General features: G+C 42.3%; 4 protein-coding genes across 15 annotated transcripts in view; 2 read left to right on the forward strand and 2 right to left on the reverse strand.

Annotated features, from left to right (window-relative positions):
• Nucleotides 1-9,181, reverse strand: part of usp30 (ubiquitin specific peptidase 30) — a 9,512-nt gene extending 331 nt beyond the window's left edge. The window contains exons 1-13 of one of the 4 annotated variants that reach the window (XM_020490118.2): nt 9,054-9,181; nt 8,346-8,455; nt 8,052-8,234; nt 7,763-7,866; nt 4,113-4,211; nt 3,935-3,980; nt 3,757-3,851; nt 3,584-3,643; nt 3,273-3,359; nt 3,077-3,157; nt 1,460-1,682; nt 1,114-1,222; nt 1-975 (exon numbers count right to left, since the gene is read on the reverse strand). The exon at nt 1-975 is cut by the window's left edge and continues 331 nt beyond it. In XM_020490118.2, the coding sequence (XP_020345707.1) occupies nt 729-975; nt 1,114-1,222; nt 1,460-1,682; nt 3,077-3,157; nt 3,273-3,359; nt 3,584-3,643; nt 3,757-3,851; nt 3,935-3,980; nt 4,113-4,211; nt 7,763-7,866; nt 8,052-8,234; nt 8,346-8,455; nt 9,054-9,124 (1,515 nt within the window). In that variant the 5' untranslated portion in view covers nt 9,125-9,181 and the 3' untranslated portion in view covers nt 1-728. Of the gene's footprint in view, nt 976-1,113; nt 1,223-1,459; nt 1,683-3,076; nt 3,158-3,272; nt 3,360-3,583; nt 3,644-3,756; nt 3,852-3,934; nt 3,981-4,112; nt 4,212-7,762; nt 7,867-8,051; nt 8,235-8,345; nt 8,456-8,547 lie in introns of all 4 variants that reach the window. The other 3 variants (XM_020490120.2, XM_031829974.1, XM_020490119.2) reach the window with 3 other exon arrangements.
• A 7,862-nt stretch (nt 9,182-17,043) lies between these two features.
• svopa (SV2 related protein a) lies at nt 17,044-30,853 on the forward strand. Its single transcript, XM_020490117.2, has 16 exons — nt 17,044-17,319; nt 20,765-20,925; nt 21,195-21,280; nt 21,465-21,563; nt 21,803-21,874; nt 22,425-22,549; nt 22,901-22,964; nt 23,301-23,426; nt 23,516-23,644; nt 26,489-26,562; nt 26,804-26,880; nt 27,734-27,838; nt 27,991-28,102; nt 28,439-28,520; nt 28,850-28,939; nt 29,070-30,853. The coding sequence occupies exons 1-16, from the start codon at nt 17,285-17,287 to the stop codon at nt 29,283-29,285; spliced, it is 1,653 nt and encodes a 550-aa protein (XP_020345706.2). The 5' UTR covers nt 17,044-17,284; the 3' UTR covers nt 29,286-30,853.
• On the reverse strand, nt 30,854-38,970 carry LOC109895969 (D-amino-acid oxidase). Of its 7 annotated transcripts, XM_031829979.1 has the most exons (14): nt 38,442-38,909; nt 38,194-38,281; nt 37,874-37,927; nt 37,681-37,714; nt 37,320-37,515; nt 36,900-37,014; nt 36,098-36,174; nt 35,833-35,898; nt 35,361-35,415; nt 34,790-34,894; nt 34,620-34,702; nt 34,310-34,427; nt 33,997-34,095; nt 30,854-31,530 (listed from the first exon to the last, which is right to left on the reverse strand). In XM_031829979.1, the coding sequence occupies exons 4-14, from the start codon at nt 37,694-37,696 to the stop codon at nt 31,405-31,407; spliced, it is 1,056 nt and encodes a 351-aa protein (XP_031685839.1). In that variant the 5' UTR covers nt 37,697-37,714; nt 37,874-37,927; nt 38,194-38,281; nt 38,442-38,909; the 3' UTR covers nt 30,854-31,404. The 7 variants fall into 7 exon arrangements, with proteins under 7 accessions (XP_031685839.1, XP_020345703.1, XP_031685837.1 ...); XM_020490114.2 differs by lacking the exons at nt 37,681-37,714; nt 37,874-37,927 and having other exon boundaries at nt 38,442-38,970; XM_031829977.1 differs by lacking the exons at nt 37,681-37,714; nt 37,874-37,927 and having other exon boundaries at nt 34,620-34,894; nt 38,442-38,970.
• A 9,614-nt stretch (nt 38,971-48,584) lies between these two features.
• Nucleotides 48,585-117,163, forward strand: ssh1a (slingshot protein phosphatase 1a). Of its 3 annotated transcripts, none has more exons than XM_020490111.2 (15): nt 48,585-49,014; nt 58,006-58,043; nt 101,249-101,349; nt 105,355-105,419; nt 106,391-106,512; nt 106,682-106,750; nt 107,050-107,115; nt 107,519-107,713; nt 109,016-109,109; nt 109,381-109,509; nt 109,898-109,944; nt 110,126-110,272; nt 110,705-110,905; nt 111,080-111,791; nt 111,942-117,163. In XM_020490111.2, the coding sequence occupies exons 1-15, from the start codon at nt 48,934-48,936 to the stop codon at nt 113,082-113,084; spliced, it is 3,210 nt and encodes a 1,069-aa protein (XP_020345700.1). In that variant the 5' UTR covers nt 48,585-48,933; the 3' UTR covers nt 113,085-117,163. The 3 variants fall into 3 exon arrangements, with proteins under 3 accessions (XP_020345700.1, XP_031685842.1, XP_031685843.1); XM_031829982.1 differs by having other exon boundaries at nt 48,586-49,014; nt 106,688-106,750; XM_031829983.1 differs by lacking the exons at nt 48,585-49,014; nt 58,006-58,043 and adding an exon at nt 88,719-89,534.
• Nucleotides 117,164-139,286: the final 22,123 nt, after the last annotated feature.

Genomic DNA, 139,286 nt, shown 5'->3' on the forward strand with positions numbered 1-139,286 from the left:
AAAGGAGTTCTAAAAATATCATGTTGCTTCAATATCATTTAGGAACAAAAATAGCAATATACACATTAGCTTGATACAATGAGATCTTGTGCAACAACTGCAGAAATTATTCTACATGAAAGTAAATGGTCTGCAGGCATGTGGAGCTAGACTACAATCCAAACCACCTGCACGTTATTACAGTATTCTGAATTTGTTACACACATAGAAAAATGTAATATACAGCAGCTTATATACAATGTCAATTGAAACATTGCATTATTTTAATTAAACCTACATTAAGATATATTGAGTGATTATTTCCAGACAAATGGCTGAAGACAGTGATTACATATCAAGTACCTCCACATTTCCTAATCTAGTAACACCCATTTAGCCTAAAACCTCTTGGTTGAAGTAACGCAAATAGTTTGTGAAACAACTACCAGTATTCTGAGATGTTTTTGAGAACAGTCCAATCATTCCTACAGGTAGGCAATCTCTGGGATCTAAAAGGCAGTGCCTCCTAAATCGCTGTAAAAGACGAGGGGGACATTCATGATTTTAATATGACAGGAGGTCAAAGTAGAGCAGCATAATCTTTTGTACTGTTAAAGCACAATCCTACAGGTAAGCCATTGGGGCAGGAGAATTACACTTCTGAGGGGTGTTTTCTGTGGCACACATGGCTGTGGTGGTATGGGTTGGCAGGGGAGTAGGCGTCCAGTCTGGCTCAGTGCTCCGGGGCTCTACTCCTCCAACAGTAGACGGAGCCGTCTCACCCGCTCATAGAAGAGTAGGTAGGCGTTGGAGGACAGCACCTCCTGCAGACTGGCCTTGCGTACAGAGTCATCTGAAACCCACAGCCACTGGGAGCTGAATGGAGAGGGGCTGTGGGGCGTGGGAGGGCAGCGGCGGTAAGTGACAAAGTGTCCTGAGTTCATGTCACCATGGTGAACCAACACAGCCATCAGTTGAAAGTGGTATTCTGAGGAGCTGTGGAGAGACATGGTGTATTCAACAGTGTTATCAGAGTACACACTATAATTCCAAGACAATTTACTGAGTTTGTATAATTGGTTCTTCTCTTTATTGATATGAAAAGGCTGTTTAAGATTATCAGGTTGTGTTTACCTGTAGTCATATGTGAGGTTGACCTGTGGGTTCAACCCAGGAGAATGGAGAAAGACAGACGAACAGGTTCCATTGGACAGTGGCTTGTTGTTGTTATGGTGTTCTATATCTGAAAATAAGTAGAATACAGTATGATCTTAGTGTTGTACAAGGCCTTTCAAGGGTTTGTAAAACAACAATTACATTATGAGAGTATCTGTCCTCAAACAAATCCCAAATAATCTAAGGCCAATTTCTAAGAATCCAACAATCATGACTGTTCTCAGTCCTGTCAAGCTGAAAAGGTTAGAGGTCATAAGACAAGCAATTTAGTTCCAGGAAGACAATTTAAGTTATTTCACCGTACCTTTGCCATTGAGAGGGGTCTTATCTGCAGCCTCTCCTGAATCCTCTGCTTTAATGGTTTTGGGAGTACAGTTGATGACCTGGAGCCTCTGAATGGTTGTGCGGTGTTTGTAGTGGTCCATAGACAGGTACTCTGAGATCTGGACATGTTCCTGTCTCTTTATGGGCGTACCCTCATTAGACCATGTCAGTCTCTGCAGGTGAATACAGAGACACTGTGGGAGCTGGAGGGAGGAGTCACACAAACACACGCCGTCATATACCTGTATACAGTATGTCACATAACTGAGGACAAGGATATCCTGAAGCCAGACACAAATGCATCTGATAGTGATGTGTGCAAGGGGATACCAGTAAAGCAGTGAAACCATTTAGTACACAGCAATTGTTTCACATATCATCAAGTCGGTCACAATAGGTAGGTTTCCATCCAATTGGTGACAGATTTTCATGTGAATATTCTAAAATCTGCACATTTTCCCACCAAACAGACTTGTTGCAGATAAAAATCATTGTGTGATGGAGTGCACACAAAATGTACTTTTTTGCTTACGTTTCATGTTGTTTTCTCCCTCTTCCCATCTCTCTCCCGCCCTACCGCACCTGCTGTCTTGACCTCAATGCTCTGCTATGAAAAGCCAACTGACATTTACTCCTGAGATGCTGACATGTTGCACTCTCTTCAACCACTGATTATTTTTTGACCCTGTGGGTCATATATGAACGTTTGAACAGCTTGAAGAACGATCTGGCCTTAATGGCCATAAATTCTTATCTCCACCCAGCACAGCCAGAAGAGGACTGGCCACCCCTCAGAGCCTGGTTCCTCTCTAGGTTTTTTTCCTAGGTTCCTGCCTTTATAGGGAGTTTTTCCTAGCCAACGTGCTTCTACATCTACATTGCTTGCTCTTTAGGGTTTAGGTTGGGTTTCTGTATAAGCACTTTGTTACATGATTGATGTACCGAATAAAAATCTAAAGTCCAATGTGTTTCCATTGCATTTCCAACTACCGAAAATACGACCCTGGATATTTATTGGAAAGGAGCATCAAGCTCAACACCGTGCACTTTCACCACCCTGTGAAGTTCATAACTTGTTTTATCTGCACGGCACTACAAAAGGCAAAATGCAATAACTTCCTTTTTCTGTCTAGACAGGAATTTCTGATACTCCATGATATATTCTGATCAACTGGCTCGTTCTTGTGTCAAGAAACTAAATGCCAAGATTAAATCAGATAATATACCTGGCCATTACAACAGATTACGAATTTGGTCAAAAATGTTTAGTTACTGCGTTTTGCCTTTTTAGGGCAGCATAGCCTAATAAACTGCATGGCTTCCTGAGTCGTAAGAGGACCACACACCATAATATTGTGTGACTCAAAGTTCACTTCGATATGATGGTTATCTAATCAATATTTGCACATAAGGATGTTTCCACCGCCATTTCTTGTATAATTAATTTTACCAATACAAAAAGATCCCACCATGCCGAACGAACAAATTATCCGTCTGCATTTCTAAAATTGTGCCGAAACTTCCTGTGTCACAGCAATTTCTGTATACGTTTTGACTTTACATGCATAAAAACATGGTTAGTGGGAAAGACCATTACCTTTCCCAGTTTAAGCTGTTTGATGAAGGTTGTCCTCTGGCTTTCCAGGACATGCCCATTCACCAAGGTGCCTTGTTGAAGCTGACAGGAGAGAAGATGTCAAAACAAGGCTAATTCTAAAGCTCCAAAATAACATACCCATAGGCTCACAGAAGTACAGTTCCTTTTTCTTAACCAACCAAGTAAAGACTAGTACCTTGGTGCAGTTTTCACACTCCACCTCTTTAATGGTCTCTGAAGAGATGAAATGCTGGAGACAGTGATCCAGAGAGATAGGCCAGCCCTAAGGGAAATATACTCAGCACATTGCATATACTGTAGCTAACAAGCTATTATTTGACATAGTCGTGTAGAACAGGGTGACCTGAACACGTGCAAGCTTTTGGTCCTGCAACCTTGGTGTAGCATAATGATATTTGTAGCAGCAATGGTACAAGGAAAACCTTCACCTGAATGATTTGAAGGTTTCCGTCATGTATTTTTTCTCCTGTCACCCATTCTGCTTACCCATTGCGGCGAAGGGATGGATAAGGAGAGGCTGTCGAAAGAGTCATATCGCACTGGACTCTGCAAACAAGAAAATGAATTAATAGCACAAACATACCACTGATTTAATGACAGTACACTGCCAAATATCTGATATTCACGTGTTATGAAAAATAATCAAATACATGAATCACCTGTTGTTCGCAACGCTTGCAAGCCATATTGCTTGTTAGGCGGCCATGGAAAGGATGTGGAAACTTCCAAGGACTTCGTAAAGGATGAAGAGGGCCTGGAAGAGCAAAAGTAGTTTTCCTATTTTCCCAAAACCTACTTCTCTAGTAAAATATTCCACACCACTATTTGCTTTCTTACCTCGACTCTTGCAGCTTAAGGTCTTATCATCTATATCTGGGAGACTCTGATAACAAAAACAAATGAACATAAGTCAGAAGGCAAAAATACAATTAACTTACATCAAAAACACACTGTGCTGAAAGAGACTAAGCTTAGCAGGGCTATGAGTATTAAAGGAAAGGGAGTGACAACGTACCTCAAGGGACTGAATGTCAAAGAGGTGGGTGACTTTGGGCTGTCGGTCTCGCTCCTCCTCCAAGGAAGAGGTGAGGACATGGAAGAGCTCATGGGCATCCTAAGAAAAGTAAATAGGAACAAGAGATTAAACCAATATACCTTACACATTTACATTTTAGTCATATAACGCACGCTCTTATCCAAAGTGATGTAGTTAGTGCATTCATCCTAAGATACTTGTGTGTATGTGGAAACCCCTTCAAATGAGTGGATTCAGCTATTTCAGCCACACCGTTGCTGACAGGTGTATAAAATTGAGCACACCGCCATGCAATCTCCATAGACAAACATTGGCAGTAGAATGGTCCTACTGAAGAGCTCAGTGACTTTCAACGTGGCACTGTCAAAGGATGCCACCTTTCCAACAGGTCAGTTCATCCAAATTTCTGCCCTGCTAGAGCTGCCTCGGTCAACTTTAAGTGCTGCTATTGTGAAGTGGAAACGTCTAGGTGCAAAGGCTCAGCTGCGAAGTGGTAGGCCACACAAGCTCACAGAAAAAGACCGCAGAGTGCTGGTAAGTCGCAACACTCACTACTGAGTTCCAAACTGCCTCTGGAAGCAACATGAGCACAATAACTGTTTGTGGGGAGCTTCATGAAATGGCCGAGCAGCCACACGCAAGTCTAAGAACACAATGTACAATGCCAAGCATCGGCTGGAGTGGTGTAAAGCTCGCCGCCATTGGACTCTGGAGTGATGAGTCACGCTTCACATGGGCCGAATACAACAGGTGAAATGCTTACTTACAAGCCCTTAACCAACAAAGCAGTTGGGAAAAATAAGTGTTAGGTAAAAAATAAATACACTGCTCAAAAAAAATAAAGGGAACACTTAAACAACACAATGTAACTCCAAGTCAATCACACTTCTGTGAAATCAAATTGTCCACTTAGGAAGCAACACTGATTGACAATAAATTTCACATGCTGTTGTGCAAATGGAATAGACAACAGGTGGAAATTATAGGCAATTAGCAAGACACCCCCAATAAAGGAGTGGTTCTGCAGGTGGTGACCAGACCACTTCTCAGTTCCTATGCTTCCTGGCTGATGTTTTGGTCACTTTTGAATGCTGGCGGTGCTTTCACTCTAGTGGTAGCATGAGACGGATTCTACAACCCACACAAGTGGCTCAGGTAGTGCAGCTCATCCAGGATGGCACATCAATGCGAGCTGTGGCAAGAAGGTTTGCTGTGTCTGCCAGCGTAGTGTCCAGAGCATGGAGGCGCTACCAGGAGACAGGCCAGTACATCAGGAGACGTGGAGGAGGCCGTAGGAGGGCAACAACCCAGCAGCAGGACCGCTACCTCCGCCTTTGTGCAAGGAGGAGCAGAAGGAGCACTGCCAGAGCCCTGCAAAATGACCTCCAGCAGGCCACAAATGTGCATGTGTCTGCTCAAACGGTCAGAAACAGACTCCATGAGGGTGGTATGAGGGCCCGACGTCCACAGGTGGGGGTTGTGCTTACAGCCCAACACCGTGCAGGACGTTTGACATTTGCCAGAGAACACCAAGATTGGCAAATTCGCCACTGGCGCCCTGTGCTCTTCACAGATAAAAGCAGGTTCACACAGAGCACGTGACAGTCTGGAGACGCCGTGGAGAACGTTCTGCTGCCTGCAACATCCTCCAGCATGACCGGTTTGGCGGTGGGTCAGTCATGGTGTGGGGTGGCATTTCTTTGGGGGGCCGCACAGCCCTCCATGTGCTCGCCAGAGGTAGCCTGACTGCTATTAGGTACCGAGATGAGATCCTCAGACCCTTTGTGAGACCATAAGCTGGTGCGGTTGGCCCTGGGTTCCTCCTAATGCAAGACAATGCTAGACCTCATGTGGCTGGAGTGTGTCAGCAGTTCCTGCAAGAGGAAGGCATTGATGCTATGGACTGGCCCGCCCGTTCCCCAGACCTGAATCCAATTGAGCACATCTGGGACATCATGTCTCGTCCATCCACCAACGCCACGTTGCACCACAGACTGTCCAGGAGTTGGCGGATGCTTTAGTCCAGGTCTGGGAGGAGATCCCTCAGGAGACCATCCGCCACCTCATCAGGAGCATGCCCAGGCGTTGTAGGGAGGTCATACAGGCACGTGGAGGCCACACACACTACTGAGCCTCATTTTGACTTGTTTTAAGGACATTACATCAAAGTTGGATCAGCCTGTAGTGTGGTTTTCCACTTTAATTTTGAGTGTGACTCCAAATCCAGACCTCCATGGGTTGATAAATTTGATTTCCATTGATAATGTGTGATTTTGTTGTCAGCACATTCAACTATGTAAAGAAAAAAGTATTTAATAAGAATATTTCATTGATAGTTTGTTGGTGATGTGGATGCAAAGGAACTTGAAGCTCTCAACCTGCTCCACTACAGCCCAATCGATGAGAATGGGGGCAGTCCAACGGACAAGTCTGGGTTTGGCGGATGCCAGGAGAACGCTACCTGCCCCAATGCATAGTGCCAACTGTAAAGTTTGGTGGAGGAGGAATAATGGTCTGGGGCTGGTTTCATGGTTCGGGCTAGGCCCCTTAGTTCCAGTGAAGGGAAATCTAAACGCTACAGCATACAATGACATTCTAGATGGTTCTGAGCTTCCAACGTTGTGGCTACAGTTTGGGAAGCCCATTTCCTGTTTCAACATGACAATGCCCCCATGCACAAAGCGAGGTCCATACAGAAATGGTTTGTCGAGATCGGTGTGGAATAACTTGACTGGCCTGCACCGAGTCCTGACCTCAACCCAATCAAAACACCTTTGGGATGAATTGGAACACCGACTGCGAGCCAGGCCTAATCGCCCAACACCAGTGCCCGACCACACTAAAGCTCTTGTGGATGAATGGAAGCAAGTCCCTGCGGCAATGTCCCAACATTTAGTGGAAAGCCTTCTCTCAAAATATTGTACACACATTTGTTTCTGTTAGTGAGCATTTCTCCTTTGCCAAGATAATCCATCCAACTGACAGGTGTGGCATATCAAGAAGCTGATTAAACAGCAGGATCATTACAGGTCCACATTGTGCTGGGGACAATAAAAGGTGACTAAAATGTGCAGTTTGTCACACAACACAAGGCCAGATGTCTCAAGTTGAGGAAGTGTGTAATTGGCATCCTGACTGCAGGAATGTCCACTGGAACTGTTGCCAGAGAATGTAATGTTAATTTCTACCATAAGCTGCCTCCAACGTCATTTTAGAGAATTTGGCAGGAAGTCAACCGGCCTCACAACCACAGACCACGTGTAGCCACACCAGCCCAGGCCCTCCACATCTGGCTTCTTCACCTGCGGGATCGTCGGGAGAGGGGGGGGGGGGGGGCACTGAAGAGTATTTCTGTCTGTAATAAAAACTTTTTTTGATTGTCTGGGCCTGGCTCCCCAGTGGGTGGTCCTCCCAGGCCCACCCATGGCTGTACCCCTGCCAAGTCATATGAAATCCATAGGGGGATTTATTGCTGCTCCATTGGAAAGTACCATGGTATTGTAGAGGATATGAGCTTCGACTGGAAGGGCTGCCTTTTAATTTGTTTTGAACGTGGAGCAGAATTCTTATGGGGAACAGATTTTTGACAATCATTTTTACTTGAATGCTCTGAAAAAATGATAACGTACCTGTTCCTCAAAGGAACTGATGTGCCACCTGTAGAGTCTGAGTACCTCCAGCAGACGCCCTGCATCCAGCACATCCTCCTCCCCAGTGTTGTCGTTTGACAGTGCTGCAAATCAGAGAATGTACTGTCAGAGTGCATCCCATATGGTACCCTACATAGTGCATTACATGGGCCCTGGTTAAAAGTAGTGCACCATAGGGTATAGGGTGCCACTTGGGTTGCAACCACAGAGTCTAACAATTGAGTGTACAGGGATTCTGATTCCTTCTTCACCCATCACCAAACACTACCTTGGAGAAGCTGCAGGAGAGTTGTGGAAAGTTTGGGGTCCTTCTCTGGCTCGCCCTCCGACACACCTTTGCGGCTAGTGAACTCCTCCAGCCACTTGACGAAGGATGGGCAGGCTGCCAGGCCCTGGAGCAGAGAGTTCATGAAGCAGGTGTTTCCCAGGTTCAGCAGGCCTGGTACCATGCCTATGGTGGATACTTTTTTTAGTATACAGTCAATGGCCCTCATAAACATCCACCTACATAACATTAGTGATCTCTTATTTAACTGCCTACACAGACATTGGGCAAGTTTACCTTTCTTCCTTTTCTTGCTGTCTGTAATTGGACCCCATAGAACATATACTCCAGCAGCCATGGCAGCCGCTATTCCACCAATGACTCCCCAGTTTTTCATAATTTTATTCCTGAAAAAAATTCCAAAGTGATTACATATTATTGACAGTCTCATAGAAAAGGCTGAACTGTTGGGACATCAAATGCGTTTCCCTTTACTTACTCTGAATATATTGTATGTCCATACCTAACAAACTCTAATGTATCCAAAGCAGCAGCGGAGCCCAATTTAGCTCAATAAACCTGTTGACTAGATATGAGTCGAATTTCATTTGCTGAACATGACACATGTTCGCCAGCCAACGACAGGCAGTCCTGTCGACATGACAGACAGATCTGCCTATAAACGTTAGCTACTGTAGATTGCTCTTTTTGACATCCTCTACTACGACACAATGCACAAAGACTTCTCTAAAACATGTTGGAATTTTGCTAACAGATGGTATGGTAATCCCATAATAGTCCGTCAAATCGTTAATTTCAGATTGATGCAGTCAGATCAACAGTACTCGATTGCTTTGGCGTCGTTTGTGTGTGCGCCACTTAAAAACGTCGTTCGAACTGCGCACTAAGAAAGAGCAAGCTCATTGAACACACTTCGCTAAACCCCGACACAATCACACATTTAATGCGCGAAAAGAAAGGCCTTGTAAAACATTCAGGTCTGACCTGACAATGGTACCAGAGTACAGGAACTCCCGAATAAGCTTTTCAGATGTCGCTGATCTGCACCACGGCATATTCTCGGAGCTAACGTAGTGGAACTCAAATTGGGATCTTTGGATTTTTGACGGACCAAACACAGCTGTACAGGAAGTCATTTGTTCGATACATTTTTTTATTTTTATGAACAACAAATCAATACAGGACGTACATGTGGGAACACAAGTGTATATATACATAATATACAAAGGACAATTGGGCTAGGGGGTACAATATCACATTACACAAGGACCTTAAGGGACATACAAACACTTATTATTCTAACAGATTTTTTGTTAGTAGAGTATTTAATTGTCTTAAAATAGTTCAATTTCTTTTTGACGTTAAAGAAAATGTGGTGTTTTGTTTGTAAATTTACATTTGTGAATATGTCCAAAAGAATAATTAAATGAATTACATCAAATGTTTCATCTTATTTCTATCGTAGGTAAAGAATCCAAGCAGTACATCTCTCCATAATTGTGTAAAATCTTCATAAATGTGTTCAATTATAAATCTACTGATGTCTTGCCACAGTTTTCTTACATGAATACAATACCAAAAAAGATGCAACACTGTTTCTGGGTGGTCATTACATTAGAACAATTTGAGTTTGTTTTCCTTACACTATCTATCAGTTGAATTATCTATGTTCCTTCTGGTGAGACTTTAGAGAGGAATATGGATTTCTGAACCGTTGATGAAGCCTCGTCCTCCGACAAAGTAAGCAGCCTTTCCCTCATTTCGTGCTTTCTTGATCGTTGGCCACAACATGTTCCTTCTTTCTATGTCCTCCGGGCTGAGATGCTCGGCGAAACGCATACCATGGCTCTGAAGGAAGGCGTTCTTCCTAGCAGCTTTCCAGACAGCATCCCTGTAGAATCTGGCAGTGAAGAGGATGATGATACCGCTTGGTCTTGAATCGTTTTGCTGTTGCCTCTTGCCGAGGCGACAACCAACGTTGATGGTATCACGAAACACAGTATAGACATTACTTCCGTCCCCTTGCGCGAACAAGGTCTCAGAGCAAGTGACGTCACCGATTGAAACGCCACTAGCGCACGCCACTAGCGCGCACCACCGCTAACTAGCTAGCCATTTCACATTGGCTACATCTGCAGGCATAACTTCTTGGCTGATGCTAATATCCTCCCCTCGCACATCCTCATTCTCCACCTCTGGCACGCCGTAGGGTCTCAGGTTCCATCTTCTTGTGTATTGTTCCAGATCAGTGCGAAATCTATGGTTGACATTGTTATTCTTTTCCACCTTTTCCACACTTTCTTCAACTTTGCAGACTTCATCAGCACCAAACATTTCATTTAGTCACGCTTCAGGCGACATTTTGAAATTAAAGTGAGGTTGGGGAAATCATATGACCCCGGAAGTAAGCCCAGCCAACATGTTGTTGTGTGATGGTAGCTAGTTAAGATAGTATACTCAGCAAAAAAATAAACTTCCTCTCACTGTCAACCGTGTTTATTTTCAGCAAACTTAACGTGTGTAAATATTTGTATGAACATAACAAGATTCAACAACTGAGACATGAACTGAACAAGTTCCACAGATGTGACTAACAGAAATGGAATAATGTGTCCCTGAACAAAAGGGAGGTCAAAATCAAAAGTCACAGTCAGTATCTGGTGTGGCCACCAGCTGCATTAAGTACTACAGTGCATCTCCTCCTCATGGACTGCACCAGATTTGCCAGTTCTTGCTGTGATATGTTACCCCCCTCTTCCACCACCCTCTTCCACCAAGGCACCTGCAAGTTCCCAGACATTTCTGGGGAGAATGGCCGTAGCCCTTACCCTCCGATCCAACAGATCCCAGATGTGCTCAATGGGATTCCGTCTGGAACCTCTACCATAAATGCCTGATAGATGGAGTGCTGAAGAGATGGTTGTCCTTCTGGGAGGTTCTTCCATCTCCACAGAGGTACTCTAGAGCTCCTCTGTCAGAGTAACCATCGGTTTCTTGGTCACCTCCCTGACCAAGGCCCTTCTCCCCGACACACCGTCCCAGACCATGACAGACCCTCCATCTCCCCTAAAGCTGGCCAGGTTGCAGAGCTGCTATTCCCAAAGCATAGCATGATTACACAGAAGCCCCTGCCTACGGAAGAGCCACTGGAGGCAGCGCGTGATGAAATAGATTGGCTAGCAAAGGAGAATGACTCACTAAGAAGGCAACAGTTTAGTTTCCAGTGTGATCCCAGGTTCATCATGTTGTACACGGGGGTTAAAGACTGACACCCTGAAAGCTGATTACCAGGCTTAGAAGACATATTTGATAGCGTGATCCCCCTGACACTCGCCAGTTCAGTTAACCAGCTGTGGTTTGTACGTGCTGTACTCAACTTTCCAAGAGCTACTGTTTTTAAGAACACGTATCTTGTGCTCTACCCACTTCCACTATATGGGAATGAATGAAGAATTGTTTATTGTAAGCATTTATCCATTTGTCTAACACTCAATGTACAGAGCCACTGTAATGCTTAAGGGAGAACCCTGTATCTCTGTGATGTACAATAGATTGATATACTGAATTTCTACCTGAGAAGAATACCATGACAAATGCTTTTCAAACATGACTATTTAATTATCAAAATACATGTCTCCAGCATCAATAATTTCACAGTTCATTAAAAGTTCAAGCTTCAATCAACTAGACTAACTTCATTTATAGACATATTTTAAGCTTCAATCATGTAACTTGAATTACAAACATTTCAAAGTCCAGTCCTGTACATCACTGAATAAACTACACCAGTATGTATTATTACCATGGCACTAGGGTATCACTATTCCACCTTCTTCTTCTGAGGATTTTATATGGCGGTTGGCTACCAACTTTAAGGTGCATTACCGCCACCAACTGGACTGGAGTGTTGACCAGAGATACACCTGTCCAACTACCAGTGTGATTTATTTTTTCTTTATTCCTGCACAGGGCTGGCAGGAAGTGCTCAAAAAAGTATTGGTCCAACTTGGACTTCATGTCCACCAACTTTTCAGACTCTCAAGGAAATAATTGTTGCATTTCACAAAAAAAGGATGCTCTGAGTTTGAGGCCAGCAAGGTGTATATCTGGCAGTTGCTTCCTATTGCAGCAAGGTTTTGCATAAGGTTCCTAGCAAACTATTTACTGGGCAATGGTGTAGGGACTGGACAATACATATTTGGCACAATCCCCTCAAGTCCGGCGGACCTTGTTGGCAGGGTGCATTGTTATTCCTCAGTGGCTTTACTTTCGATAATTTAACTGTTTTTACATGTTTTGACTTCAGGCCTGACGTAAGCGTCGGATGTGCCATGTTTGAGGCAAGCATGTTTAGGTTTCTGTTGGTGGAATATATGTGTAGCCCATTTTAATGTAATGAGCTATGGTTTACAGTAAACTGAGGGAATGGTTGCACTGTCCCGGGCCAGCTTTGCAGTTGCATTTAGTCTCCATGATGAATGTTCTTTCAGAGTAGAACTGCAGCTGGGGGAAAAAAGTTTTTAAAATAAGTGAGTTAGACAAGTAACGTTAGACAAAATATTTATTTCAACACACCATAAAGTAAGATGAAGATTGACTCCTAAATGGCAAGTAATCTAAAGAAAGATGAAGAGTAGGCGGCCGGGACGTGGCGACAAACTTTAATGAACTATTAATAGAATATATTTACAAAATAATACATATGGGTAGTCAGACTAGAACATCAGGACGAACAACTGCAACGCGTTTCAACTACTAGAACCTTCCATAAGGGACACAAAGAACAGATAATGATATGGTTTGTCCAAACAATTCCATAATGCATTAATTTAGGCTAAATCAAAGCAGAACCCAAAACAATGCAAAAAAAGTCTACTTGCCTGAAATGAAAAACTTAAGAGGTTTGATTATTGCATAGATATATGGATTATCACTAGTGAGGGGTTTGAAGAAAATACTGCTAAGTATTGTAACTATCTGGTGGGGTCAAAATGACTCAATTTGGGTCTATTATATCTAATTGAAAATAACATAAAGGGATGTAATTTAAGGGATTACATTACCATTTTATTATTCAAGATGAAAATGGGAATTGGGTAAATTTGACACACATACAGTACTTTCCATTTTTGGATTGCGGTTCGTGGCATCCTAGCACACAAATTAAACACATACCTCCCAGTGATGCCAATTTAGCAATTTTTTTGCTAGATTTAGCAACTTTTCAGACCACCCTGGCAACTTTCTTTTCAAACAGCACCTAGCAACCAATTTAGCTACTTTTAAAAATGTATCAAAAACTTTTGAAAAGTGACTCAAATGCTAAAATGCACGTATTTTCCCTCTAAATGACAAAAACAAATTTCTCTGTCACACACTAAGTCACAACACACGTGCATGGCTGCAAAAGTGCATTGTGAGTGACGTCAGCAGCAGGCCAGCAGCAATTTCAGTACATTGCAAATCTAAACAGTGTGATGAACCAATAAAAGTTGAAGAGATTAGAGTCTATCAAACATCTAAAGAACAATAAATCACCAGGTGTTGATGGAATTACATCAGAATTTTACAAATTATCTTCTGAACAAGTAGCTCCCTCCCTATTTGAAGTCTTTTTAGAGAGTATTAAAAACAATGTTCTCCCTCCTACAATGAGTCAGGGGTTAATAACACTGATAGCTAAGCCTAAAAAAAGAAGTGCTGCTCATCGATAATTGGTGTCCAATTTGTCTTCTTAATAATGACTATAAGATATTAGCCTTACTACTTGCAAAAATAATTAAATAAGTCCTGGATGCAATCATTGATGAAACACAGTCTGGCTTCATGAGGAACAGACATATTTCTAACAATGTCAGACTAGTATTAGACGTACTTGACTACTCAGACCTAATAACTGAGGATAGCTTCATATTATTTTTTGATTTTTATAAAGCATTTGACACAGTAGAGCATCAGTTTCTCTTCCACTCCCTTGAGAGACTTGGCTTTGGGGATTTTTTCTGTAAGGCTATTAAGACTCTCTATGCAAATGGTAACAGCTCTATCAAATTGAAATATGGCACCTCACCTAGATTTGAGTTAAAGAGAGGAATTAGGCAAGGTTGTCCTATCTCTCCGTACCTCTTTTTATTAATCACCCAACTTCTTACAAATTCTTTAAATAATAGTCCTGTACAAGGTATTTCCATAGCTGGTAAAGAAATTATTATAAGCCAGCTGGCTGATGATACTACACCTTTTCTGAAAGACGCTAACCAAATTCCCATAGCGATCAATGTGATACAATCCTTTTCCAAAGCGTATGGTCTATATCTTAACATTAATAAATGTGAACTTTTAGCTGTCAAAGATTGTGTGACAGCTTCATTCAAGAAATTGAACTGTATTTTAAGACAGTTAAATACTCTAACAAAAAAGCTGGTAGAATTGTAAGTGTATGTATGTCCCTTAAGGTCCTTGTGTAATTGTAATGTGATATTGTACCCCCTAGCTCAATTGTCCATTGTTTATAATCTATATATACTTGTGTTCCCTCATGTACTTTCTGTATTGATTTGTTGTTAAAAAAATATATTGTTAAGTACATTGCGATGTTGGCTGACTGCAGCAGCAGTAGTACGGGTTCGACGAGTCAAACCCAATGAATATAGTTGGTCATGAATGTTTGATCTTGAACAGAACTTACAACATCAATCAACATGTCTCAATCAAAATTGTACAGCCAGAAGTACAGAAAAGAGTGGGAGTCTATACCTGAACAAATGTCAAATCATATTTTTTGCCGAGATGGCCAGTCAATTTGAGAAACGTTATTGTGTATTCTACGTAATGACGCAGTTTTACGTTATCACGCAATGACATCACAACGTCATTTAGCAACAAATCAACCTGCTTCTAGCATCTTAACCTGAAAATTAGTTGGCAACACTGATACCTCCACACTTGCCATTCGAGTCGTGCATCCAAGCGCATTTCCGTTTGTTTCTAAAGTAATATTATCCTAATTTGCAGATAGAAACAGAATTACTCAATTGACACCTACTTTCCTAACTGACCCGCATCTACCTGAATTATGTACGAATAATGTGAGGACAATGTGTGACATTGCTGTCAAACTACACCTGCCTGCCTCACTCCTGACTGAACCCATACTTGAACCAAGATGGCATGCACAACAACAGGGAACATTAACTAAATACTTACCTACAAAGATTTTATGTAGCAATAGCTGAAAACATTCAGTAATATGGTCAAATAAGCTACGTTAAAATACCAACTTTACACCTTTTTCAACCTACAAAGTTGCGTTAGCTACCTAGCTAGCTGCAAAAAAAAGTACAAATACATCGTGAATAACCCTCGATCCAGTTACAGTAACCTCTCAGTTTGACTGCCTTGGGCATACAGGGCTCCCGAGTAGCGGAGCGGTCTAAGGCACTGCATCTCAGCGCAAGAGGCGTCACCACAAGACCCTGTTTCGATTAACGTTACAGGCTGTATCACAACCGGCCGTGATTGGAAGTTCCATTGGGCGGCGCACAATTGTCCCAGCGTCGTTAGGGGTTGGCCGTCATTGTAAATAAGAATTTCTTCTTAACTAACTTGCCTAGTTAAATTAAAAATACATTTTAAAAAGTCTAACGTCTTCATCTGCCGATGTATCGATATAAATCCAGTGTATTGTTGTTTTGACTAGCGACTTCCGGGGGTTACCCACCTCAGCCTCGCTTTCATTTCAAAATGGAGCCTGCGTGACTTAAGCGTATTATACAAGTTGTCACATGCTAAAAAGCATTCTATTTTACCCACATAAATGTTCTAACTAACATCTTAATTACAAACCTGACTAGCATAAAAAAAAATGTTAGGATTGATTCCATAATCATTGTGAAGGGATCAAAAAGCTTGCAGCCTATAGCCTATCACAGACATGTGACAATGTCCCTTCTTATTTTCTCTCTGCATATGTGTGTGTGTGTGTGTGTGTGTGTGTGTGTGTGTCACAGACAGACAGACAAATACAGAGAGGTCTAAGGCACTGCATCTCAGTGTAAGAGGTGTCATTACAGTCCCTGGTTTGAATCCAGGTTGAATCACATCTGGCCATGATTGGGTGTCCGGGTTTGGCTGGGGTAGGCTGTCGTTGTAAATAAGAATTTGTGTGACACACAGAGAGATTTTCTGTGTGTGTATTGGTTTGAAAGACAGAGAGGGTGTCAGTGTCCCCTCACTACAGCGGTGTGTGTTTGTGACAGCCCCCCCAACACACACACACATTCCTCTGCTGATATAGATATAGCCTCTCTGTAAAGTATATATTCCCTCTGTAATCAGCCTATACTCCAAGGTTTTATGTTTACTGCTCTTTATGATGTCTATGTGGACATGCGTCTGTATTCTGTTTGTTGTCTATTGCTGGCAGCACCTTCTCACTAAGGCAAATTATGGGTATGTGTAAATATACATGGCGAATAAAGGTCATTCTACAGACAAAGATCTGTCTAATGTTATGTGCACTTTGACTCAGGATTAAGCAGAAGTAGCTGAGCTTGTAGAGTACTAGAGATCTGCATCTTAATTAGAGAAAGGTTTAGGTTAGTTCTGATGGTCAATAGATGTTCATTGATTCTTAAACTATGAAAAAATGATCGAATCCCCATAGTAAATCCTTGCACTGGCAGCGGTTCTGGCATTTTCTCACAACAGCCTATGCAGTAACGTGGTCTTCGTTGTGATTACTCTGTGTCTTTCTTCAATCAGTTTGAAATACCTTAATTTGCGATCAAACAGACTAAGACATCAGTTGTGTTGCACCATGCAGTGAACACACCGGTCGCGTTCCCCTGCTCAGACGTTGCATGCATAAACCAATGGTTGCGTGTCACGTCTCGACTGTGTCATCGACTGACAGATTGCTATAACATATGATGTGGTTAGCTGATACGTAAAATACCTAACCAGGCGTTGTAAGATCCGGTATGTGTCAGCAACGCCAGGGCAGAGGCATGCACCCGTCCTCTCTGACTGGAACACTACTGTGACAACGACACTGGAAGCTGAAATTGTGAATATCCCGTTCCTCATTGGCTCTCCGCTGAGAACAAGGACGGGTCGCTCTCCGCAAGCCCGTGGTGCTGAAATCTCGTCTCGCTATGATAACAATGTAACGGCAATGAAACACTTCACTGTGGAACCCAATAAACATCACCAAAATGGAAGATGATTTGTTCCAGTTAAGACAACTCCCGTGAGTATACTCAACAATATATATGTATATATATATATATATATATATAAAAATAGACTTAATTTCTAATTTGATCGTGGCTGGGCTAATTTGCTAAACGGACCCAACATACACAGCCTTTCTTAGCACACATTTTCGTGATCGTTTTATTCGCAGCTGTTGGTTGACAGAATGATCTCTTGACAATATTATGTGCAACATTGCATTCCTCTGTTGAGATAGCCACAGTGCAATACGCCACTCTACGCGAATACAATGTGGCATGTCGAGGAACTGACGGTGCGTTTTGTTTGAAAGCATCAATGACCGGTAAACAGTAACCATAAATCAACTCCTCATATGGGTGCTACAACAAGGTCGCCTAGTATTTGTATCTATTTTTCCCTTGTATCTCAATGTATTTTTTTACTGGTAGTGACAGTGTGCATATTTGTAAAATGGTTCATTCACATCATTGCCTACTGCATATGAAGCTACTACTGTGACAACATCATTGGTCACGTCTTTATTTTGATCATCCATGAGTTGCACCAGTTTGTTAGTATGGATTGGATAACATATAATATTTTACACAACATGTAGCAAATATAAAATTAAAATGAACAAATTCCCCTGATATTTCTGCTCGGCAATAGCCACGCATTTAGCCTACCAATTACTGTATAGGGACTGCCTATTACTCAATATTTAGTAGTAATAATTATGACCACGATTTAGAATATCCATACTACAATGTCATCTCTTGTGGATGATAATCTATTATGTTAATTTATGTTTATTGTTAAAAAGATTAACATGCTTTTCACTGAAGGTACAGTGAATTTAGGTAAAGCTTTTAGTTTAGCTTGTCAAACAGAGATGTCCACACATGGCTGTCACTATCAATTTCCAACAAAGTTCCTATTGAGCCTCTCCTTTTTAATGTGTAATAAAATAAAAGCATAACATTCTCTTTCTAATTGTTCCTATGGTAGTAAAGCAGTGACTTGGCAGTAGGCCTGGAAACGATCTAACTAAGAACTGAAATTGTGTAATAAGTGACTGTGGCTGCAAACCTTGAGTTCTAATGCTCAGAACTGCCTTTCTCCCCAGCGTGAACCCCCAAATAATATTTCCTAACAGGATACATACGGTATATCTTAAAAAGCTATTATGTTGAAGGAGAGGAATTTTGAGGCAATTAGGCCACATTGAAACTTTACTGCAGAAAGTGTCAAGCCACCAACACAAAGGTTTACAGGATCTGTCCATTTTCCATTCTCCAAATCTATATATGGGATAAATGTGGGATTGTTCTGTACAGAACTGAAAGAAACTGAAGTACAGGAAACAAGGCATGTTGATTTCTAGGCTCCTCACTGGGCCACCAGCTGTATTTATTCTGCCCTTGGCAAATTGGTGTAGTAATTACAGTGATTAAGACATCACTGGTTCTCCTTCTCACCCTTCTCTGTCTCAGAGGTGCATACAGGCCTGAAAGCAATTGATGTCAAAAAGTCCCTTGGCCCTGATGCTCTAGGTGCCTGTCTACTACAATTATCTGCAGACATAATTGCTCCCTCTTTAACATGCATCTTTAACCTCACCCTAGAATGTAATGAAATCCCCAAATTGTGGAAATCAGCATTTGTCCTACCTCTTTTGAAAGGTGATCCGACTCTACTGAATAACTTTAATCACAGATCTAAATGGTCTGTTCTGGCAAAGGTATTGGAGTCCCTAGTCAACATTTAAGGTTTTTAATGATATTAACTGTGCTCTGGATAAGAAGCTACATTGTATATCTGTAGTCATAGACTTGTCAAAGGCGCTTGACACTGTGGACCACACTGTCTTAGTGTAGAGTTTGAAGTGCATTGAGTTCACTGGTCATGCTCAGGAGTGGTTTGTGAACTACTGGTCACTTCAAACCCAGTGTGTTAAGGCAGATGGCTGTAAGTCATACACCGTAGAGTTGTGCTCGGATGTGCCTCAAGGAATCATTTTTGGTCCCCTGTTGTTTATTATCTATAGCAACAACATTGGGAGACATATTGAAACAGCTGATGTAGATTTTTATGCGGATGACACTGTTCTCTATTCAAGTGGCAGCAGTTTGACTTTGGCTTTTGAAAGATCTCAAACAGCTTTTAACATTATTGAACAGAATCTGTACGATTTGAAGTTTGTTCTTAATTCTTCTAAAACAAAATGCATGATATTTTCCAATACTGAACACTCTGAAAACCATGTAATTACTACTTTGGAAGGACATTCTGTAGAGCAAGTCAAAACGTACAAATATCTGGGAGTTTGGGTGGATGAGAAGTTGAGCATCACCACCCATATAGAGAACCTTGTCAAGAAACATAAGCTGCGTATTCGGTTTTATTACCGTCACAAAGCTTGTTTTTCCTTTGCCCCCAGAAAATGGTCGATTCGTTGTACTTTTCTCTCTGTGTTGAACAATGTTGATACTATGTATCTGCACTCCTCAAGCTCTACACTGGACTTTTGACTCTGTGAATCATGCAGCCCTTTATTTTGAAACCAATCAGAGACATCTAACTCAACATTGTGATCTCTACAGTGCTGTCAGGTGGACATCATCAGCAACACGCAGGCTCAAACACGGGTACATTCTTATTTATAAGGCCATTTTAGGAGAACTGCCATTTTATCTATCCTCTCTTCTAGCTTGAAATGAAAGCACATACAAGCTCAGATCTCAATCTTGTTTTATGCTAGCAGTTCCAAAAATTTGAACTGAGCATGGAAAAAGGTCATTTCATTACTCAACCCCTTGGTCTTGGAATTCCCTCCAAGCCAAACTGAAACTGATGAACAGATTGTTGAGACATGTAGTTGTTTCTAGTTGTCACCCGATGTCACTTGTTTGCATTGCCTTATGTAAGAAAGCATGTTGTGTTATTTCACATTCCTGCACGCACACATACACATTCACTGTCTTTTGCCTCTTGCGAGACTGTCATTGTAAATAAGAATTTGTTCTTAATTGACTTGCCTGGTTAAATAAAGGTTAAAAAAATAAAGGTCTGCCTCAATGTTCCTTTTACAATGTTCCACCCTCTATCAGCAATCTGTTATTTTACAAAATGAGGAGTTTATAAACTCCACGTACAGATAACATACAGGTGTTTTAAGTATTATCTTAATTTGAGAATTCATATTTTTCCTCAAATCCAATCTATTTGCCATCTACACACAATTTTTAGGAGTCACACAAGTTTCTCAGTTGTGAACAGCAGTGCGTAACTTCCCTCCGTTTCCCTGACACATCTCACCCACTGATGGATTTCACCACCCAGTCACAAAGCACAGAGTACATAGGAACAACTTATATCACCTAGGCAACAGCCTCTCATTCTCGCTTCATTCAGCTCTGTTTCCTTACGGTAGACTGGCAACTGATCAAAGTTGATTTTCCTGGCTTTCTCTCTTGCAGCGTGGTCAAATTCCGTCGCACGGGTGATAGCACACGCTCTGAGGATGACGGCGGGGGCAGAGAGCAGGAGGTCCAGATCGATGGGAGGCAGGCTTATATGGAGTCTGTGGCACTTCAGGATGGTGCACCAGTACCTCGGGAGTTTGCGAATCCAACTGATGGTATGACTGGGTCCCTCCTCAGCCTCCACTCTCAGTTTCCCAACCAAACTCATAACAACTCCCATATGCATGGACCACCTTCCCACTCTCTCCTTCCACCTATCCCCTCCCTGCCTGGGGACCACTGGGCTTTTATAAGTGGCTTAATCTATTATGAGATTGACTACAGTTACTCATTTTGGACACATTTATATTAATAACTTGTAATCCATACTTGCAAGTCGTCATCTGTATTTTATGTGATTTCTTACTTGAGTTGTTCTCCACAGACACTTTCATGGTGGAGGATGCTGTGGAGGCCATTGGCTTTGGGAAGTTCCAGTGGAAACTCTCCATCCTCACTGGTCTGTCCTGGGTGAGCAGCCAAGCATTAGACAGGGCTAGTCTGGTCAGAGAGGAAAACATAAGTTTCATAACATGTTGTGTACATTCTGTATTACAAACATGTGCATGTGGATTTAATGTACTGTATATGAGCAAAATTCACTGTGCCTTCATTGTTTCCTTCCGCACTGGTCCTTATGGCTGTTGTTTTTCAGATGGCTGATGCTATGGAGATGATGATTCTGAGCATCCTAGCTCCACAGCTGCACTGTGAATGGAGGCTGCCAAGTCTGTGGGTGGCGCTACTCACCTCGGTAATGCCCGACACATTCTTACACTGACTACAAGTAATACTAAATGATGACTAGATTGGTGGGCTAACGGTAGTTGTTGAGAAGCTGGTGGTGATTGGATGGACTCGTAATTGTAGTGATGAGTTTAATAGCAGTAGCTGTTGATGTTAATGCAGTCTTACAGTGCCACTTGTCACTTTTCATTACAGATAAAGCCTCTACATATAGTGATAACTAGTCCCTCTGTTTCTTTTATCCAGGCGGTGTTCATTGGAATGATGATCAGCTCTTCCATTTGGGGGAACATATCCGACAAGTATGGCAGAAAAACAGTAAGTTCAACGACTGGGTTTATTATGGGGGAGGTTATGACTTTCACAACAGAACAGACACAGCTATATTGATTAATAATTTCACAACAGGACAGACACAGCTATATTGATTAATAATTTCACAACAGAACAGACACAGCTATATTGATTAATAATTTCACAACAGAACAGACACAGCCATATTGATTAATAATTTCACAACAGGACAGACACAGCTATATTGATTAATAATTTCACAACAGGACAGACACAGCTATATTGATTAATAATTTCACAACAGAACAGACACAGCTATATTGATTAATAATTTCACAACAGAACAGACACAGCCATATTGATTAATAATTTCAAATCAAATCAAATCAAATCAACAGTTATTTGTTTTACAGGCTTTCGTGAGACATCAGTTTTATATCAATGTATTGGGAAAAGATGGGGAATGGGGAGATCCATAACAGTGTGATGCGTGGTAGAGATAGTTGGGGTATTTTGTTGTCAGTGTCAGAGCTCACAGCTCTGGATGTGGGTGTGTATGTCTGTGTGTACACAGGGTCTGAAGATGAGTGTGGCGTGGACCATGTTCTATGGTGTCCTGAGCGCCTTTGCCCCCGTCTATGGCTGGATACTCTTCCTTCGTGCCCTGGTGGGCTTTGGCATCGGAGGAGCACCACAGTCGTACGTGTCCCTTCTCTCTGCATTATAGCAATAGCTACAGTATATACTTTAGTAGTTCAAAGTAAAGGATTGGGTTATGTTATTTACCCAGTTATAAGTAGGCAATTTATAACTGGGTAGATAACATAACCCTGGCTGCTCCCCATAGGGACATTCATATTTCTCATTGTCACAGTTGTAAACAAATATATACATATATATTTTATTGTTTCATTCACACCTGCACTGCTGGAGCTCGGAGCTTGAGAATTTCACTGTACACTGCAACTACAACTGTGCATGTGACTAAATAAAAAATAAAACATCTTATTCTAGAAGTGGCATAATAGTCACATGTCCTTCTCCCTTCAGGGTGACACTGTATGCAGAGTTTCTCCCCATGAGGTCCAGAGCCACCTGCATCTTGCTGATAGAGGTATGGCTTACCCTTAACTATCCTATATTCTGTATGTAGTTCTACCTTCTGTCTGTAGCTGGTCCAACCCAATTCCTTTCCCCTACCCTTCTAACTCTGCTGTCCTGTGAGGTCCACTTTCAACTCTGTCAAGTCCTTAATTGATTTGAGACATTAGCAGGTCAGTGTGGTGCACATTGATCCACTTGTTTGTGAGTGATCCTCTTGATGCCAGGTTTGTGGCCCTTCAGGAGCAGGATAGGTCTCCACTCTTCGCTGGATCAATGAAGCTGCTTCACTGTGCCAGGGAACTCATCATGCCAACCTTCTCCTGTACCTATTACTGTGCCCCTGCAGATATTCTGGGCGCTGGGCACTGTGTTTGAGGTACTGCTGGCTATCGTGGTGATGCCCACTCTGGGCTGGCGCTGGCTGCTCGGCCTCTCTACCATTCCGCTCTTCATCTTTGCTATCCTCTCTTTTGTGAGTATGACAGTAACAGCTACTACCAATTCACTTGAATTCTGTTTTTTTACACTATTGAACGACTGACCCTTTGGTTTTGGAAACAGTGGCTGCCAGAGAGTGCCCGCTATGATGTGTTGACAGGGAACCAGGAGAAAGCCCTGAACACCCTGAAGCGCATCGCCAAGGAGAACGGAGCCCCCATGCCCCTTGGAAAACTTGTGGCTGCAAGACAGGTATAGCCTGCCCTGCCCCGCTTTAGGCCCAGCTTTTGGAACTTTGGATTTCCTGGATATTGCCACAATATTGTGATCACTGCATCCAATGGGTATGGATACAGATTTAGAACAATGTTCAATAGTATGAGAAAAATGTGATTGATACATGTGGATGATCTTGTTCCTGTAGTGTTTGTAAACACCCTGGTATGTTGATTAATTACCTGAACCAGATTACAGGCACTGGTTACAGTGAGAAGCTTCCACTTGAGTGGACAGATTGATGAGAACCAGTCAATATTCAGGTCCCCAAGAAAGTAGACTTCTCTGTTTACATCACATACACTATCAAGCATTTCACACATATTATTTAGATATTGACTGTTAGCACTTGGTCGCCTAGCAACACCCCAAAATAAAAGGCTTTAGATGTGCCAAGTGAACCTGAAACCACAACACTTCAATAACACTTGACATACAGTGGGGCAAAAAAGTATTTAGTCAGCCAACAATTGTGCAAGTTCTCCCAATTAAAAAGATGAGAGAGGCCTGTAAATCTTCATCATAGGTACACTTCAACTATGACAGACAAAATTAGATTTTTTTTCTCCAGAAAATCACATTGTAGGATTTCTAATGAATTTATTTGCAAATGATGGTGTAAAATAAGTATTTGGTCAATAACAAAAGCTTATCTCAATACTTTGTTATATACCCTTTGTTGGCAATGACAGAGGTCAAATGCTTTCTGTAAGTCTTCACAAGGTTTTCACACACTGTTGCTGGTATTTTGGCCCAGAAAAACAGCCCCAAAGCATGATGTTTCCACCCCCATGCTTCAGTAGGTATGGTGTTCTTTGGATGCAACTCAGCATTCTTTGTCTTCCAAATAGGACGAGTTGAGTTTTTACCAAAAAGTTATATTTTGGTTTCATCTGACCATATGACATTCTCCCAATCTTCTTCTGGATCATCCAAATGCTCTCTAGCAAACTTCAGACGGGCCTGGACATTTTTTGTGATCATTTTCTTGTGATCATTTTGACCCCACGGGGTGAGATCTTGCGTGGAGCCCCAGATCGAGGGAGATTATCAGTGGTCTTGTATGTCTTCCATTTCCTAATAATTGCTCCCACAGTTGATTTCTTCAAACCAAGCTGCTTACCTATTGCAGATTCAGTCTTCCCAGCCTGGTGCAGGTCTACAATTTTGTTTCTGGTGTCCTTTCACAGCTCTTTGGTCTTGGCCATAGTGGAGTTTGGAGGGTGACTGTTTGAGGTTGTGGACAGGTGTTTTTTATACTGATAACAAGTTCAAACAGGTGCCATTAATACAGGTAACGAGTGGAGGACAGAGGAGCCTCTTAAAGAAGAAGTTACAGGTCTGTGAGAGCCAGAAATCTTGCTTGTTTGTAGGTGACCAAATACTTATTTTCCACCATAATTTGCAAATAAATTCATGAAAAATCCTACAATGTGATTTTCTGGATTTTTTTTCTAATTTTGTCTGTCATGGTTGAAGTGTACCTATGATGAAAATTACAGGCCTCTCTCATCTTTTTAAGTGTGGGAACTTGCACAGTTGGTGGCTGACTAAATACTTTTTTGCCCCACTGTAAGATCTTCTCTAAGCATTACAGGGATATGGGTCTGAATATATACAGCAACACTTCCCCCATAAGCATTTCTGTCTCTTCTATAGATGTTATATCCCTGTATTGCTACTGCTGTATCAAATGAATTATCTAAGTCTCAGAAATGGCTAATATATGAATGTTATCTGATATTAGCAAGTTATTGATTTCATGAACTTTATTTCTAAGGCTACATATATTAATATGGGCTATTTTCAGCCCATTACTGGGTAACTTATCAGAGATAGACATAATATGGAAAATAACAAACAAGATAAAAATATACACATTTAAGTGTTTAAGTGTCTGTGTGTGCTGTGGGGTTGAACATACAAACCCATTGGCTTGGCTCTCTCATCCCTTCCAGGCTTTTAGAAAGGTGGGTGGACAATGAGCCTGTCATAACAGATGTAAGCAATGTCTCCACGCGCTCGGACAGCTTTCATGGCTGGGATAAGTTCTTTCCTCTTCTGGCACACAGCTTCAGAATAGTCCTTGTTGAGGAAGATACACATTCCTCTCAAGTTCTTGGCTCTTTCCAGAACAGCTACTTTGTCCTTGAACCTCAGGAACTTGACCACTATTGGCCTGGGCCTGTCACCTGGGCCGGTGGTGGGTTTTCCAGTCCTTTGGGTGCTCTCCACCTCAATCTTCCTGTGGTCCAAATTCAATTTCTCATTGATCATTTCCCTCACTTTCTCCTCAGCTCCGTCCAGGTCTCATGTGGAGATTCTGCAATTCCGTCCACAACCATGTTATTCTGCCTTGATTGTCCTTGTTATCATGGATTCACACACAGAACTGATGTCCTCTCTCATCTTGCCGTTCTCCTGTTTCAATTCATTGAGCTGACCCTGGGAGAACTGCAAACTGTTCTTCAGGTCCTGGACCTCTCTGGTCAGGTTGTCCATTCTTTTGTTAGTTGAATCCACCAGTATTTGGACAAAATACTTGAATCTATTTTCTTGTTGTTGAAACAATTGTTTGTTCGAACTATTTTTGTTTTGTTTAAAAGATCCTTCCCCAAAGATAGAGAGACACCATTGTCCTCAACGGTATTCCCGCCGGCTTCGGTCTTTGTCATGGTAGCAACGTAGGTTACTCTGTTACTCCTCGCAGTTCCAGACAGGGCAGGTCACATGTAATGAAAATAGGGTGTACTAAAATGGTTGTAGTTTGTTTTGCTTCAGTTATTTATCTGTCATGTTGCTTTTCTGTTTTTCAATCAGGAGGACCGTGGGAAGATCCAGGATCTTTTCTCACCACATTTTCGCTGGACCACAATTCTGTTGTGGTTTATTTGGTAAATAACCCTTTTAACAAAGAAAAACTTTGAATTTCCTCATTTTTAATTACAGGTAATTAAAAGTTAGTAAATCCCATCTGATGACTAATTTCAACTTTCCTACATTACTAAAACATAACTAGTACTGCTCTGTTACATACTTTGATTAAATGTCTTCATAAGAGTTGCATCTTTAATTAACCCAGTTTTCCAATGGGAATCATTATATTGACTGAGCACTGTGTTTTATCTGTCTCAGGTTCTCTAATGCATTTGCCTACTATGGTCTGGTCCTGCTCACCACTGAGCTCTTCCAGGAGGGGGGTGCCTGTGGGGGTGAGTCACTGCTCCTCTCCTCTGACATCATCAGTAACACTCACACAAACACTCTCAAGGACAGCATTAACCTGCTGAGGCCAAACAATCTTATTAATCAGTTCATTCTTAGTGTAATGGGAGAACAACACAGGCCAAGGTAATTTCCGACATACAATTAACATGTCATCTTGACAACTAAAAACAGGATGTTTGTGTCATGCTTTAACCAAGAATAGCTCCCGTTGACCTCAGGTCACGTTAGCGTATACACTGAGTGTACAAAACATTAGACACACCTTCCTAATATAGAGTTGCATGACGTTTGCTCTCAGAACAGCCTCAATTCATCGAGGCATGGACTCTACAAGGTGCAGAAAGTGTGCCACATGAATGCTGGCCCATATTGACTCCAATGCTTTCCACAGTTCTCAAGTTTTCTGGATGTCCTTTGGGTGGTGGACCATTCTTGATACACACGGGAAACTGTTGAGTTTGAAAAACCCATCAGCGTTGCAGTTGTTGACACACTCAAACCGGTGCACCTGGCACCTACTACCATACCACGTTCAAAAGCACTTCAATATTTTGTCTTGCCCATTCACTCTCTGAATGGCACAATCCATGTCTTAATTGTCTCAAGGCTTAACATTCATTCTTTAACCTGTCTCCTCCCCTTCATCTACACTGATCAATAAGGGATCATAGCTTTCACTTGGATTCACCTGGCCAGTCTATGTCATGGCCAGAGCAATTGTATCTAATGTTTTGTACACTCAGTGCAAGTCTCAAGGCCATTTCAGGAGTTGTGATTCTGTATGTCTGTAGTAATAACTGGTGCATCACGTGTTTCTTGTGTTATGTCTCCCTCTAGAGTCAAAAGGTAGTAAGAGGGAGCCCAGGTGTAGCCTGGAGTGTAAATACCTGACCTCAGACGACTACAAGGATCTGCTGTGGACCACCCTGTCTGAATTCCCAGGTATACTTCTTCAACCTCAACTCAGTCAGTATATTTCTAAACACAATAATTGCTGTATGGGGAGCAGTGTACTGTGAAGTAAAGTAGGTTGTAAATTGTTCTGATCGATAAAAATATCTGAATAGATTGGTTGATGTATTGATGTTGGGCAGGCCTACTGGTGACTCTGTGGGCCATCGATCGGCTGGGAAGGAGGAAGACCATGGCACTGTGCTTCTTTGTCTTCTCTCTCTGCCTTGTTCCACTCTACGCTTGTGTAGGGAGGTAAGACCATCTATTACGGCGTTATTACTACTAGTATTAGTAATGTACTACTCTCAAATTTAACATGACAAACATTACACTGTGGTGGATCCACAACTGACAACACAGTAGCTGTGTTGCTTTTAACAGTGCTGTTGTTATTAACAGTGTTGTTGTTAACAGTGTTGTTGTTATTACCAGTGTTGTTGTTAAGTGTTGTTGTTGTTATTAACAGTGTTGCTGTTAACGGTGCTATTATTGTTATAAACAATTTTGTTAACGGTGTTGTTGTTATTACCCGTGTTGTTGTTAACAGTGTTGTTGTTGTTATTAACAGTGTTGTTGTCTCTGCTCCAGGACCTGGTTGACAGTATTGATATTCATCGCCAGGGCCTTCATTGCAGGAGGTTTCCAGGCTGCTTATGTCTACACCCCTGAGGTGAGTTGATCGGCCATGGAACCCTATGGCTACATTATTGACTCTATAGAACGTCAGCTCGTACTCTAAAAACAAAGCTGAAGTGACTTGGCCTTGATTACAGGTCGACGGAGGTGGACAAACACAACATTGATTTATAACCAGATCAAACACTGTAGCTCTGCCTCTTCCTCTGTTATTGTATAACTATGTCTTGAGATTATTTATGGCTTCAAGATTATACTACATTTCAGACGTCAGCTTTCTGTCAGTTGTATTTCTTTGATCGATTTGTAACTAAACGAAGGACTAGTTCTTTGCTCCATACTCCTGTTCTCCTGACTCCATAGGTATATCCAACAGCAACCAGAGCGTTAGGTCTGGGCACTAGTAGTGGAATGGCCAGAGTGGGAGCCCTCATCACACCCTTCGTTGCACAGGTAAAACATGTTTTTAAAGGTTACCACAACCAATATAAGGTATATTTGCTTTATACTTAATGTGTACTGAAAGACAGTCAAGTCTTCACAGAGAGACACTCATACTGCATTCCTCCTCTCTTTCCTGCAGGTGATGTTGGAGTCTTCTGTGTACCTGACTCTGTCAGTGTACAGCATCTGTTGCATGCTGGCTGCCATCGCCTCATGTGCTCTGCCCATTGAGACCACTGGCCGGGGCCTCCAGGAGTCCAGCCACCGCGAGTGGGGCCAGGAAATGATGGGCCGGGCCCATGGCAACAGCTCTGGGGGCATCCCACACTCTGACTCTGGGTCCCAGGAGGACTGAACACAGGCAAGAAGGTGGTGGAGGATGGAGGCTGGAGTGGAAAAGAGGGGCAAAGAAGGAGAAGGAAGCTAGGCAAGAAGCCCTTGTCCATTCTCAACTCAAATGTGTCATTACTGGTTTGTATATAGGCACCACAGTGGCTTGAGAGAGAGCCTGCCAGCAAAATGTTATTCAAAAACATTTCTCTCCGATTTTAATCTTCGACCACTACCATGATTTTTGCTAATGTACGATAACCGCACTCTGAGTGAGACAGAGCTCAATGGAGTATTCAAAGTTGCACTGGATGGTGGCAGGGAGAAAAAACATTCGGGTGCGATTTGCCATTCTTCCAGCTCAGTATTTGAATTTTACAGTCATATTGTGAGAGAAGAACAGCGAGAGCGATGGTAGAAGAGTGTGATAGAGGACGTTGATTTGCTGCATTGTTTCTATTAAACCCGTTTCCTCTAAGAGATCATACTCAGGTCCTACTACTTGTTTTTGGATGAGGGACAAATGGAGGACTTTTGCCTAATGAAAGGGCAGCTGCTTTGAAACATCCCAAAAAGTCCATTATCTTGTGCAAAGCTAGAATGAAAACAATGACATGTAACGAATTGCTATCTAATGTTACTGTAATTACTCACTCAACATAATCAAATCTGTACATCTTGGGTCGTCTGCACGTCCCCATCACCACGGTAACCATCAGCTACTGTAATCACCCTGCTGTCAACTGACATGAGGCACTTCGAGGTGTGGGGTCACTAATCTCAGTTACACTTCAGTTTAGAAACGTATAAGTGAGGCAATCATAATGACGACGTAAAGTCTCTCTGTGCAGCTGGTATAAGCATTTATTAGCACTCATATTGTAGTCTGACTTGAACGGGATCGTACTGTTGTCGCACAGTGAACATTGTTTATGTAAATTAGGGAAATTGCAGATGGGTACAGATGAAAGTTCATGCCAGGTGTTACAATGCTTATATGTGCATGTTGAAGGCTTTATATGTCATGAAACTGAAGTGCTACTGAAATCTTTGAACCGTACTATACTTTCACCTCTTATTCACCCAGAGTTGTCAGTCTGGTACAGTAGTATTTACTCCACATGAGTGAAATGATTCAAAGCAAACATAATCACATGGTTTTTCAGGGTACACCTCAATGGCTGGCTGTGAATGCTAAACATCATGTTAACCTGAATTCACATATTAAACACAGAACACTCAACAATACTGATAATACAAACACACACACAAACCTTCATACAACAATTTATCGGAGTGGCACAGCTTTTGCTTACTGGACAAAAGTCATCTCTGTATATACTATACCAATACCTGGTTTGGTTGTTGTTTGTTGGTGAGGTGGTGCGGGGATGGTCTTTGTCCCCTTGTAAAAGTAACACATGAAACAAGTTGTTGTTGAAAATGGTAGTGAACCCTGGACATGTTGCTGTTTCCTACATGCCTGCCATTGCAGTTTAGTACCACATAAAAAATTTCTGTGCACATTCTTCTCAGTACACTGGATGTAAATGTGTATGATACAACAATAAATTAAGTTTCAAAAAAGCAGAATGTTGGATTGTGGAAGTATTTATTTCTTCACTCATTTTCAAACTTCATAAGTTTTAAAACTCATGATATCTTAACATTTTTGTTTGATATTGCACTCCTATTTTTATGTCACATTTGTAAGATTTGCTAATCACACTTTGGAAAAAAATGTATTGGTTCAATATGTTGTATATTAGCATCTCTTCAACTACAATATAAAAACATTACTTTTCAAAATAGATTTCAATCGATTAGCTAATAGTTATGACTACACAACAAAGGAAATTGTCATTCAATAAAAGCATTCCTGATGACTGGCATGAAACCATTTCAAGGCTGGCTGGTAGTCTGTGTTCCAAGTTAGCTGGTTTTGGGTTAATCAGGTACTCCACTACCTAAACTCTGATTTTGAGTTGTTCTCTTGCAAATACGAAGGAACCCTCACTGTTGTCTGAAGGCCCCAGGAGTTTCCTATGCGGGTTCCTTCGCAAACCATTCTGATGTTAAAATGGTCCCATACAGACATGTGAGAGATACTGATGGCACTGCTGTTTAGGTAATAAACCACTAGTTCACAAACGAGACCTGGGCTCCCAGCCCTTCAGCTCCAATATCTCCCCCAAGAGCCGAGCTGCCTCCTGTGCACAGCCTCGGTGGATGGTCAATCCGAACCCTCCATGGCCATAGTTGTGGATCACCTGAAAACAGCACATTAATATCAGTCTTTGTCTATGTACTTCTAATCTGGAGCCTTTTTATTTTATTTATTTATTTCACCTTTATTTAACCAGGTAGGCAAGTTGAGAACACCTTTATTTAACCAGGTAGGCAAGTTGAGAACACCTTTATTTAACCAGGTAGGCAAGTTGAGAACACCTTTATTTAACCAGGTAGGCAAGTTGAGAACAAGTTCTCATTTACAATTGCGACCTGGCCAAGATAAAGCAAAGCAGTTTGACACACACAACGACACAGAGTTACACATGGAGTAAAACAAACATACAGTCAATAATACAGTATAAACAAGTCTATATACGATGTGAGCAAATGAGGTGAGATAAGGGAGGTAAAGGCAAAAAAAGGCCATGGTGGCAAAGTAAATACAATATAGCAAGTAAAACACTGGAATGGTAGATTTGCAATGGAAGAATGTGCAAAGTAGAAATACAAATAATGGGGTGCAAAGGAGCAAAATAAATAAATAAATAAAATACAGTAGGGAAAGAGGTAGTTGTTTGGGCTAAATTATAGGTGGGCTATGTACAGGTGCAGTAATCTGTGAGCTGCTCTGACAGTTGGTGCTTAAAGCTAGTGAGGGAGATAAGTGTTTCCAGTTTCAGAGATTTTTGTAGTTCGTTCCAGTCATTGGCAGCAGAGAACTGGAAGGAGAGGCGGCCAAAGAAAGAATTGGTTTTGGGGGTGACTAGAGAAATATACCTGCTGGAGCGTGTGCTACAGGTGGGAGATGCTATGGTGACCAGCGAGCTGAGATAAGGGGGGACTTTACCTAGCAGGGTCTTGTAGATGACATGGAGCCAGTGGGTTTGGCGACGAGTATGAAGCGAGGGCCAGCCAACGAGAGCATACAGGTCGCAATGGTGGGTAGTATATGGGGCTTTGGTGACAAAACGGATTGCACTGTGATAGACTGCATCCAATTTGTTGAGTAGGGTATTGGAGGCTATTTTGTAAATGACATCGCCAAAGTCGAGGATTGGTAGGATGGTCAGTTTTACAAGGGTATGTTTGGCAGCATGAGTGAAGGATGCTTTGTTGCAAAATAGGAAGCCAATTCTAGATTTAACTTTGGATTGGAGATGTTTGATATGGGTCTGGAAGGAGAGTTTACAGTCTAACCAGACACCTAAGTATTTGTAGTTGTCCACGTATTCTAAGTCAGAGCCGTCCAGAGTAGTGATGTTGGACAGGCGGGCAGGTGCAGGTAACGATCGGTTGAAGAGCATGCATTTAGTTTTACTTGTATTTAAGAGCAATTGGAGGCCACGGAAGGAGAGTTGTATGGCATTGAAGCTTGCTTGGAGGGTTGTTAACACAGTCTCCAAAGAAGGGACAGAAGTATACAGAATGGTGTCGTCTGCGTAGAAGTGGATCAGAGACTCACCAGCAGCAAGAGCGACCTCATTGATGTATACAGAGAAGAGAGTCGGTCCAAGAATTGAACCCTGTGGCATCCCCATAGAGACTGCCAGAGGTCCGGACAGCAGACCCTCCGATTTGACACACTGAACTCTATCAGAGAAGTAGTTGGTGAACCAGGCGAGGCAATCATTTGAGAAACCAAGGCTGTCGAGTCTGCCGATGAGGATGTGGTGATTGAAAGAGTCGAAAGCCTTGGCCAGATCAATGAATACGGCTGCACAGTAATGTTTCTTATCGATGGCGGTTAAGATATCATTTAGGACCTTGAGCGTGGCTGAGGTGCACCCATGACCAGCTCTGAAACCAGATTGCATAGCAAAGAAGGTATGGTGAGATTCGAAATGGTCGGTAATCTGTTTGTTGACTTGGCTTTTGAAGACCTTAGAAAGGCATGGTAGGATAGATATAGGTCTGTAGCAGTTTGGGTCAAGAGTGTCCCCCCCTTTGAAGAGGGGGATGACCGCAGCTGCTTTCCAATCTTTGGGAATCTCAGACGACACGAAAGAGAGGTTGAACAGGCTATTAATAGGGGTGGCAACAATTTTGGCAGATAATTTTTGAAAGAAAGGGTCCAGATTGTCTAGCCCGGCTGATTTGTAGGGGTCCAGATTTTGCAGCTCTTTCAGAACATCAGCTGAACGGATTTGGGAGAAGGAGAAATGGGGAAGCCTTGGGCGAGTTGCTGTGGGGGGTACAGTGCTGTTGACTGGGGTAGGGTAGCCAGGTGGAAAGCATGGCCAGCCGTAGAAAAATGCTTATTGAAATTCTCAATTATGGTGGATTTATCAGTGGTGACAGTGTTTCCTATCTTCAGTGCAGTGGGCAGCTGGGAGGAGGTGTTCTTATTCTCCATGGACTTTACAGTGTCCCAGAACTTTTTTGAGTTAGTGTTGCAGGAAGCAAATTTCTGCAATCTGGAGCCTAAAGGGTGACAAACACTAATAGCCAAATAATACATATTGGTTACTGAAAAAGTAGTAACCAGTCTATTCTTGGTGACTCACCTCAAATGTGGTTGGTCCAGACTGCATGGTCTCCCTCTCCAGTCGGACTTTACTACGAACAGGCCTGAGCCCTGACCAGTCCTCCACTATCCGGGCATGCTGAGGAGTCAGGGGGAGGTGAGCCATATGAATAAACAGACAGGGAAGAGCTAGCTAATGTAGTTATACTGTATCTGTACTTGTATTCTGTCTACTGGATGAGAAGCATTGATTTGGTTTGATGGCTGAGCCATTTAAACATAGGTGCTGTGATAACCCCTCTATTCAATGTCTGTCAGACTAGGGATCTTTTCAAAGGTCTGTGACCTCTGACCTTGAGGCTGGGCTCCAGCTGGCAGGCCCCCTCCCATATCTCCTTGTGGTCCTCAGAGTTGTTCTGCTCACTCCAGTTCCCCAGCTGGAAACACCCACCAACAACCACTGAACGACTCCTACAGAGACAGGGCAGAAGTTATTGGTCTTTAATTCACTGTATTCCAAAATAAATTTAAAAAAAGGAGCTGAATACTTAGACAAACGTATACTTTGATTCTGTAATTATATGCAACAACTTGAAAAATGTGTAATAACTGCTTTATTGACACCTGCAGTAGGTGGAATTTCTGATATTTTATCCACTTTACCCTGGTATAATGTACGGTGAATTGTAGGTTCCAGCAGTGAAATTGTGGGTGAGGATCCAATGCTTAAGCCATGGAGCATCCACCTGAAACACAGACAGATTAAGAGTAACATAATCAGCCATGTCCTCATTGTAATTACCAAACTCACCTTTCAACCTTTGCACTCTGACCTTCAGTATCTGCCCACGGCCTGGTGTGAGGTCAGGGTCAGGCTGGAGATCCCCTGACCTCACTCCTGTGCAGTTGATGATGACGTCTGCCCCACTCTCCGCAAGCTGAACTCAACAGACAAGGCGGCAGGAAGAAAAGTTGGGAGGTTGAATTCAAATAAATAAACACGGCTGATATTCATGAACAGGGGTTTATGAAAGCCAAAGCTCTCCCTCTCTGCTCTCCCTCTCTCTGGGGTGGTTTGTAGGATATTAATGACTGGATATTGGATATGAATACTTTCAAGATATTTCTCAAAATTAAACACTGAGTAAAACTAATATGGTTGAGCTGCACTCTGAGCATGAATGCACTGTACTGTGTAAGACACTCCCGTTGGGTAAGGAAAACACATGCCTAGATTAGATGGAAATTAAATAAGCATAGTAAAATTACTGTCATCAGGACAAAAGAGGCCAAGGACAGAATGAGGTCCTCAGAAAATACAGCACCTTCTATCTTCATACTCCTTGTGAGGTGGGAGTCTTAGAACATTCCGCACTGTTCATTATATTCATTTAGAACTCTCACCACTTTGAAGGACTCTATCCTCCTCTGGTAAAATGTCACACCTCGCTTCTGTAACCTAGAAACATCACATAAAGGTATATAGAAAAGGAAGTAATATAGGGAAGCCAAATTGCACATATTTATATGATGTTAGGTTGGGTGCTAAAACATAATATTGACCTTGAGAGATGATGTAACCACCATAAGAAAGAAATAACACATTATCTTTTGCTTCCCCTTCCCACTAGATAAAACCCAGGTTATCCCACAGCTGTGCCAATAAAAAGTTATTCTCAAACAACTGGTTTGACCATTTGTAAAAATTCTAACTGCTTTAAAATTGTATATTTTGTAATGAACTAAACTGGTCATAGATTTATGTAAAATATAGATGGTTAACTTACGAAATGGAAATGCTTGATCATATGGCCTTGTGTGTGTGAACTATCAACACTTTTTTGGATATCACAGATAAGGTAAGTAAATCACTCACCAGTCCATCAGCCAAGGCAAGTAACTTTTCCCCTCCACCATGAGAGCAGTGTTGAACCACCCATAGCTAAAAGGCCCCCCGACATAAACAAGGGGAGAATGACAGTGAGGGTCAAAAACAATGACAACTGATAGGGGCACATGCTGCATGACCAGACTCATTCTAAAGTCATCAGCCGTATAGGGTTGCATGACTCCTGTCGACATATGACAACAGCCAACGGGACTAATGCAACAAAAACATAGCAAATGTCCAAACAAAGTACCAGTAAGCAGGAAACAGCGCCAGCTCTCGTTTAGTAAGCCGTCTGAAGCCCAGCACACTATCTTTAAAAGAGGGATCCTGCAATAAAAGAGAGTGAATATAGTTATTAGTTACTAATTATTTTCATGACCTTCCATGCCTGTGCTGGTTTGCGGTTGTAATGCAGAGGCTTCATTAAATCCTTTAGCCTTGTGACAGAGAGAGCATACAGTGTGGTCTCAGTGGCCATGTCTTCTAATTATGTCATGGACCTGTCTTTGTAATACTGAAGAGTAGACTATTGAGATGGGCTTAGTGTATTCAGACTATTCAGAAAATACAAACATTGTAAACTTAGCGAAGCAACTGCTACGATAGAACATTGCTACACTGTAATAACACAGATGGTGGAACAGGAACTTGGGCTCAAGTTCATCTACTTCAGCAGAAGGCTTATACAGATGTAGATAGACTTTATAACAACTGGGCTCCCGAGTGGCGCAGCAGTCTAAGGCACTGCATCTCAGTGCAAGAGGCTTCACTACAGTCCCTGGTTTGAATCCAGGCTGCATCACATCCGGGTGTGACTGGGAGTCCAATAGTGCGGTGCACAATTGGCCCAGTGTCGTCCGGGTTTGGCCGGGGTAGGCCGTCATTGTAAATAAGATTTTTGTCTTAACTGACTAGCCTAGTTAAATAAAAATCTTGAAATGTTTAACTGCTAGGCCTTGCCTCCATGTGAGTGATGAAGTATGGGTCAGTTAACTGTTATCTGAGGGTGAATCTATGTCATGATGTTTAGCTGAAGATACACTAATACTCACTGGTGCAGGCTCACTGCAAAGGTTGTAGCCAGACTGGAGGAAAATCCCCATTTTGATAGAGTCCGGGGAGCTCAGGAAGCTCAACAGGTAGTCAAACGTCTCCTTACACCATTTACTGCAAAATAACACATAGAGAATGATACAGTGTAAGCATTCACTTATAAAACATTCTATTGATTCACTGACTACAGGCGTGCACAAAATGTACTCATCACAGGAGGTTGGTGGCACCTTAACTGGGGAAAATAGGCTTGTGGTAATGACTGGAGTGGTATCAGTGGAATGGTATCAAATATATCAAACAGATGGTTTCCAGATGTTTGATGCCATTCCATTTGCTCCATTCCGGCCATTATTATGAGCCGCTCCCCTCAGCAGCCTTCACTGGTATTCATAGAGCCAAGCAGAAAGCCCTCTCACGTCTCCTGGACATTGCCCTTGTCGTAGAGGTATGGCTGCCAGAATCCTGCAGCCCCATCGCTGGTGGTCAGTGGGGTGAAGCAGTCCGCATACACCTCAATGGTCAGTGGACTGACTATGGAGTGGTACTGCTCATAGATGCTTTGAGCTGTGGACAGGCCACTGACCCCAGCTCCGATCACTGCCACACGCATGTCTGGAAATAACAAACACAACAGTTTACTGTTGTTGCTACTTCTGTTGTTATTATTACTTATTTTTGTTTCTGATTTGCATCCATTCTTTGTGACCTTGGTTCTGCTCAGAATCTGCTACCATTCCATATAACTTTTAACAAACATTTACATGTCCTTGAGTGTACCTGACCCACTGACCATCTAACTGTATGAAGTATCCTGAAATTGTGAGAAAAAAAACAGAATATAAATATATATCAAAACAACCCCGAGCTGACAAGGTAGAAAGCTGTCGTTCTGCCCCTGAACAAGGCAGCTAACCCACTGTTCCCCGGTAGGCCGTCAAAGTAAATAAGAATTTGTTCTTAATTTACTTACCTAGTTAAAAAAAAAATGTAAAGCCTGCACGTGTCCACACTTTGACAAATCCTTCTGAAAACAACATTGGAAACTGACAAAGTAGCAATATAGCCTGTAGAGATTGGTATAAGTATGCTTCTTGCAGGTTAAAACAGTGTGAAGTATCTGTTTTGCTCGATATTCGATGGCTTTGCTGCAACTTTGAAAATGAAACATTCTCGAAATGGCGATTGGTTGGATGCAGATTGTAAGAAAAGAAGGTGAACAAATAATTCAAGAAATGTCAAAGTAAACTAGAAATCATTATAAAATGGAGACAGCAGGAAAACTGGATTTACCTTCTAAGTTGCCTTGTCCTCGAGCTGACAATCCGCCTCCAAATATAGCGTCACATGGTCGGTCCAAGGTACAGAAGTCGTCTTGGGTCTACGTGACAGATAAAGGCTTGAATATGAAAATATATCCCACTCTATTAGCCTTGCCCGGCAATGAATAATGTACTGTAGAAAAATATTTTGTTAAAACTAATTGAATTACAAAAATGACATCTACTTCTACTAGGTAACATTTAAAACGTTCACCGTACTTGAACCCATAAGGCCTGTAGGGGAGAGAGGCGAATGTTGAGCCATTTTTACGAGTCTTTCTTTTTCCCAAAGCAGTTAAGCCAAAACCACGGCCCGTTATTCAGAGAGGCGTTCTACAACGCTTTGAGCGCTCTCCAAGTCCGGAAGGGAATATCACGAACGCGAAATTTCAGTCACTGATTAATAACGTTTGCCCTTGTATTTCAAGATTGAAAAATATAATAACATAATGTCGTTGACAGAGCTAACCATTAACGTCCCTTAACGGTCAAAGACAGATTCAATGGCTGTAGCATAGCATAGCAAAACCTTTCTGTGGGTTTAAGTGAAAGTGGTAGCTCGAACTGTGCAGTTATGTCTCCATGAGATGCCGTCTTAACTAGAAGTGTGCCGAGTAGTTGGACAAAACTAATATCATAAGGGATATGGGCAATTTTCTGTATATGATTATGATCCCAGGATTTTTTGTAATTATCCGTGATTGGAAAAAAAAGTCATTTACGGGTGCCAGCACGCAACTTTTTCATGTCAATCAGTCAACTGAGGCGCTATATGGTCTAAATAATTCAACTGGCTAATTTGCCTGTCTGTAAGAGAAGGGCGGGCTGTTGGTTGATCCTGCTGCTCTGATTGGATAGAGTAAAGCTGTATTTCTCTTTTCCCGCACTTCGTAATTTCACCCGATCACTTTCACTTCTCTGTTTCGGTCTGATCATTCATGTTAGCGTACAACTATGATAAATCAAATGGCAAGGACATTTGCTATCAAGATATCAATGTGCATAATATCTAACAAGCGGGGCAAGGGTAGGGAAAAAAGCTGAAATGCAGACGCGCATTCTGACTGTGAGCAAACTTGTCTGCCTGCTGCAATTTGAAGACACACACCCTTCCGCGGCTTCTAATATGCAGATTGTTTGGTCTATAAACGTGCCAGGAGATTGGTATTTTGCCAACATCTACTTAGGCATATTAAAACATTTCAGTTTTTTTTCCGATCCCGAGTTCATCCGATCCGACTATCAATTGTCAATTTACGGATATGATTATGACTACATGTCTGGACACCCCTAATGACAACCGTCTTAATTTGGCTTCATTAGCTATTGAGTCTTCACATAGGAATGAATGATGTTACATGATCAATGACTTTGTCCATTCATATATACAGTCATTGTATAAATTAAGGGGTGGCTCAACTAATCATTTTGCACAATTTACCCCACTCTCCCCTATAACGCTGTCATTAGACTGACATAGGCTAATAATATATATGCCTATGTAACGGATGTGAAACGGCTAGCTTAGTTAGCGGTGCGCGCTAAATAGCGTTTCAATCGGTGACGTCACTTGCTCTTAGACCTTGAAGTAGTGGTTCCCCTTGCTCTGCAAGAGCCGCGGCTTTTGTGGAGCGATGGGTAACGATGCTTCGAGGGGTGACTGTTGTTGATGTGTGCGCCCGGGTATGGGCGAGGGGACGGTCTAAAGTTATACTGTTACACCTAGAGGACTCCTGACATCTCCAGGAGTGATAAGTATATCTTTATCTGATAAGTATCTCTATCTGTTGTGGTCTAGTCCTGTCTTTTTGCAAGTTTGGGCCATCTACTTTAAGTGCTGCCAGTCTTCCCAGTGGCCTACTTGGTGTGTGAACTGCTCATCATTTGCAGATAGTTGTTGACACATCATCCAGGATCAAGGGGCAGGGCAATTTGTGACTTATTTTGGTAATCAGTGGCTTTATTGGAGGGGGAGTGGTTTCACCTCTCCTAGGCAATCAGCGATTCCTGTTAGTTCTTCAGTCTTCCCTTGTTTCTCAGCAGCGGTTTTGTTGCAAAACAAAGAGGGATGAGTGGAGTTGTTCGAGGAAGGCTCCACACCACTCTCTCACTTGAGTATCTTACCTAGTTATTTACAGATGATCTAATTTAGCTCTTTTGTAGCTTTGTCAACTATGTGTGTTTTTTCTATACCTGTTCGCACCTCTCCCTGGAGGCTTTACAGCTGCTCCTCACCTCTTGGCTACAACCCTTCTAATTTAGTGTACCCTGGGAGCACAATCCATAAGATGGCACTAACAAATGGCAGCTCTGCTTCTAGCTCCGACTCAACTCTGCAGTGTTTCGTTTTTTGGGGGGTTATTTCTTACATTATTAGACCAGAATTATTTTAGTGTTATTACATTCAGCCGTAAACAACTTTTGGATATCAGAGCAACAGTAACTCACTAGCATTGCGACTAGGAAAGCGACTTTCCTGAATTGTATCCTTTGTTCGTACCCCCCAGGGCAATTGAAATGATTCCAGAGGTTGCTCCAAAACACTGCCAGCGGAGAAGAGGTTTTCGGAGTGGACTTCCAGTCCAACTCAGGAGGCGTGCACACCATCTCACACTTCATAGAATATTACTCGCTAATGTTCAGTCTCTGGATAATGAAGTAGACGAGCTCAGGGCGAGGAGCTCCTTCCAGAGATATCAGGGCTTTTAACATACTCTGTTTCACGGAAACATGGCTCTCTCGTGATATACTGTCCCCAGCCATCTGGGTTCTCAGTACATCGCGCAGACAGGAATAAAGAACTCTCCGGGAAAGGCGGGGGTGTATGTTTCATGATTAACCACTCATGGTATGACTGTGATAACATACAGAAACCCAAGTCCTTTTGTTCACCTGACCTAAAATACCTCACAATCAAATGACCAACGAATTAGGTCCCAAGAGAATTATCTTCGGTTATAGTAACAAACATGTATATTCCCCCTCAAGCCAATACCACGACGGCCCTCAAAGAACTACACTGGACTTTATGTAAACTGGAAACCACACATCCTGAGGCCGCATTTTTTTGTTGCTGGGGATTTTAACAAAGTCAATTTGAGGAAAAAGCTACCGAGGTTCTGCCAACACATTGACTGTAGTATTCGCGCTGGTAAAACATGGTCACTGCTACTCAACTTTTTGAAATACCTACAAGGCCCTCCCCCGTCCCCTCTCTTCAGCAATTCTGATCACGACTCCATTTTGCTCCTTCCTTCCTATAGGCAGAAACACAAACAGGAAGTACCCGTGCTAAGGTCTAATCAATGCTGGTCTATCAGAATCCATGCTTCAAGATTGTTTTGATCACGCGGACTGGTATATGTTCCAGGTAGCCTCTGAGAATAACATTGACGAATACACAGATGCGGTGACTGAGTTCATCAGGAAGTGTAAAGGAGATGTCCCCACTGTGACTTAAAACCTACCCAAACCAGAAACTGGATAGATGGCATCATTCGCGAAAAACTGAAAGCGTGAACCACCACATTTAACCATGGCAAGGTGACTGGGAATATGGCCAAATACAAACAGTGTGGTTATTCCTCCCATAAGGCAATCAAACAGGCAAAACATCAGTGCAGAGACAGTGTAGTCGCAATTCAACGGCTCAGACACGAGACGTACAGTGGGGAGAACAAGTATTTAAAACACTGCCGATTTTGCAGGTTTTCCTACTTACAAAGCGTGTAGAGGTCTGTAATTTTTATCATAGGTACACTTCAACTGTGAGAGACGGAATCTAAAACAAAAATCCAGAAAATCACATTGTATGATTTTTAAGTAATTCATTTGCATTTTATTGCATGACATAAGTATTTGATCACCTACCAACCAGTGAGAATTCCGGCTCTCACAGACCTGTTAGTTTTTCTTTAAGAAGCCCTCCTGTTCTCCACTCATTACCTGTATTAACTGCACCTGTTTGAACTCGTTACCTGTATAAAAGACACCTGTCCACACACTCAATCAAACAGACTCCAACCTCTCCACAATGGCCAAGACCAGAGAGCTGTGTAAGGACATCAAGGATAACATTGTAGACCTGCACAAGGCTGAGATGGGCTACAGGACAATAGGCAAGCAGCTTGGTGAGAAGGCAACAACTGTTGGCGCAAGATGACGGTCAATCATCCTCGGTCTGGGGCTCCATGCAAGATCTCACCTCGTGGGGCATCAATGATCATGAGGAAGGTGAGGGATCAGCCCAGAACTACACTGCAGGACCTGGTCAATGACCTGAAGAGAGCTCGGACCACAGTCTCAAAGAAAACCATTAGTAACACACTACACTGTCATGGATTAAAATCCTGCAGCACACGCAAGGTCCCCCTGCTCAACCAGCGCATGTCCAGGCCCATCTGAAGTTTGCCAATGACCATCTGGATGATCCAGAGGAGGAATGGGAGAAGGTCATGTGGTCTGATGAGACAAAAATCGAGCTTTTTGGTCTAAACTCCACTCGCCATGTTTGGAGGAAGAAGAAGGATGAGTACAACCCCAAGAATACCATCCCAACTGTGAAGTATGGAGGTGGAAATATCATTCTTTGGGGATGCTTCTCTGCAAAGGGGACAGGACGACTGCACTGTATTGAGGGGAGGATGGATGGGGCCATGTATCGCGAGATCTTGGCCAACAACCTCCTTCCCTCAGTAAGAGCATTGAAGATGGGTCGTGGCTGGGTCTTCCAGCATGACAATGACCTGAATCACACAGCCAGGGCAACTAAGGAGTGGCTCCATAAGAAGCATCTCAAGGTCCTGGAGTGGCCTAGCCAGTCTCCAGACCTGTACCCAATAGAAAATCTTTGTAGGGAGCTGAAAGTCCGTATTGCCCAGCGACAGCCCTGAAACCTGAAGGATCTGGAGAATGTCTGTATGGAGGAGTGGGCCAAAATCCCTGCTGCAGTGTGTGCAAACCTGGTCAAGAACTACAGGAAACGTATGATCTCTGTAATTGCAAACAAAGGTTGCTGTACTAAAAATTAAGTTCTGCTTTTCTGATGTATCAAAAAAATCATACAATGTGATTTTCTGGATTTTTGTTTTAGATTCCGTCTCTCACAGTTGAAGTGTACCTATGATAAAAATGACAGACCTCTACATGCCTTGTAGGTTGGAATATCTGCAAAATCGGCAGTGTATCAAATACTTGTTCTCCCCACTGTATGTGGCAGGGTCTACAGACAATCACGGACTACAAAGGAAAAACCTGCCATGTTGTGGACACCGTCTTGCTTCCGGACAAGCTAAACACCTTTGTCTGCTTTAAGGATAACACAGTGCCACTGACGCGACCCGCTACCAAGGACTGTGGGCTGTCCTTCTCCGTGGCCGACGTGAGTAAGACATTTAAGCATGTTAACCCTCGCAAGGCTGCCGGCCCAGACGGCATCCCTAGCCGCGTCCTCGGAGCATGCGCAGACCAGCTGGCTGGAGTGTTTACGGACACATTCAATCTCTCCCTATCCCAGTCTGCTGTCCCCACTTGCTTCAAGATGTCCACTATTGTTCCTGTACCCAAGAAAGCAAAGGTAACTAAACTAAATGACTATCGCCCCGTAGCACTCCTTTCATCAATAACTGCTTTGAGAGGCTACTTCAGACCCACTACAATTTGCTTACCGCCCCAATAGATCCAGACGATGCAATCGCATTGCACACTGCCCTAGCCCATATAGACAAGAGGAATACCTATGTAAGAATGCTGTTCATTGACATTAGCTCAGCATTCAATACCATAGTACCCTCCAAGCTCATCATTAAGTTATGGGCCATGGGTCTGAACCCAGCCCTGTGCAACTGGGTCCTGGACTTCTTGATGTGCCGCCCCCAGGTGGTTAAAGTAGGAAACAACACCTCCACTTCGCTGATCCTCAACACACGGTCCCCACAAGGGTGCGTGCTCAGCCACCTCCTGTTCTCCTGGTTGACTCATGACTGCGTGGCCACCCACGCCTCCAACTCGATCATCAAGTTCGCAGGCGACACAATAGTAGTAGGCTTGATTACCAACAATGACGAGCCAGCCTACAGGGAGGAGGTGAGGGCCCCGGGAAAGTGGTGCCAGGAAAATAACCTCTCACTCAATGTCTAAAAAACAAAGACACTGATTGTGGACTTCAGGAAACAGCAGAGGGAGCACGCACTATCCACATTTATAAGCCCACAGTGGAGAAGGTGGAAAGCTTCAAGTTGCTCGAGGTACACATCACTGACAAACTGAAATGGTCCACCCACACAGACAGTGTGGTGAAGAAGGCGCAGCAGCGCCTCTTCAACCTCAGGAGGCTGAAGAAATGTGGCATGGCCCCTAAAACCCTCAACATTTAGATGCACAATTGAGAGCATCTTGTCAGGCTGTATCACCGCCTGGTATGGCAACTGCACAGCCCAGAACTGCAGGGCTCTCCAGAGGGTGGTGCGGTCTGCCTAACGCAACACTGGGGGCAAACTACCTGCCCTCCAGGCACCTACAGCACCCGATGTCAAAGGAAGGCCAAAAAAATCAAGGGCATCAACCACCACAGCCACGGCCTGTTCACCTCGCTATCATCCAGAAGGCGAGAACAGTACAGGTGCATCAGAAGCTGTTTTTCAGTCTCTCTGTCATAGGTTTATCGTAAGGTCATCAGACTGTTAAATATTCATCACTAGCCGGCATCCACCCGGTTACGCAACCCTTCACATTACAGGCTGCTGCCCTATATATAAAGACTTGGAATCACTGGCCACTTTAATACCGTTTAAATAATGTTTACATACTGCTTTACTGATCTCATACTGTATTCGATTCTACTGTATTTTAGTCAATGCCTCTCTGACATTAGTCGATCTAACATTTATATATTTCTTAGTTCCATTCTTCTAATTTTAGATTTGTGTGTATTGTTGTGAATTGTTTTTTAGATACTACTGCACTGTTAGTTACTACTGCACTGTTGGAGCTAGGAACACAAGCATTTCGCAATAACATTAGCTAAATATGTGTATGTGACCAATAAAATTTGATATAATTCAATTATTTTGTGGAATTCCGGGTCTGGCAGTGTTTGGAACTGCCCATCTGCGTTTGAGAATGTCGAGTTCATCTCAGCCTATGCTGCCCTTCAGTCCCTTGACGAACAATATGTGTCTGCACTGCACATTAATATTACATAAATACATTTTTATTGGAGAACATTCAAAAGCAGACATGGATCACCCCAAAGAACACTGCTACCCCAGCTGCTCTTTCTTCATCTAACTATGTTTTCTCTCATAGTCCGAGAGCATCTGGTGGTTGCAGTGGCACAGGTCTACTTATTTCTCCTAAATGGAGAGTCTCTTTTCTCCCCCTCTCACCTGTCCGTCTCCTCATTTGAATTCCATGCTGTCACTTGTCCACTCAAACTTAACATTATTGTCATCTATTGCTCACCAGGTTCCCTCAGAGAGTTCCTTAATGAGCTTGACACTTTGATAAGCTAATTTCCTAACGATGGTTCACCGCTCTTATTACTTGGCGACTTCAACCTCCAAACGTCTGCCTTTGATTCATTTCTTTCCAACTCTTTAAATTCCATGCCTCTTTTTAAATCACCCTTACCCAATCCCCTCCAACTCACAAGGCAGGCACTACGCTTGACCTCATCTTTACTTGAGGCTGCTCGCCTACTAATCACACTGCAACCCCCCCCCCCCCCCCCCCCCCCCCCCAGGTCTCTCTGATCACTACTTTGTTTATTTTTCTGTCTCCCTTTCCTCCAACCATAACCACTCAGCCCCTACCCACATGGTCATGCGCCTTCGTAATGTTTGCTCTCTCTCTCACGACTCTTTTCTCTTCTATCCTATTATCTCTCCCTTCTGCTAAATCCTCCTGATTCTGCCTCTTCAAACCTACTCTCCTCCCTTTCCACATCCTATGACTCACACTGTCCCCTTTCCTCCCGGCCGGCTCGGCCCTCCTCTTCTGCTCTATGGCAGAGTGATTCGTTGCGAGCTTACAGAACAGGGACCCGGGCAGCTGAGTGTAAATGGAGGAAAGCTAAACTTCTGGAGGACCTATCATCCTTTCACTCCCTCCTCTCTACCTTTTCTTCCTCTGTATCCGCTGCTAAAGCAGCTTTCTACCACTCTAAATGTCAAGCTTCTGCCTCTAACCATAGGAAACTCTTTTCGACTCTCTCCTCCCTCCTTCACCCTCCACCGCTCCCCTCCCTCCGCGGACGACTTTGTCAACCACTTTGAAAAAAAGGTTGACATCCACCACTCATTCACTCAGCCTATGGAGTCCACTGGTCTCACTCACACAGAACTGTCCTACACCTTGACCTCTTTCTCCCCTCTCTCTCCAGACAACATCCTGCGACTAGTGAGGTCTGGCCGCCCAACAACCTGCTCACTCGACCCCATCCACTCCTCCCTTCTCAGACCATCTCTGGAGACCTTCTCCCATTCCTTACTTCCCTCATCTCATTCCTGACCACTGGCTGCATCCCCTCTGACTTCAAAATGGCCCGAGTTGCTCCCCTCAAGAAATCAACACTCGACTCGTCTGATGCCAAAAACTATAGACCTGTATCCCTTTATTTTCTTTCCAAAACACTTAAGTGTGCTGTCTCTGATACAGTTTCTCGTTATCGCTCTCAGAACGATCTTCTTGACCCTAACCAGTCAAGCTTCAAGATGGGTCACTCAACTGAGACTGCTCTTCTCTGTGTCACGAAGGCTCTCCGCATTGCCAAAGCTGACTCTCTCCTCTGTTCTCATCCTCCTAGATCTATCTGCTGCCGTCGACACTGTGAACCCTCAGCTCCTCCTGTCCACCCTCTCAGGGATGGGTGTCTCAGGCTATGCACACTCTTGGCTCTGTGATATCCTCACATGGTCTCTCCTATCATTGCTATGCGTATGACACTCAATTACTTTTCTCCTTTCCCCTTTCTGACACCCAGGTCGTGACACGCATCTCTGCGTACCTGGCAGATGGGGTGGCAGGTAGCCAAGTGGTTAGAGCGTTGGGCCAGTAACCAGAAGGTGCTAGATTGAATCCCCGAGCTGACAAGGTATAAATCTGTTGTTCTGCCCTTGAACAAGGCAGTTAACCCACTGTAAATAAGAATTTGTTCTTAACTGACTTGTCCAGTTAAACAAAGGTTAAATAAAAACATATCTCAACTTGGATGTCGGCCCAACACCTCAAGCTCAACCTCGAGAAGACGGAACTGATCTTCCTCCCGGGGAAGGCTTGCCTGCTCAAAAACCTCTCCATCACGGTTGACATCTCCACAGTGTCGCCCTCCCAGAGTGTAAGGAACCTTGGCGTGACCCTGGACAACATCCTGTCGTTCTCTGCCAACATCAAAGCAGTGACCCGCTCCTGCAGGTTCATGCTCTACAACATCCATAGAGTACGACCCTACCTCACACAGGAAATGGCGCAGGTCCTAATCCAGGCACTTGTCCTCTCCTGTCTGGACCACTGCAACTCGCTGTTGGCTGGGCTCCCCATGTGTGTGATTTACCAAGAACACAGCAGCCCACCTGCTTTTCAACCTTCCCAAGTAATCTCATTTCACCCTGCTCCTCCGCATACTCCACTGGCTTCCAGTTGAAAGCTCACATCTACTACAAGACCATGGTGCTTAGCTATAGAACAGCAAGAGTAATTGCCCCTCCCTAACTTCAGGCTATGCTTTAACCCTGCACCACAACCCGAGTACTCCATTCTGCCACCTCGGGTCTCTTGGCCCACCCAGCTCCCTCTCAGCCCTGTCCAAGCTCTTCTCTGTCCTGGCACCCCAATGTTGGAACCTGCTTCCCCCTGAAGCTAGGAGGGCAAAGTCCCTGCCCATCTTCCTAGAACATCTGAAACTAGGGATGCACTGATATTAAATGTTTGGCCGATACAAAAAAAACCTATACCGATATTTACAATTTGAGGCCTTTTAAGCTTTCTCGTACAGTTAAATAGTTAACACACACACTGACCAAAATGCTATTTTATTGGCATTTATGTATGTCCCCATTACCAGCGACGTGACGGACTTTAGCCCACTGCCCCAGAGTAGAGCATAATGGAATCCGCTCACGAATCAACATTTTTGGATGAGGATTCGTGGCAAAAATTCCTTTCGAATTTACACGCATTCTCCCAGTAAAACACATGGGAAAGCATGTCACTTTTGAGAAATTACGTTGTTTTTTTAACAGACAGGCGAAGTGAAATACACTGTTTAAACTGTAAGACAGATTTTGATAACATCCATTGGACCAGACCACTGAATGTTTGAATTCAGCATCAACACACAGACCGCAGCTCTAGCTGTCTGAGCTGGCATTATGGTATACGCTCGCATCCCTACATCCTCCTGCCTGATTGAAACTGTTTTGTACAGGCTACAGAGGCTAGCTAGTGTGAAAGCCGCAGCATGAGGAACGACGTGTGTCTGCACTGCACGTTCTTAATATTACATGAATGTATTTTTATTAGAGAACATTCAAAAGCAACAACTGAGGCACTGGCTGCCAGATTTTAGGACGATGGAAATTTAATAACGACGATGAAATTCTCTGCTTCGACCGCAATAGACGTTGACATCAAGAAGCAACTTCCTCAGGTTCTTTACCCGAAATAAAACCATTCTCTGGACAGGCTACACCGGCCTGTGCAGATTCTCCCAGTCATGGCTCTGGTTACTTTGCAGCGCTCCCCTACCCCAAGCGCTGCATCCACAGCCAGCACTACCACCACCAACGTGGGGGAGGTAAGTTTGGAAATAGCTGGAGAGACGTTCTAGAAACGTCAAGAAAGCGCGTAAGAAAACACCGAGGATACGTGGGAGTAACATAGGTAGGCCTTGTAGCTAGTGTTTTGTAGCGACGGGATAAGCTAGTTTAGTACTAGGCTCAACTCCATCACTAGCAAGGTAGCTAGCTGTTTGGAAAAGCGAGCAAGCAAAGTTGCATCTCAGTAGCAATGCTATTGCTAGCCAGTAAAGTTATTAGGTAGCTACCCAACTAACCCACAATACACGCAGGTTACCTAGTTAGCTAGCGTGTACTTATTTTCTTTAACTAATTAGCAATTGATTTAACGTTAACATATTAATGACCAACATTAGCTAGCTACCACTTGCCATTTCCAAATTACTATAGCATTAGGTACCTAGTTTGCATTCTTATCATGCATAGGTACCTTGTTATTTTATCACTGAGTATGTATCAAACATAATTGTATTGCACACAACGTTGTTACAAGCTTGAGCTTTAAAACCCACAACTAGCTAGTTCGCTCGTTAAATGGAAGTGCTTTTAAACAAGGTCTGTGCTGTTTTCTTCTCTATCCTGCTGGTGAATGTAGTAAACTAGCTTGCTAGCCAGCTAACACATTTTGTGTGTGTGTGTGTGTAACGGTACTGCAGTGGTGGCATAAAATCTGGTAGACCAAAATGTTGGCTAGCTAAATGTTAGCTACTTTTGCCAAAACCAGTGTTATTATGGACAGTATGTAATGTTCTATATACTGATTTATATAATGTCTTCTAAAGGAACTGTCAATGAGGTGAAATGTGGCATAACTTCATACAGCCATGTCATGTGGTAGAGGCTTTGTAATCTGACAATACAGACACAGCCATCTTGAACACTTCAAAGATGACAAAGCGACTCATGTTACTGCTCCTTGTGTTGAAGTGTTTTATTTGTTAGCTGAACCATGAGTCCGTATTAACTTTAGCCAATGCTTTAATCCCATCTCAAAATGCAAGGTAATTCTAAACAATAACATGACCATTTTTTGATATTTCAAAATATAACAGTTAAGCCTACACAAATCACCCCAATGGAATGTGATGTAACTCATATAGAAATGATAGTTAGTCAAAGTACTGTTTTTGAATTGATAGTACACCTCGACCAGTTGGGGGTGCTAACTGTTAATATAAACTGTAGTCATGTAAAACTCAACAAAGACACTAGCCTCCAGGAGGAAGGAAGGAAGGTTGTATGTCTCCACTAGGCACTAGCCCTTACTGAGGAGTAGAGGGTGGATGTTCTCATCTTTGATACAAAATCATCGTTATATCAAGAACTGGGACCATAGCATTAGCTGATCTTTATTTTCTTTCATTAGACTTCTTCTTTGCCTTAAAATAGTGAGTCATTGGGCCTGACTCATTACACCTGCAATTTGAAAAAGAGATGTGTCAAAAGAAACACGTTTGTCATGAGGATGGCGATAGTTGAGCTGGCATGACAGAGGACTGGCCTTCCCTGTCACTCACTTTCCATGCAGGCTGGAATTGACTGACTGGCTGCCTCGTTGCTCCCAGGGCTCTGCCCAGGGCCCTGTCTGATGAGGAGCAGCCAAGCCCCTCAGGAGGCTGCTGCAGCTATGATGTCATTCTCACATGAACGGTGGAGGGAATGAGAAGTGGAGGGAAAGCATTGAGGGGAGGACGGTGGTGGGGTAACAACATGGTAGCTGTTGTGACGGTGGAAGGTAGGCTACATGAATTTGCCATGAATAGCAAAAGTGAAATATAGCTATTAGCCCTACATGTAGCGCTGGAAATTGCCAGGGACCACATGATGCAATATTATCACGATCGCAATATGTATTGCGATTCTATATACACTACCGTTCAAAAGTTTGGGGTCACTTAGAAATGTCCTTGTTTTTGAAAGAGAACCACTTCTTTTTTTGTCCTTTAAATAGTACCCTAAAAACACCAGTCTCAACGTGAAGAGGCGACTCCGGGATGCTGGCCTTCTAGGTAGAGTTGCAAAGAAAAAAACATATCTCAGACTGGCCAATAAAAATAAAAGATTAAGATGTGCAAAAGAACAGACACTGGACAGAGGAACTCTGACTAGAAGGCCAGCCTCCTGGAGTCCCCTCTTCACTGTTGAGGTTGAGACTGGTGTCTTGTGAGTACTATTTAATGAAGCTGCCAGTTGAGGACTTGCGAGGCGTCTGTTTCTTAAACGAGACACAAATGTACTTGTCCTCTTGCTCAGTTGTGCAACTGGGCCTCCCACTCTTTCTATTCTGGTTACTACCAGTTTGCGCTGTTCTGTGAAGGGAGTAGTACACAGCGTTGTACGAGATCTTCAGTTTCTTGGCAATTTCTTGCATGGAATAGCCTTCATTTCTCAGAACAAGAATAGACTGACAAGTTTCAGAAGAAAGGCCTTTGTTTCTGGCCCTTTTGAGCCTGTAATCGAACCCGCAAATGCTGATGCTCCAGATACTCAACTAGTCTAAAGCAGGCCAGATTTATTGCTTCTTTAAATCAGAACAACAGTTTTAAGCTGTGCTTACACAATTGAAAAAGGGTGTAATAATGATCAATTAGCCAATTTAAAATGCTAAACTTCGATTAGCTAACACAACGTGCCATTGAAACACAGGAGTGATGGTTGCTGATAATGGGCCTATGTAGATATTCCATAAAGAAATCAGCTGTTTTCAGCTACAATAGTAATTTACAACATTTACAATATCTGCACTGTATTTCTAATCAATTTGATGTTATTTTAATGAACAAATGTGCTTCAACATATTGCTCACCATATGTCTGCTGCAGAGGGCCATGAGGAAACGAGTTTTGATTAGTCATGGAAACAAAAGTACAATCACAACCTAAATGCTCTGCTTCTTTACCCACGCGGAGAGTTTCATTCCTCGGTTTTAGACTCTTCCCTACGAAGTGAAATCCTCTTTCTATTCATGGCTCTAACTTGTTGCTTTTATGTCTTGCTGTGGCAGAATTATGGCTGTAATTTCACTTGTAGCGGTTGCAGGGCTGTTCAGGTGAACTATTGGATTACCCTCCCTGGTGTGTTTCACCTGGCCCCTCGGTGCCCTTCCCCTGGGTAGAGGCCAACCATATTACCTTACTGGCACTGTTTGTTTAGATGGGGACATAAACCTTTACTTTACTCACCGTTTTGTGTGTTTGTGAAACTTCACATTTTTATGAAAGACAATGAGTTTTCTTTGCTGTTTTCTGCTCATCACAAGTGTAATGCTCGCCCTATTTAGTTAGTTCAGAAATGGAAAGCGGAGTGTGTTTTTGGAGCTGAAATGCAGTATTGGATACAACTTGTCACAAGTATTTGCTCTCATTGTTGCTGTACTCTGGCACAGCCTACCTTACCTTGGCAGGGAGATTGCTAGTCGTGCTTTGTTTGACATCCCTCAGGTTTTAGTAGGTGAAACTTCTGGAGAATGGCCCACCTCAGTTACCTGTCACCATGTACAGATGTAGGATCTTAATTAGAGCCAGCCCAAAAAATCCTGCAGCAACAGGAAATGAGAATTGTGTATTTCATAATTAATAGACATTTCTGTAGAGGTTGATAACATATTTTTTTTTATAGGGAAAATCAAGTCTGAAATTTCAAAGTGAAAATGACAAACTTGAAGCCTTTTTAAAACCCAAATACAGTACAAGTTTGCATTTCCTGCTGGGCACAAAGTTCGCAGGAACAAAAGTGATAAAATTAAGATCCTACATCTGTAGTTCTATCCTGATACTTCCAATCTATGATATCCCTCCTGGTACAATAACTGTTTTGAAGATATTACTGTTGTGAAACTTTATCATGAAGAACGGCCCCATTCCCTCCATTTAGTGGCGTTCACCTCTCTCATAAAGTCAGGTATCTAGGTTAACAATGAACATTTATGAGTTGTCATATTTCTTATGATGTTTATTAGATTGACACACAAACAGTGGGTGTCACCAGATCTTAACCCAATTGAACAATAATGGGAGATTCTGGAGCGGCGCCTGGGGCAGTGTTTTCCACCACCATCAACAAAACACCAAATTATGGAATTTATTTTGGAAGAATGCTGTGGCATCCCTCCAATAGAGATCCAGACACTTGTAGAATCTATGCCAAGGCTCATTGAAGATCGCCCTATTCTGTTAACTTATACCTAAATAATGTTGTTGACTCGTCCTATACTCGTATTTGTGGTCAAAGCATAAATTGTAGAAAAACACTTCAAAAACCTCACCTCAAACATGCCTCAAAGAGTTTTAAAAATGTTTGCTATTTACTCAAAGAACATTAGTACATCACTGGGGCCAAGCTTCCTGCCATTCAGGACCCTATATAATAGGCGGTGTCAGAGGAAAGCCCATAAAATTGTCAGAGAATCCAGTCACCCAAGTTAGTGTTTTCTCTTCTACTGCACGACAAGCGGAACTGGAACGCCAAGTCTAGGACTAAAAGGCTCCCTAACAGCTTCTATCCCCAAGCCATAATACTGCTGAACAATTAATCTAATGGCCACCGGACTATTTACATTGCACCTCCCCCCACCCAAAAATAATTTACATTGTTTTGTACACTGCTGCTCCTTGCTGTTTATCTATGTATAGTCACGTCACCCCTACCTTCATGTACACATTTCCTCCAACCTGTACCTCTGCACACTGACTCGGTACTAGTACCCCCTGTATATACAGTTGAAATTGGAAGTTTACATACGCTTAGTTTGGAGAATGAAACTTGTTTTTCAACCCCTCAACAAGAAATTTGTGAACAAACTATAGTTTTGGCAAGTTGTTTAGGGCATATACTTTGTGCATGACAAGTAATTTTTCCAACAATTGTTTACAGACAGATTATTTCACTTATAATTCACTGTATCACAATTCCAGGGGGTCAGAAGTTTACATACACTAAGTTGAATGTGGCTTTAAACAGCTTGGAAAATGCAAGAAAATGTCATGGCTTCAGAAGCTTCTGATAGGCTAATTGATGACATTTGAGTCAATTGGAGGTGTACCTGTGGATGTATTTCAAGGCCTACCTTCAAACTCAGTGCCTCTGCTTGACATCATTGGAAAATCAAAAGAAATCAACCAAGACCTCCAGAAACAAAATTGTAGACCTCCACAAGTCTGGTTCATCCTTGGGAACAATTTCCAAACGCCTGAAGGTACCATGTTCATCTGTACAAACAATAATACAGAAGTATAAACACCATGGGACCACGCAGCCTTCATACCGCTCAGGAAGGAGATGCGTTCTGTCTCCTAGAGATGAATGTACTTTGGTGTGAGAAGTGCAAATCAATTCCAGAACAACAGCAAAGGACCTTGTGAAGATGCTGGAGGAAACGGGTACAAAAGTATCTATATCCACAGTAAAACGAGTCCAACATCAACATAACCTGAAAGGCTGCTCAGCAAGGAAGAAGCCACTGTTCCAAAACCGCCATAAAAAAGCCTGAATATGGTTTGCAACTGCACATGGGGACTAATATTGTACTTTTTGGAGAAATGTCCTCTGGTCTGATGAAACAAAAATAGAACTGTTTGGCCATAATGACCATCGTTATGTTTGGAGGAAAAAGGGGGACGCTTGCAAGCCCAAGAACACCATCCCAACCGCGAAGCACGGGGGTGGCAGCATCATGTTCTGAATATATTGAAGCAACATCTCAAGACACCAGTCAGGAAGTTAAAGCTTGGTCGGAAATGGGTCTTCCAAATGGACAATGACCCCAAGCATACTTCCAAAGTTGTGGCAAAATTGCTTAAGGACAACAAAGTCGGGGTATTGGAGTGGCCATCACAAAGCCCTGACCTCAATCCTATAGAACATTTATGGGTAGAACTGAAAAGTCGTGTGTGGGCAAAGAGGCCTACAAACCTGACTCAGTTCCATCAGCTCTTTCAGGAGGAATGGGCCAAAATTCACCCAACTTAGTGTGGGAAGCTTGTGGAAGGCTACCTGAAATGTTTGACACAAGTTAAACAATTTAAAGGCAATGCTACCAAATACTAATTGAGTGTATGTAAACTTCCGACCCACTGGGAATGTGATGAAAGAAATAAAATCTGAAATAAATAATTATCTCTATTCTTCTGACATTTCACATTCTTAAAATAAAGTGGTGATCCTAACTGACCCAAGACGGGGAGTTTTTACTAGGATTAAATGTCAGGAATTGTGGAACACTGAGTGTAAATGTATTGGCTATGGTGTGTGTATGTAAAGTACCGACTTCAACTGCAGCCTCGTTGTTTTATTGTTATAATTTAAAGAATGTCGTTTATTTGTTGAATTTTTTTTTTAAAAGCTTGAACTGTAAGAGCTTGGGAGTAAGCATTTCATGTTAAGGTCTACACTTATATTTGGCGCATGTGACTGTTTGATTTGTATCCTAGGTGAAAGCTATGATCCCGTATAGCTTTCAGGAGGAAGCCTGGTTGTTCTTCAAAAGTGCTCTCCTCACCATCTTAAATAAGCATACCCCTTTCAGAAAATGTAGAACTAAGAACAGATAGAGCCCTTGGTTCACTCCAGACTTCACTTCCCTTGACCAGCACAAAAACACCCTATGGCGTACTGCACTAGCATCGAATAGTCCCCGCAATATGCAACTTTTCAGGGAAGTCCGGAACCAACACACACAGTCAGGAAAGCAAAGGCTAGATTTTTCAAACAGAAATTTGCATCCTGCAGCAGTAATTCCAAAACATTTTGGGACACTAAAGTCGATGAAGAATCAGTGTCTCCTCCCAGCTTCCCACTGCACTGAGACTAGGAAACACTGTAACCACTGATAAACCCCAGGCCCAACAGCGCTGCACCACCTGCAGCAACTGACCCTCTCTTCCTAAAATTATCCGCAACAATTGTTGCAACCTCTATTACTAGTCTGTTAAACCTCTCTTTCGTATCGTCTGAAATTCGTAAAGATTGGAAAGCGGCCGTGGTCATCCCCCTCTTCAAAGGGGGAGACTCTAGACCCAAACTGCTACAGACCTATATCCATCCTGCCCTGCCTTTTCTAAAGTCTTCGACAGCCAAGTGAACAAACAGATCACCGACCATTTAGAATTCCACTATGCAATCGGGTTTCTGAGCTGGTCATGGGTGCACCACAGCCACGCTCAAGGTCCTAAACAATATCATAACCGCCATCCATTAGAGACAGTACTGTGCAGCCGTCTTCATCGACCTGGCCAAGGCTTTCGTCTCTGTCAATCACCGTATTCTTATCGGCAGACTCAACAGCCTTGGTTTCTCTAATGACTGCCTCGCCTGGTTCACCTACTACTTCTCAGACCGAGTTCAGTGTGTCAAATCGGAGGGCCTGTTGTCCGGACCTCTGGCAGTCTCTATGGGGGTGCCACAGGGTTCAATTCTCAGGCCGACTCTTTTCTCTGTATATATCAATGATGTCGCTCTTGCTGCGGGTGAGTCCTTGATCCACCTATACGCAGACGACCCCATTCTGTATACATCTGGCCCTTCTTTGGACACTGTGCTAACAAACCTCCAAACGAGCTTCAATGCCATACAACACTCCTTCCGCGGCGTCCAACTGCTCTTAAATGCTAGTAAAACTAAATGCATGCTCTTCAACCGATCGCTGCCCGCCTGACTCGCATCACTACTCTGGATGGTTCTGATATGTGGACAATTACAAATTCCTAGGTGTCTGGTTAGACTGTATACTCTCCTTACAGACTCACATTAAGCATCTCCAATCCAAATTATAATCTAGAATCGGCTTTCTGTTTCGCAACACAGCCTCCTTCACTCATGCTGCCAACACCCTCGTAAAACTGACTATCCTACCGATCCTTGACTTCGGCGATGTAATTGACAAAATAGCCTCCAACACTCTACTCAGTAAATTGGATGCAGTCTATCACAGTGACATTTTTTGTCACCAATACCCCATATACTACCCACCACTGCGACCTGTATGCTCTTGTTGGCTGGTCCTCGCTACATATTCATCGCCAAACCTACTGGCTCCAGGTAATTTATAACTATTTGCTAGGTAAAGCCCCGCCTTATCTCAGCTCACTGGTCACCATAGCAACACCCACCTGTAGCACGCGCTCCAGCAGGTATATTTCACTGGTCATCCCCAAAGCCAACACCTACTTTGTAATGGTATTTACAAATAATTACTTCACCACTATTGGCCAATTTGTTGCCTTACCTCATTACTTCATTTGCGCACACTGTATACAGATTTTTTCTATTGTGTTATTGACTGTACGTTTGTTTGTGTAAGGCTGTTGTTTTTGTCGCATTGCGTTGCTTTATCTTGGCCAGGTCGCAGTTGTAAATGAGAACTTGTTCTCAACTGGCCTACCTGGTTACATAAAGGTGAAATACATTTTTTTTATGTCACTTGTTAAATCTGCTTCAGTGTAGATGGAGGGGAGGAGACAGGTTAAATAATGATTTTTAATCTTTATGACAATTGAGACTTGGATTGTGTATGTTTGCCATTCAGTGGTGAATGGGCAAGACAAAAGATTTAAGTGCCTTTGAACGGGGTATGGTAGTAGTTTCCCGTGTGTATCAAGAATGGTCCACCACCCAAAGGACATCCAGCCAACTCAACACTACTGTGGAAAGCATTGGAGTCAACATGGGCCAGCATCCCTGTGGAACGCTTTTGACACCTTTGTAGAGTCCATGCCCCGATGAATTGAGGCTGTTTTGAGGGCGAAAGGGGGTGCAACTCAATATTAGGAAGGTGTTCCTAATGTTTTGTTCTCTGTGTAGGTGATATATCATAGAAATATGGAAACACTGGACAATTATTTTAAGATGCTTTGTTGATGTTTCCTTTATTTTGTCAGTTACCTGTAGATCCATGTCCACCTGATACTAATGGCTGCACTGTAGCGCTTCAATGTCTTGAAGTATCAGATTTGGTAATTTTTGTTTCTTTTCCTCTGCTTTTTCTTGGTTTGCAGGACTTTGGGAGTGACTATGAGCGGCGGCTAAATCAGAGGTAAGTGTTGTTAATACTTAGTGTTAGTGGACTTGCTTGGGTAGCCCAGAGCTGCTTCTCTTTTCCATGGTGGAGCAGGATAATGCTAGATGGAGATTAGGAGGACGTTTTTGTCATCTGTGTTTGTTGGTGTTGGGTAAGCATTCCAGATCTACTCATTCCTGGTTCCTCTCAATGCCGGTCACCACTGTAACAAATGATTAAGAAACCTTTGTCTGTCTGTCGTGCAGGGATCATCAACTAGATTCAGCCACGGCCGATTTTTGTCTTGAGGGGATGGTTTGCGAGCTGGAACATGATTAAAAATCATCTGTAGACTGCAATTTGACCGCCAGAATCCCAATCCTATATAATATTTTACTAAAACAAAAGAAATCTTGCTTAAATTTATGCAATCACGTGTCTCTATTATGCTTGGGAATACAAAATTAAAATCACCGATATACTGATGTTTCTACAGACTTATGTACAACAATGATATTGGGGGGCCAAATAAAACCACCAGTAGGGGACAACCCTGTAGACCATGGTTCCCCAATCTTTAACAGACAATTTCAACAAAATGTTGTATTCCCTCTTTTGGCTCGTTATTGTTGCTACAGGTGCTTAAACAGTGATTGTCTGTCTGTTTTGGTCACTACTAGAGGTCGACCAACTGAAAGAATAAACGTCTTGTTTTCGAGATGATAGTTTCTGGATTCGACCATATTAATGACCTAAGGCTCGTATTTATGTGTGTTATTATGTTATAATTAAGTCTATGATTTGATAGAGCAGTCTGACTGAGCGGTAGTAGGCACCAGCAGGCTTTTAAGCATTCATTCAAACAGCACTTTCGTGCATTTTGCCAGCAGCTCTTCGCTGTGCTTCAAGCATTGAGCTGTTTATGACTTCAAGCCTATCAACTCCTGAGATTAGGCTGGTGTAACCGATGTGAAATGGCTAGCTAGTTAGCGGGGTGCGCGCTAATAGCGTTTCAAACGTCACTCGCTCTGAGCCTTCTAGTAGTTGTTTCCCTTGCTCTACATGGGTAACACTGCTTCGAGGGTGGCTGTTGTGTTCCTGGTTCGAGCCCAGGTAGGGGCGAGTCGAGGGACGGAACCTATACTGTTACACTGGCAATACTAAAGTGCCTATAAGAACATCCAGTAGTCAAAGGTATATGAAATACAAATCGTATAGAGCAAAATAGTCCTATAATTCCTATAATAACTACAACCTAAACTTCTTACCTGGGAATATTGAACCAGCTGGAACCACCAGCTTTCATATGTTCTGAGCAAGGAACTTAAACTTTAGCTTTCTTACATGGCACATATTGCACTTTTACTTTCTTCTCCAACATTTTGTTTTTGCATTTTTTAAACCAAATTGAACAGGTTTCATTATTTATTTGAGGCTAAATTGATTTTATTGATGTATTATATTAAGTTAAAATAAGTGTTCATTCAGTATTGTTGTAATTGTCGTTATTACAAATACATTTTAAAAAATCATCTGATTTAATCTGTATCGGCGTTGAAAAATCATAATCGGTCAACCTCTAGTCTTAATCAACTCACTGAATGGATTTAGTGTGCCGCTGAATTAAGTTACTTTCCCTGTATGACGCAATCAGTTTTTAGGTGAAATTGGGTATGTGCACCACTGGCCTGTATTGCTTCAATTGTCAGCTTTTATATGGATGTGTAACGTCACTCACGAACAAAGGTGTTGACATTCAGAGACACGATTGTTTTCAAGCCCATCATCCCACTTTCCTTAGTCTTTTTTTTTTTTTCTCCATTCATGTGCGTGTGGGTCAGACATTCGTTTATTTTTGTTCTCGCTGAAAACAGGATGCCTGAAAGCTGGTCATAACTTCCTGCTCTACTGTGCCCCAGGACAAAGGGGGAAGAGTGGAAGAGGTCAGCACGTCACCCTTCCTACATAGTGAGGGATGTGGTTCTCTGGCTCCATGGGGTCAATAATCTTGGTAATTAATCACAGGGAGATTTACTGTGTTCTGCCTCCATGCCCTCATGCAGTGAAATCTGATACTGCTGTGAATGTTTTGGGCATTTCCACGGAAACAGCTTATGATTCTAGTTTTTTCACTTTAAAATGTATGCCAAACAAAAATCATTGTATTGGAACTTTAACAAACAATACAACTCTATGCACAAGGACTAACTTTAACAATTTCACAGAAAAATGTACAAAAACTAATTTAGTGGAACTGTGCAGATGCCAACTTTGGTAATGGAATTACGGACTTGTTTTTCATACATTTAAAAAAAACTTGCAAATCAGTTAAGAACAATTTCTTATTTACAATGACAGAATTTTCCCTTGTCAGCTCGGGATTTGATCTAGCAACCTTGCGGTTACTGGCCCAACGCTCTAACCACTAGGCTACCTGCCGCCCCATGTAATGTAATTCTCATGTTTCACAAGTTTGGACAGTAGAGTTCAGTACAGTACAATGTACTATACTCTACTTGTCTTTACTGTATTGTACTTACTGTGCGGTACTGTATTGTGCTCTACTTACTGTACTATCCAAACTTGGGAAACATATGTACGTCCATGATTGGACCAAATCTGAACCTGTCCGATCCGTCTGTGGACGTTAACATCAAGGCCAGGAGGGACTGACCAAGTTTCAACTACTTATCAACATCCGGTGTCAGTCGGTACTCATTGGGTGAGTATGTTGGTATCAGTAAATGGAAAGAGGGGGCTCATGGGTAGGTGTCTAAGAGCTGGGAGAGGTGAGAGTGAAAGGCATAGAGGGAGGGGTGGTCCAAACCTTTGTAACACTCTTGGTTTGACCACCGGACAACAAAGACAAAGGAAACAGTTGAACCTAACCGTATGCCAGTGGAACGGACGACAGTAGCAGGTGACCCGGCTGTGGTTTGACGATTATGATTTCCCGTTGTAGCCAATTCAGTTGCAGTAATTCTGTTTACATTTTATTTTTTGTAGTAATCATTAAATTAACAGTTATCACATAAACAAATGTGAAATCAGTAAAATCACTAGTTGGTGAACTTTTATTATTCTCCCTCATGATGGAGAGAAATGTGAAAATACCTTAGTTATGTGGGTGTTTGGTAATGGACTTAAAAGGCACAAGGCAATATTTCTTAAACTTACAGAAGGTAAACAATATCTCAAACTAAATATGTGTTGATATTATATTGAACAATACTATAAACTCAACATGCAACAATTTCAAAGATTTGACTGAGTTACAGTTCATAGAAGGAAGCCAGGTCCACCCACTGGGGAGGCAGTCAGAATCAGAATGAGTTTTTCCCCACAAAAGGGCTTTATTAAAACTTCTTAGGGATGGTTGAGCTAACGTAGGCTAATGCGATTAGCATGATGTTGTAAGTAACAACATTTCCCAGGACATGGACATTAGAAGTCGACCGATTAATCGGAATGGCCAATTAATTAGGGCCGATTTCAAGTTTTCATAACAATTGGAAATCTGTATTTTTGGGTGCCGATTTCCGATTAAAAAATATATATATTTAAAAAAAAAGAAGTTTTTAAATAAACCTTTTATTCAACTAGGCAAGTCAGTTAAGAACACATTCTTATTTTCAATGACTGCCTAGGAACTGTGGGTTAACTGCCTTATTCAGGGGCAGAACGACAGATTTTCACATTGTCAGCTCAGGGGTTTCAATCTTGCAACCGCACAGTTAACTAGTCCAACGCTCTAACCATTGCACTCCACGAGTAGCCTGCCTGTTACGCAAATGCAGTAGAAGCCAAGGTAAATAGCTAGCTAGCATTAAACTTATCTTATGAAAAACAATCAATCATAATCACTAGTTCTAACTACAAATCCAGTTTAGCAGGCAATATTAACCAGGTGAAATTGTGTCATTTCTCTTGCATTCATTGCATGCGGAGTCAGGGTATATGCAACAGTTTGGGCAGCCTGGCTAATTGCAAACTAATTTGCCAGAATTTTACGTAATTATGATATACATTGAAGGTTGTGCAATGTAACAAGAATATTTAGACTTAGGGATGCCACCCGAACGGTTCCGTATTTCACTGAAATAATAAACATTTTGTTTTCGAAATGATAGTTTCCGGATTCGATCATATTAATGACCAAAGGCTCGTATATCTGTGTGTTATTATGTTATAATTAAGTCTGATTTGATAGAGCAGTCTGACTGAGCAGCAGCAGGCCCGTATTCATTCATTCAAACAGCACTTTCGTGCGTTTTGCCAGCAGTCACTTGCTTTTAGATTTGGAGTAGTTATTCCCCTTGCGCAGCAAGGGCCGTGGCTTTTGTGGAGCGATAGGTAACGATGCTTCTGAGTGTGGCTGTTGTCGATGTGTTCCTGGTTCGAGCCCAGGTAGGGGCGAGGAGGGGGATGGAAGCTATACTGTTACACTGGCAATACTATAGTGCCTATAAGAACATCCAATAGTCCAAGGTATATGAAATACAAATGGTATAGAGAGATACAACCTAAAACCTCTTACCTTGGAATATTGAAGTATCATGTTAAAAGGAACCACCAACTTTCATATGTTCTGAGCAAGGAACCTAAACGTTAGCTTTTTTACATTGCACATATTTTACATGGCACACATTTTTACATGGCACACATTTTTACATGGCACATATTGCTTTCTTTCTTTTAAACCAAACCAACTTTCTTTTAAACCAAATTGAACATGTTTATTTATTTGAGGCTAAATTGATTTTATTGATGTTTTATATTAAGTTAAGTGTTACTTCATTACAGATAAAAAATTAAAAAGTCAGATTAATCGGTATCGGCTTTTTTGGTCCTCCAATAATCGGTACCGGTATCTGCGTTGAAAAATCATAATCGGCCGACCTCTAATGGACATATCTGATATTGGCAGAAAGCTTAAATTCTTGTTAATCTAACTGCACTGTCCAATTTACAGTAGCTATTACAGTGAAAGAAGAATACCATGCTATTGTTTGAGGAGAGTGCACAATTTTGAACAAAGTTATTCATAAACCAATTAGGCAGACTTGATACAACATTTTGAACAGAAATGCAATGGTTCATTGGATCAGTGTAAAACTTAACACATACACTGCTGCCATCTTGTTGCCAAAATCTAAATTGCACCTGGGCTGTAATTAATACATTATGGCCTTTCTCTTCCATTTAAAATATAATGGTACAAAAAAATACAAAATAATGTTTTTTTTTTTTTCTTTGAATGATCTTTTACCAGATCTACTGTGTTCTCCTACAGTCTTAATATTTCCACAAACTTCAAAGTGTTTCCTTTCAAATGGTACCAAGAATATGCATATCCTTGCTTCAGGGCCTGAGCTACAGGCAGTTAGATATGGGTATGTCATTTCAGATGAAAATGTGAAAAAAAAGGGGTGGATCCTGAAGGGGTTTTAAAGATACTGCTCATTTAACAGTGATTTAAACAAATTTGTGCACAACATTTTTGAGTTAATCATTTCTGGGACATTTTTTTCAGCTCATTTTTTATTTTTGTTCAGTATTGTTGGCGGGGGTGTTTATGTCAACATTGTTATTATTTTTCAATGTATTTCTGTTACCTAACAATTTCAGACCTGGAAACATGAATAGGCGGCACACTGCATGAGAGATGGAACAATGTTGTGACCAGGGGTTGGAACCTAAATTATTTTCCAATTGTTTCATTCTGTTTTGTTCTAACCTGAAAAACAAAGTTCTGATCTGGTTCGAACCCAAAAAAAGTAGTTATTTATATTGTTCTTTTTTATTAACCTCTCATTTTTTTATATTTAGCTTGACATTAAACTACTTCACCAATCAGTGCGGATAGAGCAGCTTGCTATGGAGCGGGCAACATATAGTTACCCAGTGGTGGAAAAAAGTACTCAATTGTCATGCATGACTAAATGTAAAGATCCCTTTTAATAGAAAATGACTCAAGTCCAGTAAAATACTACTTGATAAAAGTGGTTTTAAATATACTGAAGTATCAAAGTAAATGGAATTGCTAAATTGTACTTACGTATCAAAAGTAAAAGTATAAACTATTTCAAATTCCTTATTAAGCAAACCAAACGGCACATTTTTGTTTGTTTTCGTGACAGATCGCCAGGTCTTTGCGACAGATCTTTACCTATCATATCAATAAACAGTCAACTTATTAATAGCTTTGTATCATCATTCTGAACAGTCGTAACATCCTTGCTTCTGCAAAAACCCGAGCCTTATGATTCAGTACTACACAAATTTGTTTAATTTATTTACTAGCTAACTAAATGGTAACACAGGATAAACATACACACTTAATACATTAGAAACAGGTCCCTAGCGGACTGACAACAATATGGCTGTTCGTTACAAAAGCCATGAAGAGGGCGAGGAAAGAGAGAGCGGGACAGAGACACTAAAAGTTGGTACATTTAGAAACTGCTCTCACTTATCCTTTCACACGAACCGCCGCCCGCTTGGAGTAATAAATCATGAATGTATTTACTTGAAAATGCCTTGGTTTGCCGTCTTTCTCTAATAAACTGGGTCGCCTTGGAAAGGGGGTTGGGCCTTTTCGCGGCACGCTTGTAAAGCTCTGATTGTCCAAAAGGGGTTCCCACCCGTCTTCTAATGTTCTCCTCTGCCGTTATCCGGTGACTTGTCATGTAGTCCTGAACATAACTAAGAGTTTATTCTCCTTCCATTTTCTCTGGAAGATGCTTCTTTGAAAATAAGCCAGCAAGCTGTGTCGATGGTTCCCAGCGGGGTGATGAAAGTAGCGTACTACAGTGGTTTGAGCAGAGTAGTAGAATGGTCCCACTTTACGAAGGACAGATAATCAGCTGTACCAGTGATTGTCTGGGAGGTGACTATTGTCTCTACCTCATGTTGAGATTGAGTTCATACCACTTTTTTTCTCTCTGGTCTAATATTTTAATTCTTAATCCATAATTTTATACAGTTTGTTTTAAAATGGGCGGTTCTGTCAGGCTGACACACTCTTTGACCTCACTCAAGGGGGCGGTGACTACTTACTGTGCACAGTTATAGAAACAATTTCCTTTTCTTAAGTTACATCCTTCTCTTAATAACTTCTTACGGCTGAAATCCCGCTAACGGGATCGATATGACAACAGCCAGTGAAAGTGCAGGGCACCAAATTCAAACAACAGAAATCTCATAATTTAAATTCCTCAAACATACAAGTATTTTACACAATTTTAAAGTTAAATTTGTTGTTAATCCCACCACAGTGTCCCAAAAAGGCTTTACGACGAAAGTACACCATCTGATTATGTTAGATCGGTACCTAGTCACAGAAAAACACAGCCATTTTTCCAGCCAAAGAGAGGAGTCACAAAAAGCATAAATAGATTAAATGAATCACTAACCTTTTGATGACCTTCATCAGATGACACTCATAGGACTTCATGTTACACAATACATGTATGTTTTGTTCGATAAGTTCATATTAATATCCACAAATCTCAGTATACATTGGCGTGTTATGTTCAGTAATGTTTTGCTTCTAAAACATCCGGTGATTTTGCAGAGAGCCATGTCAATTTACAGAAATACTCATCATAAACATTGATAAAATATACAAGTGTTATGCATGGAATTATAGATCCTTAATGCAACCGCTGTCAGATTTAAATAAAACTTTATGGAGAAAGCACACCATGCAATAATCTGAGTACAGCGCTCAGAGACCAAAACAAGTCATACAGATACCTGCCATGTTGTGGAGTCAACAGAAGTCAGAAATAGCATTATAAATATGAACTTTGATGATCTTCATCAGAATGCACTTCCAGGAATCCCAGTTACACAATAAATGTTTGTTTTGTTCGATAAAGTCCATTTATGTCCAAATATCTCCTTTTTGTTTGCGCGTTTAGTTCACAAATCCAAATTCATGAGGCGCGAGCACTAGGTCCAGACGAAAAGTCAAAGTTCCGTTACAGTTCGTAGAAACATGTCAAACGATGTATAGAATCAATCTTTAGGATGTTTCCTTAAATCTTCAATCATGTTTCAACTGGAGAATTCCTTTGTCTTTAGAAATGCAATGGAACGCAGCTACCTCTCACTGGCACGCGTGAGACTGAGCTCATTAACACTTAAATTATTTTTCATATAGCATGCACAACACAGAGGATGGAAATTTCGTACATGTAGTATGTATTCTTTGCAAGTTGCAGTATTTCCTTTTCTAACATTTTTAATGACATCACAAAATAACAACCAAACTGACATTAGTGTTCTTTTAGGTCGCCTCTGACTATTCCCCACGTTCTATGTTAATATTGTTCCAGTATTCGCATTAGACCGTGTTTGAGTTTCGGAGGGAAAAGTATTTTAAAAACAAAGGCACATTCCTGTGGTGAACATTGGAGAGGCAGATGCTGAATGTTCTCTCCTTGATTTACAACAGGGTTTACCCCCACCAGTTCCCTCCTTGCCTCTGCGAGTGAGAGGGGCTCTGGTTGATGTTATTTATTTCAAAGTTGATCTGACCTATTTGGATCCTCACAAGGCAGTCATGACACCTGTCAATATGTAACAAATACTTTTGGGTGTCCGGGAAAATGTATGGAGTAAAAAGTACATTATTTTCTTAAGGAATGTAGTGAAGTAAAAGTTGTCAAATATAAATAGTAAAGTACAGACCCCAAAAAACAACTTAAGTAGCAGTGGTGGGAAAAGTACTCAATTGTCGTGAAGTCACCCAATGAAATACTACTTGAGTAAAAGTCAAAACTATTTGGTTTTAAATATACTTAAGTGTTAAAAGTAAATGGAATTGCTCAAATGTACTTAATTATCAAAAGTATAAAAAGTATAAATAATTTCAAATGCCTTATTTTAAGCAAACCAGATGGCACAATTTTATTTTATTTTATTTACGGCTAGCCAAGGTCATACTCCAACACATAATTTACAAACAAATAATTTGTGTTTAGTGAGTCCAACCGATCAGAGGCAGTAGGGATGAGCAGGGATGTTCTCTTGATAAGTGTGTGAATTGGACCATTTTCCTGTCAATGTAAGGAGTACTTTTGGGTGTGAGGGAAAATGTATGGAGTAAAAAGTACATTATTTTCTACAGGAATGTACTGACGTAAAAGTTGGCAAAAATATAAAGTCCAGATACCCTCAAAAAATGACTTAAGTAAAAATTATTTAAAGTACTACTTAAGTACTTTACACCACTTGTTTTAGCCTAGGCAGCCGATTTGTGCATTGGTGTTATTGGCTGCCTAGGTTATAGTTACTTGCATGCGTGATGGACAGACAAGAGTAGGGTGTGAAATGTGACTGAATTTGCGGATGGGGAGACCGCTAGTGGAGGCTTGGTTTGATGCGCTGGGCATTGTTACGACATGCATTATCAGAGTAAAGCCCACAGAATTATAGCTACAGAGGAGCGGCTTCTATGGAGGAACTTTGAATGTGTTTGAACTTCCGAGAGTTGGCTTAACTTCCACCAGAGCTACTGTAGCTAGCAAGCTTGTGTGTGCAGAGCGGCCCCAGAATTAACACGTCTTAGGTTTTTCATTAATAAATCAATGTGAAGCAGAAACTGTAGTGTCAAATCAAATCAGCTGATATCTCAAAGTGCTGTACAGAAACCCAGCCTAAAACCCCAAACAGCAAGCAATGCAGGTGTTGAAGCACGTTGGCTAGGAAAAACTCCCTAGAAAGGCCAAAACCTAGGAAGAAACCTAGACCGGAACCAGGCTATGAGGGGTGGCCAGTCTACTTCTGGCTGTGCCGGGTGGAGATTATAACAGAACATAGCCAATAAATGACCAGCATGGTCAAATAATAGGTCTGGGACAAGTAGCACATCCGGTGAACAGGTCAGGATTCCATTGCCGCAGGCAGAACAGTTGAAACTGGAGCAGCAGCACTGCCAGGTGGACTGGGGACAGCAAGGAGTCATCATGCCAGGTAGTCCTGAGGCACGGTCCTACGGCTCAGGTCCTCCGAGAGAGAGAAAGAAAGAGAGAATTAGAGAGAGCATACTTAAATTCACACAGGACACCGGATAAGACAGGAGAAGTACTCCAGATATAACAAACTGAACCTAGCCCCCTGACACAAACTACTGCAGCATAAATACTGGAGGCTGAGACAGGGGTCAGGAGACACGGTGGCCCCATCCGATGATACCCCCGGACAGGGCCAAACAGGAAGGATATAACCCCACCCACTTTGCCAAAGCACAGCCCCCACACCACTAGAGGGATATCTTCAACCACCAACTTACCATCCTGAGACAAGGCCGAGTATAGCCCACAAAGATCTCCGCCACAGCACAACCCAAGGGGGGGCGCCAACCCAGACAGGAAGATCACATCATGTAACTCAACCCACTCAAGTGACGCACCCCTCCTAGGGACGACATGAAAGAGCACCAGTAAGCCAGTAACTCAGCCCCTGTCCATACCGAGCATTGAAAAAGATAATACATTTTTCTCTAATTACAAATCTCTCCCTAATTCCTAAATCACACTTTTAACATCAGTAGGATACAGGTGGAGGTTGCCTACATACACGCACACACACTGGCAATGATTTCCAGCTGGCAGGCAGACACTGGAATATGTTCCTGAGTTAGAGTGAGGGTTTTTTGTGGGACTGAAAAAAATGGCCAGAACGTCAATGTTATTAACTAGTTCCCATGTTTTTAAAATAACAGTACTGTTCCGAAACAACAGTATATCACTTTCGTTCCTGTTCCTGAAAATGTTTTATTTTTCAGTTCTGTTACCTGAACCGTTTGCAACCCCTGGTTGTGAGCTTAACTAGATTTTGTACAGTGTGTAAACTACTCAAGGATTTTCTTCTGAGAACGTACTTTCTTCTGGTAATGCAATTTTGGATTTTAGCACTCGGTGATGCACGTCTTCAGGAATGATATCCATGAGATACTATTTAAGGCCTGTCTTGCTTCCAGTTCTCAGCGGTTCAGTATGGGACATTCTACACTACAACATTTTGCAATTTAACTGCCAGATTACATATTCTCTTTAAGGTTCATTCTACCACTTGACTCATGAAAACATTGTACACCGAACAAAAATATAAACACAACATGTAAAGTGTTGGTTTCATGAGCAGAAATAAAAGATCCCAGAAATGTTGCATATGCACAAAATGCTAATTTCTCTCCAATTATGTGCATAAATTTGTTTACATCCCTGTTAGTGAGCCTTTCTCCTTTGCCAATATAATCCATATCAAGAAGCTGATTAGACAGCATGATCATTACACAGGTGCATTTTAGACGCCGATACCGATTATTGGAGGACCAAAAAAGCCGATACCAATTAACCGGCCGATTTGTATTTATTTATTTGTAATGATGACAATGACAACAATACTGAATGAACACTTATTTTATTAACTTAATATAATACAGCAATAAAATCAATTTAGCCTCAAGTAAATAATGAAACATGTTCAATTTGGTTTAAATAATGCAAAAACAAAGTGTTGGAGAAGAAAGTAAAAGTGCAATATGTGCTATGTAAGAAAGCTAACGTTTCAGTTCCTTGCTCAGAAGATGAGAACATATGAAAGCTGGTGGTTCCTTTCAACATGAGTCTTCAATATTCCCAGGTAAGTTTTAGGTTGTAGTTATTATAGGACTATTTCCCTCTATACCATTTGTATTTCATTAACCTTTGACTATTGGATGTTCTTATAGCCACTTTAGTATTGCCAGTGTAACAGTATAGCTTCCGTCCCTCTCCTCGCTCCTCCCTGGGCTCGAACCAGGAACACAACGACAACAGTCACCCTCAAAGCAGCGTTACCCATGCAGAGCAAGGGGAACAACTAGAAGTCTCAGAGCGAGTGATGTTTGAAACGCTATTAGCGCGCGCTAACTAGCTAGCAATTTCAATTCGGTTACACCAGCCTCATCTCGGGAGTTGATAGGCTTGAAGTCATAAACAGCGTAATGCTTGACGCACAACGAAGAGCTGCTGGCAAAACGCACGAAAGTTCTGTTTGAATGAATGTTTACGTGCCTGCTTCTGCCTACCACCGCTCAGTCATACTTAGATACTTGTATGCTCAGTCAGATTATATGCAACGCAGGACACGCGAGATAATATCTAGTAATATCATCAACCATGTGTAGTTAACTTCTTGACGCAACCCATCCCGTTAGCTGGATCATTTTCATCAACAACCACTGAATTGCAGAGCGCCACATTTAAAAAAATAAAAAAATAAATTAAAACTAAAAATATTTATATTCATGAAATCACAAGTGCAATATAGCAAAACACAGTTTAGCTTTTTGTTAATCCACCTGTCGTGTCAGATTTCGAAAATATGCTTTACAGCGAAAGCAATCCAAGCATTTGTGTTAGTTTATCGATCACTAGACAAAACATTATGAACACCTAACATCAAAGTTGCTTGGTCCCGAAAATCAGAAAAGCAATCAAATTAATCGCTTGATGATCTTCTGATGTTTTCACTCACGAGACTCCCAGTTACACAATAAATGTTCCTTTTTTTCCATAAAGATTGTTTTTATATCCAAAATACCTCCGTTTGTTTGGCGCATTATGTTCAGAAATCCACAGGCTTGAGCGTTCACGACAACGCAGACGAAAATTCCAGATAGTATCCGTAATGTCCACAGAAACATGTCAAAACGTTTTTTATAATCCTCAGGTTGCTTTTAAAATATATAATCGATAATATATCAACCGGCACGGTCTCTTTTTCAGTAGGAGAGGGAGAGACAATGGCTGCCCCACTCTGTTGCGCAAGCAAAACTCATGCGAACACCCAGCTATCCACTACGCGATATCTTTCTCGCTCATTTTTGAAAATAAAAGCCTGAAACTATGTCTAAAGACTGTTGACACCTCGTGGAAGCGATAGGAAAAGGAATCTGGTTGATATCCCTTTAAATGGAGCGAAGGCAGGGTATGGAACCTGGAGCTTTCAAAATAGAGGCCACTTCCTGGTTTGATTTTCCTCATGTTTTCGCCTGCAATATCAGTTCTGTTATACTCACAGACAATATTTTTACAGTTTTGGAAACTTTAGAGTGTTTTCTATCATAAGCTGTCAATTATATGCATATTCTAGCATATGGGCCTGAGAAATAGGCCGTTTACTTTGGGAACGTTATTTTTCCAAACATAAAAATAGTGCCCCCTAGCTGAAAGAAGTTAATTAGTGATTATGATTGATTGTTTTTTATAAGATTTATAAGTTTAATGCTAGCTAGCAACTTACCTTGGCTTACTGCATTCGCGTAACAGGCAGTCTCCTTGTGGAGTGCAACGAGAGAGAGGCAGGTCGTTATTGCGTTGGACTAGCTAACTGTAAGGTTGCAAGATTGGGTCCCCCGAGCTGACAAGGTGAAAATCTGTCTTTCTGCCCCTGAACGAGGCAGTTAACCCACCGTTCCTAGGCCGTCATTGAAAATAAGAATGTGTTCTTAACCTCTAGTGACACCCCATCCCGTGAACGGGACCATTGTCATCATCTGACACTAATTAGCATAACGCAACGGACATAAATATTCCTAGAAAATATTCCTATTCATGAAAATCACAAACAAAATATATTGAGACACAGCTTAGCCTTTTGTTAATCACCATGTCATCTCAGATTTTCAAAATATGCTTTACAGCCAAAGCTAGACAAGCATTTGTGTAAGTTAATCGTAGCCTAGCATAGCATTTTGTCCAGCTAGCAGCAGGTAACTTGGTCACGGAAATCAGAAAAGCAATCAAATTAAATCGTTTACCTTTGATGAGCTTCGGATGAAAAATACAGATTTCCGATTGTTATGAAAACTTGAAAACTGACGTCAAAGAAGTTTTCTCTCAAAACTGTGTTTCCTAAAAGATGTGTCTGGAGATTTGGTACATTTGTCTAAAATCCTAAATTAATCAGGAAAGAGCCAGCAGTGTTGAAGACATGAGAGGTCCTCAGAATATCTGCATTACATGTAGTGCAACAAGACCACTCATGGTCAGTAAAGTTTTATACTTTTGATAGATTTAACAAACAATATTGGAATCAACATGGTGACAAACATAAACTGTCAACTCCACCTGCTGGTGGATTAAGACTGAATATGAGTTTTGTTTCAAATATGTTACATTTTAATTTGGTTTTAGTCATAAAGCAACTGAGGAAAAACAAAATTGCTACTGTGTATTCCACGTGAAAGAATAATTCAATTGATCAACTCCTTTAAAACATATTATTTTTCAATATGATTTTTGTGTAATGTCAACTCTATCAGAGTGCTGAAAGATGTGATTGTCTAGAAAAACATGCCAAAACGCTAACGAAATTAACCCTGGAGCATTTAATAGTGCTATAAAACAAAACAACATTTTGGAGTTTTTGTATATATTTGAATAATCTGTTAGAAATAAACAGTCAAGGCCTTTAACACTAGAACCCCCATAGGCCAACGGCCATTGACGTTTGATTTTGTAAATTTAAGAAAATCAGCCCCTGAAAAAAGCTATGTCCTGACTTTTCCTAAATGTTTGTATTTTACACAGCTCATTTGTCTGAATTTTGAAATTACAAACAGAAAAGCATTGAGCCTTTTCACCAGTCTTTTTTCACACCTATTCCCAACTTAATCCCTCAAGACAATATGCTGTTGGACATTGGTACGCAGCCAGGTGCTTATGAGTCTTTCTCTCCTTACTAAATGAATGACAAATAGATGCATGGGCGATAATTGTGCACCGTACTTCACAATTGAATTTAACTTAGGCCTAACTGAATGATAATGAGGGTACGATGTTGATTTTATTTAGAAAGACAATAGTGTAATGATGAGTTTGTTATGCCTATTTATCAGCAGCAATATAATTTGACCACACGCGTGTGGGTTGGTGCCATTCTCTTTTACGTTTTACGTCTTCCCACAGAGATGCTGAAATGACCCTCAGACACTGCCAGCACACTGAATGAATGACAAATGGATGGAATGAGCGACAATTGTGCAAGTTACTATAAAATCAAACTTAAATTAGCCCTAACTGAGTGATGAGTGGAGAGGTTTGATTTTATGCTGAACAAAAATATAAACGCAACATGTAAATATTTATTAAAAATATTTTAATGAGTCTATGGATTTCAATTTTTTTTTTTTACCTTTATTTAACTAGGCAAGTCAGTTAAGAACAAATTCTTATTTTCAATGACGGCCTAGGAACAGTGGGTTAACTGCCTGTTCAGGGGCAGAATGACAGATTTGTCGAATGGGCAGGGGTGCCGCCATGGGTGGGCCTTGGAGGGCACAGGCTAAGAGCTGGGGAGCCGGAGCCAGTCCAGGACACTGGGGAGCCAGGCCCGGACACTGGGGAGCCAGGCCCGGACACTGGGGAGCCAGGCCCAGCCAATCAGAATTAGTTTCTCCCCACAAAAGGTCTTTATTGAAGACTGAAATACAACTCTTTTTTATGACGGAGGCGGGTTATGGTAGAGAAATTAACAACAAATTCTCTGGCAACAGCTCTGGTGGACATTCCTGCAGACAGCATGCTAATTGCACTCTCCCTCGACTTGAGACGTTTGTGGCATTGTGTTGTGTGACAAAACTGCACATTTTAGTGCCATCTTATTGTCCCTAATGATCATGCTGTTTAATCTGCTTCTTGATATGCCACACCTCTTGGGTGGATGGATTATCTTGGCAAAGGAAAAATGCTCACGAACAGGGATAAACAAATTTGTGCATAATTTGAGAAATAAGCTTTTGTTCTACGTATGGATAATGTTTTGGCTCTTTTATTTCAGCTCATGAAACATGGGACCAAGACATTACATGTTGCGTTTTATATTTTTGTTCAGTATAATTTAGAACCAAAGTGTAATGATGAGTTTGTTATGCATATTTATCAGCTTTGGCGTTTAATAATTTGACCGTGTGACTTGCAGGTTGATACCATTCTCTTTTAGATTTTACTTTGTTAAAATAAGCTTTTACAGGACTGTTTTATTTACTGTAACTCTTTTACTCATTTAATCTATTTTAGTGTTGCAGTAGACCTTTTAGAAAAAACATATCCTTGACTATATCCAAGTTAATGAGCAGGAAACAAATGATGCCAGTCAGCCTGCACAGCCGCCCCATCAAAAGTATTTCACACATAATAAGAGTTAGCCTGTTGTCAATTTCCTCTTGTCTATCAGTTTTCAAATTGTACTTGAAGAGATGGGCGTGTTTTGTTATTGACAGATGCAGGGAAAGGAGCATCACTTTTTCAAATCCTCTTTCAGATTCATATGCAGGTAACACATGTAGATTACTATATAATATCAAAAATATAATATTCTGCAGTTTCTATGACGCTTTGTCAATTAACTTTCGAAATTCAAGAGGTGCAGCTCTATTTCCAAATGTAACTTTTCCCAAGAATATCCGTGCTGTGTCACGGCCTCACTGCAGTGCATGGGCAGTTCCTCCTGCAGGCAGAGGAGGGGTGTTAGTGATTGGAGTCACCTGGGCTCAGGGTATTTAAACTGCTTCACTAATCACTCTTGTCTCTCTCTCTCTGCTCCTCCAGGTATGATCCTGTTTGTTTGTTCCTTTGTAGTTTTACTTTGTTTTCACTCAGTCATATTCACACACACAGATTCATGCATCCCTGCACTTTACATACACCCTACATTATGACACTTTCACACATTCCTTTTTCTTTGTTTAAAGTTAATAGTTTTGGTTTGCAATAAAGAACCTTTTTGATTGTTCTATGCCTGTTGTTCGTGTCCCCTCATTTTTGCCACAGGCTATGAGTATTTTAGTTTACTTTAACATTTTGTCATCGTTGGTTAAGGTTTTGTCTAGATTGTCTTTGTCTTATTATTGATATGTTTGCTTATTTGATTGTTTTGTAGTTAACTTGGGTTAGTTTAGTTCAGATTGCCAAATTTATTTTTTAGGGGATGTTTTGGTTGGGCCAATATTGTTGAAGAGAGCGTTGAGAGCCATGTGTTCTTTTGGTTTAGTTAGCTTGGTAGCTAAATTTGGTTAGCAATTCACTCTGGGTTTTTCTGGGTTTTGTTCAGGTGAGAGTCCTCTCCTGTTCAGGCTTATCAGCGAGTGTCAATAGGAGGCTCGTGGTGTTTTTGTTGTATTCATTCTGCACGTGTACACTCGCACGGCAGCATTGCTCTGGCTACTAAGCAAAATCTTGTGACATAATTAACTTAATTTTAATATGCTATTCTGTCGTCAATGGCTGAATAGGCGATAGAAACTGATAATAGTGCATGTGATTTCAATGCACTGAATGATGAGGAGGGTGAATGAAGAGTGTGATTTGATTTGAATGGTGAAGGTGAAGATGATGATTTGAATTTAGAACAATAGTGTAATGGTGGGAATTGTGGGTGGTATAATTATTTTATTATGGAAGGCTGGAAATTGTATATCGTTCCCCCCTCATAGTCGAATCCCACACTGAGTACAACATACAATGTGTATATTTCACAATGGCAAACCAAACGAATGGACGCACTGACAGCATTGCAAATGCTGCAGAATTTCGACAAGTTGGAGTTGGATCAGATATTGAGCTTGAAATCGATGTTGAGTCTTAATCTGATTCTTTTTACAACTCTCTTTATTGGCATTTTCTTTCAGTTACAATAAACAATGTTTGAAATACATTACATTGCACATGTTTTTATACATTCGATATACCATGGGAATATGCTTTTTAAATGAGGTAGGAATGTATTCGCCCATACGAAAATATAAAATGCTTTACCTCTCTGGGATATGTGGGACGGTAGCGTCCCACCTCGCCAACCACCAGTGAAATCGCAGGGCGCCAAATTCAAAACAACAAAAATCTAATTATTAAAATTCCTCAAGCATGCAAGTATTTTACACAATTTTTTAAAGATAACATTTTTGTTAATCCAGCCACAGTGTCTGATTTCAAAAATGCTTTACAGCGAAAGCACAACAAACAATTATGTTAGGTCACCACCAACTCACAGAAAAACAGCAATTTTTCCAGCCAAAGAGAGGAGTCACAAAAAGCACAAATGGAGATAAAATTAATCACTAACCTTTGATGATCTTCATCTGATGAAACTCATAGGACTTCATTTCTTCGATAAAGTACATATGTATATAAAAAAAATCTCATTTTAGATTGGCGCGTTACGTTCAGTAGTTCTAAAACATGCGGTGATTGTACAGAGAGCCACATCTATTTACAGACATACTCATTATAAATGTTGACATGGAATTAGAGATATACTTCTCAATGTGTCATAGCACATTACATTGCACATGTTTTTATACATTCGATATACCATTGGAACGTGCTTTTTAAATGATGTGGGAATGTATTCGATTTTTGTCAGATTTCAAAAAAACTTTACGGAAAAAGCAAACCATGCAATAATCGCAGTACAGCGTTCAGCCAACAAAGCAGCCAAAAAGATATCCGCCATATTGGTTATTCAACGTTAGTTATAAATATTCACTTACCTTTTGATGATCTTCATCAGAATGCACTCCCATGAATCCCAGTTCCACAATAAATGTTTGTTTTGTTCGATAATGTCCGTAATTTATGTCCAAATAGCTTCTTTTGTTAGGGTGTTTGGTAAACAAATCCAAAAGCGCGTTCAGGTCAAGCCGAAAGTCGGATGAAAAGTTTTTTTTAAAAACATCTTCCCATGTGTCATCAGTAAACTCATCACCAAGATCTTGTTCCCATAAAGTTTTAATAGCTGGAAATGAAGATTGTAAAGAGTACATTTGATTATGGCTATAAGAAATAATACCTTTTACTGTTGGATGGTGTGAAAAGTGCATCAGTGGGAGGGCCCACAGGAAGAGTGGGGAATTGAGGTCATGTCACGGACAAGCTGCACATTTGTAGATATCTAAAGAAATGACTATTCGGAAGATGGAATTTACCTGAGTTGTAGGAACTATGCGAACATGCTGTCAATATACAAATCATTGAATGATTTGATGCCAAGGCTGAACCACATGAAGGTCTATCTACTAGGGATGGATGGAAAATGTGATTTTTGAGCAGAGGGCCTTTTAATGAATACGTTTGCAAACCAAAGTGACATCTAAACTGGTTCCAGATCTTGAGTCGTTTTAACTAAAATATTTTTGGTATAACTTGAAGTAGTAGAATCGATAGGGGAATGTAACAAAGCAGCCAGTGTGGATGGCGTACATGAGGAAGATTTTATCTTCAACCATGCTGGAATGAGATGTGGGGTACCTGCATGAATCCAGTACTGGATTACATTGAAGTCGGCAGCCCTATAATATAACTGGAAATTAGGTAAGGCTATACCCCATAAGGGTTTAGGATTTAGCAGGAACACCTTGAGGATCCTTGGGTTTTTTTGTGTGAAATGACCCCATCGACTTTGCAGAAAAAATATTTGGGAATTAAAATATGTTTACATTGAAAAGGGTAGGATAATTTAGGAAGGGTATTCATTCTTAATCAAATTAATACAACCTGCTAATGATAAGGGGAGTAGTGACCATCGTTCAAAATCTTTCTTCACCTTACGGAGAGGAGGAGAGGAGTAAAATTTGGCCTAAAAAGGTTTTCAAATGTGTCTGTGACATGTACCCCCAAGTATGTACATTTGTTGAGAACTAGTCTGAAAGGCAATGTGTGTAATGGATATTTACAAACTGTCACATTTAGAGGGAAAAGCTTGCTCTTATTCAGATTGAATTTGTAACCAGAGACTAGGCCAAATGCATTAAGAACAGATAGCACAATGGGTAAGGATATATCAGGGTTTGAAATATGGAGAAGCAGGTCATCGGTATAAAGTGAGACCCTCTGTTCGATGTTACCTCTGAACCCTCCCGTTTTATGCGAGTTGGATCTAAATGCAATTGAAAGGGGCTTGATGAAAAAACATTGGACACCCCTGTTTCTGAAGAGAGGGAAATAGGCTGAGTGGATGTTATTTGTTCTGACAGATGCAATTGAAGAAGTGTATAGTAACTTGATCCAAGCAATTCATTTTTCTATCAATTGTTGGGACAGTTAAAGTATTAAAAAATCTATCAAGAGCAGAGGGGTCAGCAGATTTTTCCGAAGTGTATAAATACCCATTTGAAGCCCTTAAAACCTCTTTGGGCAAGGGGGCAGTATTTTGACATCCGGATGAAAAGCATGCCCAAAGTAAACTGCCTGTTACTCAGGCCCAGAAGCTAGGATATGCATATAATTGGTAGATTTGGATAGAAAACACTCAGGTTTCTAAAACTGTAAAAAAAATAATGCCTGCGAGTATAACAGAACTAATATGGCAGGCGAATCCGAGGACAAACCATCCAAAAAAAAACAAATATTCAGCCTACCACTGTTTTCAATGGCTGTCATGTTTATGAGGCGAAATCCTCCCAGATTGCAGTTCCTAGGGCTTCCACTAGATGTCAACAGTCTTTTTAGAGTTTCAGGCTTGTTTTTGGAAAAATTTACTAGAACTTGTCGTTTTTGTAAGTGGCTCCCATTTTGGCTGTAGTGTTTTCATGCGTGTGGATGAGAGCCCGTTCTTTGTTGTTTATCTCTGGTAAAGACAATAACGATTCTCCGTCTTAAATTTCATTGTTTATTTACGTATTAGGGTAGCTGAGGTTTGATTATAAACGTTGTTTGACTTGTTTGGGGAAGTTTATTGGTAACGTTTGGGATAAATTTTGTATGCATTTTGAAGGAGGGAAACCGGTGGATTATTTAATGAAACGCACCAGCTAAACTGAGTTTTTGGGGTTATAAAGAAGGACTGATGTAGCTGGGAACTTTTGGAGTGCCAACAGAAGAAGATCTTCAAAGGTAAGGCTTTTATTATATTGTTATTTCTGACTTTCGTGGCGCACCTGCCTGGTTGAAAAATGTTTTTCATGCTTTTGTATGCAGGGCGATGTCCTCAAATAATCGCATGGTGTGTTTTTGCCGTAAAGCCTTTTTGAAATCAGGCACTGCAGCTGGATTAACAAGATGTACCTTTATTGTGATGTATGACACTTGTAGTTTTGTCATTTAAATTTAATTGTCATTATTACAAATACATTAAAATTACAAATAAAATGTAAACAAATCGGCCGATTTTAATCGGCATCTGCTTTTTTTGGGCCTCCAATAATCGGTATCAGCGTTGAAAAATCATAATCGGTCGTCCTCTAAAATATATAAATATATATATATTAGAGGACGACCAATTATGATTTAGATTATAAACGTTGTTTGACTTGTTACTATTACTAGACGACTATTACTTGGCACTATTGGTAAACTGTGCTTACAAAGTGACAACAGGGTGTTAAATCAAATCAAAGTTTACAGTGATACTTACAGGATCTAACCAATAGTACGAAAAAAATTTATGTGTGGGTGGGTGGATCAAGAAATTAAACAACAGTAAAAAGACATTCGAAAATAAGAGTAGCAAGGCTATATACAGACACCGGTAAGTCAGGCTTATTGAGGTAGTATGTACGTGTAGGTAGGGTTAAAGTGACTGCATATATGATGAACCGAGAGTAGCAGTTGTGTAAAAAGAGGGGTTGGGGGGAGGAACACAATGCAAATCGTCCGGGTAACCATTTGGTTGCCTGTTCAGGAGTCTTATGGCTTGGGGGTAAAAACTGTTGAGAAGCCTTTCTGTCCTAGACTTGGCACTCTGGTACCGCTTGCCATGCGGTAGTAGAGAGAACAGTCTATGGCTGGTGTCTTTTGACAATTTTTAAGGCCTTCCTCTGACACCGCCCGGTGTAGAGGTCCTGGATGACAGGGAGGTTTGCCCCAGTGATGCACTGGGCAATACGCTGTCTCGTTGCCCCAGTGATGCACTGGGCAATACGCTGTCTCGTTGTTGTCAGTGATCAGGCCTACCTCTATCATCTGCAAACGTAATGATGGTGTTGGAGTTGTGCCTGGCCATGCAGTCATGGGTGAACAGGGAGTACAGGAGGGGACTGAGCACGCACCCCTGGGGAGCTCCAGTGCTGAGGATCTGGTTGGCAGATGTGTTGCTACCTACCCTCACCACCTGGGGGCGGCCCATCAGGATGTCCAGGATTCAGTTGCAGAGGGAGGTGTTTAGTCTCAGGTTCCTTAGCTTAGTGATGAGCTTTGACGGTACTATGGTGTTGAACGCTGAGCTGTAGTCAATGAATAGCATTCCCACATAGGTGTTCCTTTTGTCCAGGTGGGAAAGGGCAGTGTGGAGTGCAATAGAGATTGCATCATCTGTGGATCTGTTTGTGTGGTATGTAAATTGAAGTGGGTCTAGGATTTCTGGGATAATGGTGTTGATGTGAGCCATTACCAGCCTTTCAAAACACTTCATGGCTACGGACGTGAGTGCTACGGATCTGTAGTCATTTAGGCAGGTTGCCTTTATGTTCTTGGGCACAGGGACTATGGTAGTCTGTTTGAAACATGTTGGTATTACAGACTCAATCAGGGACATGTTGAAAATGTCAGTGAAGACACCTGCCAGTTGGTCAGCACATGCCCGGAGCACACGTCCTGGTAATCCATCTGGCCCCGCAGCCTTGTGTATGTTGACCTGTTTTAAGGTCTTACTCACGTCGGCTACAGAGAGCATGATCACACAGTCGTCCGGAACAGCTGATGCTCTCGTGCATGCCTCAGTGTTGCTTGCCTTGAAGCGATTTAGCTCGTCTGGTATGCTCGTGTCACTGGGCAGCTCGCGGCTGTGCTTCCCTTTGTAGTCTGTAATAGTTTGTAAGCCCTACAAATATCGTGAAAAAATACCACCTAATAGAATAATTTGTTAGGAGACCGTAAAACGGCAGCCATCTCCTCCGGCGCCATCTCTAACATTGGAAGCATGACCGCTTATGGCCGCAACAAAACAAAGGGGATCCTGTTCCACAATCCTACACAGAAAACAATGTCAAAATAATTATATGAAGAGGCTTACTTTTCCAGACAATAATTATGAAAATGTACATAATGCTAAAAATAAATATATACACTACCATTCAAAAGTTTGGTGTCACTTAGAAATGTCCTCGTTTTAAAGAAAAGCAAACATTTTTGTCCATTAAAATAACATAAAATTGATCAGAAATACAGTGCAGGCATTGTTAATGTTGTAAATGACAATTGTAGCTGGAAACGGCTGATTTTTAATGGAATATCTACACAAGCTTACAGAGGCTCATTATCAGCAACCATCTCTCCTTTGTTCCAATGGCACGTTGTTATCTAAATCCTTAAAGTTTATCATTTTAAAACGCTAATTGATCATTAGAAAACCTTTTTGCAATTATGTTAGCCCAGCTGAAAACTGTTGTTCTGATTTAAAGAAGCAATACAACTGGCCTTCTTTAGACTAGTTGAGTATCTGGAGCATCAGCATTTGTGGGTTCGATTATAGGCTCAAAATGTACAGAAACAAATAACTTTCTTCTGAAACTCCTCAGTCTCTTCTTCTTGTTCTGAGAAATGAAGGCTATTCCATGCGAGAAATTGCCAAGAAACTGAAGATCTCGTACAATGCTGTGTACTACTCCCTTCACAGAACAGCGCAAACTGGTAGTAATCAGAATAGAAAGAGTGGGAGGCCCAGTTGCACAACTGAGCAAGAGGACAAGTACATTTGTGTCTCGTTTAAGAAACAGACGCCTCGCAAGTCCTCAACTGGCAGCTTCATTAAATAGTACTCACAAGACACCAGTCTCAACCTCAACAGTGAAGAGGCAACTCTGGGATGCTGGCCTTCTAGGCAAAGTTGCAAAGAAAAGTCATATCTCAGACTGGCCAATACAATTTAAGATTAAGATGGGCAAAAGAACACAGACACTGGACAGAGGACCTCTGCCTAGAAGGCCAGCATCCCGGAGTCGCCACTTCACTGTTGACATTGAGACTGGTGTTTTACAGGTACTTTTTCCTATTTTGTTCCCTTACAACCTGGAATTTAAAAAATATTTTATGGTGGTTTGTATCATTTAATTTACACAACATGCCTTCCACTTTGAAGATGCAAAATCATTTATTTTGTGAAACAAAGAAGCGAAGACAAAAAACTACTTGAACGTGCATAACTATTCACCCCCCCCTTCAAAGTCAGTACTTTGTAGAGCCACCCTTTGCAGCAATTACAGCTGCAAGTCTCTTGGGGTATGAGCTTGGCACATCTAGCCACTGGGATCTTTGCCCAAGGCAAAACTGCTCCAGCTCCTTTAATTTAATGGGTTCTTCTGGCGTACTGCAATATTTGTCATACCATAGATTCTCAATTGGATTGAGGTCTGGAACTTGACTAGGCCATTCCAAGACATTTAAATGTTCCCCTAAAACCACTCGAGTGCTGTTTTAGCAGTGTGCTTAGGGTCATTGTCTTGCTGGAAGGTGTACCTCCGTCCCAGTCTCAAATCTCTGGAAGACTGAAACAGGTTTCCCTCAAGAATTTCCCTGTATTTAGCTCCATCCTTCAATTCTGACCAGTTTCCCAGTCCCTGCTGAGGAAAAACAGCAGGGACTGCTGACGTTCTCGGGGTGATGTGAGTTGTTGGGTTTGCGCCAGACATAGCTTCTTCCTTGATGGCCAAAAAGATACATTTTAGTCTCATCTGAACAGAGTACCTTCTTCCATATGTTTAGGGAGTCTTCCACATGCCTTTTGGCAAACGCCAAACGTGTTTGCTTATTTTTTTTGCTGGCCACTCTTCCGTAAAGCCTAGCTCTGTGGCGTGTACGGCTTAAAGTGGTAACATGGACAGATACTCCAATTTCCGCTGTGGAGCTTTGCAGCTCCTTCAGGGTTATCTTTGGTCTCTTTGTTGCCCCTCTGATTAATGCCCTCTGCCTGGTCTGTGTGTTTTGGTGGGCGGCCCTCTCTTGGCAGGTTTGTTGAGGTCCCATATTCTTTCCATTTAATTTTAATTTTTTATTTAATGGTGCTCCGTTGAATGTTCAAAGTTTCTGATATTTTTTTATAACCCATCCCTGATCTGTACTTCTCCACAACTTTGTCCCTGACCTGTTTGGAAAGCTCCTCGGTCCTCGGTGCCCATTGCTTAGTGGTGTTGCAGACTCTGGGGCCTTTCAGAACAGGTGTGTGTGTGTATGTATACACTGCTCAAAAAATAAAGGGAACACTAAAATAACACATCCTAGATCTGAATGAATGAAATATTCTTATTAAATACTTTTTTCTTTACATGGTTGAATGTGCTGACAACAAAATCACACAATTATCAATGGAAAGCAAATTTATCAACCTATGGAGGTCTGGATTTGGAGTCACACTCAAAATTAAAGTGGAAAACCACACTACAGGCTGATCCAACTTTGATGTAATGTCCTTAAAACAAGTCAAAATGAGGCTCAGTAGTGTGTGTGGCCTCCACGTGCCTGTATGACCTCTCTACAACGCCTGGGCATGCTCCTGATGAAGTGGCGGATGGTCTCCTGAGGGATCTCCTCCCAGACCTGGACTAAAGCATCCGCCAACTCCTGGACAGTCTGTGGTACAACGTGGCGTTGGTGGATGGAACGAGACATGATGTCCCAGATGTGCTCAATTGGATTCAGGTCTGGGGAACGGGTGGGCCAGTCCATAGCATCAATGCCTTCCTCTTGCAGGAACTGCTGACACACTCCAGCCACATGAGGTCTAGCATTGTCTTGCATTAGGAGGAACCCAGGGCCAACCGCAGCAGCATATGGTCTCACAAGGGGTCTGAGGATCTCATCTCGGTACCTAATGGCAGTCAGGCTACCTCTGGCGAGCACATGGAGGGCTGTGCGGCCCCCCAAAGAAATGCCACCCCACACCATGACTGACCCACCGCCAAACCGGTCATGCTGGAGGATGTTGCAGGCAGCAGAACGTTCTCCACGGCGTCTCCAGACTCTGTCACGTCTGTCACGTGCTCAGTGTGAACCTGCTTTCATCTGTGAAGAGCACAGGGCACCAGTGGCGAATTTGCCAATCTTGGTGTTCTCTGGCAAATGCCAAACGTCCTGCACGGTGTTGGGCTGTAAGCACAACCCCCACCTGTGGACGTCGGGCCCTCATACCACCCTCATGGAGTCTGTTTCTGACTGTTTGAGCAGACACATGCACATTTGTGGCCTGCTGGAGGTCATTTTGCAGGGCTCTGGCAGTGCTCCTCCATGCACAAAGGCGGAGGTACCGGTCCTGCTGCTGGGTTGTTGCCCTCCTACGGCCTCCTCCACGTCTCCTGATGTACTGGCTTGTCTCCTGGTAGCGCCTCCATGCTCTGGACACTATGCTGACAGACACAGCAAACCTTCTTGCCACAGCTCACATTGATGTCCCATCCTGGATGAGCTGCATTACATGAGCCACTTGTGTGGGTTGTAGACTCCGTCTCATGCTACCACCAGAGTGAAAGCACCGCCAGCATTCAAAAGTGACCAAAACATCAGCCAGGAAGCATAAGAACTGAGAAGTGGTCTGTGGTCACCACCTGCAGAACCACTCCTTTATTGGCGGTGTCTTGCTAATATCTATAATTTCCACTTGTTGTCTATTCCATTTGCACAACAGCATGTGAAATTTATTGTCAATCGGTGTTGCTTCCTAAGTGGACAGTTTGATTTCACAGAAGTGTGATTGACTTGGAGTTACATTGTGTTTAAGTGTTCCCTTTATTTTTTTGAGCAGTGTATATACTGAGATCATGTGACACTTAGATTGCACACAGGTGGACTTTATTTAACTAATTATGTGACTTCTCAAGGTAATTGGTTGCACCAGATCTTATTTAGGGGCTTCATAGCAAAGCGGGTGAATACATATGCACGCACTACATTTCTGTTGTTATTTTTTTCACTTCACCAATTTGGACTATTTTGTGTATATCCTTTACATGAAATCCGAATAAAAATCCATATAAATTGCAGGTTGTAATGCAACAAAATAGGAAAAACGCCAAGGGGGATGAATACTTTTTCAAGGCAATGTAGGTCTCTTTTGAGTCCATCCAAAGCGTCTGTGAACTTCCTCAAACTCCAACCTTATGCAATAGCTAGCCAGCCCTGAGAAGAGGCTTTTCTTCCATTGTGCTGGTGGGTGCAGAAAGCTCTGGGTCCATGAATAACCCGCGTAGCGACTCCCCCTCTGGAGAGTCTCTGTGTGGAGAGTCCCCTTCAGAGTAATCCATTAAACCATGCAAACACCTGGTGATTCAGAGGATAAGATTACTGGCAGGCTGTGCTTGGTTCAGACCGGTCCAAGTGATCTATCTGGCAGTAAGAGTAATTCTGTTAATGCCCAGTCACATGGACTAGGCCTCCCTCTGCTACCAAAGCTGACCTCACTAGGTTAATCCACTGTTCCTGGCAATATTGATCACATATAGTTTTGAAGGAGTTTTCCACCTAGAGATCAGTTGACTTGCTAGTAGCCTGTTGTTTAGGTATCACAGAGCTCTTTCTGTTGACAAGGAGATGGTGTTTTCTGTGTCCTAGACAAAGGCAGGAGTTCTATGTCAGCAAATCCTCTCAAATTAGTTGAATGACGTGTGTGTGTTAGAGAAAATAGGAGTGACTTGACATAAATCTGAAGACTATTATTTATCTAATTACCTAACTGTTTAATTGTTACCCAATTTAAATTAATCGTATAAGAATTCAATCATTATGATCTGGGGCACCACAAGCTGTTCTTTTAAAGAGTTAAACTCAAAGGTCTACCTTTTCACATCTATAAACAGTTAACTTATTAATCATAAACTTATATCATATCTTTCTGAACAGTCAACCTCATTGCATCTGCAAAAACTTGAGCCTTCAACACCACACATTGGTTTAATTATTTATTTTCTAGCTAATCAAATGCTAACACAGAATAAACATACACACTTAATATGTTAACAGGTCCCTAGCGGAATGACACAACATGCCTGCTTGTTACAAAAGAGATGGCGGGGTGGCAGAGAGGGACAGAGACATTTAACATTGGTACATTTAGAAACCACTTTCACTTACAGTAATCATATACAGTGGGGAGAACAAGTATTTGATACACTGCTGATTTTGCAGGTTTTCCTACTTACAAAGCATGTAGAGGTCTGTAATTTTTATCATAGGTACACTTCAACTGTGATAGACGGAATCTAAAACAAAAATCCAGAAAATCACAAAATCCATACAGACCTTCTCCAGATCATTCAGGTTTCGGGGCTGTAGCTGGGCAATACAGACTTTCAGCTCCCTCCAAACATTCTATTGGGTTCAGGTCTGGAGACTGGCTAGGCCACTCCAGGACCTTGAGATGCTTCTTACGGAGCCACCCCTTAGTTGCCCTGGCTGTGTGTTTCGGGTCGTTGTCATGCTGGAAGACTCAGCCACGACCCATCTTCAATGCTCTTACTGAGGGAAGGAGGTTGTTGGCCAAGATCTCGCGATACATGGCCCCATCCATCCTCTCCTCTACGGTGCAGTCGTCCTGTCCCCTTTGCAGAAAAGCATCCCCAAAGAATGATGTTTTAATCCATGACGGCGTAGGGTGTGTAGTGTGTTACTAATGGTTTTCTTTGAGACTGTGGTCCCAGCTCTCTTCAGGTCATTGACCAGGTCCTGCTGTGTAGTTCTGGGCTGATCCCTTACCTTCCTCATGATCATTGATGCCCCACAAGGTGAGATCTTGCATGGAGCCCCAGACCGAGGGTGATTGACCGTCATCTTGAACTTCTTCCATTTTCTAATAATTGCGCCAACAGTTGTTGCCTTCTCACCAAGCTGCTTGCCTATTGTCCTGTAACCCATCGCAGCCTTGTGCAGGTCTACAATTTTATCCCTGATGTCATTACACAGCTTTCTGGTCTTGGCCATTGTGGAGAGGTTGGAGTCTGTTTGATTGAGTGTGTGGACAGTCATCTTTTATACAGGTAACGAGTTCAAACAGGTGCAGTTAATACAGGTAATGAGTGGAGAACAGGAGGGCTTCTTAAAGAGGTCTGTGAGAGCCGGAATTCTTACTGGTTGGTAGGTGATCAAATACTTATTTCATGCAATAAAATGCTAATTAATTACTTAAAAATCATACAATGTGATTTTCTGGATTTTTGTTTTAGATTCCGTCTCTCACAAACCTGTTAGTGTACCTATGATAAAAATTACAGACCTCTACATGTTTTGTAAGTAGGAAAACCTGCAAAATCGGCAGTGTATCAAATACTTGTTCTCCCCACTGTACTTTGCACACGAACCGCCTCCATCTGAGTAAGAAATCATGAATGTATTTACGTGAAATTTCTGGGGTCGCAGTGTATCTCTCTCGGAACGAGGCTGCCTTGGAAAGGGGGTTGGGTCTTTTCGCGGCACGCTTATAAGGCTCTGATTGTCCAAACGGGTTCTTTGAAGATATGCTAGTTAGCCATGTCGATGGTTCCCAGTGGGGTCATGAGACTACCGTATTACGATGGTTTGAACAGAGTAGTAGAATGGTCTCAATTAAATTCGCTTTTCAAGATTCTTTACCGGGGACAACTAATCAGCCGTACCAGTGATTGTCTTAGAGGTGAGTTTATCGTCTCTACCTCGTGTTGAGATTCAACGTTCAGACCACTTTAAACGTGCAGTTGCAGCTTAACGCTTTGCTGGTCTAGAATGTTAATTTCTTAACCGAATATTTTATACAGTTTATTCGAAAGGGGTGGTTCCGTCAGGCTGACACGCTCTCTGACTGCACTCAGGGGCGTGACTTGTCACTTGTACAAAGTTATGTAAAACATTTCTTAGTTCTTCAAATCACATCCCTCTCTTAACAAAAACACTCAATTTTTCATATTACATGTACATCACATAGGATGGAAACTTTGTACATGTAGTGGGTATACTTTTCAAGTTACAGTATTTATTTTATAGCATTTTTAATCACAAAATAACAAACAATTTAACATTAGTGTTCTCTAGATCGCCTCTGACCATTCCCCACATTCTATGTCAGGAATATTGTGCCAGTATTCGCTTTTGAACGTTAGAGTTTCGGCGGGAAAAAGGATCTTGAAGTAAAGGACATTCCTTTGGTGAATATTGGAGAGGGAGACCTGAATCTTCTCCACTTAATTTACAACAGGACGTGAGCTGTTAATCCCCACTAGTCACTTTCTCCTCCCTTCTGTTGGCGAGTGGGGGTCTGAGTGAAGTTATTCATTGCAAACCTGATCTATTTGGATTCACGTGGACAGTCATGACTTGAGTCTACCTCACAAAATAACATGGACCTAATACCTACTCAACTCTTTCTAATGTTCTCCCTTCCTAACCCGCCCCAGACACACACATTACCATATGTGACACGAGTGTGGAGTGACTGACAGTAACACTGGTCTGTGTGGGACAGATGGAAGTGGAAGTGAGTGACAGGCAGCAGTGGCCAGTCTTAAAGGAGAGAGATGGGCTGGTCCCTCCCCTGAGGTTAATGAGATTTGGGCAGAGCTATGTACCAGGCTCACTGCCCTCCCTGTCCATGCTTGGCCCATGTGAGGAGCTCCCTGGCAGCGCTTCCTGGGAGTCAGTTGACTTGTTGGGTGGCATGCAGCCTCTGACCCCTGCTAGCTAAGGAGATCAAGACATCCATTCTGAATTGTTGGCCGAAGTCCCTCTGTTTCCTTTTGTCTTTTGCAATTGAACAAGTAGCTTTGCTGGTCCCAGAGAAGGGAAGAAAGAAAGCCATTCTCTGATGTCTTGGAGAGCAGTTTTCTGTTGGACAGCAGTATAAGATCCTGATTAGGACCTTATTTTCCCCTGCTGAAGTGGAAACCTGTTGTTGCTCTGCAGCTGAGAACTAGGACATACACATTGTTTGGTTGACTTCTTACAATTGATTCAGGATGGAAAATGATTTAATGCTGGGGAAGAACTCATGCTGAGAAAAGAAGGTCCAGCATCTGAAATCCTCTGGATTCGTAACACTTCCGGCTATACAGTGTCTGTGAGTTTGTGTGTGAGAGAGGGGGAGGAGGTTGAATTGTGTGTGAGTCCCTGGGGGAGGGGAGGTAGGACACAGCCCTCTGCCTCAAGCTGCGGTTGGACACTGCGCTGCAGCAAGTCCTCTCAGGCAGGAGCACTCGGACTTCTTCTTCTTCACTGCTTTACTCAAACAGAGGGACTGGGGGAAAAGTAGGCTATAGATAAATGGAGAGGGAAGGAGGTGTGCCACTACAGCGCAGCAGAAGGCAGCCGCCTACCTACATCACACAGATAAGACCGGGCTAAGTAACTGTCAGTCTGTCACCCAGGGATTGGGTCAGGACCTGAAGATCTCTCTCTTTACATTTCTTTACTCCGACTCTTGGATCCAAAGAAGAGGGCTGTAGACGGGTCAGGGAAGAGGCTAGATTTCTCTCCGGCTGGTCAACAGAATGCATCTGGTGTTGGAGTCCTCTCAGGAGGCTGCACTGGAGATGCTGCCCTATTTTGTGGAGAACGCCGTGCTGACCCAGACCGAGATATGCCGCATGTGAGTTTAGTAGAGTGCTGCAAAGTTCTCTCATAGGTAAATGGAGTGTGTGATCTACAAGAATAGAAATGCTGTTAGATTTCTTAATTTAGCATGTGTGGTTCTTAGACAGTAGTGCGCCCAGTGCTGCTCAGTTGTGTAGAATGGGAGGATGTGTGTGACAGATAATACTCAGTGGTGTACAAATGCAATAGGAGGGCTACTGGAATGTTATTGTGTACTATGTCCTTTTTGGAACAATACCTGCAAACTTTTTCTGTGTAAAATGTCCTAGCCTAGCTACTGGCTTGACATTTCCATAGCTCAACAGAAGTGTAATCATGTGTCCGATCCAGTGTTAATTTCGTTAACAGAAATTGAGTAAAATATTCATCAAACACCTATTTTTCAGTGGCAATTGACGAGACTGTAACTGACTAAATTGACCTAGAAAAAAAATTAACTAAACCAAAGTGCTATTTCATTTCAATTAACTAAGATGAGTCAAAATGATCTCTGTGGCTTAAATCTGACCAAGTGGACTGGACAAGAATTTTGGGAGAGATTGAGAGTTTTTCAGTGAGGAGCACAATTAATATTAGCAGCACAGATGCGCAGCGCAGTTCCGTTCAGCAGTGGGAAGGATGCGTCACACCCGGAAAACACAGCCTACATCAACTGGTGAGCTGTAGGGAGGGAGCAAGCAATGAGTGTAGGTAGACAGGTTCTGCTCCGGCTCCGATTATACACACCGTGCAGATGACACTCTTGCATCACTTTAGCTAATCAGACACCACCAACCTTCTAGTACCTACACAAGCTGCTTTACGAAGTAAAAACGGCATTAAGTTTAATAGTAAAAGTCTTGCTGTTTTTTTCTCTCCCCTGAGTAGGCTATAGAAAAGTAGTCTCTTTGAATTTCTAGTCTCGATCAACCCTCCTACTTTTTCCACTGCATTTCATATACAGGTCCTGTAGATACATTTCCATCTTTTCCTCAGAAAAAACGGTTTGATTCTAGCCTGTAGGCTACCGTTAAAAAGACATGACCCATACCGGTGCTACGTTATTTATTTCTATTGTACAATGGCGCGGTGCATTTTACATTCATAAAGCATATCGCGGGCCGTTCTAAAACAAGGCTACTCGTGGACTGGACCGTTAATCATTTGTTTAGGCTACATCTTTTTCAGTAATGTTGCATCATTTGCTAGCTATAGCTTTACAACTTGAGGCACATTCAACACAACGCAATGTTTTGGAACGTTCAGATAGAAATATGCAATGTAGAACAAACATGCCTCTTACATGTTGAATAAGGAATAAAGTCTGCCCTATTCATGGAATTTCTATCTGCAATGTTTGAGAATTTTTCATCTCAATGTGGCCATGGTAACATTACCAGTAGCCTATATGCAAACATTTGGTGGCACAGAAAGAGGGGAAAAGGGATAGAAGACAATTTATTGACTAAATTCCTCTTGCCACTACGCTTTATCTGACTGGGTAAATAACTTATTTTTTTTCTTTCTTTAAAAAAAAGTTGATGTGAACCCAGTGACTTAGACTTGAACACATGGACCAGGACTCGAGCACTGGGACTCAGACTTAAGCCATAGGGACTTGTGACTTGGTGAGCACAGGAGACTTGGGACTCGAGGTTTAGTGACTCGACTACATCATTGTGCAAAACAGTCATAAGCCCCCATTCTACTTTTGGACATCAATGTGGCTTTGGCGTCTGTGGAACGTTCATAACAGTGGCAATGACTTGACTGTGTGATGGAGGTGTGCAACCCATACTACTTTGCCAATAGCCTACTTTGTGGCACCATCTTGTGATTGTTCTCTCGCTCTCTCTGCACTTGTTTGTCTTGTATGTAATGTGCTGTATCTATCTGTATGCTGAATTTGGAATTTACATTTACATGTTTTATTTAACTAGGCAGATAAAATAATAATTCTTATATAATGTATTGTTATCTTTCATATTTCTGCTGTTGGGAAGAGAATAGGATGTTATAGGATGCAGAAAAATGTTGGTAGGACAAGGCTATGTATGTTTTGTGCACATGGAAGATTTTATGTTTATAAGTTAATGAGGCAATACAAATGTGAATTGACTAAAATGAAAGGGCTTTTAGTTGACTAAAATGTCCCACTGTTTTAGTAATTTTGACAATAACTAGACAATCATTATTCAAATTACAAAAATGTGACTAAATGTGAGAGCACTCAAAAAAAAATGTAGCCTAAATTAACACGGGTCCGATCAAGTTCATGCACATTACAAGCCTGATACTAATAGTAGTCATACATTTGAGATTGTATGAATTCTGCTCATTCAGAATCAAGAGCCTGTCTTTCCTATCCTAGAAGAATAGGTACTCCAAGGGATCATTGAGGCTATTTGGCAAGTCTCTTTGTCACTGTCTTTGTTTGCTGTGATAACAGATATATTTTTAGCCCTGGTTTTAGTGGAGAAGCTGATAGCAGGGTGCCGGAGGCTCGGAGACACCAGGGCAGAGGCTAGTTAATTAGACTGTCTGAGTGTGGTTTATGGTGGTGGACGTAGGGCTGGTAATTTACATGACAGGAGAGAAAGATTCACGCTCAACACATCCTCCGGTTTCTCACTGTGGTTTCTCACTGTGTTTTATGGTGCAGCCTATTTCAATTGATCATACAGAAGTGTACAGCATTTGGAAAGTATTCAGACCCCTTTTCCCACATTTTGTTTCGTTGCAGCCTTATTCTAAAATGGATCAAAACCCCATAATGACAAAGCGAAAACAGGTTTCGACTTTATTTTGAAAATGTATTAAAAATAAAAACCAAAACCTTATTTACATCATTATTCAGACTATTTGGTATTTTATTAGGATCCCCATTAGCTGTTGCAAAAGCAGCAGCTACTCTTCCTGGGGTCCACACCAAACATGAAACATAATACAGAACATCAATAGACACGAACAGCTCAAGGACAGAACTACATACACTTTGCTATGAAACTCTAAATTGAGCTCAGGTGCATCCTGTTTCCATTGATCATCCTTGAAGTTTCAACAACTTGGAGTCCACCAGTGGTAAATTCAATTGAGTGGACATGATTTGGAAAGGCACACGCCTGTCTATATAAGGTCCCACAGTTGACAGTGCATGTCAGAGCAAAAACCAAGCCATGAGGCCGAAGGAATTGTCCGTAGGGCTCCGAGACAGGATTGTGTCGAGGCACAGATCTGATGAAGGGTACCAAAACATTTCTGCAACGTTGAAGGTTCACAAGAACCAAGTGAAACACAATCTTAAATGGAAGATGGTCAGAGAGGTGACCAAGAACCCGATGGTCACTAATAGAGTAGCTCTAGAGTTCCTCTGTGGAGATGGGAGAACCTTCCAGAAGGATAACAATCTCTGCAGCACCACCAATCAGGCCTTTATGGTAGAGTGGACAGACGGAAGCCACTTCTCAGTAAAAGGCACATGACAACCCGCTTGGAGTATGCCAAAAGTCACCTAAAGGACTCGGACTCTGTCGGCGCCGATTACTTCCGGCGCCGACAGAGATGGCCGCCTCGCTTCGCGTTCCTAGGAAACTATGCAGTTTTTTGTTTTTTTACGTGTTATTTCTTACACTAGTACCCCAGGTCATCTTAGGTTTCATCACATACAGCTGAGAAGAACTACTGAATATAAGATCAGCGTCAACTCGCCACCAGTACGACCAAGAATATGTTTTTCGCGATGCGGATCCTGTGTTCTGCCTTACAACCAGTGCCACGGGATGGTTCCCATGCAGCGACCCAAAAAAACGACTCAGAAAAAGAGGGAAACGAAGCGGTCTGCTGGTCAGACTCCGGAGACGGGCACATCGTGCACCACTCCCTAGCATTCTTCTTGCCAATGTCCAGTCTCTTGACAACAAGGTTGATGAAATCCGAGCAAGGGTAGCATTCCAGAGGGACATCAGAGACTGTAACGTTCTCTGTTTCACGGAAACGTGGCTCACTGGAGAGACTCAATCCGAAGCGGTGCAGCCAGCGGGTTTCTCCACGCATCGCGCGGACAGAAACGAACATCTTTTTGGTAAGAAGAGGGGCGGGGGCGTATGCCTTATGGCCAACGTGACATGGTGTGATGAAAGAAACATACAGGAACTCATCCTTCTGTTCACCTGATTTAGAATTCCTCACAATCAAATGTAGACCGCATTATCTACCAAGAGAATTCTCTTCGATTATAATCACAGCCGTATATATCCCCCCCCCAAGCAGACACATCGATGGCTCTGAACGAACTTTATTTAACTCTCTGCAAACTGGAAACGATTTATCCGGAGGCTGCATTCATTGTAGCTGGGGATTTTAACAAGGCTAATCTGAAAACAAGACTCCCTAAATTTTATCAGCATATCGATTGCGCAACCAGGGGTGGAAAGACCCTGGATCATTGTTACTCTAACTTCCGCGACGCATATAAGGCCCTGCCCCGCCCCCCTTTCGGAAAAGCTGACCACGACTCCATTTTGTTGATCCCTGCCTACAGACAGAAACTAAAACAAGAAGCTCCCACGCTGAGGTCTGTCCAACGCTGGTCTGACCAAGCTGACTCCACACTCCAAGACTGCTTCCATCACGTGGACTGGGAGATGTTTCGTATTGCGTCAGCCAACAACATTGACGAATACGCTGATTCGGTGTGCGAGTTCATTAGAACGTGCGTTGAAGATGTCGTTCCCATAGCAACGATTAAAACATTCCCCAACCAGAAACCGTGGATTGATGGCAGCATTCGTGTGGAACTGAAGGCGCGAACCACTGCTTTTAATCAGGGCAAGGTGTCTGGTAACATGACTGAATACAAACAGTGCAGCTATTCCCTCCGCAAGGCTATCAAACAAGCTAAGCGCCAGTACAGAGACAAAGTAGAATCTCAATTCAACGGCTCAGACACAAGAGGCATGTGGCAGGGTCTACAGTCAATCACGGACTACAGGAAGAAACCCAGCCCAGTCACGGACCAGGATGTCTTGCTCCCAGGCAGACTAAACAACTTTTTTGCCCGCTTTGAGGACAATACAGTGCCACTGACACGGCCTGCAACGAAAACATGCGGTCTCTCCTTCACTGCAGCCGAAGTGAGTAAGACATTTAAACGTGTTAACCCTCGCAAGGCTGCAGGCCCAGACGGCATCCCCAGCCGCGCCCTCAGAGCATGCGCAGACCAGCTGGCCGGTGTGTTTACGGACATATTCAACCAATCCCTATACCAGTCTGCTGTTCCCACATGCTTCAAGAGGGCCACCATTGTTCCTGTTCCCAAGAAAGCTAAGGTAACTGAGCTAAACGACTACCGCCCCGTAGCACTCACATCCGTCATCATGAAGTGCTTTGAGAGACTAGTCAAGGACCATATCACCTCCACCCTACCTGACACCCTTGACCCACTCCAATTTGCTTACCGCCCAAATAGGTCCACAGACGATGCAATCTCAACCACACTGCACACTGCCCTAACCCATCTGGACAAGAGGAATACCTATGTGAGAATGCTGTTCATCGACTACAGCTCGGCATTCAACACCATAGTACCCTCCAAGCTCGTCATCAAGCTCGAGACCCTGGGTCTCGACCCCGCCCTGTGCAACTGGGTACTGGACTTCCTGACGGGCCGCCCCCAGGTGGTGAGGGTAGGCAACAACATCTCCTCCCCGCTGATCCTCAACACTGGGGCCCCACAAGGGTGCGTTCTGAGCCCTCTCCTGTACTCCCTGTTCACCCACGACTGCGTGGCCACGCACGCCTCCAACTCAATCATCAAGTTTGCGGACGACACAACAGTGGTAGGCTTGATTACCAACAACGACGAGACGGCCTACAGGGAGGAGGTGAGGGCCCTCGGAGTGTGGTGTCAGGAAAATAACCTCACACTCAACGTCAACAAAACTAAGGAGATGATTGTGGACTTCAGGAAACAGCAGAGGGAACACCCCCCCCATCCACATCGATGGAACAATAGTGGAGAGGGTATCAAGTTTTAAGTTCCTCGGCATACACATCACAGACAAACTGAATTGGTCCACTCACACAGACAGCATCGTGAGGAAGGCGCAGCAGCGCCTCTTCAACCTCAGGAGGCTGAAGAAATTCGGCTTGTCACCAAAAGCACTCACAAACTTCTACAGATGCACAATCGAGAGCATCCTGGCGGGCTGTATCACCACCTGGTATGGCAACTGCACCGCCCTCAACCGTAAGGCTCTCCAGAGGGTAGTGAGGTCTGCACAACGCATCACCGGGGGCAAACTACCTGCCCTCCAGGACACCTACACCACCCGATGCTACAGGAAGGCCATAAAGATCATCAAGGACATCAACCACCCGAGCCACTGCCTGTTCACCCCGCTGTCATCCAGAAGGCGAGGTCAGTACAGGTGCATCAAAGCTGGGACCGAGAGACTGAAAAACAGCTTCTATCTCAAGGCCATCAGACTGTTAAACAGCCACCACTAACATTGAGTGGCTACTGCCAACACACTGTCAATGCCACTGACTCTACTCCAGCCACTTTAATCATGGGAATTGATGGGAAATTATGTAAATATATCACTAGCCACTTTAAACAATGCTACCTTATATAATGTTACTTACCCTACATTATTCATCTCATATGCATACGTAGATACTGTACTCTATATCATCGACTGCATCCTTATGTAATACATGTATCACTAGCCACTTTAACTATGCCACTTGGTTTACATACTCATCTCATATGTATATACTGTACTCGATATCATCTACTGTATCTTGCCTATGCTGCTCTGTACCATCACTCATTCATATATCCTTATGTACATATTCTTTATCCCCTTACATTGTGTATAAGACAGTAGTTTTTTTTGGAATTGTTAGTTAGATTACTTGTTCGTTATTACTGCATTGTCGGAACTAGAAGCACAAGCATTTCGCTACACTCGCATTAACATCTGCTAACCATGTGTATGTGACAAATACATTTGATTTGATTTGATTAGATTATCTGGTCTGATGAAACCAAGATTGAACTCTTTGGTCTGAATGCCAAGCATCACGACTGAATGAAACCTGGCACCATCCCTACGGTGTAGCAAGGTGATGGCAGAATCATGCCGTGGGGATGTTTTTCAGCAGCATGGACTGGGAGTCTAGTCAGGATCAAGGGAAAGATGAACAGTGCAAAGTACTGAGAGATCCTTGATGAAAACCTGCCCCATAGCACTCAGGACCTCAGACTGGATTCACCTTCCAACTGGACAACAACCCTAAGCACACAGCCAAGACAATGCAGGAGTGGCTTCAAGACAAGTCTCTGAATGTCATTGAGTTGCCCAGCCAGAGCCCTGACTTGAACCAGATTGAACATCTCTGGAGAGACATGAAAAAACCTGTGCAGTGACGCTCCTCATCCGACCTGACCGAGCTTGAGAGGATCTGCAGAGAACAATGGGAGAAATTCCCCAAATACAGGTGTGCCAAGCTTGTAGCGTCATACCCAAGAAGACTCGAGGCTGTACTCGCTGCCAAAGGTACGTCAACAAAGTTCTGAGTAAAGGGTCTGAATACTTATGTAAATGTTTATTTCAGTTTTTATATTGAGTACATTTGCAAATAATTCTTAACCTGTTTTTGCTTTGTCATTATGGGGTATTGTGTGCAGATTGAGGGGGAAAAAACTATTGAATCCATTTTAGAATAAGGCTATAACGTAACTAAATGTGGGAAAAGTCCAGGGGTCTGAATACTTTACGACTGCACTGTACTGTTACTTATGTCCTCTGATGGCTGACCTCTGCCAAAATAAAATGAATCAAAGTGATTAAATAGAAGTTCTTAGTCTCACTAAAATCAGCCATATAGTCATTTCAAAACGAGACCATTTTCTTTTAAGCAGAGTCAGTTATACCATAAGGACCCCTTACTCATGTCCTCATTACATCTCGTGCAAGACCACTCACGTTCAGTAAAGTTATTTACTTTTGATAGATCTAAACAAACTATTGGAATCACCCTGATCACAACCATAAACTATCAACTCCACCTGCTTTATAGATTAAGATAGCTGATTTTGCTTTGTCATTATGGGGTATTGTGTGTAGATAGAGTCATTTTTTCCCTTCATTTTAGAATAAGGCTGTATGTAACGTAACAAAATGTGGAAAAAGTCAAGGGGTCTCGATACTTTCCGAATGCAATGTATACTATCTAATAGAGAATAGGAGAATTACTTTCATTTAGTTTTTTAGTAAGAGCGAAATACTGTAGTTTTACAATGCTATAGGGTTAATAGAATGATATCCTGCCGAGATATCACAGGTTATGCTGAAGAAGGCTCCAAGTGATAGGCTAGATGGTTGAGGTATAAAAGTGTTTGAGGATTCTCTAGCACATACAGAGAGTCCTAAAGTTTGAAGGAGGTGCTCCATCTCCTATAGATTTAGCTAGCTGCAGCTCCACCTCATATTCATCATTCCCTGACAGGAGCGCCTCCACAGCCTAATAAATCTCAAAACAGGATCATTTCAGCAAGCCATGACACCCACCATCTCAGATATATTTTCTGTAGTTAGAAACGGATAAGATTTGAATTCCTGCAACATTATTTTGTTGAAATATAGTTTGATCTCTGAGAAACTAAGCTAATTTATTGCATCCAAATTGTCAATTTTAATTGATCAAATGAATATAATATTCAATAAATGTAGTTCCTAACATCCTATTTGGACCAAACTTTTTTTAGAACAATGAGTGAGACATGAGGAATCCAAAGAAATCTCCAAAAGCCACACACGGACCCCCCCATACCCCCACGCTAATCCTACCACAAGAACAAGTATATAGTTTCAGTTTTCCATGTCTAATAAGGAGTATGAAGCTGCAACTCTGAGTTTTGTTTCTTCATCCTATGTAATGTATTCCCAGTGATTTTTCTTTTTCTTGTCTTTTTTTTCTTCCCCATTAGGATGGGACATAAACCTATCAACGTCTGACTAATTTCTCTGAACAGGGGGGGAAAAAACACTCCCAAATTCACTGGGAATACATTACATAGGATGAAGAAATTATACTCTGAGCCGCAGCTGCTCCGTACTACTTGTCAGACATAAAGAACTGATACTATATACTCGTTGTTAGGGTGGAATTAGCATGGGGTGTGGGTGATTCGTGACCATGTGTTGGAATCGTCATGTCTAACTCATTGTTCGATAAAAGTTTGGTCCAAATCTGATGTTAGGTACAAAATTTATTTTATGTTATATGAATCCTATAGTTTAAAATGGCCTATATGGGTGCAATCAATTACATTTAATTCCTCAGAGATCTAATATATTTCAACAAAATGTTGCAGGAATGCTATCTGTTTCTAACAACCGAAACTATTTCAGAACAATCTGTGATGATGGGTGTCAACCCTCTTTCTTGTGCATTTTGAGGTGGAACGACCCAAATTGTTAGGAGAGAAGCCAAAGTGAAACAAAAGCGCTTGTGATCAGCGGCTGGCCACTCCTATGTGCCCGTCACTGTGGAACGCTGTCTCTGTGGTGGGGTTGGGTGGCACAAAGCAGAGCCTGTTTCGGCCTTATCATATGCTTGGGCAAGGTCTCCTCCTCCTCCTAGCCTGGAAACAGGAAGTCCAGTCAATCAGCGAGGGGGGTGGTGGAATGACTCTGGGATTGTTCTTGACCCTTACTGGGCTGAAATATGTGATCTCTGAATGTTTAGTTTTAAGTCAGACTTTTGCCATCGGTTGCTCAGATGACGTTATTGTCTTACCTGAAATACTGATATATCGTTAGACATTTAACATGCGCCTATTCCATAGGCTCTGGTGTTGTCTAGTTTTCCTGTTTGTTTTTGTTCCTGTCACTCTCATCACGCCTGTACTTTCCAATGACGTGCCTGTTTGCTAGACTGCACATTCAGGGTACATCGGGAATATGTTCCACCCTCCTGTCAGGTGGATTTACGAGCCTGGAGAGAGACTTATTCTGTAAGCACAGTGAAAGAGAATAATTGGCACGAGCATAGAAAACAGCTTCAGCCCTCACTTTGTTTTCCACCACCACCTTGCCATATTAGTTATGTCACCTGCAGAATGCACAGGAACTCAATGAGAGAGTGGACATAATATCCTAGACAGGTGAGACTTGTAAATGCCGTGTAGCTCAGAGGAATGCATTACAAACTACTGCAGCTAATTATTCAGTCTGTTTTGCATTTGTCTGGGCCGGCAGAGACCTGACAGATCCCATCAGGATGCAGCAGCTTATCCAGACCAGGGGAAAAGGCCAGATAAGCATTCAGGATCAAAGCTTGATTCGTAGCTGCTGTAAGTTGAGGCTCCGGCTCCCTCTTAAAACCTCTTTGGGATCGTTGTCCCGCTAGCGTTCCACTACGACAATATCCGGTGAAATTGCGGAGCACGAAATTCAAAATACAAAAATCGTAATATTAAACATTAAAAATACATTTTTTTTACATCGTTTAAAAGCTTATTAACATCTTGTTAATCCAACTGCGTTGTCAGATTTCCAAAAAGGCTTTACAGCGAAAGCTTACCATGCGATTTTCTGAGGACAGCACCCCAAATCAAAATACTTTTTCAAACCAGCACAGGCGTCGCAAAATCGCAAATAGCGATAAAATAAATCACTTCCCTTTTGAAGATCTTCCTCTGTTTGCAATCCCAAGGGTCCCAGCTACACAATGAATGGTTGTTTTGTTCGATAAAGTCCCTCTTTATATCCAAAAAAGTCATTTTTAGTTGGCGCCATTGATTTCATTAATCAACTCTCGTTCAACATGCATACAAACTAATCCAAAACGTTACTGGTAATGTTCATCCAAACAAGTCAATCCTCAGTTAATCCTCAGGTACTCTAATATCTAAAATAACGATACTATTCTCCATATTAAATTGTATGTTCAATAGGGAAGATAAATAACTAAGAGCGCGCACCTCATTCACGCGCGCAACAAGACTACTTTCCTAATGAGGGACTCCTTGGAAAAACTACAACTACTTGTTCGTTTTTCAAAAAATGAGCCTGAAACCCTTTCTAAAGACTGTTGACATCTAGTGGAAGCCATAAGAACTGCAATCTGGGAGGAATTATTTTGAATATCCCATAGGCTTGCTTTGAATTGGCCCGTGATCTAAAAAAATTAAAAAAACATCTGCGTGGATTCTCCTCAGGTTTTCGCCTGCCATATCAGTTCTGTTATTCTCACAGACATTATTTTAACAGTTTTAGTTTATAGTGTTCTATCCAATGCTACCAATTATATGCATAACCTAGCTTCTGGGCCTGAGTAACAGGTAGTTTACTTTGGAAACATCAGTCATCTGGAATTCAGGATACTGCCCCCTCGCCTTAAAAAGTGAAGAGGTTAAACTTGGCTTACTGCTGAACGTTTACAATTGGGTTTAGTGGCTGAAATACTGGGTGCTTGTCTGGACCTCCTGACCTGAAGCCCTATATTAAACACTTTTCTTGTCTGTCTGGTCCCAGGGATGACTTCTCTTCACTTTCTCTGTAACATGGCGCTCTAGAAGGTGTAAGGATTATGTTATAGAACTGGAACAGTTTGACTCGCATATCAGTGTTGAACTGTTGAGTGACCATATGGCTCAGTCTGCCCACATTGTTGCATGATCCAGTTTCTAACGGCTCTCTCCATCTGTTGTTTTTCTAGCCTGAGCGAGAGCTTCTTCATGGTGAAGGGTGCTGCCCTCTTCCTGCAGCAGGGCAGCAGTCCTCAGGGCCAGAAAGCACATCCCCACCACAAACATGCAGGTGAGTACCTACCACACATCCACAGGACAGGACCACATGGGCTGCCATGCAAAGTGGCTAAATGGTCCCAATTTTTGACATTACTCTGTCCATCTTACAGACAGTGTTGTTGTGGTTGTTTTGTCTGGTACTTTGTTGTGTAGTCTGAATGGTCTCTACTTTCGACCTGTTCTCCTGGAAAACTTGAGTGCACTTGAGTTGAGGTGTCTGGCTGATTTATTAGCATGTTCCAGTCATGTGTGGCTTAGGCAGATTAGTGGTGAAGTAGGCCTACAATAGGTTATATGGATTCTGGTAGTGTTCAGTAGTATGACTACAATAGGTTATGTGGATGCTGGTAGTGTTCAGTAGTAGGCCTACAATAGGTTGTGTGGCTGCTGGTAGTGTTCAGTAGTAGGCCTACAATAGATTGTGTGGATGCTGGTAGTGTTCAGTAGTAGGCCTACAATAGGTTGTGTGGCTGCTGGTAGTGTTCAGTAGTAGGCCTACAATAGGTTATGTGGATGCTGGTAGTGTTCAGTAGTAGGCCTACTTGTGTTCCATATCAATTGAAGCAGGACACTGAGGGTTTGTCATCTGGCAGTTATCAATGTTGTAGTCATGTATCCGAGAGTCTATTCAAAGCTTCAACGTCATGAAATCCAAATGGTATACCATATATAGGGCCTTGTGTTTAGCCACCAGTATTATGTAATGGATTATATTTCAGGTGTGATTCGGAGGCAGAGGTTTTAATTGGTTAAAGACCAGATCCTGCAGCTGCTAGGGCGAGCTTAGCATGCACTCTCAATATCACCGAGAACCATGGATATGTTTTTCTCCCCTTTACTTACTGTTTTCAAGTTTGACTTGTTTCTCATTGTTGTTTTCCTTGTTTAAGTGAATTCAATAGGAATTTGGAATAGTTTGCGTCACCAAGTGAATTGACAGAACTTCAGGACATTCAGGATTGGTGTGTTCGTGTTGGTTGGGAGTTACTGGAGGATGCAGTCATGTGTTTCTTATAGAGGAAGTACTGCCTGTGGAAAATTAATAGGCCAGGTTTTTTTCTGGGTTCTTTGCTATGGGACAGAATGTTTTCAAGTAGGATAATCTCCCAAGCTTGGACTTTGGGCAATGTATTGGCCTGCAGCCCGCTAGTGAACATTGTGCTGTATTGTAGTTAGAATACTTAGCGGTGCCCTCAGGTTGTGAGCTGACTGATTTCTGATCCACACTGCAGTTTTCGGTCTGAGAAACAACCATTGTTGGCCAACATCTTGGCTGGCCACAATATTTTCTCAAAGCTGTAACAATGGCGGGAGATATCTCATGGAAACACTGCAGAACTGCCAACACAAAAAGAAATATGCCTGCATGTCAATTGAATTTGGCCTTAACCAAACCAAATGCAGAGATTATCATTTGTTTAAGTAGATTTCTCTCGATCTGACAGTGAGACAGAGCGTCTGAATTGGGCTGAGCTGAGAAACTCCAATAGCCCCTGGCTGTTATGATCTAGAACAGTTGCAGAGTAATGTACTCACCTACTAATACATGTAAATGAATATACAATGGGGAGAACAAGTATTTGATACACTACCAATTTTTCAGGTTTTCCTAGAGGTCTGTAGAGGTCTGTCATTTTTAACATAGGTACACTTCATCTGTGAGAGACGGAATCTAAAACAAAAATCCAGAAAATCACATTGTATGATTTTGATCACCTACCAACCAGTAAGAATTCCGGCTCTCACAGACCTCTTTAAGAAGCCCTCCTGTTCTCCACTCATTACCTGTATTAACTGCACCTGTTTGAACTCGTTACCTGTATAAAAGATGACTGTCCACACACTCAATCAAACAGACTCCAACCTCTCCACAATGGCCAAGACCAGAAAGCTGTGTAAGGACATCAGGGATGACATTGTAGACCTGCACAAGGATGGGTTACAGGACAATAGGCAAGCAGCTTGGTGAGAAGACAACAACTGCAATTATTAGAAAATGGAAGAAGTTCAAGATGACGGTCAATCACCCTCGGTCTGGGGCTCCATGCAAGATCTCACCTCGTGGGGCATCAATGATCATGAGGAAGGTGAGGGATCAGCTCAGAACTACACGGCAGGACCTGGTCAATGGCCTGAAGAGAGCTGGGACCACAGTCTCACAGAAAACCATTAGTAACACACTACGCCGTCATGGATTAAAATCCTGCAGCGCACGCAAGGTCCCCCTGCTCAAGCCAGCGCATGTCCAGGCCCGTCTGAAGTTTGCCAATGACCATCTGGATGATCCAGAGGAGGAATGGGAGAAGGTCATGTGGTCTGATGAGACAAAAATAGAGCTTTTTGGTCTAAACTTCACTCGCCGTGTTTGGAGGAAGAAGAAGGATGAGTACAACCCAAAGAACACCATCCCAACCGTGAAGCATGGAGGTGGAAACATCATTCTTTGGGGATGCTTTTCTGCAAAGGGGGCAGGACGACTGCACCGTATTGAGGGGAGGATGGATGGGGCCATGTATCGCGAGATCTTGGCCAACAACCTCCTTCCCTCAGAAAGAGCATTGAAGATGGGTCGTGGCTGGGTCTTCCAGTATGACAATGACCCGAAACACACAGCCAGGGCAACTAAGGAGTGGCTCCGTAAGAAGCCTCTCAAGGTCCTGGAGTGGCCTAGCCAGTCTCCAGACCTGTACCCAATAGAAAGAGCATTGAAGATGGGTCGTGGCTGGGTCTTCCAGTATGACAATGACCCGAAACACACAGCCAGGGCAACTAAGGAGTGGCTCCGTAAGAAGCCTCTCAAGGTCCTGGAGTGGCCTAGCCAGTCTCCAGACCTGTACCCAATAGAACATATTTGGAGGGAGCTGAAAGTCCGTATTGCCCAGCGACAGCCCCGAAACCTGAAGGATCTGGAGAAGGTCTGTATGGAGGAGTGGGCCAAAATCCCTGCTGCAGTGTGTGCAAACCTGATCAAGAACTACAGGAAACGTATGATCTCTGTAATTGCAAACAAAGGTTTCTGTTCCCTGTATTAAGTTCTGCTTTTCTGATGTATCAAATAATTATGTCATGCAATAAAATGCAAATTAATTACTTAAAAATCATACAATGTGATTTTCTGGATTTATTATTTGATTCCGTCTCTCACAGTTGAAGTGTACCTATGATAAAAATGACAGACCTCTACATGTTTTGTAAGTAGGAAAACCTGCAAAATCGGCAGTGTATCAAATACTTGTTCTCCCCACTGTATGTCTGAACGTGTCTGTAATATATGTTTGAACGTACCATGAAGCAGGGGAACATGCCCAGAGCCAGCGTGCCGCTGACAGCTATAATTTAAGCTGCCCAGGAGGAGAGGATATAGTTTGTTTGCCAGTCGTCAGAAGACCTTGACTGACACATACTTGGCTACCCCTCTTTACTCATCATCACTGCAGTGGTTAGGCTTGTCATTTAACCCCTCGTTATCCAGTAGCTCCCTCTTTGGCTGTCTGCGTCCCAAATGTCTCCCTAAGCCCTATTTAGTGCACTACTTCTTTTGACGAGGGACCATGAGGCTCTGGTTAAATGTAGTGCACTACATATGGAATGCATTGCTATTTGGTACGTAACCTTTCTCTCACCCCACTTCCTCAGGGGAACTTACGGCAAGCCTGGCATGATCAGCTCAAAACATTCCAACGTGACAGAAAATAAGCGGTGTTTAGCTGTGGTTTTATGGTTAGCTGAGACTGAGTTGTGGGTGATCAATTTGTCGATGACAAGTAGGAAAGTGTCTTTGGCCTGTTGCATGACACTAGCCCATTGTACCTGCACTTACTTACTTACTCACTCACTCAACAATAGAGTACATTAAGATGTCATGTGGTACAATGAGTGTTCAGTTTCAAATGTCAAGATTTGTTTTATAGGACTAATCACATGAAACCATGCTATCTGATAATGGCACTGACCGACCAGGGGTTGTCATGGTTGTCTTTTAGTATTTATGTTTTATTTTATCCTCTCTCAACAGGAGACTTACCTCAGCACCTGCAGGTGATGATCAACATTCTTCGCTTCGAGGACCGAATCAAACTGGTAAGAGACACACGCACGTGCAGTGACTAACCACCTGGCACCATGACATAGGCAAGCTGCCTGAATGCTTTTTATTGTGTACTTAAGACTCTCGTTTACTCACTGTAATTATTAGCTCATGAGAACATGTTTGAACGTGCGCAGGAGAGCATTACCAAGTGTTTCCATGGTTTCTGTGAAATGAAGAGTTTGTTAGATTGTTACCTAACCTAAATCTCTGAAGCTGGAGACTCACATCTCCCTCACTAGCTTTAAGCACCAGCTGTCAGAGCAGTTTATAGATCACTGCACCTGTACTTAGCCTATCTGTAAACAGCCCATCTATCTACCTACCTCATCCCCATACTGGTATTTATTTATTTAGCTCCTTTGCACCCCAGTATCTCTACCTGCACATTCATCTGCTGCCGATCTACCATTCCAGTGTTTAATTGCTATATTGCAATTACTTCGCCACCATGGCCTATTTATTTGCTTAACTTACCTCATTTGCACTCACTGTATATATACTTTTAGTTTTTTTGTTCTACTGTATTATTGACTGTATGTTTTGTTTATTCCATGTGTAACTCTGTTGTATGTGTCAAATTGCTACGCTTTATCTTGGCCAGGTCGCAGTTGCAAATGAGAACTTGTTCTCAACTAGCCTACCTGGTTAAATAAAGGTGAAATAAATAAAACCTACCACTATGTTGAAACACTCCATTGGAATCATGCTTCCCATGTATTTACAAACTGTTTTTGACTGAGAGAAATTACTTTAGAGGACTGGAATGTGTGTGTGTGTGTGTGTAATGGTTGGACTGTATGGGTGTTAGGCTCATTTTCCCAGGGTCGGGCTCTGTTTACCATCAATGTTCAGAGTCAATTTGTATTAAGCAGGTTGACTTGTTGGTAGAGGTGGATGGACATGTAGCAGCCTAGTTGTTTGTGTGAAAGAGTTGATGAAGCGGTCGTGTCCTCTGCTACAGGCGGTGCGGTTGGAGAGTGCCTGGTCAGACAGAGTGCGTTACATGGTGGTGGTGTACACCAGCGGACGACAGGACACAGAGGAGAACATCCTGCTGGGAATAGACTTCAGCAACAAGGACAGGTGTGTATGGGTCTGGGCCCACTCGCATGTCTGCTCACTTGCTATGGTCGTCTTTGATGCAGATGTTAGACCCTTGTTGTAGCAGCATCTCCATTTAAAGTTGTTTTGGAACGTAAAACCAGATGTTGTGTTGATCTGCTGGGAACGTGTCTGTGTGTGTTGTTCCCAGTAAAAGCTGCTCTGTTGGCATGGTGCTGCCTCTGTGGAGTGACACCAAGATCCATCTGGATGGAGACGGGTGAGTGAGTCCCCCATAGAGATACAACTCTTCTATATCTGTCCCATCAGTCAGACAGCCAGCCCCCTGCTGTCCATTCAGGGGAGAAACAGCTCTGTTTTGGTTAAAACTGTAATAACTTGAATACCTGTACAGAAAAGGATACTGAGCTTATTACAGGTATCACATTCTCCTTTCACACAGCCTAAAGTACTAAAATGACTTGTATTTTGATAGAGCCAGTTATGTTGAAGTAGTGGTTACTGGGTGTTAATCAGTGTGTGATCAGGGAGAGTCATCGCCTGTCTTGTCTCCCTCAGGGGTTTCAGTGTGAACACAGTGAGCCGGAATCATGTCTTCAAACCTGTGTCTGTACAGGCCATGTGGTGAGTAGACAACCGTAGGAATGACGGCCTAATACATTGTTGTTATTGAAGCCATACCACATCAATGAATTGGCTGCTGACTTCATAACAGAACACAATGTTGAGGCATTTCCATACTGACTCACTTTGCTGTCTAGTGGGGTAGAGATGCAGGTGCATGCAACAATAAATCAATCAAATGTTTTTTATAAAGCTCTTTTTACATCCGCAGTTGTCACAAAGTGCTTTACAGATACTCAGTTTAAAATGCATGCCATTCATTCATGTGAATCAGCTCAATACACATTCAAAACGTATAGGTCGAAAATACTGCACCTCTTTTCTCCCAGATTAACAAAGATGGTTGATTTAAAGATGAATTGACCCACTATTGACCCGCGTCTCTTTCTAACCCTTGTCCCAGGTCGGCTTTGCAGATCCTCCACAAGGTGTGTGAGGTGTCCCGCAGGTACAACTACTTCCCCGGGGGCATGGCCCTCACCTGGATGGGCTTTTATGAGAGCTGCATCTCCTCGGAGCAGAGCTGCATCAATGAGTGGAATGCCATGAGAGACCTTGAGACCTTGAGGCCTGACTCCCCCACCATGTTTGTTGACAAGTGAGTCAACAGAAATTGCCAATGAATATGAAATAACTATACCTGCTCATCAAACATCTCATTCCAAAATCATTAGCATTAATATGGAGTTGATCCCCCTTTGCTGTCATAACAGCCTCCACTCTTCTGGGAAGGCTTTCCATGAGATGTTGGAACATTGCTGCGGGGACTTGCTTCCATTCAGCCACAGGCATTATTGAGGTCAAGCACTGATGTTGAGCAATTAGGCTTGGCTCGCAGTCGACGGTCCAATTCATCCCAAAGGTGTTCGATGGGGTTGAGGTCAGGGCTCTGTGCAGTCCAGTCAAGTTCTTCCACACCGTTCTGGACAAAGCATTTCTGTATGGACCTCGCTTTGTGCACAGGGGCATTGTCATGCTGAAACAGGAAAGGGCCTTCCGCTAACTGTCGCCACAAAGTTGGAAGCACAGACACTATACGATGTAATTGTTAAGATTTCCCTTCACTGGAACTAAGGGGTCAAGCCCAAACCAAGAAAACAGCCCAGACCATTATTCATACACCAAACTTTACAGTGGGCACTATGCATTGAGGCAGGTAGCGTGCTCCTGGCATCCGCCAAACCAAGATTCATACGTTGGACTGCAGATAGTGAAGCGTGAGAGAATAGCCAAATCCACTAATTCTACTGCTCCAGAGTCCAATGATGGCGAGCTTTACACCACTCCAGCCGATGCTTGGCATTGCAAATGGTGATCTTAGGCTTGTGTGCGGCTGCTCAGCCATGGAAACCCATTTCATGAAGCTCCAGACAAACAGTTATTGTGCTGATGTTGCTTCCAGAGGCAGTTTGGAACTCGGAAGTGAGTGTTTGCATCTGAGGACAGACGATTTTTACGCACCTCAGCACTCTGTGGTCCTGTTCTGTGAGCTTGTGTGGCCTACCACTTCGCAGCTGAGCTGTTGTTGCTCCTAAACCTTCCACTTCACATTAATAGCACTTACAGTTGACCGGGGAAGCTCTAGCAGGAATTTGACAAACTGACATGTTGGAAAGGTGACATCCTATGACGGTGCCACATTGAAAGTCACTGAGCTCTTCAGTAAGGCCATTCTACTGCCAATGTTTGTCTATGGAGATTGCATGGCTATGTGCTCGATTTTATACATCTGTCAGTAACAGATGTGGTTGAAATAGCCGAATCCACTAATTTGAAGTGGAGTCCACATACTTTTGTATATATAGTGTATATGAAACGTGCTGGTCCTGAAGGGCTGCTGGTTCTGACTGAGAGTAGAGTAGTGTGCTGATGAAACCTCTGTTTGTGTCCGCTGATGCAGGCCCACAGAGAGGGAGAGGACCGAGTGCCTTATCAAAGCCAAACTCCGAAGCATCATGATGTTCCAGGATCTGGAGAATGTCACCTCTAAACAGGTGAACAGAGGGGAAGGGAGGCATGAACATGAACTGCGTGCCATCTCTTTATAGTGCACTACTTGGACCAGGGACCACTGAATAGGGTGTCATTTGGGATGAAGTATTAAAAACAAACATTTTTATTACAGTCTTAATGACTTGGAGTGTAGTCTTCAGGCTATTTCGGTCTGACATTATTTATATATTTGAAACCTTATAATCAGTAATATTACAAGGCGAAACGGTAGAATATAAAGTGGTTGGGAGTTTATGACTGCTGTCCCGTCAGATCCGAACAGAGCTGGAGCAGCATATGAGCTGTAACCTGATGCAGTACAAGGAGTTCATCGACAACGAGATGCTGCTGATCCTGGGCCAGATGGACAAGGCAACACTCATCTTTGATCACCTCTACTTGGTTAGTCACCTGACAACATTTTCCCATCCAGAACTGCTTGGCAATGCTCAAACTCTGGCCTGTTCCCATGTCTGTTTGTGTTCTTGCAAACACTGTTGTTGTCATTGGCATGACAACGAGTGACAAGACGAGTGACAGCACAAGCAGACTGGCATTCGAGCTACTCAAACTCTGCTTAATCTGATTGATCGAGTACATTTTAGAGCTTCTCATTGGTTGAGATAGGATCTATTTGTCTCAATGAGATTTGGCCTACTGAAGCCATGATATTTGGCTCATACTGCTAGCAGAAAAGTACCCTGGAAGAGCAACATTTGGACAGCCCATCGCTATAAATGTCATAACTATATGTTCAGTCTAACTAACATTTTTCCACATTTGTTTGCAGGGATCTGAATGGAATGCCTCCAATCTGGAGGAGCTTCAGGACACTGGGTAAATAAATGGAGCCTTTTGTCAGCTTCCAAACATTTCTATTCCATAAAATGTATTATTTATTGGCTCATGTGGACTTGTATTTTATTTGATTAGACTCAAAGGTTGTCATGATATGTCAGGATGTTATGGGGATAGTATCTGTCTGTCTATCTTCATCCAATAACCGTCTCCTTACCAGGGTGGGCTATATCCTCAACGTCACCAGGGAGATAGATAACTTCTTCCCAGGAACATTCTCCTACCAGAACATACGGGTCTATGACGAGGAGACTACAGACCTGCTGGCCCACTGGAACGAGACTTACAACTTCATTGTTAAAGCAAAGTAAGTCCTGTTAGCCTTGAAACAGATAAGAGTGACCGAAGGACAGAGATAGCGAGAGACACAGCTGATAAAGCAAGCAATTTTTTACTATTACACACTCCTGTGTAATCCTCTTTTTATTCATACACATAGATAGGTGGCTCTTAGTCAGAACCACGATGATAGTAAATGTATAATTCTGCTGCTTTCAATTGAGGTACAGTAATAGTAGCTTCCAGAGAACTGTGAGTGACTTGACTGGAATGTAATTAAAGTGACACGAGCCAGTGTGCCACTGTCTGTGACCAAGTTATCCTAGAGAAGGGAGCTGAAGATGGTTACCACTAGCAACCCAAAGGCTGTCATTATCTTTGTCTGTGTGACAGAACTAGCAGAGGATTCTACTCTGATTCTCCTAACTACTCTGCATTCATGTTGCGTTAACCCTACCAGGAAGAACCACTCCAAGTGTCTGGTCCACTGTAAGATGGGCGTCAGCCGCTCGGCCTCCACCGTTATTGCCTACGCCATGAAGGAGTATGGTTGGTCGCTGGAGAAGGCCTACAACTTTGTCAAGCAGAAAAGAAGCATCACACGGCCCAACGCAGGCTTCATGAGACAGCTGGCTGAGTACGAAGGCATCCTGGACGCCAGGTACAGTCATACTACACCCTCTGTAATTACCATAGCCCAGATCGACTAAGGAAGCCCAGCAAGGGATCAAAGCACTGAAATACTGCCCTAGGTTATAGATTTTTCTGTATGTTATGTGTATTATCTGAGTATACCTCCCAAGCTCCTCCTTACCTCCCTTTTGTCCACTTCCAGTAAGCAACGTCACAACAAGCTGTGGCGTCCCGATTGTCCCGACCCAGACTGCGACCTCCCTGAGGGCCAGCAGGCCCAGTGCTGTGGGAGGTCGGACCCAGGTAATCAGACCCCTGAACCGGTGATGTCCTCCTGCTATGAGGAGGCTTTGGGGGAGAAGGGGGTGGCACATCCCCTATCCCCCTGCAGGATGATCAGTCTGGAAGTGGACCCCGCTTACAACAACTACTACTTTCGCAGGCTGTCTGACTCGGCCCTGGACAGTGACCCCTCCACGCCGGTGCGCGCTCCGCCCCTCCTGGACATGGAGCGGGTCTTTATAGAGATAGAGGACGTGGAGCGGGATGCTCTGCTGGATGACGAGGCCTTTGGGGGGCGAGAAGGCCTTACCCACTTTGGTCAGGCTGGGGAGGGGACAGCGGCCCAGACTTGCTGCCGAGGACCAGAGCCCCTGGAGGAGCTGCGCCTACGTCTGGAGTTCAGCACTGTGGAGGAGGAGGACGAGGAGGAGGCGCAGAAAGAGGAGGCTGAGATGGAGGCACTAGCACAGCCAGGAGGAAGAAGGGAGAGTGCAAGACGAGGGAATGGTGAAGGAGAGGTGGAGATGGTTCAGGAAGAGGAGGGAGAGAAAGAGGGCAATGGGCTGGACCTGGTAACCCTGAACCAGAACTCCAACAATAACAACCACTTTAATACCCTGTCCAGCCTCAATGTAAGTGTGGAGCGGTTTTCATTATGGTGTCTTCTGTCTCTGTAATATACAACCAATTCATATGTAGTAGCTCATGGTAAATAGATAACTGAACTCATAAAGAGTAATGGTTATTCTTTGTTTCTGACTTATTGTTTCCCCTCTGTTTAGGACACTGCCCCTTCCAAACCTGCTCACACAGTCAAGCCTTCAGGCCTCTATCGATCTGACGACAAGCCCAGGCATGGAGTGGAGATACTGACCCAGGACGCCGATCTCTGCCTTAGCACACTGGGGAGGGGTGTGGGGTTAAGTGTCTCTGTGGAGGTCCCCAGTCCCACGTTCCTTCTCTCACTCACCTCCCCCGACACACCCTGTTCCCCCAGCCTGCTACACCCCTGTAGCCTGCTGTGTGACTGTGCCAACTGTGTTGCCCCACCCTCTACACTTCTACCTGATGCCCAGGACTCCCTTTACTCGCTGACATCTGAGGACAGGGCTGATATTCTGGAGGGTGAATCTGAGGGTGAGGAAGGGAAGCTTTTAGGGGTCTCTGAGGCTCTCCTTGTCTCAGAGTTGCTGAGCTTGGAGAAGGAAAGGCCGGCGGTGGCCTGCAGCGTGGCCCAGCAGCAGGAGACTCTAGTGCAGCTACAGAGGTCAGGGCTGGTCCGCCGGAGGGCAGAGAGGCTGGAGAGGCTGTCAGGTCTGTCCCTAGAGGGGCTTCATCCCCTGGAGCTTCCAGAAACTCCCAGCTCAGGGGCAAGAGAGGGCACCAGTCCTGTGGAGGGGAGGTTCTCAGCTTTCCCAGGAGACTTCCCCAAGTCCTCCACACCATGCTCAGTACGCCTAGAGCCGCTGGTGGTTCCTCTGCCTAATGAGGCCCTGCTGGGGGCAGTGGGATCTGGGGGTCTGACGCCCACCTCCTCCCCCCATGGCTCCACACTGACACGTAGCTCTAGCAGTGACAGCATCCGCAGTGTGAGGGGCAAACCCGGCCTGGTGCGCCAGAGGGCTCAGGAGATCGAGACCCGCATGCGGCTGGCCGGCCTCACCGTCCCCTCAAGCCTCAAACGCTCTAACTCACTGGCCAAACTGGGCAGCCTCAATTTCTCTTCTGAAGACCTGTGCTCCATCTGCTCCTCGGACGCTGGCACCCTCCTGCTCCGCTCTCTTTCCCCAGAGCCAGGCCGAGAATGGGAGTGCCCCACCACCTCCACCTCTTCCTCTACCTCCACCTTCACCTCCACTCATCCCAGAGCACAGAGGGACCAGACCAGCCCAGAGAGAGCACTGCCAGGGGGGGGCAGGAGCTGACAGGAAGGATGGAGGGACACTCCTCCACCCATCCCTCCATCCCCCACTCTGAGCTGGAGAGGGTAACAGATTTTGGAGAGGGGAGAGGGATAGTCTTGTATATAGAATTATACATATATAAATAAACATTTGAATAATATAAATAAAAATCCACATCATATTGAAGTTAAAAGAAACAATCCAAATATTATACCATAATCCAGATGGTATTTTGGTTAGACTGTTTTTGCATGGAGCTCAATGAATGTGTGTGTGAAGATGAACCTCGTACAGAAGACCTGGTCTCCATCAGGACTTACAAAAAGCTATTTTCATTCCTGGTCCTTTGCCTTTCTAGCTGTCCAGGGATCAGAATTACAGCTTCATCATTATCATCACCACCATATTCCTCATTATCATCACCATCCTATATATATACCCTGACTTCCACAAGCAGTGGAGATTACATAGACTTTATCATTCAATGTTCTGTTTGCTTTTCCATTGGTTTATGGTACAAATTGTGTTGATTGACTTAGTTGCTGTCTTAGAGTTGATAATCAGATGATAGTGATTTTGCTCTCTCTCTCACCATGTGCTGAAAACAAAGGGGAGAAGAGGGCGTGGTTGTCCATGCTGTATTTAGCACTGCTTATCTATCTTAGCTTCAGTCAACATTTTTACAGTAAGCAATAGGACACTTACAGAGACCATAAACATGCCATAACACAAAGCACCATTCATTTGATGTGCAGTATGTTGTTTGGAGGACAATGACTATCATGTGATAGGTCAAATCTGTGACATCACAATGGTCCTGGAGAGTTGGTATGCTGAAACATTTTCTTCCTCTTTTCACCTCTTTGTTTCAGATTATCCGTTCCAGGTGGTCGGTTGTTTACTAACGATGTGATATTAGAAATGTGATTGTAAATTATACAAGCATAGAATCCATTTCCTCTGCTTCTGAGCCTGCTTTGTATTTGGGGATTTGAATAATTTTGGGATGAGCCAAATAGATGTCACAAATCATTTTCAAACAATTCGGATCCCAAAATAATAAAAAACAGAAAGACCATAGCCCTCCCTGCAAGTACTGCAGTATGATTCCACTTCTGTAACTAAAGTCATTCCTTCTTCCTTGATGCTATAATATCCTCCAAGCTTCCAACCTTTACCTGTTGCAGAACGTCTACATATAATTCCAGGAGTCCTCTGGGACCATTCTACCTCTGACGCCACGGTGATGTGGTGCTTTTCATTTTGTTCAAGCAGTTCTACAGACCTGCTCCTGTCAGGTGAGAGGCTCACATGCCGTATCAGATCTCTTCGGGCTGTATGTTGTATGCAGGGTAGTCCATAGTTGTCTGGTTTATAATCTTAAATCTGCTGAGCCTCCAATGTCTAGACACTCACCAGCCAAACCTCACCTGAGATTCAGCAACAGTACAGTGGAAAACGTATGACATAGCAATGGGGCTGAGAAAGCCATCTTGCAGCTCCTTTACTGCCCTCCCTTCCCATTAGCCTGTGTCTAGGCCTGGGTTTACCAGTGTTTTGTAGAGGTCCTTTCTGAGATCGGCGTCCACTATCAGAAACCTCTTGCGATTTTGCTTTCCTTCTGGCTACGTTGAATGCTAATCTTATTCAAACTGCTCTTTGTCAGTTTTATAAGTTGAGCATAGGGGCGGCAGGTAGCCTAGTGGTTAGAGCGTTCATCGAATCCCAGAGCTGACAAGGTAAAAATATGTTGTTCCGCCCCTGAACAAGGCAGTTAACCAACTGTTCCTAGGCCGTCATTGAAAATAAACATTTGTTCTTAACTGACTTGACTAGTTAAATAAAATCCAACTTCTCTCCCTCTGTAGCTGCTTGTTTATACTTGTCTGTAATCATGTCCTTTATTGCATCTGAGACTTGGTCTTTGAACTGAGTTGCGCTGCAGAATCAAAATTGTGAGCAGTTGGGAGTCTTCTTTAGGTTCCAGAGATGGCTTCTCTCTGATCTTTCCTCTGTGGGACTCTGGAGGGTCACACCATTCCTTATGCATGAGGCCATGAGATCCATGATGTCTATCCACTTCCATCCTTGTTCTTTCTCTCCCTGTCTCAGTACTGCTCCCCTGAAAATTGTACCACTATTTCACGTTCCATGTCGTTCATTCCACTCAGCTTGTCTTCGTGTATAATTGAAAATAATATCAATTGTTAATTTAACATCTAGCTACTTTACCATATATTTTTTTTCTTCCGTTTTTCAGTTTGTTTTACAATGTTTCAGTCATATTTGCTTTTGAAATGATTTTATAAGTTCAGTATTTGTGTGTTTGTGCATGAGAATGTTTACTGTGAACTATTTATGAAAAAATACATTTTTAATAGGTTCATATTGCACATGCATTTCTCCCACGTATGAGAGCACATGACGCATTTACTGTATGTAAATATGTATGTACAGTAGTCTGACGTTACAGAATATACTGTATGTACGTGTCTGTTAATATGGAGAGCAGAGACTTAGTTCTTCCCAATGACTCCAGTTCCTGTGCGGACACTGTTTTACTGCAAGCCAGTGTCCTTCCAGTTTTAATCACTTATGCTGTGTTTGTGTATGTATGTATGTACATATGCTATTTTATTGAAATGTGTCAGTTGCCTGTTTTTTTATTTTGGTTTTTGAAAAGGTTTTGGTTCTATTGGGCATAACCCAAACAGCCACTTACCACTAAAATCTTGACCTCAAAGAAAGTGTTAAATTAGCTGAACATTGCCTCTGTCATTGTACGTCAAAATGTCTACCATGATACTGTGTAAAAGTGTGTATTTGGTGTGCCACGCAAACGCTGATGTGATTGTGCACATACTGTATACAGGACCTCTGGACCTCTGGACCACTGTAGAGATGGCTCTGTAATGTTTCTCCCCAGTTTATACCCTTGCTGCTTCCATTTCAGAGTGAGGGTTTATTTAGTTGCTGTTTTTCTTTCTTGCTGCACACTAGATGTAGAGAACAGAGTGATGGATGTGCTTCCCAGGTGCCAGGCCAACATCTCTGGACAGCAGGGCTGTCCTATGGTGTGTGTGCATCATGTAATATGCACTACGTTTTAAAATGTGTGTGGCAATCTAGACTCTTTTCACAATGGATGCCAACCTGTGTTGTGGGGTGTGTTGTCCAGTGTGGTGCCCCTTAACCCCATCTAGGTTGCCACTTGGCGTCTGATGCTGCACACAGTGCAACTGGAGGTCATTAGTGCTATATGAGTGTGTGAGCTGTTAGTCCACTTCCATTTAGGTTTGATTTATGGACACACACTAGTGCCTTAGCCGTGAGAACAGAGGCATAGAGGTGTGTGTGTGTGTGTGTGTGTGTGTGTGGTGCTGCCAGTATTGCAGAGGATTTGGATAGTAGGGTTGATACATGATGGGAGTGGGACACTGACGAGACTTCCCTTCCTTTTTAGTAGAACAGTGGTCCTGCATTTCTTTTCATTTTTTTTTCTTTTCTTTTTTTCTAACCAAGGTGAACAAACAGGAATCTGAAGCCTGGTGTTCCTTTTTTGAAACTTCTTTGGTTTGAAGAGAATTAATCAATATTCGCTTCCTTGTCCCATTCACATGTCCATCAGGGTTTCCAAGATTGGATTTTGATTCCAAATTGTTAGTGCTCTTTGAAATGTGGGATAGCACAAAAGTTATATCTACTGGTGTTCTCACTAAATAGACACTACTGAAGCTGTTTGACATAATCGTGATTCTCATGTTGTATATGAATCATTTATTTGCGTCTGTCGTCTGTTACATCTTATGTATTGCACCTTTGGGAGAAACAGAAGAGACCATAGGATCATCGCATACTCACATAGTGTCATACCGATAGATGAGTGTTCATATCACTAATGATTTATGAGGTTTCTTTTAGGCATAAAGTCAAACCAATTTGAGAAAGATCACAGCGATAGGTTTCTCCACTGTTTTTTGTTATCATTAAGTATGCAGTGATTTTTGGTACTGTACATTTGCTGTAGTTTGAATGCATTATGCACTTTTTTACATTTGTTAAAATGTACTTTTTATGAAAATAAACGTTTTTTCATATCACAGAAGTATGTATGTTTGTTTATTCTCAAACTGAAAACATGTGGCGTTTGAATACAATGTCATAACTCAAAACTATTACTGTTGGTATTTTGAGAAAAGTAAGAACCATACCATAGCCTTTTATCTGCTAATTAAGACAGACAGACACGCAGTTACTCAGCAGGGAGAGGAGGCATGTGGTTTCATAATCACTGTCTTACAATCTATTTCAATTCTGCTGACATTGAACATGAATTGACAAAGGGAGATGTGGTAATAAATCCGCGGTGACACATAAGATGGTCCTCTGATTGCTACAGGCCCACTGTGAGTGATGAAATATTTCATTGAGGGGAGGGATTGACGCGAAATATCGCTAAATGCATGGGTTAAGACTGCACGATTGACTGGCATCATAATGCTCCCATCTGTATACCTTGGCAGGAGAGTTGCGTTATAACAGCCAGATTAGGACATCAATGAAGCACTTTCTGGTGCAGGCTCTGGTTCCTCCTGGTCTGTATGGTAGAGTGTGTGAATAATGGACTGTTCTTCATAAAATGACATAGGTGTCGAAGAGGGGGATGGCGCCATTGCTGCACTGTTATGTGAAAGCCTTTAAATTAAAACATGCTTCTCCTGAGGCTATGTCAGTAGGACTGTGTTAATTTCGTCACCAAAAATATTCGTCAAACACCTATTTTTCAGTGGCAATTCACTAGACTATAACTGACAATTCATTTCAGTTGACTAAAACGAGACGACAGAAGGTATCTCTTAACCACGTTTCCATCAACAGTTTTAATGAAAGATAAGTCATACTAAATATAAAACAAAACAAAAATCATGACAGCTGTGATGGAAACAGGAAGTTAAATTACGATTTTAAATTCCGACGTAAATCCTTATTTTGACATGGTTGGATCTATATGTATCAGTAAAATGATATCATTGTGTAGTTATTTTTTACTTTAATATTATTTTGTTTCTTTGGGACATCACTACACGGTTTTTTGTTATTGTATTGTAATTTGAAATGTAGTAATTTATTTTTATTTATTTATTTATTTATTTAAAATACCATTGGTGGGGAAATGCGCATATTTTCTTTATGCGGAATTTTGAATGTCTCCAATTGGATGGATATCTGTTGACAAAAATTGACTAAGTGGAATGGATAAGAGTTTTTGGAGAGATGGAGAGCTTTTCCGTGATAAGCACAATTAATATTAGCATGCACATCGCAGTTCTGATCGGCAGTGGGAACGATACGCCACAGCCAACATCAGCTGGTGAGCTGCTGGGGAGCAAGTGAAGTGTGTGGGCAGACAGGCCATGCTCTGCCTTGATTATACACATTGTGCAGGCGACTCTTGCTTCCCCATAGCTAACCAGTCACATATAACTTTTCCATTACTTTGTGGCACCATCTGGTGATTGTGTTACTCAAGCTCTCTATCTGTATTTGTGTGTGTCTAGTTATTCTGTATGTAATGTGCAATATCTATGTAGGGGGAATTAGGAATTTACATGACCAGATCATTCTTATATATGTTTGTTATATTCCTGCTTTTGGGAATGCAGAAACAACATGTTAGGACAAGGCTATGTATGTTTGAACATACTGTAGAAGTCAGTGATTTATGTTTACTGTAGGTTAATGAGGCAATACAAAATATGATGACTAAAATTAAAGGGCATTTAGATGACTAAAATGGCTCACTGTTTTTGTCGTTTTGACAATAACGACTAAATCCTTATTCAAATGACCAAAATGTGACTAAGACTAGACTAAATCAAATTTTAAAAAGTGGCACAATTAACACTGCAGTAGGACTAACAATGTCATAACAGGGTAAAAGACTATCAAATCTTTTTAGGTTCTGAACACTGTTATATTTTGCAATGTTTTTTTAATCACTCTGGTTATTAACACTACCTTAAAACATAAATGAGATCAGATTTTCAGATAACTGTAACAGTTTAATTTCATTTGACCTCCATGACTGAACTGTGGTTTGAGTGTGTAATGGCTATAACATTGTCAGAAAGACCCTGCAAGAAACTCTGTGTGTGAAATTCTGAATGACACTGTTCTGTGGTGATTTTGATGGGATGCAGTAAAAAGTGATGGACGGTTTCAAATGTCATCCTTGGTCAGCAAACAGGTTAGCAGTCTCCCTTTTTAATTTCTACATTTTGGGCTTTAATAGAATCAGGGATGTAGTTGGGCCGACGTTATATTGCGATGACGCAACCTCCCTCAAGTGTCATATCACACTCTTCAAATGCAAACAGGCACCAATTGCCAGTGGCGTGTTTTGGGGAACTGCTGACTGCCTGCACAGCGGCAGCCCTTAGACTCAACGCTAGCTGGCTGTCGGCTGGCCCCTATTTACTTGCTGTAGATTATGTTGCTGGTGAATTCTTGGCTGCCGTACCTCCCCTTTGTTTTATTATCTGAGTAAGTATCCTGTTTTGGAAGTTACTATGGAGACCAGAGAGAAAACAGACATTTTTCTCAGCTATTGTTCAGCTCTCTTTCCTCCCTCCTGGTTAGTCAGAGGCCTTGGTTTACCATTACTGCAGCCATAGTCTACACAGAACTCACCCGCTGACACCCTCACACAGACAAACACACTCTCACATTCTTTCACGCTCTCCTTCTTCTTTGAAACAGTTTTTTGGCATGTGTTCATATGCGGCAGGCCATGGCAGGAGTATGTAAACATAGTTGGGTAAGGAAGAGGATGGTCTTCATCTTATACAGTAGGTAGAGGTTGAGTTCTCGAGCTCATGGTGTCAGGAGCCGCATCCCTCCCCACTGGGCATAAACTGGTTGAATCAGTGTTGTTTCAATGAAATTTCTCAACATATTGTGATGTGGAAAATACATTGCATTTGAAAAATTGCAACATTAGAAGTCATCTTTAAATAAAGTTTGACATTGGATTTGAATAAAATCAAATATATTTAGTTATTAAGAGATCTTTCAGTAATCATTCTCAATATTTTTATTTATCCTTTATTTTGACAGGGAGTCAATGCTGAGACCAAGGTCTCTTTTCCAGATGAGCCCTGTATAGCAACACAATCTACATCAAAATACAATAAACAAATTAAACTACACATTCATATGCACATTAAAATAGACACATTCTTCAGTAAAAAGGTCCCCTAACATCCATCTGAAATGCCCTAGAGGCACCAAATCGTTAGGTAAGTCAGAAGTTTGTAGAGCAGGGCTTTGTAAACAAAAAGAGCTTACTGATGTGATCTACAGTTGAGGTCAGAAGTTTACATAGGTTGGAGTCATTAAAATGTGTTTTTCAACCACTCCACAAATTTCTTGTTAACAAACTGTAGTTTTGGCAAGTCGGTTAGGACATCTACGTTGTGCATGACACAAGTAATTTTTCCAACAATTGTTTACAGACGGATTATTTCACTTATAATTCACTCTATCACAATTCCAGTGGGTCAGAAGTTTACATACACTAAGTTGACTGTGCCTTAGCTTGGAATAGCTTGGAAAATACCCAAAAATTATGGCATGGCTTCTGATAGGCTAATTCACATCATTTGAGTCAATTAGAGGTGTACCTGTGGATGTATTTCAAGGCCTACCTTCAAACTCAGTGCCTCTTTGCTTGACATGGGAAAATCAAATGAAATCAGACTTCAGAAAGAAATTGTTGACCTCCACAAGTCTGGTTCATCCTTGGGAGCAATTTCCAAACGCCTGAAGGTACCACGTTCATCTGTACAAACAATAGTACGCAAGTATAAACACCATGAGACCACGCAGCCGTCATACCGCTCAGGAAGGAGACGCTTTCTGTCTCCTAGAGATGAACGTACTTTGGTGCGAAAAGTGCAAATCAATCCCAGAACAACAGCAAAGGACCTTGTGAAGATGCTGGAGGAAACAGGTACAAAAGTATCTATATCCACAGTAAAGCGAGTCCTATATCGACATAACCTGAAAGGCTGCTCAGCAAGGAACAAGCCGCTGCTCCAAAACCGCCATAAAAAATCCTGACTATGGTTTGCAACTGCACATGTGGACAAATATCGTACTTTTTGGAGAAATGTCCTCTGGTCTGATGAAACAAAAATAGAACTGTTTGGCCATAATGACCATCGTTATGTTTGGAGGGAAAAGGGGGACGCTTGCAAGCCCAAGAACACCATCCAACCGTGAAGCACGGGGGTGGCAGCATCATGTTGTGAGGGTGCTTTGCTGAAGGAGGGACTGGTGCACTTCACAATAGATGGTATCACGAGGAAGGAAAATGATGTGGATATATTGAAGCAGCATTTAAGACATCAGTCAGGAAGTTAAAGCTTGGATGCAAATGGGTCTTCCAAATGGACAATGACCCCAAGCATACTTATGGCTTAAGGACAACAAAGTCAAGGTATTGGAGTGGCTATCACAAAGCCTTGACCTCAATCCTATAGAAAATGTGTGGGCAGAACTGAAAAAGCGTGTGCAAGCAAAGAGGCCTACAAACTCGACTCAGTTACACCAGCTCTGTCAGGAGGAATGGGCCAAAATTCACCCAACTTAGTGTGGGCTACCCGAAATGTTTGACCCAAATTATACATTTTAAAGGCAATGCTACCAAATACTAATTGAGTGTATGTAAACTTCTGACCCACTGGGAATGTGATGAAAGAAATAAAAGCTGTCAGTATAATAGTAGAGAATTATTTATTTCATGTCACATTCTTAAAATAAAGTGGTGATCCAAACTGACCTAAGACAGGGAATTTTTACTATGATTAAATGTCAGTAATTGTGGAAAACTGAGTTTAAATGTATTTGGCTAAGGTGTATGTAAACTTCCGACTTCAACTGTATGTGACTTCAAAGAGGTCTAACCAACCTTTTGGTAAAGAATACAGTGATGTGTAACAAAATTGTCTCCTGTGATAAAACGAAGGGCGCAATGAAAAACAACATCCAAGAGTTTAAGAGTAGAGGTAGCTGCATTTTGATAAATAGTTTCACCATAATCAAGAACAGGTAGAAAGGTTAACTGCACAATCTGCTTCCTGCTGACTAAAGAGAGATGAGATCTGTTTCTGTAAAAAAAAAAAGCCCACTTTAAATAATAGTTTCTTTAGAAACTCAGTCGAGTTTTTTAAATGATAAATCATTGTCAATCCAAATACCAAGGTGTTTGTATGTTGTGACTCGTTCGATTACAGAACCATCCGATGAGTAAAGATATAATCCACAATCTTATGAGAACTTGAAAACGGCATGTATTTAGTTTTGCCCATATTAAGTACGCGTTTTAAATCAGTCAGGGCTTCCTGCACAACTGCAAAATTGGGCTGTATCCTTGTCACAGGCAGATAAGCAGTCAGGGCAATTGCATACATAATAGTATCATCCACATATAGATGAAATTTACTCTTTTTTTTTACCTCTTAAGGATCCGCCCCTTTTTTTCAATTTTCGCCTAAAATGACATACCCAAATCTAACTGACTGTAGCTCAGGACCTGAAGCAAGGATATGCATGTTCTTGATACTATTTGAAAGGAAACACTGACGTTTGTGGAAATGTGAAATGAATGTCAGAGAATATAACACATTAGATCTGTTAAAAGTTAATAAAATGAAAAGAAAACAACAATGTTTTGTATTTTTTAGTACCATCATCTTTGAAATGCAAGAGAAAGGCCATACTGTATTATTCCAGCCCAGGCACAATTTAGATTTTGGCCGCTAGATGGCAGCAGTGTATGTGCAAAGTTTTAGATCAATTAACTATTGCATTTCTGTAAAACAAATTGTATCAAGACTTCCCAAATGTGCCAAATTGGATTATTAATACATATTCATGTTCAAAACTGTGCACTCTCCACAAACAATTACATGGCATTCTTTCACTGTAATAGCTACTGTAAATTGGACAGTGCAGTTAGATAAACATGAATTTAAGCTTTCTGCCAACATCAGATATGTCTATGTCCTGGGAAATGTTCTTGTTACTTACAACCTCTTGCAAATCACATTAGCCTACATTAGCTCAACCGTCCCGAGGTTGGGACACCTATTCCTGTAGAGGTTTTAACAGATTGACCAGTAGCATTTATACACTGTTCAAAAAAATGAAGGGAACACTAAAATAACACATCCTAGATCTGAATGAATGAAATATTCTTATTAAATACTTTTTACTTTACATAGTTGAATGTGCTGACAACAAAATCACACAAAAATTATCAATGGAAATCAAATCAATCAACCCATGGAGGTCTGGATTTGGAGTCACACTCAAAAGTAAAGTGGAAAACCACACTACAGGCTGATCCAACTTTGATGTAATGTCCTTAAAACAAATCAAAATGAGGCTCAGTAGTGCCTGTATGACCTCCCTACAATGCCTGGGCATGCTCCTGATGAGTTGGGGGATGGTCTCCTGAGGGATCTCCTCCCAGACCTGGACTAAAGCATCCACCAACCCCTGGACAGTCTGTGGTGCAACGTGGCGTTGGTGGATGGAGCGAGACATGATGTCCCAGATGTGCTCAATTGGATTCAGGTCTGGGGAACGGGCGGGCCAGTCCATAGCATCAATGCCTTCCTCTTGCAGGAACTGCTGACACACTCCAGCCACATGAGGTCTAGCATTGTCTTGCATTAGGAGGAACCCAGGGCCAACTGCACCAGCATATGGTCTCACAAGGGGTCTGAGGATCTAATCTCGGTACCTAATGGCAGTCAGGCTACCTCTGGCGAGCACATGGAGGGCTGTGCGGTCCCCCAATGAAATGCCACCCCACACCATGACTGAACCACCGCCAAACCGGTCATGCTGGAGGATGTTGCAGGCAGCAGAACGTTCTCCACAGCGTCTCCAGACTGTCATGTCTGTCACATGTGCTCAGTGTGAACCTGCTTTCATCTGTGAAGAGCACAGGGCGCCAGTGGCGAATTTGTCAATCTTGGTGTTCTCTGGCAAATGCCAAACGTCCTACACGGTGTTGGGCTGTAAGCACAACCCCCACCTGTGGACGTCGGGGCCCTCATACCACCCTCATGGAGTCTGTTTCTGACCGTTTGAGCAGACATGCACATTTGTGGCCTGCTGGAGGTCATTTTGCAGGGCTCTGGCAGTGCTCCTCCTGCTCCTCCTTGCACAAAGGCGGAGGTAGCGGTCCTGCTGCTGGGTTGTTGCCCTCCTACAGCCTCCTCCACGTCTCCTGATGTACTGGCCTGTCTCCTGGTAGCGCCTCCATGCTCTGGACACTACGCTGACAGACACAGCAAACCTTGCCACAGCTCGCATTGATGTGCCATCCTGGATGAGCTGCACTACCTGAGCCACTTGTGTGGGTTGTAGACTCTGTCTCATGCTACCACTAGAGTGAAAGCACCGCCAGCATTCAAAAGTGACCAAAACATCAGCCAGGAAGCATAGGAACTGAGAAGTGGTCTGTGGTCACCACCTGCAGAACCACTCCTTTATTGGGGCTTTCTTGCTAATTGCCTATCATTTCCACCTGTTGTCTATTCCATTTACACAACAGCATGTGAAATTTATTGTCAATCAGTGTTGCTTCCTAAGTGGACAGTTTGATTTCACAGAAGTGTGATTGACTTGGAGTTACATTGTGTTGTTTAAGTGTACCCTTTATTGTTTTGAGCAGTGTATAAGTAGTGAAAAGAACAGGTCCTGGTATCGACTCCTGCGGAATACTTTAATGTACTTCAAGAAATTTGGACTTAATTCAATCAATCATGATGGCCTGAGTTCTGTCACTAAGAATTATGAAACCATAAATAGGTATCAGAGCTCAGGCCTACCGATGACAACTTATTCAATAAAATAGCATAATCAACCGTATCAAAAGATTTGGACAGGTCCACAAACAAAGCAGCACATTTACTTTTAGTTTCTGAAGCATTGACAAGATCATTAACAACTAAAGTGGTTGCTGTAATAGTGATATGCTCAGGCCTAAACCCTGATTGGTTTAGATTTCAAATACATTTCCCAGATAAAAAAGAGCAAAGCTGTACATTTACCAAGGATTCAAGAATCTTCACAAAACAATGAAGGCTTGAAATGGGGCAATAATGATTAAGATCTCTACTCTCCCACCCTTATGAAGTGGCAGCACAAGAACTGATTTTGGAATATTTCCTGATAATGTTAAATAAAAAATGTGGATTATTCAGCCAACAATGATGGGCACTGCACAGTTAAGCAGACTGGGATCCAATTGGTCAGCACCTGTGGATTTCTTGTTGTCTATTGCAAGCAAAGCATCGAATACTTATTTTTCTGTAAATAGCCTAAAAGAAAAGCTTGGGTCTATCATTTTTCTGATCATTTTTCTGTAATGAGGCCTGTCTGAATTAATTTGTTGTGGCAAAGAGGAAGAAGTAAAGCCCTTCAGGGATTTTACAGTTTTCCAGAACATTTAGTTGAGTTACAACCTGAATTCAAAATGGATTAAATAAAAAAAAGCTCAGTCATCTACACACAATACCCAATAATGACGAAGTGAGGACATATTTTTAGACATTTCTGCAAATGTATTGAAAATGAAATACAGAAATATCTCATTTACTGAGTCCAGTACATTTAGCGGCAATTACATTTGCCGACAATTGCAGCTGTGAGTCTTTCTGGGTAAGTCTCTAAGAGCTTTGCACACCTAGATTGTACAATCTTTTTGCACATTATTCTTTAAAAAAATATTAAGTTGGTTGTTGATTGCGTGACAGCCAATTACAAGTCTTGCCATAGATGTTTGATCCGAGTTAAGTCAAACTGTAACTAGGACACTCAGGAACTTTCAATGTCGTCTTGGTAAGCAACTCCAGTGTATATTTGGTCTTGTGTTTTATGTTATTATCCTGCTGAAAGGTAAATTTGTCTCCCAGTTTCTGTTGGAAAGCAGACTAAACAAGGTTTCCTTCTCAAATTTTGCCTGTGCTAAGCTCTATTCCATTTATTTTATTCCCAAAAACTCCGTAGTCCTTGCCGATGACAAGCAAACCCATAACATGATGCAGCCACCACCATGCTTGAAAATATGAATAATGGTACTCGGTGATGTGTTGTGTTGGATTTGCACCAAACATAACGCTTTGTATTCCTCACATAAAGTCAATTTCTAAAGCCACATTTTTTCATTTTTTACTTTAATGCCTTATTGCAAACAGGATGCATGTTTTGGAATATTTTTATTCTGTCATTTAGGTTAGTATTGTGGAGTAACCACAATGTTGTTGATCCATCCTCAGTTTTCTCCTATCGCAGCCATTAAAATCTGTAATTGGCCTCATGGTGAAATTCCTGAGTGGTTTCCTTCCTCTCCTGCAACTGAGTTAGGAAGGACGCCTGTATCTTTGTAGTGACTGGGTGTATTCATACACCATCCAAAGTTTAATTAATAATTTCACCTTGCTCAAATGGATTTTCAATGCCTGCTTTTTACAATTATTTACCCATCTACCAATAGTTGCCCTTCTTTGTGAGGCAATGTAAAACCTCCCTGGTCTCTGTGGTTCAATCTACAGTATGTTTGAAATTCATGGGGAATGTGTGGGGTACAGAGATGAGGTTGTCATTCAAAAATCATGTTAAACACTATTATTGCACACAGATTCCATGCAACTTATTATATGACTTTTATTATTAATATACATTTTTTAAGAATATAAAAACGTAATTCCACTTTGACATTATGAGGTATTGTGTGTATGCTAGTGACACAAAATCGAAGTTTAATCCATTTTAAATTCCGGATGTAACACATTTTTTGGAAAGGTCAAGGGGTGTGAATACTTTCTGAAGGCACTGTAATAATCAGAGTTATCCTTTCTGATTTGTCTTATACTATGATTCCTCAGTTGCTTAAAAGCTTGCTAGTCTGGGCTAAAGCCTGTGTTCCTGGCCTTTAAAAAAATATAAGGGTCTTGTAGATGACCTGGAGCCAGTGGGTTTGGCGACGAGTATGAAGCGAGGGCCAGCCAACGAGAGCGTACAGGTCGCAGTGGTGGGTGGTATATGGGGCTTTGGTGACAAAGGCAAAAAAAAGGCCATGGTGGTGAAGTAAATACAATATAGCAAGTAAAACACTGGAATGGTAGATTTGCAGTGGAAGAATGTGCAAAGTAGAGATAGAAATAATGGGGTGCAAAGGAGCAAAATAAATAAATACAGTAGGGGGAGAGGTAGTTGTTTGGGCTAAATTATAGATGGGCTATGTACAGCTGCAGTAATCTGTGAGCTGCTTTGACAGCTGGTGCTTAAAGCTAGTGAGGGAGGTAAGTGTTTCCAGTTTCAGAGATTTTTGTAGTTCGTTCCAGTCATTGGCAGCAGAGAACTGGAAGGAGAGGCGGCCAAAGGAAGAATTGGTTTTGGGGGTGACCAGAGAGATATACCTGCTGGAGCGCGTGCTACAGGTGGGTGCTGCTATGGTGACCAGCGAGCTGAGATAAGGGGACTTTACCTAGCAGGGTCTTGTAGATGACCTGGAGCCAGTGGGTTTGGCGACGAGCATGAAGCGAGGGCCAGCCAACCAGAGTGTACAGGTCACAGTGGTGGGTGGTATATGGGGCTTTGGTGACAAAACGGATGGCACTGTGATAGACTGCATCCAATTTGTTGAGTAGAGTGTTGGAGGCTATTTTGTAAATGACATCGCCGAAGTCGAGGATCGGTAGGATGGTCAGTTTTACAAGGGTATGTTTGGCAGCATGAGTGAAGGATGCTTTGGAGCGAAATAGGAAGCCAATTCTAGATTTAACTTTGGATTGGAGATGTTTGATGTGAGTCTGGAAGGAGAGTTTACAGTCTAACCAGACACCTATGTATTTGTAGTTGTCCACATATTCTAAGTCAGAACTGTCCAGAGTAGTGATGTTGGACGGGCGGGCAGGTGCAGGCAGCGATCAGTTGAAGAGCATGCATTTAGTTTGACTTGTATTTAAGAGCAATTGGAGGCCACGGAAGGAGAGTTGTATGGCATTGAAGCTCGTCTGGAGGGTTGTTAACACAGTGTCCAAAGAAGGGCCAGAAGTATACAGAATGGTGTTGTCTGCGTAGAGGTGGATCAGAGACTTACCAGCAGCAAGAGCGACATCACTGATGTATACAGAGAAGAGAGTCGGTCCAAGAATTTAACCCTGTGGCACCCCCATAGAGACTGCCAGAGGCCCGGATATCAGAGAAGTATTTGGTGAACCAGGCGAGGCAATCATTTGAGAAACCAAGGCTATTGAGTCTGCCGATGAGGATGTGGTGATTGACAGAGTCGAAAGCCTTGGCAAGGTCAATGAATACGGCTGCACGGTATTGTTTCCTATCGATGGCGGTTAAGATATTGTTTAGGACCTTGAGCGTGGTTGAGGTGCACCCATGACCAGCTCTGAAACCAGATTGCATAGCAGAGAAAGTATGGTGGGATTCGAAATGGTCGGTAATCTGTTTGTTGACTTGGCTTTCAAAGACCCTAGAAAGGCAGGGTAGGGTAGATATAGGTCTGTAGGAGTTTGGGTCAAGAGTGTCCCCCCCTTTGAGGAGGGGGATGACCGCAGCTGCTTTCCAAACTTTGGAAATCTCAGACGACACAAAAGAGAGGTTGAACAGACTAGTAATAGGGGTTGCAACAATTTCGGCAGATCAGTTTTTAGAAAGAAAGGGTCCAGATTGTCTAGCCCGGCTGATTTGTAAGGGTCAAGATTTTGCAGCTCTCTCAGAACAACAGCTGACTGGATTTGGGAGAAGGAGAAATGGGGAAGGCTTGGGCGAGTTGCTGTGGGGGGTACAGTGCTGTTGACTGGGGTAGGGTAGCCAGGTGGAAAGCATGGCCAGCCGTAGAAAAATGCTTATTGAAATTCTCAATTATAGTGGATTTATCGGTGGTGACAGTGTTTCCTGTCTTCAGTGCAGTGGGCAGCTGGGAGGAGGTGTTCTTATTCTCCATGGACTTTACAGTGTCCCAGAACTTTTTTGAGTTTGTATTGCAGGAAGCAAATTTCAGCTTGAAAAAGCTAGCCTTTTCTAACTACCTGTGTATATTGGTTTCTAGCTTCACTGAAAAGTTGCATATCACAGGGGCTGTTCGATGCTAAAGCAGAACCATATGATGTTTTTGTGTTGGTTAAGGGCAGTCAGGTCTGGAGAGAACCAAGGGCTATATCTGTTCCTGGTTCTACATTTCTTGAATGGGGCATGCTTATTTAAGATGGTGAGGAAGGCATTTTTTTAAATAACCAGGCATCCTCTACTGACGGGATGAAATCAATATCCTTCCAGGATACCCCGGCCAGGTCGATTAGAAAGGCCTGCTCGCAGAAGTGTTTCAGGGAGCGTATGACAGTGATGAGTGGAGGGATACCTTCAACCACCAACTTACCATCCTAAGACAAGGCTGAGTATAGCCCACAAAGATCTCCGCCACGGCACAACCCAAGGGGGGGTTATCAGTCTATCATTACTTTAAATTACCTCTGCTGCAGAGGATAAGTTCATTAGAGTTACCAACCTCAGAAATTGTAGCCCAAATGAGTAGGTGTGTCCAAACCTTTGACTGGTACTGTATGTATTTTCACATCTCTATCACAAACAACTGGGCAATGGATACAAATATCTTGGGGCGAAGACACTAGTAGGAACATATTTCTCTGGTGTATTCATTAAAATAAGATTGATTAGAGTTGTCTTTGAAGGATCTTTAAGCTTAGTCACCAGCTGGGTTAGGTTTAGATCATGACATGTCTTTGATATTGTCTGAAGCCTGCATTTCCCAAACATAATATAGGTCACACAGGATAATAACTCTGATTTAGTAAAAGGCAACAAACTAGTTAACAAAGGCTTAAAGATAGTAGCTCACATTTTTTGGTAAGGAAAATGGATTTCAGTAAAGAGACAGATAAATTATTTTTAATAAGAATGGCCACTCTACCATCTCTACCCTGTCTATCATCTCTGAACACATTATAACCCTCAATATTAAGTCCACAATGTCCCCAGAGATCCACGTTTCAGTCAATACCAGAATGTTTGGATTTGTCTACTTCGTCCAGATCTTGATGTAATCCAGTTTAGGAAGTAAGCTCCTTATGTTCAGATGCATCAACCCAAGTCCTTTACGATGTTTAAAGTCACATGGAGTTTCCAACACAAACAAGCTCCCTTCAATTGGTAGTTGAAGGCCCTGTCTGATGGTTGATATTGATAAAGTTGGTACGGCTATAATATTGCATAGAACTGCCCCATTTGGTCTATATCCCTAGTAGTAATAGAGGAAAGAGTAGAAATTGAAATGACTTTTCTAAAGTTGGCACCATAGGCCCCGAGGCCACAGCCAATGTCAGTATGAGGAACTCTCAGATTAACCAATGATGGAATGCTATAAACTGATTTACATGGGTTTTGGTTGCTATTGTGTATCAGCCCAAGCCCGCTACATTATTTGAAAACCGAGGGTGTTGAAAAGGCCCATGGAGTTGGTGGAATCGGCCATAAATTTATGGCCGCTTGCGCAACTGGGCCAGAGCGCTTTAATTAGGTCGGGTGGAAATGTCCGACAGGTCTCAACTCATTAAAAGGAGGATAACGCCTCCGCCCGACCTCGCTGCCCCCCCCCCCCCCAACTCTGTCTAATACAGACATTGTGTGCGTCCACAAATAGTAAATCCACCGAATCTGTTATCTTTCATCTGAACTATTTGTTGTGCTTGGGAGAGTGGGCCATCAGTTATTGTTTATAGGTAATACAGAGGAGCGCGGTTTGGACAATGATGTCGGCCCTACAGATCATCACTGGACAATTATGGCATTGATATATGATTCAAATGTAACTAAATTATATATACATATCAAGACAAACCTGGAAATATGAAACCTAATTCATATTTGCTAAATTGATAATCCTGAGATCAAACTGATTGAGATTATAGATGTAATAATTTATAACTGATCAATTTATTTGCATAATCATTATCATGATTTTGGTGAACGGTTATGATCCTAAATGACTCAATCATGCGTCATGTTGAACTGACTTGCTTAATTACTTCATAATGTCAATGAGAATGATTGTTAATATGATTTGACTTTTGTGATTATGAATTTGATTTGATACATGTTATTTGGTTTTCTTTGCTATGCAGCACACAAAAAACTACCCAATAAATATACCACTTTGTGGTTAAAGGAATTCCTGCCTCTGTCTCCTCCATTCCTCTGTCACCTGACCCGTGGCCCTGTTCACCTTCACTATTGTCAGTCATTCGACCTGTCCAGCTACACACACAGATTCCAAGAATCTTTCAGAGGGGCTACTTGACCAAGAAGGAGAGTGATGGAGTGTTGCATCAGATGACCTAGCCTCCACAATCACCTGACCTCAACCCAATTGAGATGGTTTGGGATGAGTTGGACCGCAGAGTGAAGGAAAAGCAGCCAACAAGTGCTCCGCATAATGTGGGAACTCCTTGGAAGTTCTGTTGGAAAAGCATTCCAGGTGAAGCCAAGAGTGCGCAAAGCTGTAATCAACGCAAAGGGTGGCTACTTTATAGAATCTCAACTATAAGATATATTTTGATTTGTTTAACACTTTTTTGGTTACCACATGATTCAATATGTGTTATTTCATAGTTTTGATGTGTTCACTATTATTCTACAATGTAGAAAATAGCAAAAAATAAAGAAAATCCCTTGAATGAGTAGGTGTGTCCAAACTTTTGACTGGCACTGTATATTCACTGTTGTTATCGAAGTCATTCCAAAGAGTAGCTTTAACAGAGCAAATGAAATGTAACCATACGTTATCAGTCATATATCATCAGTGATACTATTTTGGCCAACAGTATATAGAGAGAAATAGTAATGGCGTCTTTTTGTAGGCACTAACTCTGCCATGGCTCGTTGGACAAAGCCTATTTATTTATTTTTATTTAATTTATTTATTTAACCTTTATTTAACTAGGCAAGTCAGTTAAAGAACAAATTCTTATTTACAGTGATAGCCTACCAAAAGGCAAAATACATCCTGCAGGGATGGGGTCTGGGATTAAAATAAAGAATAAAAAAATAACATAAATATCGGACAAAACACATCACGACAAGAGAGACAACGTAACACTACATAAAGAGATACCTAAGACAACAACATAGCAAGGCAGCAACACATGACAACACAGGAAAATGAATGGTGTTTTTGGAGAAACATCAAAAAAGAGGTATGTGGTAAACACAGGTTTAGGACATCTTATGTTTTTTTTCTATGAGATAATCTCAATCAGCTAGCGTCACTTTGTGTCACTTTTTGTGAATTTGGAAGAATTTGTTATAAAAAAAAAGTACAAAGGCTTAATAATTCCTAAAGATGATGTTAACGGAATACTATTATCTCATAGAACAAAACTTAAGGTATCCTAAGCCTGTGTTAACCTCAGACCTTATTTTCTGCGTTTATTCCAAAACACATTTCTTTCCCCATTCATTTTTCCCATAGGGATCGCTGAGGTAACTCATTTTGGGGTTTTAGGACTAAAAGCTGGCGAGATCTATAGCATTTGCAAAATTATAAACAGCTGTTGCTTCAATTCAACACATGGTTGAACTAAAAATAGACAATACATATAGGCTTTCAAATCTATTCTTCAAGTTAATCCTTAATATGTCAGATTCACATCTCCATCTCAACCAAAAATGTAAGTTAAACAATAGGACTAAATCCAATCAAATGTTATTTAAAGTTAATTTAATGTTTGATTTATATTAGATTTAGTCCTATTCTTTCATTTAGCTTAAACATTTGCTTGAACATTTGAAGGAAATCTTTTGGTTGGAGAGTTCCATCTGTTACACTGACTTAGTTCGGTTTTAATTCCATTTTAACCAAAAATTCCAGTTTGTCTACAAATTAAAAATTGAGATGCTGGATTCACGTCTCCATCTTAACCAAGATAACACATTTAGATGAGGACTAAACCAAAAATCGGACATTTGTTTTTTCATTGGAATTTGGTTGTGCTTTTAGATGGTTGAAGCATAATGATAACACATTGGGAATTCAACAAAATTCGGGCTGTCTTTTTGAGTGGGTGAATAATGGTTGAAATCTCATTGATCAATGTCTCAACCAAATATTACCCACATTTCCACACGCCCAGTGGGTTCTCACTGTTTGCTGAGCCAGACCTCTCATGCTGTTTCCTAGGAGACTAGAAATTCAGAAAAAGAATCTCAGCTTGAGTTCACAATCAAAGCCTACTCTGTGAAAATGACTTATGCACTCTGAGAAGATCTGTCAAAAGGAAAGGGGGATACCTAGTCAGTTGTACATCTGAATGCATTCAACTGAAATGTGTCTTCCGCATTTAACCATAGAGGTGTGGGGGGCTGCCATAATCAACATCCACGTCTTCTGTGCCTGGGGAACAGTGGGTTAACTGCCTTGCTCAGGGGCAGAACGACAGATTTTTACCTTGTCAGTTCGGGGATTCGATCCAGCAACCTTTTGGTTACTGGCCCAATGCTCTAACATTCTGAGTCTGCTGTGTATGCCTATGTTTTGTTCCAACTTATCCCTTATTCATTCTGGATGTACTGTACCTGACCATGTTAAGGGGATATCAGACCTTGTCTAGTAATGAACAGCTCCAAATGTAAAGAATTGAGTGAAAGGTGCTCTAGAACTCAACATAAACACATCTTGAATGAGTTGATGAGGAGTAAGGCTTTTCATGGTGGATTTGTGGATTTATAGAGTTTACAGGTCACTGTGCGGTGTGTATCTCACCACAGTATGGAAATTAGAAACTGGGAGCTTGGCCTTAATTGATAAACCTTGACGAGACACTTATTGTATTAGGCAAATGGGGTCTGACATCACAAGGCTGGAATATAAGCCTCCCATTGCTAGTGCAGTTGAGGGAGGACTCGACATAACCAACCAACCAACTAACAAAGAGTGCTCTGTCAGTCCTGGGTGAGCATTCGGCTGGGAGACATGACTGATCAGTCAGTGTCCGTCGCGGGTTTACACAAACACAGGACAGATCAAAACTATATCCATCACTGTAGTAACTGTAAGGAGCCAGGCCTAACCCTGGCTGCCTCTCCAGTCATCTTACCAGAGTGCTGAGAATGTGTAGCCTACTGCATGCTGCCTTCATTCAGGTACTGTAAGACTGGAATAACTTTTTTGCTTGTGCTTCCTGGCTTGTTGTTGTTGGTTTGAGTTGGGGCAGCAGAGCACAAGGCGATCAAGTGATCTGCCTTGTGCGTTATGGCAGAAGGGTGCAGGACAATGGTGTAGTTGTAGCCAGTAATGAGCTGCCTTGAGGCAGGGGGTCCTCCTCGGTGAGCATGGTGCTGATGGGGCCTGCAGGACTCTCAGTAGTCTGAGCTGAGGGTGATTTTAGGGTGAGCCTTTGTAGTAGTCAGTTTTCACATGACTGGTGTGTGATGGAAAGGAAAGTTTTCTCCTTATTCTCCTTAAAGTTTTCTCTCTTATTTCATGCAGTCTACCAGAGAGTTTAGTATAGCTGTGACTGCACCGTGAGCTTGATGTACCAATGCTGTAGAAACCTAAGTTTGGAACCTCACCTCTCTCTCTAGAGGAAAAATAATGGTAGGCTACACTTTTTTATCTTCATTTCAGCTACACTACTCAAATAATGGACTCAGGGTTGAGTGATATATCATGTATATACCATGTAATGTAAACATATTGTAACACTTTGATACATATTGTTCTGTCAATTCTCACATTTTCATTCCAAATTGCATGCAAACACACACACACACACACGCACGCACAGATTTCTACATGTTTTCAACTTGTTTGTATTTCTACACAGTGACCGGCTGTTAGATAACATGTTCTCACCCAGTCTTGTCTCTGGCTGTCTGGTAAATGTTCAGAGCAGCCATATGATAAGGAAGCAACAGCCACAGCTTTAATAGACGGGGAAAGTAGAGTAGGGGCACTGACAGGAAACAGACTCTTGTTCCAGACCTCTTTCCATTGTGCTTCATCATTCTCTCTGATGACCACTGCAGTTCAGTGTGAAAAAAGTAGCTCTGTAACATTGAGGACCAACTGACACACTCACCAGCAACACGAGCGAAAGCTAAGATCGCTTGCGAAGCGATGAGATGATTGGGGCGACAGGTAGCATAGCGGTTAAGAGTGCCAAACGGTCACTGGTTAACCCCTAACAACAACTGCTCCCCTGGTGTCGATGACGTGGATGTCAATTAAGACAGTCCCCCGTACCTCTCTGATTGAGAGGGGTTGGGTTAAATGCATAAGACACATTTCAGTTGAATGCATTCAGTTGCACAACTGACTAGGCAACTGAAGCAACTAAAACCATAGACAGACAAACACCAGATCCAGGATTGCTAGTGCCCCTACAACAGCCTCCTAAATAACAATGGATAAAAAACTAAAATAATGAAGGAATAAGCTAAATGTCCAATATAACCAGTAGATGTACTAGATGAAAATCCTGCTTTCAGAAATTAAATATATAGTATTGGACAGAGTCAACATCTCAGGGAGTAATCTCTTAAATGTTCCTGCAGAGGCATTCATTTTGAGTAGGTCAATCAATTACTATTATTGAGAACAAACATCTGGTGATAAATTGAGTTTCCTCCAAACAAAAATAACTCCCCGATCCAATGTCCTCTCAATCCAAACGATGGGAAATACATTTTGTTACCTAAAGATGGACAAAGAAATCTCCAGAAATGTAATTTATTAAAACCTCATAAACTCCCAAAGAGTGAGAAAGAGATTATTATCAGGCTAGAGAGTTTAAATCATCTACAGTTGAAGTCGGACGTTTACATACACTTAGGTTGAAGTCATTAAAACTTGTTTTTCAACCACTCCACACATTTCTTGTTAACAAACTATAGTCGGTTAGGCTAAGTCGGTTAGGCATCAGAAGCGTCTGATAGGCTAATTGACATAATTTGAGTCAATTGGAGGTGTACCTGTGGATGTATTTCAAGGCCTACCTTCAAACTCAGTGCCTCTTTGCTTGACATCATGGGAAAATCAAAAGAAATGAGAAATTATAGACCTCCACAAGTCTGGTTCATCCTTGGGAGAAATTTCCAAATGCCCGAAGGTACCACGTTCGTCTGTACAAACAACAGTACCCAAGTATAAACACCATGGGACCACGCAACCATCATACCGCTCAGGAAGGAGACGCGTTCTGTCTCTTAGAGATGAATGTACTTTGGTGTGAAAAGTGCAAATCAATCCCAGAACAACAGCAAAGGACCTTGTCAGGAAGTTAAAGCTTGGTCGCAAATGGGTCTTCCAAATGGACAATGACCCCAAGCATACTTCCAAAGTTGTGGAAAAATGGCTGAAGGACAACAAAGTCAAGGAATTGGAGTGGCCATCACAAAGCCCTGACCTCAATCCCATAGAAAATGTGTGGGCAGAACAGAAAAAGCGTGTGCAAGCAAGGAGGCCTACAAACCTGACTCAGTTACACCATCTCTGTCAGGAGGAATGGGCCAAAATTCACCCAACTTATTGTGGGAGGCTTGTGGAAGGCTCCCTGAAATGTTTGACCCAAGTTAAACAATTTAAAGGCAATGCTACCAAATACTAATTGAGTGTATGTAAACTTCTGACCCACTGGGAATGTGATGAAAGAAATTAAAGCTAAAATAAATCATTCTCTCTACTATTATTTTGACATTTCACATTCTTAAAATAAAGTGGTGATCCTAACTGACCTAAGACAGGGCATTTTTACTAGGATTAAATGTCAGTGGTTGTGAAAAACTGAGTTTAAATGTATTTGGCTAAGGTGCATGTAAACTTCCGACTTCAACTGTATGTGCCTCTGCTTCATCTGCTGTGGAGTCAGGCTTCACTCTGGCCATCTCAAATACTAGAATCAAAGGACCATGTCCTGCATGCCTGTCACCCACTTACTATTAAATGTGTTAATTTGGGATGATCTATCCTAACCCTTTTTATTAGTGCAATTTCCTTCACTAATGTCATACCTCTACTTTTACATACATCAGAATGTGTCATGCCTGGCTAAGGACCTACAAGCTGACATGATCATCCTCAGAAGGAGAAATCTTGTGACACCAATGTATTTTTCTTAAGTTGACCCTATAAGCGTTGACATTGTGAAAGCATGAACAATCAATGTGGTTTAGAGCAGTTGTGGTCATAAGATGCTTAGCCAGACCAGACCATGTAAATGGCTCCTGTTTTGTGTGCCATAACGAACTAGTGGTATATAATGTATCCACTGTGTCTACACATGATCCCATTTGTGCTATTTCACAGTAAATTAACCTGGCTCTATTCCTGATATCTGATTACATTGCTCCTTTTCCTGTCTCTACTTCTCATGTTTCCAGCTCATATTTCTATCTCTGCCAGTTCTCAGTGGGACAGGTATAATCATACACCCTGCTCTGAAAGAAAAAAAGGAGATGGATGGAGAGAGAGAGTGGATGTGGGAGAGCAGAGCACAGGGTTTACAGTTAAATAAATGCTGCTGGACTGGCATGCCAAATCTATGGCATTATTGTAGACTGCTACTTCAGAGTGAGGAGGATAACAGCTTGTCTCTGTCCACAGACTAGCATTGGGCAGAATCAAGACAAGGTGGATGGGGATGAACATGCCAGCAGTGGAGGGGCGGAGGAGAGGGGGCCCTGCCCCGACCTAGGGGAAGCAGGCAGGGATACAGGTGGTGCCATGGAGGGAGGAAGCCCCTGTGAGGAGGCCGGTAAAGCCGGGGAGGACCCAGCGATAGCTGATGCTAAAAGTCTGAACGAAGGTCCAGGCATGGAGCCAACAACACCTTCGGCAGAGAAAAACCATAGCACTCAGAAAGGGGTGAGTCCTTTCAAGGAGGGGGAGGTGAGAGGGGGAGGGGCTGGAGGAGAGGAGGGAAGAGAGGAGGGTGGCAGGACTGCTCCACTGACTCAACAGGATCAGTACAAAAGCCATAGCCCAGAGAGTAACACACAGTGTGAGGAGAAGGCCAGAACACCCAGACAATCCACCGAAAAAGTGAGAGAGAAGAAGAAGAAGGAGGGTAAAACTGCCAAGATGGACCATCGAGATGAAAGAACAGCTCCACACCAGAAAAACCAGGAAGAAAATTGCTGTTCTGTTTCAGAGGGAGTTACTGGTGAGATGTATAATCCAGCTGTGGAGAAAACTGATGGCACTGTTTCAATGGGTGAGAGCACCATGGAATACAAGAAGGAAGGTTCTGTGAAAGTCGGCAAGGATGGGACTAATACTGAAACTACTGATGACGTCATTCAAGAGGGAGGAAGAAATATGTTGACTGTTCAGAAAGACCAGGAAATTAAAATGAAAAATGAACCCTCAAAGGCAGTTGAGGATGGAGACACCAGGTGCATTGATGGAGCAGTAGGCGATTTGAGAGAGCTGAAAGACCCCTACAAGGCTGAACTTCAAATACCATTGAAAAAGACAAAAGGGGAAAAGTCTCTGTTAGCCGTGGGTGGTACCTTGAATCATGACCCTCCAACAACGGGACAGGTAAAGCCACATGGACATGAAAACAAGGGTGACATTGAGAAAGAAAATAAAGTGTCAGAGGTGGCAAGGTGTGACATTAAGCCTGACCTGAATGATAATCACAAACAAAGTGAGCTGGAAGGGGCAGGATCCCCTACAACTGACCCTCCCACTCATAGGGACAAAGAAGCCTTGCCCATGGGGCATACAGAGGAGCCCAGCTCCATTTTGGAGAAGCTTCTGAAAATAAACAAAAATGAGCCGTCTCCAGATCTCTCCAAAGTTAAAAAGGTGGTCTCTGTGTCAAGGGACCAGTCTGATGACCATGACCAGCTGCAACCTGAGGCAAAGCTTCATCCAGTGGCTGTGGAGACAGGGGCTGTGCCAACACCAAAACCTGCAGTGAAGGAAACAACACCAAAACGTGCTGCCAAGGAAACAACACCAAAACCTGCCGCCAAGGAAACAACACCAAAACCTGCTGCCAAGAAAACAACACCAAAACCTGGTGCCAAGAAAACAACTCCAAAACCTGCTGCCAAGAAAACAACTCCAAAACCTGCTGCCAAGGAAACAACACCAAAACCAGCTGC

This window comes from Oncorhynchus kisutch, linkage group LG8 (assembly GCF_002021735.2).
Source record: "Oncorhynchus kisutch isolate 150728-3 linkage group LG8, Okis_V2, whole genome shotgun sequence".
In the NCBI taxonomy this organism is placed as follows: domain Eukaryota; kingdom Metazoa; phylum Chordata; class Actinopteri; order Salmoniformes; family Salmonidae; genus Oncorhynchus; species Oncorhynchus kisutch.

Excerpts from the sequence above, each read along its gene's own strand:
- svopa (XM_020490117.2), top strand. The coding sequence starts at position 17,285 with ATGGAAGATGATTTGTTCCAGTTAAGACAACTCCC. Across the intron at positions 21,564-21,802 it reads GGGTGGCGCTACTCACCTCG|GCGGTGTTCATTGGAATGAT; the intron begins GTAATGCCCGAC and ends TCTTTTATCCAG. Across the intron at positions 22,965-23,300 it reads CCTGCATCTTGCTGATAGAG|ATATTCTGGGCGCTGGGCAC; the intron begins GTATGGCTTACC and ends GTGCCCCTGCAG.
- LOC109895969 (XM_031829976.1), bottom strand. Across the intron at positions 37,015-37,319 it reads AAGGGCAATGTCCAGGAGAC|TAAATGGTGTAAGGAGACGT; the intron begins GTGAGAGGGCTT and ends GTTATTTTGCAG. Across the intron at positions 36,175-36,899 it reads TTTGCAGTGAGCCTGCACCA|GATCCCTCTTTTAAAGATAG; the intron begins GTGAGTATTAGT and ends CTTTTATTGCAG.
- ssh1a (XM_020490111.2), top strand. The coding sequence starts at position 48,934 with ATGGCTCTGGTTACTTTGCAGCGCTCCCCTACCCCAAGCGCTGCATCC. Across the intron at positions 107,714-109,015 it reads CCCACCATGTTTGTTGACAA|GCCCACAGAGAGGGAGAGGA; the intron begins GTGAGTCAACAG and ends CCGCTGATGCAG. Across the intron at positions 109,945-110,125 it reads GAGGAGCTTCAGGACACTGG|GGTGGGCTATATCCTCAACG; the intron begins GTAAATAAATGG and ends TCTCCTTACCAG.